Source organism: Scyliorhinus canicula, chromosome 4, assembly GCF_902713615.1.
Source record: "Scyliorhinus canicula chromosome 4, sScyCan1.1, whole genome shotgun sequence".
Classification (NCBI taxonomy): domain Eukaryota; kingdom Metazoa; phylum Chordata; class Chondrichthyes; order Carcharhiniformes; family Scyliorhinidae; genus Scyliorhinus; species Scyliorhinus canicula.
Genome location: NC_052149.1, coordinates 100,614,925 through 100,759,103, shown reverse-complemented (window position 1 = coordinate 100,759,103; position 144,179 = coordinate 100,614,925). Strand labels below are relative to the sequence as shown.

At 49.5% G+C, this 144,179-nt stretch overlaps 1 protein-coding gene and 1 long non-coding RNA gene across 3 annotated transcripts; one reads left to right on the top strand and one right to left on the bottom strand.

The window, feature by feature from the left end:
* Positions 1–46,668: 46,668 nt before the first annotated feature.
* LOC119964845 (regulator of G-protein signaling 8-like) lies at positions 46,669–128,754 on the bottom strand. Of its 2 annotated transcripts, none has more exons than XM_038794900.1 (6): positions 128,421–128,754; positions 102,194–102,282; positions 78,872–78,982; positions 67,682–67,743; positions 48,485–48,651; positions 46,669–47,408 (listed from the first exon to the last, which is right to left on the bottom strand). In XM_038794900.1, the coding sequence occupies exons 1-6, from the start codon at positions 128,535–128,537 to the stop codon at positions 47,208–47,210; spliced, it is 747 nt and encodes a 248-aa protein (XP_038650828.1). In that variant the 5' UTR covers positions 128,538–128,754; the 3' UTR covers positions 46,669–47,207. The 2 variants fall into 2 exon arrangements, with proteins under 2 accessions (XP_038650828.1, XP_038650829.1); XM_038794901.1 differs by having other exon boundaries at positions 102,194–102,304; positions 128,421–128,530.
* On the top strand, positions 115,019–129,510 carry LOC119964846. The gene is made up of 2 exons (XR_005460380.1): positions 115,019–115,243; positions 127,200–129,510. It is a non-coding gene; the product is annotated as an uncharacterized LOC119964846 (long non-coding RNA).
* Positions 129,511–144,179: the final 14,669 nt, after the last annotated feature.

Genomic DNA, 144,179 nt, shown 5'->3' with positions numbered 1-144,179 from the left:
GGCAGCATCTGTCGGGAGAGAAAAGAGCTAACGTTTCGAGTCTGATGACTCTGTCAAAAATCCTTGCTCAACTGGGTCTAAAAGTCTGGAGGCATAAGCCACTGGTCATAGCTGCTCGTGCCGTTCCTGAAGGAGCACGGCTGAGAGGGTCAGATCTGTGCTTGCTACCTCAATTGCATAGAGGGAAAGTGGGTCTGGAACTTGGAGTGCAGAGGCTGCGCTAAGGGCTCTCTTTAAATCATCCACAGCATCTGTATGCTGCGGAAGCCATTCCCAAGGGGCTCCTTTCTTAAGGAGGTCTGAAAGGGGGGCTGCCTTTGTTGCAAAACCGTCAATATGGTTCTGACAGTACCCAACCAGTCCTAAAAACGATCGGAGGGCTGAAACATTTTGGGGAAGGGGCAATTTGATGATCGAGTCAATTCTTTTGTACTCGATCTCGCATTTGCCATGCGTAATGATCGTACCCAAATACATCACTTTACTCTCCAATATTTGGGCCTTTCTGGGGTTCACTTTACATCCAATTGTTTGTAGAAGTTGTAGGAGTTCAGACAGAAGCGTGATGTGCTCTGCCTTGGTGTCTGTCTGCAGTAATAGGTCGTCCACATACTGCATCAGACATTCAGGTCGGGAAAATTTTGATAATCCATTTGCCAGCTGTCGGTGGAAAATGGAGGGGGAATTGTGGATTCCTTGCGGAAGGCATGTCCACGTGTACTGTTGATCTTTAAAAGTGAATGCGAATTTGTACTGGCACGCCTTCGCCAATGGGATGGACCAGAAGCCGTTGCTAATGTCCAAAACCGTAAAGTACTTGGAGTTGAGTCCCTGCTTGAGCATGGTCTCGGGACTTGTTGCTACCGTGGGGGCTACTGCGGGGGTGACTTTATTGAGTTCCCGATAATCAATGGTCAGACGTCATGATCCGTCGGGCTTCCTCACTGGCCAAATTGGGGCATTATTGTTGAAGCTACTGATCGGAGTACGCCCTGCTCTAATAAGCTCTCTATTACTTTCGCGATTTCTCCCTCTGCTTCCTGGGGAAATCTGTATTGTCGTTGTGGTCTAGGATCAGGTCCTGTAATTTGAACCGATCCAGTCATTCTGCCGCAGTCGTGTCTGTGACTGGCAAATGCTGATCTATTGCTCTTTAAAACTGCCCTAACCTGTTTGTCTGTGGAGAGCATGGTCGGATCAAAGCAATACTCTCCTACTGCGCTAATCCTATTTTCATACTCGCCTACTGTGAGCGTTGTGGGGGCTCTTTCAAACCTTGCCATTCGCCAGACACACTGATTGACTGGGTCGAACAACAGGCTGTGTGCATTCATAAAATCAATGCCGTGTATGTGTTCTGCTGTGTGGGGCAAATCTACTAGAACAACGGGGTGTCTGGTGGTGATGGTCCCTAGCTGAATGGGTACAGGGGCTGTAATGTGTCCCTGCTTTGAGTGGCCTGTAAAGCCGCTGAGTGTGATTGTGGCTGTAGTGGGCCACGTGTCCTTTTGGTACATAGTGGAGGAATTTATGGTCGTGCGGGACCCTCCTGTGTCCCAGAGTAATTCTATGGGCTGTCCCCGTATCTTTGCTGTGACTACCGGTCATCCGGACCTGTCCCAAAGGGTGTCACAGACCCAAGTGGGGGAGCCCGAACACCATCAGTCCGTTCCGTCCACATTGGTCTGTCCTGACTGAGTCCCTATACTGTGAATGGGCTTTGCTCTATTTCTGTTCAGAGTGCCTTTCTGTTGGCCTCTCTGAGATTTCTGCAGGGCGTTGCATTCTCTTGCAAAATGTCCTAACTGTCCACAGTTAAAACATTCTTGCGGCTTCTGTGGGGGGTTGTTCTTTCCTTCATTTACCCATGCGGGGTTTTGGTGTGCTCTTACTGCCTGAATGTCTACATCAGCTTGAGCCTCCTCGGGCTTCTTAAATGTTGTTTTGCCATGACCAGATTGCTCCCAAGCACGGGACAATCTCTTAAGTACCCACTTTTCATTATGCGCCGCTTCCGTGGGGTCATAATTAGAGCAGGCTTTCTGTCCTGCCTCTATGGCGTGGGAGATAAGGGTGCGGGTCCATTTGGCCATGTTATCTGGGCCCAAACGAGCGCGTTCTAAGTCTCCGAAAACTGCAGTAAAGTGAATCCACAGCCGTCCTGCAAACGCTGTGGGGTGCTCAGTCTTTTTCTGCCTACATCGGTTCAGGCCTTCTACAGGGTCTCCTCTATGATACCCGATTGCATCCAGTATCACTGTATGCATTTGCTCTAGGGTTCCTCCTCCAATGTTCTGTGGGTCGGGAAGGGCTGCTACCACATACGTGTATAAACACAAAACCGTGAGCTTAACATGCTCTCTTTCGTCCAGGCCGTACATGGTCGCCTGCTGTTTTACCTTCGCAAAGAAATGGTGGGAGTCTGAAGTAGGGAGGAATGGTGTGACTTTCTCGCACGCGTCCCGTAATTGGTCACGGTTAAGGGGGTGGTATAAGTGATCTCGGGTGCGCCATCAACGGTTGCTTTCCTTTGGGTGGTGACTGGGTTCATTGGTGCTGGTGCTATCTGATCTGTGGGGGGGTTGGGGCGCTTTCCTTTTCTGTGGCTTGTCCTGCGCACATGTTTCCTGAACATATCGCTGGGCTGTCTCCTGCAATTCCTGCCAATCGGGGCCTTCTTCCTCATCTAGTTGCTTCCCAAAAGTATCTTGGAAGCCATTCTGCACTGAAAGCAGAGATTGCAGTTCCGCAATCTGCTTTCTACACTTTGCATGGTCTACCGAGCTTTGTCTTTGCTCAGTGGTGGCAGCATGGAGTGCTCGTAAAGCTGCCTTCAGGTCGCTGCATTGCCTTTGCAAAGCCTCTACCTGCTTCTTGGTTTCCTCTCTTATCAGGACTGCGCGCTGCATATCCTGATAGGCCTTTTCACATTGTGTTTGGGAGCTGCTTAAGTGCGCCAGACAAGACTAGTGTGCCCTCTTGGTATCATTCACCTCTACATCTTTTGCTGCAAGCCTCCTTCTTAACTCTATATTCTCTCTTTCTATGTCACTGACATCCACTTTACTCATTCTATTTCTCTCTTCTAAATCTGCGCGGAGCGTCCTGACGACCTCCTCTGTGCCTCGCAATTGTGCCAAGCAGGACACTATTGCCATTGGCTTATGTGCTTTACTCAAACTCTTTTTGTGAATCTCACAAAGGTTCTCCCACCACGTATGTCCTGTACTCCTGGGACCTGTTTCCTCATTCAAACAGAATTCGCTCCAAAGGGGCCATCCTTTCCCTTTGAGGTATTTTCTGATCTCCAGTTCCCAAATGGGACACTGTCCTACTCTGCTGCTGGTCGCTGCGATCACGAATTCCTGGGGTGCATGAGGCGTTCCATTGCCAGCATGGCCATCTCTCCTATCTCAATGCTCTCTCTTAAATTTAGAACAAGAGATGCTAAGGCGGTGTTATAAAATACGGGTACGGCTTTCGCTAATTTCCGAAGTATAAACTCCCGACAGTTTTTCGCAACAAATCTCTTGGTTTTACCTTATAACCCTGTTAGTTACGCATGCAAAAACACACTTCCGAATTGTGAGGATTGATGTGAACTACTTGAACACTTGTGGTTTTTCCTTTTTCCCAATTGGATTTCTGATTCGAATTGCTGGGTTCTCTCGGAGTGGTGGTGCCACTTCTAGTCGAGTCCCATCTAGGTCGCCACTAAATGTTGCTCATTCTGGTGAGTATGCTTTACACTCAATTGGCTCTGTTTTATTCCTTAGCTCTAGAGTCGCCAGGTATCCTTATGATACCGCCACGAGGTTCAGGTTCAAGTTCAGATCAATGACTCAATACACCAGTTAGTAAGATTCAATCAAACACATTTATTAATACACAGTAAATCGATACTCATGAACTAATACTAACGGACTGAACTATTCCTACCACTATGAGCCAATACTTATCTTCGATAAGGGAACCCACTGGGTCAGGGAACAATGGCCTCTTGTTCTGTCCTGAGACTGCAGGCTTCCCAGTTGGTACAGGCTAAGGGGTCAGGAGTGTCTTTTCTCGTAGCGAGCGTTGGTTGACACTTACGTGTCGGTGTAGCTGTTGGCCAGGCCTCTCCTTCTCACGATCAAGTTCTTAGAGAGCTGCTGCAAAGGTGTTCTGCTGGGAGGGCCGGCTAAGAGAGGGAGCTAAACTTGGGACCTGACTTTTATAGGTCTCGGGATTCGCGCCCTTTTGGGCGGACCCCGATCCTACTGTCCATCGATTGGGTCTCATCCCAATCGATTGGTATGAATCCCCCAATACTGAGGCTGTCCCTCGATCGCGGGGCGGTTCTTCCTAACTGGTTTGTTTCCTTTTGTTTCAGACCCCGTTGGCGCCGGGAAGTCTGACCTGCCATAGAATGTCCCAATTGTAGCTAATCGTTGTATCCATTGTTCCTGGGGATCGCTTCATTAATATAAAAACTGGTGCTGTCTGCTTTCTTTGCAGCCAGAATACACATGAACTTCTGCAAACTGTTTATAATTTATAATGTCCCAGTTTATAATGTCTCTTTATAATTGTCCAGTTTTCCCTGTAACCTTTGCGTTCTTCCATTTTGTGTGGGGAAGTGACCAACCCAGGTGGTTACAATTCAGAGTACAGAAGGGAGTTAGAGAACCTAGTGGCGTGGTGCACCGACAACAATCTCTCCCTCAACATCAGCAAAACTAAAGAGCTGGTCATTGGCTTCAGGAAGCAAAGTATCATCCACACCTCTGTCTGCAACAATGGTACCGAGGTGAAGATGGTTAACAGCTTCATATTCCAAGATGTGCATATCACCAACAACCTGTCCTGGTCCACCCATGTCGACGCTACGACCAAGAAGGCACAACATTGCCTGTACTTCTTCAGGTAACTAAGGAAATTCGGCATATCCATACTGACTCTGACCAATTTTTACAGATGCACCATAGAAAGCATTCTATCTGGTTGCATCACAGCCTGTATGGCAATTGCTCGGTCCAAGACTGTAAGAAACTACAGAGAGTCGTGAAAACAGCCCAGTCCATCACACCACCCTGCATCCCACCCATTGACTCTGTCTATACCTCCCGCAGCCTTGGTAAAGCAGGCAGCATAATCAAAGACCCCTCCCACTTGGGCTATTCTCTCTTCCAACCGCTTCTATTGGGCAGGAGATACAAATGTCTGAGAACACGCATTAACGGGTTCCAAAAAACATCTTCCCCGCTGTTACCAAGATTCCTGAATGACCCTCTTATGGACTGATCTGATCTCTTCACACATCTTCTCTACTTAGTAGAACTGCACTCTGTATGCTTCACCCGATGCCTGCGTCTATGTATTTATATTGTGTATCTATCATATGTCCTATGTATTTCATGTAAGGAACGATCTGTCTTGTCTGTGCACAGAACAATACTTTTCACTGTGTCTTGGTACATGTGACAATAAATTATATCCAAAGCCAATCCATCCACAGATCAGGGTGTCCCAATCTTAAAGTGAGAGTGCAAGCCCCTACCATGTATCACTGGCATTGGCGCAGCAGGGACCTCCCAAAAGGAGTCCCCTCAGAGCCCACCCTTTCTAGTCACCCCCCCCCCCAATTGTCAGCACCATTGTCCCCACCCTCCACTCCTCCCATCCCCTCCCCTGCAGGTGAACAACACCCCTCTCTGGGGTCGACAAATGACCTTGACAGGGTGCCAGGAGACAAAGACTGGAAACAGCCTCAGCCTATTTAAATACTCAGCAAGGACGCCTGTTGCTGCGGGCTGGAACAATCACGCTCTGATCTGCACCTGCAGCAAACCCTGTTTGGGTGCTCTCCTGTTATTCTCCTGGAATAGCACAACATGCACAGGGCTCAATGTGGGTGGAGAATCGCCCCCATTAAATCTGGATGGAATTCTCCCATTCTGCCCACAGTGGGATTGGTGGCGGGCAGCTTGGTGAATCTGGCAGGAGCCAACATGTCAGAAACCCACCAATGTAAAATACCGTTGCAATTGTCGTAATGACTAGTTAATGACGGGTCGCTCTTCCCACTGGCAGGTGGCGCAAACTCCATTTGCATTCATTTCCATCTCATGGGGTTCCGCAGGTCTCGGTGCTAGGGTTCTTGCTGTTGCGGTGCACATTAATGATCTGGACTTGAATGTAGGGGGAGATGATCAAGAAGTTTGTGGATGACACGGAAATGAGTACGGTAGTAAATAGTGAGGAGGATAGCTGAAGATTGCAGGAGGATAGCAATGGATATGTCAGATAGGCAAAGTGTGAGATAATGCACTTGGGGAAGGCTAACACTCTGAATGATAGGATCCGAGATAATACTGAAGATCAGAGGGACCTTGCAGTGCCTATCCACAGATCCCTGAGGTGGCAGGACGGGTAGATAAGGTAGTTAAGAAGGCAAATGGGATAATTGCCTTTATTGATTGAGACATAGAATATATGAGCCGGGAGGGCATGCTGGAACTGTATAAAATGTTGGTTAGGCCACAACTGGGGTGCTACGTGCAGTTCTGGTCACCACACTATAGGAAGAATGAGATTGCACTGGAGAGGGCGCAGAGGAGATTTACCAGGATGCAGCCTGAGCTGGAGGGTCTGAGCTATGAGGAAGGATTTGGTAGACTGTACTGTTTTCCTTGGAGAAGCGAAGGTTGAGAGGGAAGCTGATAGAGGTGTGTAAGATTATGAGGGGCATAGATAGGGTGGATAGCAAGGCTCTTTTCCTATTAGTAGAGGGGTCAATAACCAAGGGCATAGATTTAAGGTCAGAGGTAGAAGGCTAAGAGGGAAGTTGAGAAACATTTTCACCCACAGGGTAGTGGGAGTTTGGAACTCACTGCCCGAAAGGGTGATGTGTCAAAAAATCTCGTAACATCGGAAAACTGTTAGATATTCACTTGTGCTGCCAAGCTCTGAAAAATGGGATTAGTGCAGTCGGATCTTTGATGACCAGTGTCGAAACGATGGGCTGAATGGCCTCCTGTGCTGTAAACATCTATGAACCTATGAGTCATGAATGCTCATTAAAACAGCTGTCCACCAGCAACCCTTCAGCCTTTCAATCTTGCATCACCCCAGCGGAATTTGCACAAAGTAGTCCTCAGTTTGCCAGAGACTTCGAGGTAAGTGCAACGACTTTCTGCCATAGCACTGTGCTGACCCTGATGTGCTGAACACCAGGTTCCTGCTGCAGCAGACTGGTTCCTGCTCTCCATCTCCGAGCTGGTTTTCATGGACAGCACCGTGCTGCTGGACCCATGTCACCAAGCCAGATCAGTACAGCGCCTGGGATTGGCGAGTACAGGGGTCTCTTTCCCTTTGGTGCCACATCCCAATGTATCTCTGGACAGCACTGGGCTAGGGGACGCATGCAGCTACCGCAACAAATGTCTCACGTTCGATAGGACGTGGAATGTGAGGTGAGGCCAGGTGGATAGGTGGCTGATGAAGACAAGAAGGTAATGAGGAAGGAGGGCTGTGCAGTGAGGGTGAGGAAGGGCTCATGATGGGAGGCAGAGGGGCAAGGAGGTGGATGAAGAAGACAAACAATTTAGGACAGAGGGAAAACCAAGGGGAGGGAAGCTGGATACCAAGTGAAGGCTGTCCCACTAGCTGGATGAGAGTGGGGAGGTGTTAGAGTATAGTCAACCATGTCAAAGAGTGCAGGCAGGTCAATAAAGATGAGAAGGGAAAGGTTACCTTTATCACAGTCACTTCGGATGCCATTTGTCACTTTGATAAGAGCTGTTTGGGTACTGTGCCAGTTAGGGGTGGCAACCTGATTGGCGGGATTCCAAACTGGAGTTCCGGGAAAGCTGGGATGATGTGAGAGGTGACAACATGTTCAAGGACTATGGAGAGGAAAGGGAGGCTGAAGTTGGGAAAGTAGTTTGCAAAGAGTTCAAGGGTTTTTGAGGATATATACAGCAATATATAACAATTTAAAATCAAAAGGTTGACAAGAAATATGTGCAGACCCAAGATCTTTAATAAATTATACACCCAGTCTACAGCACAGAGATAGGTGATTCAGCCCTGCTAGTGTATACTGACTATGTTTCACATAAGCCTCCTCCCACTCACCCTTATCTAATCCTAGTAGCTGAACCTTCTGTAGGTTCCTCGCAAATGCGTGTCTGTTATTTGTCTCAACCAGTCTTTGTAGTAACATTTTTTCAAACTTGAACCACTCTCCTGGAGTTCCCCCTGAATTCCCTTTTGGACTTATTGATGTACCGTCAAGTATCACGAGACGAGAATGGTGAAACAATCGAGGCTTTATTGCACAAGATGTTGTGCCTCCTGCAGCTGGAACCAGAATGGGGGCAGCGCAGGAGAGTGTACACATATATACGCAGCCTGCTGGGCAGAGCCAGCAGGCAGGGATTTACCGTCGTACCTGTAATATACGGGCAGTGCCGTAATACATACAATGTATCACTAGTGGTGTTTACCACATTCACCCCCGTTAAAGAAAAAGACCGGCAGGGGTGACGAAAACATTACAAATTAAATCTGTCGGGGGCTTTGACCCTCCGCCGCGATTGCCTCAGTCCTGGTGGTGATGTGGGCACCGATGTGGTCACCTGTGACTCCGGGCGCGTGTTGTCCTCTCCTTCGTCCCAGTGGATCCAGTGGGAGGACGGATCCCGCTGGGGTGGGGGGTGCGGTGACGTTCGCTGGGTGGCGCAGGGGTGAATGAGGCAAGCGGGGGGTGGGGTAGCTGTGTCAGGTCGGGGGTAGTGGGTGGGGACCCAGCGGGTGCAAGGTCCCGGAAGGAGACTGTCTTGGCGCCCGTCAGGGTGTACCACGTAGGCATACTGTGGGTTTGCATGTAGGAGGTGGACTTTCTCGACCAAGAGGTCCGATTTATGGCTCCGCACATGCTTCCAGAGGAGGACAGGTCCAGGAACTGTTAGCCATGTTGGGAGCGAGTCCCCGAAGGTGGACTTCCTGGGGAAGGCAAACACACATTCGTGAGGGGTCTCATTAGTGGTGGTGCAGAGGAGCGACCGGATGGAGTGGAGTGCGTCGGGGAGGACCTCCTGCCAGCGGGAGACCGGGAAACTTTTAGACTGCAGGGCCAGCAGGACGGCCTTCCACACCGTCCCGTTCTCCCTCTCCACCTGCTCGTTTCCCCGGGGATTGTAGCTGGTCGTCCTGCTCGAGGCGATGCCCTTGCTGAGCAGGAACTGACGCAGCTCATCGCTCATGAAAGAAGATCCCCGATCGCTGTGGATGTAGGTGGGGAAACCGAACAGAGTGAAGATGCTGTGCAGGGCTTTGATTACTGTGGCAGAAGTCACGTCGGGGCACGGGATGGTGAAAGGGAACCGGGAGTACTCGTCAATTACATTGAGGAAGTACACGTTGCGGTCGGTGGAGGGGAGGGGCCCTTTGAAGTCCACGCTGAGGCGTTCAAAGGGGTAAGAGGCCTTCACCAGGTGTGCTCTATCTGGCCGGTAGAAGTGCGGCTTGCGTTCTGCGCAGACCTGGCAGTCTCTGGTGATGGTCCTGACCTCCTCAATGGAGTAGGGCAGATTGCGGGCCTTGACAAAATGGAAGAACCGGGTGACCCCCGAGTGGCAGAGGTCCTAGTGGAGAGCCCGGAGTCGGTCCACTTGTGCGCTGGCACATGTATCGCGGATAGGGCATCAGGGGGCTCGTTGAGCTTCCCTGGGGAGTACAAGATCTCATAATTATAGGTGGAGAACTCGATCTTCCACCTCAAGATCTTGTCATTTTTGATCTTGCCCCGCTGTGTATTATTAAACATGAAGGCAACCGACCGTTGGTCAGTGAGGAGAGTTAATCTCCTGCCGGCCAGGTAATGCCTCCAATATCACACAGCTTCTACAATGGTTTGGGTCTCCAATGTCGCACAGAAGTGCCATATTTCGGAGGCATGGAGGGCGCGGGAAAAGAAGGCCACGGGTCTGCCCGCCTAGTTGAGGGTGGCGGCCAGAGCGACGTCCGATGCATCGCTCTCGACCTGAAAGTGGAGGGACTCATCGACCGCGTGCATCGTGGCCTTGGCGATGTCCGCCTTGATGTGGTTGGAGGCCTGGCGGGCCTCAGCTGTCAGGGAAAAAACTGTGGACTTGATGAGTGGGCGGGCCTTGTCCGCATAATTAGGGACCCACTGGGCGTAATACGAGAAAAACCCCAGGCATCGTTTCAGGGCCTTGGGGCAGTGGGGGAGAGGGAGTTCCAGGAGCTGGCGCATGTGGTCGGGGTCGGGCCCTAGGACTCCATTTTCCACTACTTAGCCAAGGATGGCTAAGCGGTTGGTGCGGAACACGCATTTCTCCTTATTGTATGCGAGGTTAATGAGTTTGGCGGCATGGAGGAATTTTTGGAGGTTTGCGTCGTGGTCCTGCTGATCGTGGCTGCAGATGGTGATGTTATCTAGATAGGGGAAGGTGGCCCGCAACCCGTACTGGTCAACCATTCGGTCTATCTCTCGCTGGAAGACCGAGACCCCATTGGTGACGCCGAAGGGAACTCTGAGGAAGTAATAGAGGCAGCCGTCTGCTTCGGCGCAGTGTATTGACAGTCCACCGGGCGGATGGGGAGCTGGTGGTAGGTGGACTTCAGGTCCACTGTGGAGAAGACTCAATACTGCGCAATCTGATTGACCATGTCAGATATGCGTGGGAGTGGGTATGCGTCGAGCTGTGTGTACCGGTTGATGGTCTGACTGTAGTCAATGACCATCCTGTGCTTCTCCCCAGTCTTCACCACCACTACTTGAGCTCTCCAGGGGCTGTTGCTGGCCTCAATGATCCCCTCCAGCAGAAGCCGTTGGACTTCCGACCTGATGAAGGTCCTGTCCAGTGCGCTGTACCGTCTGCTCCTAGTGGCGACAGGTTTGCAGTCCGGAGTGAGGTTCACAAACAGTGAAGGTGGATCGACCTTAAGGATTGTGAGGCCGCAGATGGTGTGGGGGAGCAGGGATCCGCCGAATTTCAAAGTAAGGCTCTGGAGATGGCATTGAAAATCCAGGCCGAGCAACAGGGCAGCGCAGAGGTTGGGGAGAACGTAGAGCTTGAAGTTGCTGAACTCTACGCCCTGGAAGGTGAAGGTCGCGATACAGTACCCCCGGATTTCAACGGAATGGGATTCGGAGGCCAGGGAGATTTTGTGGGTGACTCGGTGTACTGGGATGGAGAAGCCTTATCATAGTGGGGTGGATGAAACTCTCTGTGCTCCCAGAGTCAAAGAGGCAGGTCACCTCGTGCCCGTTGATCTTCACTGTCACCGTAGCGGTCGTGAGTTTGCGGGGCCGAGACTGATCCAGGGTGATGGAGGCAAGCTGCGGAAGATATTGGGAGGTCCCGGGCTGATCAGCGGTGGCGGAGGTGGCAGTAGGCGGAGAACGGCCAGACGAGCAGGGTCCTGAGGCGCAGTCAAAAATGGCGCCGAAGGTGGCGGCGCCCACGGGAAGCACATGGTGGGCGGCATCAAAGATGGCGGCGCCCACAGGCCGCACATGGCTTGGGGTGGGGAAGATGGCGGCGCCCACGGGCCGCACGTGGCTTGCGGAGTAGAAGATGGCGCACCCCTGGGTCGCATGTGGGGGGTGTAGAAGTGGCGGGTCTGGAAACAGCGGCGACCGACCGGGTCTGGCAAACAGAAACAAAGTGTCCTTTCCTCCCACACCCGTTGCAGGTCGCGCTCAGCACGCAGCGCTGCCTTGGATGTTTGCTTTGTCCACAAAAATAACACTAGGGCCCCCCAGAGTTGGCTGGCTGCCGCGCGGCGCAGGCTTGCGGTGAGCTGGAGTTGGCAGCTGGTGGGGCCCACGATGGTGCAGCGCGGTCGGGGGTGTAGGACTCCAGGTTACGCAAGATCGAGCGTACCCCCTTCCAGTAGCCACTGGTGGACGTACGCAGACTTCATGCCCGTGGCATAAGCTCTAATTGGACTGCCGAAACTGCCTGGCAGTCACAGTTCCTACCGAGGATCTGTAGGGCCCGCAAAAAATCGTCCAGAGTCTCTCCCGGGAGTTGCCGTCTCGTGGCCAGGAGGTGCCTGGCAAACACTTAATTCACCTGTTTAACGTAATGTCCCTTTAGGAGCATCATCGCTTCTGAGTAGGTGGGCGCATCCCGGATGAGGGGGAACATTTCAGGGCTCACCTGAGAGTAGAGGACTTGGAGCTTCTGCGAGTCCGAGGGTTCTTCAGTGGCTGCTGTGAGTTGGCCTTCGAAACAGGCTGGCCAGTGGTCAAAGGTAGATGTGGCGTTGGCTGCGTGAGGGCTCAGCTGCTGGTGATCAGGCTTGATTAGGAGATCCATCTTTTAAAATCTTGTGCAATAAATTGATGTTCCGTCATTTACCACGAGACGCGAATGGTGAAACAATCGAGGCTTTATTGCACACGGTGTTGTGCCTGCCGCAGCTGGAACCAGAATGGGAGCAGCGCAGGAGAGCGTACACTTTTATACGCAGCCTGCTGGGCAGAGCCAGCAGGCAGGGATTTACCGTCGTACCTGTAATATACGGGCAGTGCCGTAATACATATAATATATCACTAGTGTTGTTTACCACATTTATTAGTAACTATTTTGTGTCTATCATATCAAACCCTTTCGTAGTCATAAGATCTTTTTTCAGGTTAATTTCTCAGTTCAAGAGAAATGAGCCCCAGATTGTTCAATCTGTCCTGATAGTTTCAACTTCTGAGTTCTTGTGAATCGGCTTTTGCACTTTCTCCACGGAGACCAGGGGTGGGATTCTCGCGAACCGGCGGGGCGGGCCACTCCGGCATGAACCACTCTGGTGTCGGGCCTCTCCGAAGGTGGGGAACCCTCCGCACCTTCAGGGGCTAGGTCGGCCCTGGAGTGTTTGGCGGCAAGCCCTTCCGGCGTGGAAGGGCTTGGCGCCACGCCTACTGGTGCCGAAGGGCCTCCGCCGGCCGGCTCGAGGTGGCGCATGCGCGGGTGCGCCAGCGTGTGCTGGTGTCATCCCAGCGCATGCGCAGGGAGGTTCTTCTCCGCACCGGCCATGGCGGAGATTGACAGCAGCCGTTGCGGAGGGAAAGAGTGTCCGCACGGCACAGGCCCGCCTGCGGATCGGTGAGCCCCGATCGTGGGCCAGGCCACCGTGGGGGCACCCCCCGGGGCCAGATCTCCCCGCGCCCCGCCCAAGGACTCGGCAGGCCGCCCGTGGAGCCAGGTCCCACCGGTAAGGACCTGTTGTGATTTACGCCGACGGGACCGGCCAAAAACGGGTGGCCACTTGGCCCATCGCGGGCCGGAGAATTGCTGTGGGGGCTGCTGCCAGTGGCCGCCGACCGGCGCGGCGCGATTCCCGCCCCCGGCAAATGTCCGTCGCCGGAGAATTCGGCAGCCGGCGGGGGCGGGAATCGGGCCGCTCCCGGCGGAGAATCCTGCCACAGATGCCCTTGCCTCTGTACCAACAGAAGGGAAAGGAAGGGGGTGGTGGAGAGAGAGGGGAAAGGAGGGTAGTGGGGAGGGAGGGCTTTGGGCTGTTGGTGGAGCAGGGCCCAATAGGACACTGCCTGAACTATCTACGGAGGCAGAAAAACAAAAGAACCTTCAATTAAGATGTGCCTGATTCCGGGAGTTCCCCAGAGGGGGTGTGACACAGTGTCAAGCACGTGTGAGCCCTGAGCAGTTGCCTTATCCGTCTTACCGAAATGCAATTCCTCACACTTACCGATGCTGAACTGAATTGGCAATTAACAATTGATGGTAACTGCACCCGATCCAACTGCTCATTTATCATTGCCCTCCACACTTGCTGACCTACACTCCGAATCTAGCAATGCCTCAATTTAAAAGAATTCCCACTTTTGTTTTCAAATCTTTCTGTGACTTTACCCCTCCCCCTTCTACCATCCCACCACTGGCTACTATGCATTTAGCTGCCTGCCTCCTGAACTCAAGAATTGCCTACCTAATCCTCTCTGCCTCTTTCACCTCCTTTAAGGCACTCTTAACCTACCTCTGTAACCACGATTTTGCACACTTGTCCTGAAATCTCTTTATGTCCTTTGGTGTCTGATAAGGGCCAGGATTCTCCCCTACCCGGCGGCGCGGGGGGGTCCCGGCGTGTTGGAGTGGCATGAACCACTCCCACGTCGGGCAGGCCCAAAAGTGCGGAAGTCTCCGCACCTTTAGGGGCCAAGCCCTCACATTGAGGGGCTAGGCCTGCGCCGGAGTGATTCCCACTCCGCTGGCTGGCGTGAACGGCCTTTGGCGCCACACCAGCCGGGGCCAAAAGGACTTCACCGGCTGGCATAAGTCCGCGCATGCGCCGGAGCGGCAGCGGCCCCGATCGCAGGCCAGGCCACCATGGGGGCACCCCCCGGAGTCAGATCGCCCCGCGCCCCCCCCAGGACCCCAGCGGCCGCCCGCGCCGCCAATCCTGCCGGTCAGGTAAGTGTTTTGACTCTTGCCGGCGGAAGAGGCTTGTCAGTGGCGAGACTTCGGCCCATTCTCGGGTGGCAGAGAATTCGGGACACGGCGGGGGCGGGATTGACGCCGCTCCGGGCGCCAGGTCGGAGAATCCCGCCCAAGGTTCTTGGGATGCAACTTGAGCTGTTTTCTAAGAAAAGGGCACTATATAAATGCAAGCTGATATTATTGTTTATCGATGAACATCCAGCAAAATGGCAAGCCATCTGCTAAATGCCTGCATTCAGAAGATCAGGACAGTGCTTGATTAAGTGCCAAATTAGCATTATCATTATTTGTAATGGTTAGGTTGATCATTAGCTATTATTGGTAAAAGCATAGAGAGAAAACAAAATATCCAGGTCAATATGTGACTGTAAACACATCCTTGTCAATATATCGTGAGCAAAGAGATTTCCTTCTGCATAATTAGCCAGCACTTTAGCTGTCTGAAGGTTTTTTTATTCTTCTTTCTCACTTTTCTCCCTCTCTCACCACACACACTTTTCAAAGTGGAAAACTACAGGAAAACAACCTGCCCATTCTGAAATAGACAACATGCAATTTTCAGTAGACCTGGGACAGGATGGGGCGAGAGATAAATCATCATTTACACACTTGATCCTTTTAAATCCAGCCCTTAAATCAGGGATTTGCTGGACAGTAAAAGCTATGTAAACAATTGAAATGGCTGTTTTATTGTCTCATTAACCTTAAACTTTAAGCTTCAGTGAAAGCTCCTGGGAAACGCATCATTGACAGAGATGAAACAGTGACATTTATCTGGTCTATAAATACAGAGCAATGAGGCTGTTTTTGTAAAATATGTACATAATGTTAATGTACAAATGATTGGGAAGGAAAGCAGATCAAAAGGTGCACGTGTTATTTATATACTGGGGACACGGTAACTGTGAGGCTTACAAAGTGCTTGCAGGGTATGGAAATTTCCATTTCGGCCCGATTATGTGCTGTGGCATTGGGTTATCGTAATTTATTGCTGGTGTTGTGGTTCCGAGCAGTGAAGTTGCTGATTTTCAGTTTGAAGAGTGCACTGTTAGGAAAGTGATATCTGGTTACCTTCTTCTTGATACCAGCTTTGGAAATTTCCATCCTTCATAATAATGGATTGAATACTGGCCAGGGCAGAGAATAAAAAAGCACACCACGCCTTTGTCCTTCTCGTCCCGAAGCTTTGTTTCTTAATCATGGAGATATTTTCTCTTGTCTGAATCAGAGTAAGCTCCATTTCAAACATTGAACATCATTGCTTTTCGAAGGGTTCAGGCTGACCACTCTTGTCTCCAAACTGGGGCTTGTGGGTACAAACTCCATTTTAGGCTAATATTTCCCTGAAGTATTGGGAAAGAGTTCTATTGTCCATCTGAGGTCCCCACCATTCAGCTAATATGTGACGCTGAGGCTGTATCTATCTGTTCAGGCGTAGGTGAGAGATCCGATGGTGTTACCTGAGAAAAGTACAAGAGAAGAGTTTAAAGGGCTGGTTTAGCACAGGGCTAAAGAGCTGGCTTTTAAAGCAGACCAAAGCAGGCCAGCAGCACGGGTTCAATTCCCGTACCAGCTTCCCCGAACAGTCACCGGAATGTGGCGACTAGGGGCTTTCCACATTAACTTCATTTGAAACCTACTTGTGACAATAAGTGGTTTTCATTTCATTTCACATGTCCAGGCCAATGCTCATTCCTCAGCCACAAATGTAAATGCTTTGTTCCCAGTTTTTAGCATTTAGCCATGCACACCTCTTGAATTGGAATTTGAGCTGATTGTTTATGATGCTTCATTATGAGGACTTTTGGCAGTTCCTGAGAACAGATAGAAATCAGCAACAGGCACCGTGTGTGTTCCAGAATGATATTTAACACTAACATATGAAAATGACAAGGAAAAGTCCAGCTGGACCATCAAGCATACTGCAGCCTCAAGAGCAGCGAGGGGCTGATAGGGGAAATCCCGGGACCAATTCAGGGAAACACAAACAAGAAAGATTTGTAGTAGACCATAGAGACCAAGAGACGCATCACCCATTACTTCATTTACCTTTTATACTCTGTGATAACCGCCAGATCTTGGAATTTGTCCGACTTGCTTTCAAAGGTTTACAGCGAATGTGCTTATCGCACGAGCTGGCAACTTGTTTAAAGCATCCTGACTGCGAACATCATTTTATTCTAGTATTCATGTCCCTTTGACATTCATATCCTATCCCATCCAATCCGATCCTATCCTATCCTATCTTATCCTGTCCGGTCCCGTCCTATCCTATCCTATCCTGTCCTGTCCCATCCCATCCGGTCCAAAATATCCTATCCTGCCCTGTCCTATCCCATCCTATCTTATCCACATGAACCACACCTTGGCCACGTAAATTCAGCTGCTTGAGTCATAGTCCGGGTTTTACCCCGCCACTACTGCCAGCAAGAACAGAGAATTTGACGCACTGCCAAAACGGCATTAACCGCAGCAGGATCAGAGCATTTCAGCCGCGGGCAACGTCAGAGAATTCCGGTCATAGAGTCATAGAGGTCGACAGCTCAGAAAACGTCCTTTGCCCCATTGTGTCTGCGCTGGTCAAAAACTTCTAATCCCATTTTCCAGAACTTGGTCCACAGCCTTGTATGCCCTGGCATTTTAAGTGAACATCTAAATAATTCCTAAATGTTATGAGGGACTCTGCCTCCACCACCCTTTCAGACACTGAATTCCGGGCTCCCACCATCCTCTGGGAAAAAAAGAGTTTATCCTTACATCCCCTCTAAACCTCCTGCCCCTTACCTCAAATCTATGCCCCCTGGTCATTGATCTCTCCACCAAGGGGAAAAGTTTGTTCCTGTCTATTCTATCAATGCCCCTCATCATTTTATACATCTCAATCATGTCCCCCCTCAGTCTCCTCTGCTCCAAGGACAACAACCCCAGTCTATCCAATCTCTCTTCATAACTAAAAGCCTGCAGCCCAGGCAACATCCTGGTAAATCTCCTCATCACCCTTTTCAGTGCTATAACTTCCCTCCTATAAAGTGGATACCAGAACTGCACACAATACTCTACCTGTGGCCTAACCAACGTTTTATTCAGTTCCAGCATAAATTCCCTGAATGCTTTGCACTGTGTTGAAGGAGCAGGCACATGAGAGACGAGCCTGCTCGCACATCGGAGAGCTCTCAGTAGAGCTCAATTCTTCGGGGAGCATTACTCCGAACTCCACTTCAACCAGTAACGACGCTGCACCAAGGAAGTGGTCATTGAACTGAACCACCTCTGCAAACCAATCTTGCAAACTCAAAGCATTGCCAGGGCAGCATTGCCAGTGGCCATCATTCTCTGGACCAGCGGATCCTTCCATTGTGGAGCTGGTGACATTGCCACCATTTCTCAGTATGTTGGGCAATGAAGCATGCAGGAGGTCTCTGAGATCCTGTACATCAGGAGAAGGGACTGCAATGTCTTCTTTTTCAGCAAAAAGGGAGTAGGAGGAGTGAGCACATGGCCGTACTAGGGTACCCACATCTCAATGGGGGCATGTACTGCAACTGCATAGGGTTCTACTTCCGGAACATGCAAGTGGTGTGGCCACACACTGTCCACCATGTTGATAAATTCCCGCTGTACTGGCAGCAGCCATAATGTTTTCATCTTGCGCCAGTCAGTTATTTCTGCCCTCTTCAAGCGACCACAAGGAAGCAGAGGCTGGTATCTCATTGACCATCGTACTTGTTGCTGATTCTGCAGCCAAGTCACTCATGGAAAGGGCTTGTACAAAGTCAGCCACCCTACAAAAAGAATGTCATGGAGCACACATTCAGCATCCTGAAACAATAGTTACACTAGCTGGGCCACGCAGGGGAGGGGGTGGCATCCATTCCACACAGAAGCTTGAAATTCAGGCTGCATTCTCCATAACCCGGAAATCATGAGGGTGCAGCCCTCGTCACTGTCATTATATGCAGACACGCAACCAATGGATCATCAGAAGAGGATATAACCAATGGGTAATCAGGACACCCAGAGGTGGCATTACCACAAGGGGGCACTACGCGACCACTATAAAAAGGACAAGGCAGACAGGCTCTGCCTCTTCCATCGGCAGAAACCTAGAAAGCAAGACAGGGTTGATTAACAGCAACATCACACCCTCGCACATGATCTAGAGCAAACTTGTATAGTTAGCAGAGTAGACTGAGTTACTAGAGTCAGATTAGCAGAGTGTCAAACTCATTTAGGAGCATTGTTAATCGCTCAATAAATACGTTGAACTTATTTCAGAGTCTGGAGCATCCTTCAGCAAAGCCTACATCGAGTAGCAGCTAGTAACATAACACAACATGGTACAGGAGTGACTGCTCAAACTCCCTAGTTGAACTCAGTAAGGTCAGAGACAACCAGCTACTGAATCCAGGCACGATGGACAAGATTCAGGCTCCTCATCAACTCAGGACCACCGGTAATCTTAGTGCTAATTGGCATTCGTTCAAACAAAAATTCCAACTATACGTGGACGCATCCGACCTAAATGTCATGACTGATGCTCGGACGATAGCTCTTCGACTGACCGCTGCGGGTGACCATGCGAGAGAGATCTTCAACTCGTTTCAATACACAGAAGGGCAGGACAAACCAAAATACCAAGCCATCCTGGAAAAATTCAACAGCCACTGCGAGGTGGACACAAACAAAATATTTGAGCTCAACATCTTTAAGCAGAGGATGCAAGGTAAAGATGAATCCTTCAATAGTTATCTAACTAACCTTAGACTGCTGGTGCAATCCTGCAACTTCGGTGACATAACTGACTCCATGATCAGCCTCCCCGAACAGGCGCCGGAATGTGGCGACTAGGGGCTTTTCACAGTAACTTCATTGAAGCCTACTCATGACAATAAGCGATTTTCATTTTTCATTTTCAAATTGTTTTTGGAGTCCACTCTGATCCTCTGCGAGAGCAATTACTAAAAATCAAGCACATGACCTTAAAAGTCGCTGTTGAAATGTGCACTGTGAATGAGCATTCAAAAAATTACTACTCACAATACAAAAGTGCTGAGAGTGAAAAACAAGCCTTCCATGAGGTGGAGAGTGTTCAGGCCATCTCCCGGATGCAGCGCCTCCACATCTCCGATGGCAGCCATTTTGCGTGCTCCTCTCGGGGCCCGGCGAATGCGCAATACGACCTGGAATACGATGCGGCCAAGAACCGCACTGCGCAGGTGCAAAGGGCTGAGAACCGCACCACGTATGCGCAACGACGCACTGAGCGGGACGTCATGACGTGTGCAAACTGTGGCACCGCCCACTTTAGAAAAAAATGCCCTGCAAGATACAAACGCTGTTTACACTGTGGGAAACTTAATCACTATGCTGCCCTGTGCAGGTCTGCACCATAAGTCAGGAGTCAGCGACCAGGCAGGATCGCATCAGAAGTATGCAACACCGAACGCATGACTCTGATCAAGGTAGTGCTCCAGATCCAGATGATGACTACCTGGATAACACATACCGAATAGGCATCATCACGAAGTGCGAATACGCCACACCGGGCACATCGCAAGTCCCGTCAATCCTTGCCGTGGATTCCGAGGACGAATGGAACGTAGTGATGGATATCAACCAATGCCCCATCCACTTCAAACTGGACACAGGTGCCTCCGCCAACCTGATCTCGCAGTTGGACTTCACGAGAATCAAGAAGGCCCCCAAAATCCTTCCAGCTACCTGAAATCTCCAGGACTACAATGGCAACGCAATTAAGGCACTGGGCTCCTACCATCTGTCCAACTGACACATAGAGACAAGCCTACGCTTCGCGATTGTTCAGGGTGTCCCTGCTAGGTGCGCACGTCTGCAAGCAACTGAACCTCATCCAAAGGGTCTACACCATGACGCCATCTCATCCGGATCTTCAAGCCAGCATCGACGACATCCTGGCCCAGTACCCAGATGTATTTAGTGGGATGGGCACGCTACCGTACGAGTACAAGATGCTACTGCGGCCTGATGCCAAGCCAGTGGTCCACGCACCACGAAGAGTCCCTGCTCTACTGAGGGAGCGACTGAAAGCAGAGCTCACAAGCCTACAAAAGAAAGGCATCATTTCTAAGGTCACTGTACCAACCGACTGGGTCAGCTCGATGGTGTGCGTAAAAAAACCTTCGGGGACCTATGCATCTGCATTGACCCCAAGGATCTAATCAAAAACATTATGCAGGAACATTACCCAATCCCAAAAAGGGAAGAAATCACGAGCGAGATGGCACACCTGCTTCTTCACAAAACTGGACGCGTCCCAAGGATTTTGGCAAATTCAACTTGAAGAATCCAGCAGAAGGCTCTGCACCTTCAACACGTCTTTTGGCAGATTCTGCCACAACCGAATGCCATTTGGCATCATCTCGGCATCAGAGATATTCCATCATATCATAGAACAGATGATGGAAGGAATAGAAGGAGTTTGTGTCTACGTTGACAATATCATAATCTGGTCTTCAACTCCGGAGGGACATGTGTAGCGTCTAAAATGGGTATTCCGACGCATACATGAACATGGCCTCAAGCTAAACAAAGCCAAGTGCTGCTTTGGGACATCCACGCTGAAGTTCCTGGGTGATCAGACATCGAAATACGGTGTACGCCCAGACACGGACAAAATAAAAGCCATCGAGGCAATGAAAGTCCCCGAGGACAAGAAAGCAGTACTGCGCTTACTTGGAGTGGTAAACTTTCCATGCAAATTCATCCCGAATTTTGCCACACAAACAACGGCCCTCCAAAAACTGATCAAGAAATCAACCGCCTTCGAGTGGAAGACGGAACACCAGACAGAGTGGCTGGAGCTGAAGGCCAAGCTCACTCCTGCACCCGTCCTTGCATTCTTTGACCCAGACCGGGAAACTAAGATATCGACCGATGCGAGTCAGTGTGGAATTGGGGCGGTGCTGCTACAAAAAAAACGACACATCATCCTGGGTACCAGTAGCATAAGTGTCACGGGCAATGACACTGACTGAGACCAGATACGCACAGATTGAACAGGAGTGTTTAGGTCTTCTCACCGGCATCCTCAAATTCCATGACTACGTCTACGGCCTGCCAACATTTACTGTTGAGACGGGTCATAGGCCTCTGGTCCACATCATCCAAAAGGACCTGAACGACATGACGCCTCGATTGCAGAGGATTCTGCTCAAACTCCGGAGGTATGATTTCAATTTGGTGTACACGCCTGGCAAGGAGCTCATCATCGCCGATGCATTGTCCCGCTCCGTCAACTCACCCAGTGAACCACTGGAGATCATCCAGCACATTGAATCGCAGGTGCAAATGTGCGCAAGCACCCTCCCTGTGCTTACATAAAGCTCGTTCTCATCCGAGAAGAGACGGCCAAAGACCCCCTGTTGCAGCGAGTCATCCACAACCTCAACAATGGGTGGCAGAAAGGGCAATGCCCTCAATTCTACAACGTCAAGGATGACCTAACGCTGATCGACGGCATCCTGCTCAAGCTGGACAGGATAGTCATCCCACTACATCTCCAGAGCATGGTGCTGTGGCAGATTCATGAGGGACACCTGGGCATAGAAAAGTGCAGACGTAGGGCCCGGCAAGCTGTCTACTGGTCCGGCATCAACCAGGACATCACGGACATGGTCCTGGACTGCGAAACATGTCAGAGGTTCCAACCAGCACTGAGCAAGGACACGCTCCAACAACACGACCTGGAAACCTCTCCATGGTCCAAGGTCAGTATTGACCTATTGCACGTGAATAGTCGCGACTACATCCTACTCATTGATTACTTTTTGAACTATCCGGAGGTGCTGAAGCTGTCCGACCTCACCGCAAGGACCTGCAAAGCGTGCAAAGAGATATTCTCATGGCATGGCATCCCGAATGGCCCCTGTTTCCACAGTCGAGAATGGCCCACGTTTGCTAAGAGCTACAACTTCAGACACATCACCTCCAGTCCGCACTACCTGCAGCCCAACGGCAAAGTTGAAACGGGGGTGCACATTGTCAAGCAAGTCATCCTCAAGGCCGCGGACTCCGCCTCCGACATATACCTTGCACTACTAGCGTCCCTTGTCAACTGAAATGTCACCAGTTCAACTGCTGATGAACAGGGACCTGCGAACGACAATTCCAGCCCTACACCTGCCCAACCCAGATCACCGACCGGTACTACAAAAGATGCAACAGCTTCGCAACAGTCAGAAATCAAACTATGACGCACATGCCACTGATCTGGACATGCTATCCCCAGCAGACACTGTCAGGATCAAGACTTCTGATGGTGGGTGGTCTGCCCTGGCTGTCATCGTTCAGCAGGCCGTACCCAGGTCCTATGTGCTAAAAATGTCTGACGGCACCTTTGTTCGCAGAAATCGAAGGGCACTGCGAAAAATCATACGCCCACAACCAATTACCCCTCCACTTCCACCTGTTGAAGTGCCACCTCCAGACACCACAAACCGCAAGTCCACCAGTCGTGCCTCCCCACACCTATCAAGACACCGGCATCCCCTCCATCAGCTCTCCGGCAATCATCGAGGATCAGACGGAAACCCCAGAGACTGGACTTATGAACATTTGTTTTTTTTATGTCCACTGTATCCAGTCATTCTTAACACTGACAGCCATAGCTCCCGTTGTCACATTAGACAGGCATATACACATGTATATTTTTTAAAAAGGGGCGATGATATGATATGCAGACACACAACCAATGGGTCATCAGAACAGGACACAACCAATGGGTAATCAGGACACCCAGAGGTGGCATTACCACAAGGGGGCACTACACGACTACTGCAAAAAGGACAAGCTAGACAGGCTCTGCCTCTTCCACCGGCAGAAACCTAGAGAGCAAGACAGGGTTGATTAACAGCAACATCACACCCTAGCACGTGGTCCAGAGCAAACTTGTATACAGTAGTTAGCAGAGTAGACTGTGTTACTAGAGTCAGATTAGCAGAGTGTCGACTCATTTAGGAGCATTGCTAATCGCTCAATAAATACGTTGAACTTATCTCAATGTCTGGAGCATCCTTCAGCAAAGCCTACATCAAGTAGCAGCTTATAAGTAACATAACACAACAGTCACGAGTCCCTTCAGTGACCACCTCAGAAAATGGAGGAGGAGAAAGAACTGAGAGTAGGTGCAAGAGAGGAGGTATCTGGGACATCATTACTCCATTAAGGGTGACTGTCTTGTGAGACTCCAACTCCCCTGAACAAATCCCCGATCACCTCCACTCCACATTCCCTCACCTTTCAATCGACCTGCTATGTTCCATCACAGAATCCACTTGGCCCAAATTCTGAAATGAATCACCACAACTAACCCACGGAGCACAATAATGCATTCAATACTCAACTACTTCACCTTGTGCATTCGCTAATAGCTGTCTTACAGGTGCCTTTGCCTGCTCCTCCACATTGTTCCCCCAGTACCGGCAGCATGGCTGATTGAAAACTACTGGATTTCAGTGGGAGAGGCTGCGGGTGGTCTTGTAGGGCGACCTCAAGCAGCTCTGGGCCTTGAGGGCCTGGCTGTGTCTCAACCGCATTGGCATGGGCCGGCTGGCTGCGAGGTAACAGCAAGGGCACTGGTGGAGTGGCAGTAGGAGCACAAAAGCTCTCATCCTTAGAGAGAGAGCTCCATGGAGACCCTGCCACACCCATGGGGCAAATGCTTCAGCAAAGCTAATAATCTGTTTGAGGACAGATTGCTGGATTTCTGTGAGAGCCTGCAAACCCCTTTGAGCACTGACATCCTCAGCCCATGATACAAACCCTCTGACTTACCGAGCTTGAGTCACATGACCTTGGTCTGGCTATCCACTCTGGTACTCTGACATTGGGCTTATTTGAGCTGCAATGGAAATCAAGCCATCAGCAATAAGACACTGCATCATATATACAGAAAGTACTGGAAATACTCAGCAGGTCTGGTAGTGTCTGTGGAGAGAGAAACCAAGCTAACCTTTTGAGTCCAATATGACTCCAAAAGGGAAGAAGACAGTGACACCCATATCCCATGAAAGAATAAAGCACTCATAAAATATCTCAGCTTGATATTCAGTTGGGAAAGTCTCATGCTCGTATAAACTCATGCCAACAGCAGTGACATAGTCAAAAAGGGATCTCAAAGCGGTTCAATAAAATGTCTGGGAATGAGAACACAAGAGACTTTTTAAAAATCTTGAAAGCATGCTTTGAAGTTTTAATTTTCTGTCACCTCTTTCTGTGCTATCCCTCAGGCTTAATTTCAAATAGGTGATGATACTTATTGAAGCATATTCCTCTTCTCTCTGGGCTTTTCAGCTGCGGTATTCTCCATATTTGTTGAATAATATATAGAAAGAGAGTCAAACTGAAGCTTTTAGTCGTACGCATTAAAAAGAAAATCAAACTTCCGTTCATCTATGTTTGTCACATGGCTGCTGACCTTCAAAGTGTTGAATCCCTTTAATTTCTGTCAGTTCAAAATGTAACAAGTTTCTGGCTGCTTGCAGGTTTTCAATATTGTTACCAATAGATTGATTTTCTTTGCTGCCAAATGATCTTCTCTTCTGAAGTAGTTGATTCTGTATTCATCTATTGGGGCAGAATGTTGTGGTCCATTGCAGGTGGGTTTTCAGGCAGGGTGTGACCTGTAAACTTTTATATCTTTCCCGATGCCTACCCACCCACTCCCAACTTGACCAATATTTAAAGGGCAGGGTTTTTGGATTTTCCAGCTGTTCCTGTGGGACCTGCTGATGGCAATGCCCCCTCCCACCCATGGTGGGTTCCTCGTTGGAGGGATTGGCGAGCCACTCAAACCGTCGTAGACATCAGTGGGACTGGTAGATCTTACTGACAGCCAATGAGAGCTGCCTCTGCTGCCGAAGGAGGTGGGGGTGGTTGGGAAAATCCCCTTTAATGGATGGTGGGCAGGGCCTCGGGTGGTAATTGTGCCTAATTAATGGCAAGTTAAGAACCAGTTCACACCCGGCTATAATTTTCCAGCAGGTGGGATGAGGTCAGGATCAGTTGGGAAGCCCATTAGGTAAGCCTACTCGGGGAGGTGGGTGCCTCCTTCACAGGCTCTCTCTTATGATTGGAGGGCAGTCCACTCCTCCTGACCTTCATGGGTGCCCCCTCCCCCACTTACCTGTGTACTCCCGTCCCTACCCACTACCCCCAGATCCTCAGATCCTGTCCTGCTGAGAACTGCCCCAACAGACCCGTCATTCAGTTCCTGGCTCTTCTTCAGAGCCGGGTGCAGACCCAGCAGTGGTCACCGCTCCCGGTGGTGTTGCCGGGACATGAAAGCAGCTGGCCAAGCAGAATGGCCAGCCAGGCGTCAGTCGAAGGGCATCATCTCCAGATAGGGATGGGTGCTGTTAAATAACTTTGATGTAGCCCACTGGAATAGGACCAAATTTTGTGCTGACTTTCCCAGCAGTGGGGCGGTTTCGTAACTTGAGGAAGCTAGTGGTAGTGGAGCAAGGATTTATTGAACTATGTACAAGACTCTGCCCACGGCAGTAACTCTCTCCCAGTCTAGTCCTTGTTGGGACAACAAACAACTGCATGGGTCGACTTTTATGTGTAGTCTTTAATGAGTTCCAGCTGGGTGACCTCTGCCCCCTACCTGGGAAACTCATGCTCCGTGAGCCCCATGGGAGATCAACAATGGTTTCTTCTTGGTCCTTCCCCCCACTAAAGGTCTGAAAATTCCACTTCAGCCGTCAATGACTTCTGTGCCTTATCGCCCTAAAAAGGCCAAGCTGGGGCTTGTGTTCAGTCAAAATAGAGAACTGCCTTCCATAACCATATTGGTGGAATTTCTTGACTCCAAATATTACCGCCAAGCCCTCCTGCTCAATTTGAGCATACCGTCGCTCAGCATCCACCAGGGTCCTCGAAGTGAAAGAGATGGGGTGTTTCATGCTGTCGTCATCCCAAATGAGGCTCGCACCACCCGAATGCCATAGGGAGAGGCATCACATGTCAGGATCAGAGGTTGAGCTGGATCACAGCGAGTGAGGAGCTATGTGGACGATAGACGCTCTTTTACTCCAGCTAATGCTTTGTCGTGTGAGGCATCCCAGACCCACTTCTGGTTCTTCTTCAACAGTATGTGCAGTGCAGCCAATAAAGTAGCCAGGTTGACAATGAACTTTCCATAATAATTTACCAGGCTTAGGAACGACTGGAGTTCAGTGGTTTTGTTCGGTGTTGGGGTCCCTATTATTGTCCAATCCTTATCTTCCATTGGGTGTAGACCATCCCTGTCCCCCCTGTGAACACCATAAGACCACAAGACATAGGAGCAGAATTAGGCCACTTGACCCATTGAGTCTGCTCCGCCACTCAATCATGGCTGATATTTTTCTCATCCCCATTCTCCTGCCTTCTCCCCATAACCTCTGATCCCCTTATTAATCATTAACCTATCTATCTCTGTCTTAAAGACACTCAGTGAATTGGCCTCCACAGCCTTCTGCGGCAAAGAGTTCCACAGATTCACCACCTTCTGGCTGAAGAAATTCCTCCTCATCTCTGTTTTACAGGATTGTCCCTTTAGTCTGAGATGGTGTCCTCTGGTTCTAGTTTTTCCTACAAGCGGAAACATCCTCTCCACGCCCACTCTCTCCAGGCCTCGCAGTATCTTCTAAGTTTCAATAAGATCCCCCCTCATCCTTCTAAACTCCGAGTACAGACCCAGAGTCCTCAAGCGTTCCTCATACGACAGGTTCTTCATTCCAGGGATCATCAGGGAACAAACACTTGCTCCTCTTTAGCTGGGCGTCCACTTGGGAAGACTGCCTGTGCACTCCTTGCAGGTTGTCCATATCCTCCTTTCCCGTGGTGCCCGTGATGAGCACATCGTCTAGATAGGCAGCTACCTATGGCAGACCCTGCAGGTTATTTTGCATCACATGGTGGAAAATCACTGGGGCGGATGAGACTCCGTAAGGGGGCGGGTGTATTCAAACAATCCCCTTTGGGTGTTTATGGTCACACATTTTCTGGACACTGGATCTAGCTCCACCTGTAGATAGTTGTGGCTCATGTCAAGTTTCATAAAAGAACACCATCCAGCTTGTTTTGCGTACAAATCTTCCAACTAGGCACTGGGTACCGGTCCAGGTGTGAAACTCTGTTTGCCATGAACTTGTAATAGCTGAAGAATTGGACAGATTTGTCAGACTTCATTACCGGCACCATGGGTGCGGCCCATTCCACAAATTGTACAGGACATGTAATCCCCAGATGCTTCAGACGCTGAAGTTCCACGTCGAACTTGACAAGCAATATGGAGGTGATAGGCCTCGCCACTCTAAAGTACTGTGGCTGAGCATCAGGATCCACATAGATACGGGCCTTGATTCCTTTTATACTGCCCAGAGACTCCTGGAACACTTGGGGGTATTTGACCATTCGTTGTACAGATTCCTGGTGTCCATCTGCAAAGCCTGTTGCCAGGTGAAATGGAGGACTTGCAACCAGTTACGTCCCAGCAAATTGGTCCCCGGTCCCCGTATCACAACCAAGGGTGGACGGACCAATTGGTGCCTGTGTGTTACTGGAGCTCCCGTGGTCCCTACGATGTTCAATGGCTCGCCGGTAAAGGTTGCCAAACTCACCTTGGTGTCGTGTAACGTCTGTTGCATGATCCCTGCGCGAAGGCGTCAAAACATCTGATGGTCCACATTGGCGACGGCAGCTCCAGTGTCCATTTCCATCACTACAGGGTGACCATTTACTTATAAAGTGACCCAGATCTTTGTTACTTTCAGGGCCATGATGCAGTTCAGCTGCATCAAACAGTCCTTGTCTTCCGGGGGGGCACCGCGTCCAAGGCCCTAGCTTGTGATGATCTCGGCCGCTGTCTTGGACGGCATTCTCTTCGCCAAGCTTTGTGGCCCTGGCCATCTTGTGTCCTCCGGCCACTCAGTTGGCAATGTGGCCGACTCTCCCCTTCGTCCTCGGGGGAGGTAGTCCGTAGGTCTGCAGTGGCTCCCAAGTGCTTGGCTGGCAGTGAAATTGCCTCTGGGGTTGCTCATTGGGAGGTGATCTGGCCTTACCGATATTGCCATGTGATGTAGCGGGAGTTCGAAATGAATGGCGAGCCAAGCTATGGACGCAATAGTCCATGGATTCTCTGTGTGCTCACAGGACAGTGATAGCTCGATGGCCCATTTTAAGTCTGTGGTAGTATGGCTAGAGAGATCATATTACCGGAGGACCAGGCTGCCATTGGTACAGCAGCCTTGCTGCCCATTGGCCCAGGCAAGTCATGTGCCTCTGTGCCAATTGGTTGTTGTTGGACATGTGACTCCCCGTCGATTGGCTGAGAGGTTGGTAGCTCCGCCTACAGGGTGGGGTATAAGAGCTCGTGTTGGCTGGCAGTCGGCCTTTCCCTGTACGACCACTGCCTGGCTCACATCTAGCGTATTAAAGCCTGTTGTTTGGAACTTCACTGCAACTCGAGTCCAATTGATGGTGCATCAATTTAATACGCTAGACTTTGAAAATGGAACTACGGATTAAGCCAGAATGCCTCCAGATCAGCCCGCATGCTGCAAACGCGTCAGCAACTTTTAAACATTGCCTGGCGTGCTTCAACAGCTACCTCTCTACTACAGAAAATCAACCAACAAAGGAGCAGAAACTCCATATCCTCCACTTGTGCGTGGGCACCGCCGTTTACTCAATAATAGAGGACGAACTGGATTATGATGTCGCCATGGATCTCCTAAAAGGACACTTCATCAGGCCAGTAAACCATGTCTATGAGCGGCACCTCCTGGCAACAAGGCAACAATTCCCCGGTGAGTCCCTCGATGAATTCTATCGGGCCCTCGTTGTCCTGGGGAGAAACTGCGCCTGCCCGCAGGTCACTGCTGCGGAGCACACCGAACTCTTGATTAGGGATGCCTTTGTGACGGGCATGCAGTCACCCCAAATACGGCAGAGACTGTTAGTGAAGGACGCTCTCAGCTTCTCACTGAGGCACGGACCCTTGCATCCTCTTTGGAGGTCGCTGACCGCAACGCGTGCGCATATGCTCCCGGCCGTGCGGCAGCCCCTTGGGCAGCGTGGCACAGCCCCCTCACCCCCGCCGACTCGGACCCCCACAACTGCGCTGCAGGATGCCCAGACAAGCCCACGGGCCCCCGCTGCTATTTCTGCAGGCAGGCCAAGCACCCCTGCCCGCGATGCCCGGCCCGCACCGCAGTCTGCAAGAACTGCGGCAAAAAGGGCCATTTCGCGGCCGTCTGCCTCTCCAAGTCGGTCGCTGCCATTCCAGACAGCGACCGCGGGGCCACCCCCGCACTCCTCTAGAGCCCCGTGCGGCCCGCGGACCTCGCTGCCTCCATCCCCCACCGCCACGCCATTTTGGGCCCCCGACGCCACTTGCGGACCCTGGGCGCCGCCATTTTGGCCCCCCGACTCCACGTGTGACCCCAGGGCGCCGCCATCTTGTTCATCCCCCACCACGTGCGGTCGACAGGCACCGCCATCTTGCATCGGCACGGAGGACCCCGCAAGCGATTACTCCGTCCTGGATGACGTATCCACGTTCCTGCCACGACACGCCTCAGTGACACTGGACCAGACACGGCCCCGCAAGCTTTCCACGGTGACCACACAGATCCACCTCAACGGTCGCGAAACGAGCTGCCTACTTGACTCTGGGAGCACAGAGAGTTTCGTCCACCCCGACACGGTGAGACGCTGCGCACTCCCTGTTCACCCCATAAAGCACAAAATCGCTCTGGCATCTGGTTCGCACTCCGTCCAAATCACCGGGTGCTGCGTGGCGGACCTCACGGTCCAGGGGAGGGTTTTTAAAAACTATAAATTCCTTGTCCTCCCCTGCCTCTGCGAACCGGCACTTCTTGGACTGGATTTTCAGTGCAACCTGCAGAGCCTAACTTTTAAATTCAGCGGCCCTATTCCCCCCCTTACTGTTTGCAGCCTCGCGTCCCTCAAGGTCGACCCCCCTTCGTTATTTGCGAACCTCACCCCGGATTGCAAACCCGTCGCCACCAGGAGCAGACGGTACAGTGCCCAGGACCTTTATCAGGTCCGTGGTCCAAAGGCTCCTGAAGGAAGGGGTCATAGCTGCTAGCAACAGTCCCTGGCGAGCACAAGTGCTGGTGGTTAAGACTGGGGAGAAAAACCGTATGGTCATCGATTACAGTCAGACTATCAACAGGTTTACGCAGCTGGACGCGTATCCGCCCCCCCGTATCTCGACAATGTCACCATCTGCGGCCATGACCAGCAGGACCACGACACCAACCTCCGCAAATTCCTCCGAACCGCAAAACTCCTTAACCTCACGCATAATAAGGATAAGTGCGTGTTTAGCACCGACCGTCTAGCCATCCTCGGCTACGTAGTGCGTAACGGAGTGATAGGCCCCGACCCCGAATGCATGCGCCCCCATATGGAACTCCCCCTTCCCAACTCCCTCAAAGCCCTCAAACGCTGTCTGGGCTTCTTTTCTTATAATGCCCAGTGGGCCCCTAACTACGCCGACAAAGCCCGCCCTCTCATCCAATCCAACACGCCCCCCCTGTCGATGGAGGCCCGCCAGGCCTTTAGCCGCATCAAAACTGACATTGCGAAGGCCACGATGCGCGCTGTCGACGAGTCCCTCCCATTCCAGGTCGAGAGCGACGCGTCTGATGTAGCTCTGGCGGCCACCCCCAACCAAGCGGGCAGACCCGTGGCCTTTTTCTCCCGGACCCTCCACGCTTCCGAAATCCGCCATTCCTCGGTGGAAAAGGAGGCACAGGTGATAGTAGAAGCTGTGCGACATTGGAGGCACTATCTGGCCGGCAGGAGGTTCACCCTCCTCACAGACCAACGGTCAGTGGCCTTTAGGTTTGATAATGCACATAGGGGCAAGATCAAGAACGACAAGATCTTGCGGTGGCGGATCGAGTTGTCCACGTACAACTACGATATCTTGTATTGTCCTGGGAAGATCAACGAGCCTCCTGATGCCCTGTCCCACGGTACCTGCGCCAGCGCGCAGATTGACCGCCTCCGCACCCTCCACGCGGACCTCTGTCATCCAGGGGTAGCCCGCTTCTTTCATTTCATTAAGACCCGCAACCTGCCCAACTCCATTGAGGAGGTCAGGACCGTGACCAGGGATTGCCACATATGCGCAGAGTGCAAACCGCACTTTTAGTGCCCCGAGCAGACGCATCTGGTAAAGGCTTCCCGCCCCTTTGAATGTTTCAGCATGGACTTCAAGTGTCCCCTCCCCTCCAACAACCGCAACATATAATTTTAAAATGTGATTGACGAGTACTCCCGCTTCCCTTTTGCCATTCCCTGCCCCGACATGACCACTTCAACTGTCATCAAAGCCCTCCATTCCATTTTCTCCCTGTTCGGTTACCCCGCGTACACCCACAGCGACCGGGGGTCCTCCTTTATGAGTGACGAACTGCGTCAATTCCTGCTCAGCAGGGGCATCGCCTCTAGCAGGACGACCAGTTATAACCCCCGGGGTAACGATCAGGTCGAGAGGGAGAACGGTACGGTCTGGAAGACCGTCCTACTGGCCCTGCGATCCAGGTGTCTCCCAGTCTCCCACTGGCAAGAGGTTCTCCCAGACGCCCTCCATTCTATTCGGTCTCTCCTTTGTACTGCCACGAATCAAACACCTCATAAACGTCTTCTTGTTTCTCCAGGAAGTCTTCCTCTGGGACCCCACTCCCGACCTGGCTGGCCACCCCGGGCCCATCCTGCTCCGGAAACACGTGCGGGTGCACAAGTGCGACCCGTTAGTTCACAGAGTCCAGTTACTCCATGCGAACCCGCAGTACGCGTACGTGGAGTATCCCGACGGACGACAGGACACGGTCTCCCTTCGGGACCTGGCACCCGCCGGAGTGCGGCCACACCCCCCAATACCAACACCCTCCCCCCAGTTCCGACCACCCCCGGCACCCCCAGCGCCCCCGCAACCCAGTGCACAGCAACCCCTTCCCCCGGCCCGGCTACCACCAACCCCGACCAGGGTTACGGACACAGGACCACGACCACAGCTCCCGGAGTCACGGACGACCACCGCTCCTACGTCACCGGCGCCGCTGCGCAGGTCCGGCAGGACACCGAAAGCACCCATCCGGCTGGTCGAGTCAATGTGATGGACCTTATGGACTTTCATGTTCTGCACATGTTCCTTGCCGATGTTTTTTATTATTATTACTATGGTTATTGTTGTTTTTTCTCTCTCTTGTACACTGTATATAGCATGGTTTTCCTGCACGTTCGTCACGGGCCAGTGGGCAGCCATAGTTACCTCGGTACTGCCCGAGAAAGTCTCTAGTCATACTACCAGTTTTTTGGGCCATGCCCCCCCCCCCCCTCACCGTCTCTCCCGCCACTCCTTTCCCGCCCCCCCCTCCGCTTCTTTCTCCGCAAGGGGTGAATGTGGTAGTATGGCTAGAGAGATCATATTACCGGAGAACCAGGCAGCCATTGGTACAGCAGCCTCGCTGCCCATTGGCCCAGGCAAGTCATGTGCCTCTCTGTCAATTGGTTGTGGCTGGTCATGTGACTCCCTGCCGATTGGCTGAGAGGTTGGTAGCTCCGCCTACAGGGCGGGGTATAAGAGCTCGTGTTGGCTGGCAGTCGGCCTTTCTCTCTATGACCACTGCCTGGCTCACATCTAGCGTATTAAAGCCTGTTGTTTAGAACTTCGCTACGACTCGAGTCCAATTGATGGTGCATCAAAGTCTAAGGTAGGATCCGCCAACAGCTTACTCTGAGTGGCTGTGTTGTTTACCCCACAAACCAACCTATCCCGCAACATTTCTGAGAAGGACAGCCCGAACTCGCAGTGCTCAGCCGGATGCCTAAGGCGGGTCAAGAAGTCAGTGATCGATTCACCTGGAGACCGCACCGCCATATTAAATCTATACTGCTGCATGGTCACAGACGGTGTAGGGTCATAATGTTCAGTTACCAACTCAACCAGCTCTTCAAACGATTCGGAGTCTGGTGGGTGAGACTTTTTATAATTCCAAGGGTCGGGCCCCGCAGTCAGGAGGATGACTCTCTGACAGCCTTCCCCAAAAATACCTTTAGCCTGGACGAAGTACCTCATGCGTTCAACGTACTGGCTCCAGTCTTCCATGCCTGCGTCAAAGGCTTCCAGTTTACCAACAGTGGGATCCACACGTTCTGGGACAGTAATCATCGGGAGTGGCTAGGCAGTTCCCCTAGCGGATCCAGAGTTTCTTCCTCATCATCGAGAGGGAGCCATCACACTAGCAGAAATACTGAGCAAGGGAAGACAGACAACAAGGGGGACCGCGGCGCGTCTCCCCGCCGGGAAAGAGTGCCTGTTCGGGGTGGGGGCACAGGGACAGGGAAGGAGAAAACACTTGGAGAGACGAGGGAACCACCTTGTGGGGGGGGGGGGGGGGGGGGGGGAGGGAGGGGGGGGGGGGGAATGAGGGGTGGGGGTAAAAACATCACAAAAGGAACAGAGCACAGAGCAAGAAAAATTAGTTGGGCTCCGTACGGGCTTCGGCGAGTGAGGAGCAGGTTGAGGAAACAAGAAGGCGTCGCAAGCAGCCACTTTGGAGGGTCCCTGATCAAAGGAAAACCACGGACGATGACTGTGGCTGTTTTGGACGGCCCCCTAACAAAGGGAGACCCCAGAATGCAGGACCGTGTTCACCAGGTAAGCATGGTTGATCCCACAGGAGTGGGGGGACAAAAAACCCCCCTACTAGGATAGTCACCTGGAATGTCAGGGGACTTGACAGCCCAGTGAAAAGATCCAGAGTCTTCGCCCACCTAAGAAGCCTGCAAGCCGACATAGTCTTCTTGCTGGAAACACACCTGAGGGAGAAGGACTGACTGGAGGTAAGAAAGGGCTGGGTGGGACAGACATACCATTCATGCTAGGGGACTAGGGCTAGAGGAGTGGCCATATTGATTAGTAAGAGGATGAGTTTCATGGTGCCAATGACGGTTACAGACCAAGAGGGGCGGTATGCCATGGTCAGCGTTGTCCTCGACGGGGCACCGGTAGTTCTGGTAAATGTGTACCCACCCAACTGGGACGACACAAGGTTCATAAAAAAGACCATGGCAGAAATCCCCGACATTGACATGACTGATAATGGCAGGGGGGGAGACTTCAACTGTGCATAGGACCCACTGACGGACCGATCGAACCCCAGATTGGGGAGAAGGATGGGCATGAACAGGGAACTGGGAATATTCATGGAGCAGGTAGCGGCGATGGACCCATGGCGGTTCCTACACCTCGGTGAGAAGGAATTCTCGTTCCTTTTGCAGGTCCACAAAGCATACTTGAGGACAGACTTTTTTGCAGTGGAGAAAGCAGTGCTTCCAGGAATAGTAAGAGCGGAATACTCTGTGATAGTTATGTCCGACCACGCTCCACATTACATGGATGTGAGGTTGGAGCTGGGCTGTGCCCAATGCCCCACTTGGTGGTTGGACATGGACCTACTGACCGATAAGGTCTTCCAACAGAAAATATCACAAGGCATAAGCGAGTATGTTACAAATTTGGGGAAAGGGGAAGGTCTCACCCTCCACGTTCTGGGAGGCACTGAAGGCAGTGATTAGGGAAGAGACTATAGCCTACAAGGCACGAAGAGATAGGAAAGGAAGGGTGGCCAGGCAACAACTGATTGACGCCATTCTGGAGATCGAAAGAAAGTACTCCGACACCCCGACCATGGAGCTTTTGGCGGAGAGGAAAAAGCTGCAGATGGACGTTAACCTGCTATCCACCAGGAAAGCAGTGCACCAACTCTGCCAGACAAGTGGGACCTTCTACGAACACGGGGAAGAGGCTGGCCGCCTCCTGGCTCACCAGCTGAGAAAGCAGGCAGCCACTATGGAGATAACTTTGGGGAACCTCTCATGCAGGTAACAAATCCCCTGGGGACGGTAAAAAAAAGCAGAATAAAAACAGGAACAATAAGGGGCAAAATAAGGATAATAACTTTAAATGTAATATTTGGGCATAGATGGAGAGCTCTGAACACCCATAAGGTGTACAGGCGACATGGTGCAATCTCAAATGACCCAATGTAAACATGCCATGTGTGGATCAAATCCCTGGGCATAAGGAATCTCTTCACTGACCATTTGGTCAGCAGGTTGTATCACCTGTAAACCCACTTGCATTTTCTTTTCTTGTGTTTAGTGCTCCATCCAGTGGTCTTCCTGCAACCTGCCACCAGAGTCACCCAGAGAGGATAGACGTGTGCTTGTGCCTGCCACTGGAAGGGTGGGTGACAATGCCAGCTTGAGGTTATACACCTGGCAGGACTGGCTCCACTTTATGGGGGAAGCAGAGGAAGTTCATGTTTTCTGTTGCTTGTAGCTCATGAAACATGAGCAGGACTGGCCATATGGCACGAGATTGCAGCGTTGCACTCTAGAATATGGGCAGCGGAATTCTCCATTCCTGAGACTAAACGTTGACACCGGGGCAGGATCGGTGGACTTCTACGACAGCAAAACTGGCGCCATACCTGGATCGATTCAAAGACTGTTAAGGGGCTAGAACAGTGTGGGATTCGCCGGGTTTTCAATTGACACTCAGGAGGCTGACAAGCTCCAGCCGCATATACACACTTCACTCCCCACACACACCATCCCAGCCAACAAGATGGCAGCGAGCAGGGCTGCACCCAAATCCATGGACGCTGAGCTCAAAACCCTCCTGGATGCTGTGGAGGAGAGATGGGTGACCCTGTATCTTGGGCCAGGAAGGAGGTTGGCAGCTGCTGGTGTTCACCGGACCCGGATGCAGGTGGCAGAGGCAGTCAGCGCCGTGGGCAACACAGTCTAGACCGGCCAGCAGTGCAGGAAAAAAACTGCACAACCTTCTCTGGGCGGCCAGGGTGAGTAGGCAGCAATGTGCCCCTGGCACCAACTCCCGTCCCGCACATCCATACACCCCCCCCCCCCCAACCAGGAGGGTGGCCGAACCTCCACTCTGCACCACATGCCGGCACCCATACCGGCTGCTATGGCCAGGTGCCCTGGCTACTGAAGCCATCAGCTACCCACATCCTGGGCTGCATGTGTTTGACTGCCTAATACTGTGTGTTTTCTGTTTTTCCAACCTCCCCCGAGCAGGAGAAGGCTGCCCATAACCGCTGGGAGCGGGAGAATGCCCGAGGAGGACCGTTGAACCTGCAGCCCCTCACCGCAGCAGAGCAGAAGGCACTAGATGTTGTCGGGGGCCCGAAGAATGGGTAGTCAGCGGGGTGGAGATTGACATCGGGTGAGGAAGTGAGACCCCACTGAGTTGCGGTTTCCTATGGCACGTGTGTCACTCCCTCCCCCCACCAACCCCTCACCACCCTCACACCCCGCACCACCCCACACCACCTTCACACCCACACCACCCCACACCCCCGCTCCACCACCACCATCACCTCTACTCTCCCCTACCCAACACTCTCACACCTCCCACTGGCCCGCGGTCTAATCATACGTCTTGTCATGTGTCTTGCAAGAGCTGCTGGTGATGGGGCATGCCTTTCTGGTCTCCCTCGACCCCAGCCACAGCCACAGTCAGAACCCCAGGTGCTGACCAGCGACTAGGACGATAACGACATGGACGGAAACCATCGACCCGAATTCCAGGACGCCCCAGAGCTCGAATCCAGGGATGACACGGATTCATCATCACAGCTGTCTCCAACACTCTCTACCATCCCAGACACTCAGCCCAGTTGGGCATGTCAGTGAAGAGTCTCCTGGGGACTATCTGGAGCACACCTCACACGTGCTCCAGTACATCAGGTGGAGATAGGAACTCTAGAGGGGGCAGAAGGTCGTGGGGGGGGGGGCGATGCCAGAGACTAACTGCCATCCAGATGGGTTTTGGGTTTCTGGAATGGACAGTCCCATTGATTGAGGAGATGCAGTCACAGAGCCAGGGACTACGTGAGGAGTTGTCGGCGAGCATCCAGCACCTGCAGGTGCAGTTGGACGAGTCCAACCGTGTGCAGCAGGAGGAGGTGGTGCCGACCATGCATGCCACAGGTAGGTAGATATCACAAAGGGGGTTGCAGGTGGGATGGAGTGCTGGGGTTGGGGGATGGGATGTGGGCATGGGATGCAGTGTCCGTGCCCCTAGCCAGTCCCCCACTTCCTATCACCCCCTTAGTTGGTGAACCTGGAGGCAATCAGAACGTCCCGTGCGCATTGGCCCTGGCGCACATGTGCCTGCCCAGGTCCCATGTCCAGCCCATTCGCGCCCTCCTCACATCCTCCTCCTCTTGCATGTCACCCCTCTGCTGCGTGATATTGTGGAGGTCGCAGCAGGCCGCCACGATGCAGGTGACTCTCTCAGTAATATACTGGAGGACACCTCCAGAGCATCCAGGCACCTGAAGCGCATCTTCAGGATGCTGAAGCACCGCTCGATAACACTCCAGGTCACGGAGAGATGTCATCGTAGTGGGTCTCCACGTCGGTCTGTGGCTGCCGGATAAGTGTCATCAGCCATGACCACAGCGGATAACCCCTGATGCCAAGGAGCTAACCCTCCAGCCGGGGGTGGGGCGGGGATTGCCTTGAAGAGGAATCGTCAAGTGTTCCAGGATGAAGGTGTCATGTACACTGCCCGGGCATCTGGTACAGATGGTCACACACCAGCTGCACGTTCATCGAGTGGAACCCCTTTTGGTTTGTGAAGTCCGTTCTGTCATCTCCAGGTGCTTGTTCGATGACATGCATGCCATTGATCACCCCCCGGATCCAGAGATTCACGGCGTTGGCGGCGAACCCTGCTACCTGGGCATCCTGGTGGGGTCGGTCCACATTGGAATGGATTTATTGTGCCAACTGGGCATATAGGGCCTCCCTGATGGCACAGATGCACCTGTGCATCGAGCTCTGTGAGAGCACAGACAGGTCTCCACTCGACACCTGGAAGGACCCTGGCGCGAAAAGGTTCAGGGTGACCGTCACCTTGATGGTCACCAGGAGCGGGTGTCCTCCCCCATATACCCGTGCTGCTAGGTGCGCCATGATATGGCAGATATTTAGCACTGTCTCTGTGTTCAGCTGGAGTCTTTGATGGCATGCCCGGTCCTACAGGTCATAATGACAGGCGCTACCAGTGCCTGTGAGGCCTCATATGATGCCTCCTTTCCACTTCCTGCACCGCCTCCTCCTCGTCGGCCTTTTGGGTGGCCGACTCTCCATCCTGGCCAGCTGCATCCTCTGGGGCAGGCTCCGCTACTACTGCTTCCTCCTCCTCGAGCAGCTCCAGCTCGTATTAGGAGGAAGGCCACCAATGACAATCTATTGTCTGCAGCAGGTGAGTGTCCGACACGTTTGCATGGTTCGTACCTCTATGCCCAACCAGGACCAACGGCTACATGGTGGCCCCAGTTAGCTGGATGGACTCTTCCACCTCATGTCCACTCCCCTCCCCCACCCCTGCACCTCTGGCCTCACAGGTGCCAGGCACCATGGGAGCCTCTGGCCCTGGCGCTCGTTCCTGCTGCAAGTTGTACCATTGGCTAGCACTGCCCATTCCAGTGGTACGCTCCACTTTCTCCTCCTGGTACCCCTGTAGGGGCTACTGTGGCCGTGGCCCTTGGGCAGGCTGCGTAATGCTCCGCCAGTGGGTGGTGGCTGGTTGGGGCACCCATGGCAGAACCATGGGCCAAGGTGGATGGTCAGCGGGGTGTGTAGCAAGATGGCTGCTTTGCAGGCCGTGGCAAAGGCGGTCTATGCCTACACACTGCCTCAGTCTTGTGGGACGGGTCACCTCCGCCCCACGCCAATTTTCCAATGACTTTTGCGGCAAAACCAATTCTCCGCCCAATTGCCTTTCTCGATTTTAGCGTCGGCCAACAGAGAATCCCACCTGGGGGATATCGTTTCATTCCTAACTTAAGTAATCCCTCAGTGAAAGGTGAGACCAAATGGTTAAGTAAATAAGGAGATCAACAATAACAAAAAACAAAGGCCATGAACCATAAATGAACATTCTGAATTCAGTCACCCTGCCCTTTTTATTGACTCAATGCCAATAATCCCATGAGTCCTCTCATATGAAATCAGGGTTGACAGGTTTAATACTTCTAGCCTTGTCTCTACAAAGGTTCTGCCTTTCATTTTTGTGCAGTCTCCTAGCAGATATGAAAAGAGGTGAGAGAGCAGATTATGTGAGAGGGAGGATTGTGAGTTCAGTTGCAATCAGGTAGCAGAATAGTTGCCCCACTGAGTTTCTGAGTTGCCAGGAATCTTGTGATGTCACAGGACTTGTAGTCTGATGCTTGACCCATGTAATGAGCAATGTGAGCGATGTCACCAAGGCCTGGTCATGCATTGATCCTGTTCCAAGGTTTATGATCAATAGTCATGCTTGGGCCAAACAGCTGATTTGAAATGTGGTTGCGTGTATGCACACTTACCCTGACCAAATTTCTTCCACACCTTTGTGAAGTTTTAGGGCAGAGGTGAGGCAGAATTGATGCACTTTGTTGCCTTCATCCACGTTGTTCTGCTTATGCTTTTATATTGTCGAACCCATTCTTCCCAATAGTGGCACACTTCACTGCAGAATCATCACCAAACAGCAATACTCTGCATCCTCCATTCAATTACATTTCAAACTTCAATGGTAGACAATGCTTAGAGTTGCTAATACCTGACATATACCATCTTGGTGAGCTCCCAAAGTGTCATGCACAATGTGTTGAAAGCTATGCAAAGCTATATAAATTAGTTAATCTTATCTTACCAGTTAAAATCAACTCCTTCATGTGCATAAGCCTGAATAGTGCAATCATTTGCGGTGTTATGGGTCTATAGAACATAGAACATAGAACATAGAACACTACAGCGCAGTACGGGCCCTTCGGCCCTCGATGTTGCGCCGACCTGTGAAACCATCTGAAGCCTATCTGACCTACACTATTCCATTTTCATCCATATGTCTATCCAGTGACCACTTAAATGCCCTTAAAGTTGGCGAGTCTACTACTATTGCAGGCAGGGCGTTCCACACCTCTACTACTCTCTGAGTAAAGAAACTGCCTCTGACATCTGTCCTATATCTATCACCCCTCAATTTAAAGCTATGTCCCCTCGTGTTGGTCATCACCATCCGAGGAAAAAGACTCTCACTGTCCACCCTATCTAACCCTCTGACTATCTTATATGTCTCTATTAAGTCACCTCTCAGCCTTCTCCTCTCTAACGAAAACAACCTCAATTCCCTGAGCCTTTCCTCGTAAGACCTTCCCTCCAAACCAGGCAACATCCTAGTAAATCTCCTCTGAACCCTTTCCAAAGCTTCCACATCCTTCCTATAATGTGGTGACCAGAACTGCACGCAGTACTCCAGGTGTGGCCGCACCAGAGTTATGTACAGCTGCAGCATGACCTTGTGGTTCCAGAAACTCAATCCCCCTGCTTATAAAGGCTAGCACACCATATGCCTTCTTAACAGCCCTATTAACCTGGGTGGCAACTTTCAGGGATTTATGTACCTGGATGCCGAGATCTCTGTTCATCTACACTACCAAGAATCTTGCCATTAGCCCAGTACTCTGCATTCCTGTTACTCCTTCCAAAGTGAACCACCTCACACTTTTCCGCATTAAACTCCATCTGCCACCTCTCAGCCCAGCTCTGCAGCTTATCTATGTCCCTCTGTATCCTATAACATCCTTCAGCACTATCCACAACTCCACCGACCTTCGTGTCATCTGCAAATTTACTAACCCATCCTTCTACACCCTCTTCCAGGCCTTTTATAAAAATGACAAACAGCAGTGGCCCCAAAACAGATCCTTGCGGTACACCACTAGTAACTGAACTCCAGGATGAACATTTGCCATCAACCACCACCCTCTGTCTTCTTTCAGCTAGCCAATTACTGATCCAAACCGCTAAATCACCTTCAATTCCATACTTCCTTATTTTCTGCAATAGCCTACCGTGGGGAACCTTATCAAACGCCTTACTGAAATCCATATACACCACATCAACAGCTTTACCCTGATCCACCTGTTTGGTCACCTTCTCAAAAAACTCAATAAGGTTTGTGAGACATGACCTACCCTTCACAAAACCGTGTTGAGTATCGCTAATCAACTTGTTCTTTTCAAGATGATTATAAACCCTATCTCTTATAACCTTTTCCAACATTTTACCCACAACCGAAGTAAGGCTCACAGGTCTATAATTACCAGGGTTGTCTCTACTCCCCTTCTTGAACAAGGGGAAAACATTTGCTATCCTCCAGTCTTCCGGCACTATTCCTGTCGACAAAGACGACATAAAGATCAAGGACAAAGGCTCTGCAATCTCCTCCCTGGCTTCCCAGAGAATCCTAGGATAAATCCCATCTGGCCCAGGGGACTTATCTATTTTGACATTTTCTAAAATTGCTAACACCTCCTCCTTTTGAACCTCAATTTCATCTAGCCTGGTCGACTGAACCTGAGTGTTCTCCTCGACAACATTGTCTTTCTCCAGTGTAAACACTGACGAAAAATATCCATTTAATGCTTCCCCTATCTCCTCTGATTCCACACACAACTTTCCACTACTATCCTTGATTGGCCCTAATCTTACTCTAGTCATTCTTTTGTTCCTGATATACCTATAGAAAGCCTTAGGGTTTTCCTTGATCCTATCCGCCAACGACTTTTCGTGTCCTCTCCTCGCTCTTCTTAACTCTCCCTTTAGGTCCTTCCTGGCTAACTTGTAACTCTCAAGTGCCCTAACTGAGCCTTCATGTCTCATCCTAACATAAGCCTTCTTCTTCCTCTTGACAAGTGCTTCAACTTCCTTAGTAAAGCACAGTTCCCTTGCTCGACAACTTCCTCCCTGCCTGACAGGTACATACTTATCAAGGACACGCAGTAGCTGTCGCTTGAAAAAGCTCCACATTTCGATTGTACCCATCCCCTGCAGTTTCCTTCCCCATCCTATACATCCTAAATCTTGACGAATAACATCATAATTGCCTTTCCCCCAGCTATAATTCTTGCCTTGCGGTATATACCTATCCCTGCCCATTGCTAAAGTAAACATAACCGAGTTGTGATCACTATCACCAAAGTGCTCACCTACATCTAAATCTAACACCTGGCCGGGTTCATTACCCAGTACCAAATCAAATGTGGCCTCGCCCCTTGTTGGCCTGTCTACATACTGTGTCAGAAAACCCTCCTGCACACACTGCACAAAAACTGACCCATCTATAGTACTCGAACTATAGTATTTCCAGTCAATATTTGGAAAGTTAAAGTCCCCCATAACAACTACCCTGTTACTCTCGCTCCTGTCAAGAATCATCTTTGCAATCCTTTCCTCTACATCTCTGGAACTATTCGGAGGTCTATAGACAACTCCCAACAGGGTGACCTCTCCTCTACTGTTCCTAACCTCGGCCCATACTGCCTCAGTAGACGAGTCCTCAAGCGTCCTTTCTACAGCCGTAATACTTTCCTTGATTAACAATGCCACACCCCCCCCTCTTTTACCATCTTCGCTGTTCTTACATAAACATCTAAATCCTGGAACCTGCAACAACCATTCCTGTCCCTGCTCTACCCATGTCTCCGAAATCGCCACAACATCGAGATCCCAGGTACCAACCCATGCTGCAAGCTCACCTTTTGTGCATTCTAATAACTGATAATGTTTACTGGTATCAAGAGCCCTGTTATGCTGATCCCATTCTCTCTCATAGAATTTACAATTCAGAAGGAGGCCATTTGGCCTGTCGGGTCCACACCGGCCCTCGGAAAGAGCACCCCATCTAAGCCCACACCTCCACCCTATCTCCGTAATCCAGTAACCCCACCAACCTTTATTGGACACTAAGGGCAATTTAGCATGGCCAATCCACCTAACCTGCACATCTTTGGAATGTGGGAGGAAACCGGAGCATGCGGAGGAAACCCACACAGGCACAGGGAGAACATGCAGACTCTGCACAGACAGTGACCCATGGGGAATCGAACCTGGGACCCTGGAGCTGTGAAGCAACCATACTAACACTGTGCTACCGTGCCACCCATTAAAAGCAGCAACATCAATGGCATGGCCCATTCTGTCTAATGGTCATTGGCATAGTCCCATACTATATGATAGTCATTAGTATTTGTCCTATAGTATTTAGTGTTCATTGATATTGGATTCATATTATGCTGATTCAGGAAGATTTCAGAAATCAGCATAAATAAGTGTGGCCTCCAGCTGACAGGCCACCATTTTGGAGGCAATGCCCCTTTATGTTCTGCAGCTGCAGCTGTGGCCTTCTGACCACAAGGCCAACATCTTGGGAGCTGCCCCGCACATGGGGCGCGGTTCTCCGCTCCCCACGCCAGGGAGGAGAATCGCGGGAGGGCCGGGCGAATCATGACACGCCGCCCTGGCACCCCCCCCCCGCGATTCTCCCACCCCCCCAAAATGCAACACGCCGCTCGGAGAATCGGCATTCGCCGTTTCTCATGGCGACCGGCGATTCTCCGGCCCGGATGGGCCGAGCGGCCTGACGAACCCGACCGGTGCACGCCGGCGCCAACCACACCTGGTTGCTGCCGGCGTGAACATCGCACGACCGGTACGTGTGGGGCCTGTGGGAGGCGGAGGGAGGATCGAGCACCACGGGCGTGCTCATCAGATGTCTGGCCCGCGATCGGTGCCCACCGATCGCCGGGCCGGCGTCTGTAAACGACGCACTCTATTCCCTCTGCCGCCCCGCATGATCAAGCCGCCATGTCTTGTGGGGCAGCGGAGGGGAAGACGGCAACCGCGCATGCGCGGGTTGGAGCCGGTCAACTTGCGCATGTGTGGCTGACGTCACTTAGGCGCCGCCGGCCGCGTCATTCCCGGCGCGCCGCTTTGACGCAAGCGTCAAGGCCAGACGCTCGGGATTCACGTGCCGCCACTCCTAGCCCCCCGGGGGCGGGGAGGAAATAGGCGACGTCGGCTGTTTCTCTCCATTTCGGAGAATCGCGCCCATGATTTTCTTAAATTTCCTTCCCTCCCACCTCCGAAGACACCTTCCCATGGCTGAGAGTCTGTCCTACATTGGGTAGAGGACCATAAGAATCTAATGGGAACAGATATTCAAATCATTGGAAGCAGCAACAAAGGTTAATCAAGGCCACAATTTAAAACAAAATTAAATAAATTATTTTGAGAGGGATAGAATTGAAATGCAAAAAACCTGTGTCCAACTTGTTTCGACCACACTTGGAGCATTGCGGTCTCTATACTTTAAAATAATTTGGAGGCATTAGTGATGGTGCGAAACAGACTTATAACCAGAAGTGAGAGGATAAGCCAATCAGATTGAGCTCTTTTGTCTCAAAAAGTGGGAACTGATGGATGACGGAGGCCTTAAAAGTTACAAAAGTGTTTGATAAGAGCAGAAAGAGAGGAGGTATTTCCACTTCCATGGGAAACCAAAACTAGGGGCTGTAAATACAAAATAGTCACAATCCAATAGACAACTCAGGAGAATTCTTTTTACTCAAACAGGGCTTTGAATATTGTACTCACTAACACAGGGAGTAGGTGAGGTGAATAACGTAGATACTTTAGGAGGAATTTGGATAGACACACTGCAGAGAGAAAAGGATGGAAGCCGTTAACCACCTAGGCTAAGCTCTGATATTCCCACTCTAAACATCTCTCCGTCTCCCTCTACTCATTTAAGATGCTCTTCAAAATCTACCTTTTTGATCAAGCGGGTGAGAGGCTCCCTATTGTATTTATGGTGTCCCACTGGCCAGGTCTGATTCATTGCACCTCCCTCCAGACATAAAACTAACTAGGTTGACTATTTCTGTAGTGTAGTGGTTATCACGTTTGCTTCACAGGCGAAGGGTCCCAGGTTTGAATCCGGGTACGAACAATATAAAACTAACAAACAACTCTGCTAAACTGCAGGACTAGTCCTGGTGAATAAATTGGCATCACAAGACTGTGATCTGATTGCACAACACTTCAAACTCAAACCCTCTCAGTGAAGGAGGCAACCCTTGCTTTTTTTCACCCTTTTGCCCCCGTGGGAAGGGAGTGATGGGCAACCAGAAAAAAAACTGCACTACGAGGATATCAGACTTGCTTGTCGAGAAGACGTCGCTCCTGACACTGGACTTGCACTCTTGCCTTCTGATGACATCAAACAGCTGGAGAGCAAGACTTCTCCCCAAGGGAAATGAGAGTATGTTTTCTAGCAGTCTGTGTGATTGAAAGAGAGAACGTGATGTCCTGCAAATACAAGGCAAGGGAGAGGGCAGATGCAGGCTATCACTGTAAACACCGTTGAGCCTGGTGTTGTAAACAAAGGATGAAAACATTTTCTGTGTAAATACTGTCCAGTTTCTGTGGCATCCATTAAAATAGATAGCCTGGTGGGAATGGACAAAACTCAGAACAGCACTAAGCAATAGAGGCATGCAGAGGGCTAGGTCCATCCTTGGGCTATGCTTGGATAACTGAATTTAGCTGGGATAGCAGAATGGGATGCTGCAAATGGTGTGGCATCCCGAGGCGAGGGAAGAAGGAAAATCTTGCCCAGTGATTGCCCCAGGGAAGTGTAGGCATGCGAACTTTAGACTAAAAAAAGATCGGCCATGTCAATGGGACGTGAATAGATATTGATTAGGTTTGCAGGTGTGAAGAAAGCTTGTGTCCAGTATTAGGGCAGGTTATAAAATATCTGAGTCACCAGATCTGTACCAGTCGACACTTTCTGAAGAAGAAGAAGGGGGAAATTTGAACGTGTAACTAGACGTCATTTCCAGTAAAATTTAGTACAAAGTAAAACATGTAGAAGCTTCTAATTTTCTATATTTCTATATAGATTACTGAATTAGAGAACAAGGCGGACATTCAGATAATGAATTTATTATATCCCATGACTTTGCATGTCAAATGTATTAAAATGCAATTCAATGTGCTGTTGTCATTCGACGTGCTGCAATTGGAATGAACAATTTTTCCTGTTCAAAGCTTTACACTGAAATGATAAAGGTCACACAGGTCCCAGAAACATAGTTATCCTATTGAAGACAATAATTCTTCTTCACGAGACAGTATATTCAATTTCGCATTTAATAAATACATTCAGACAGAGGGGGTTGGGGGGGGGGGGGGGGGGGGGGGGGGGGGGGGGGGGTGGCTGGGGATGATAAATATACAAATGGAAATGCACTTCATAAAATTGTGTGTCTTCCTTACATACACAGTGTTTAATCTACAAATGAGCATTGTATCACAAACACTTGATTTATAACAACTGTTTTCACTTTGAACACTTAAATACATGTGCACTAAAACGTTGTATATTTGATCTTCTAGCGCCTTACCAGCTCAAAGATATAAGGGTAGGGAAAGCTGTTTTGACATGCCTTGGTTGTTAAAAAACAGAAGTGTTATCCTAAATAATATGAAATAACTTTACGGCAAAGAAAGGTTGGGGCACGGGAGACTGGCACTGGGACAAGTCCATTGGGTAAAGACTTGCTGTCAAACAAAACTGCATTCCATATAATGGCTGGAAACCAAGAACGAGGGAGCACCATGAGGAAAGTTTTCCATCTATCCCATCTTCATTGCAACAATAATGTACACCAGCAGAGTAAAATTCATGACTGGAATGGTGCAGACAATGCAATATGAGAGAACTCTGCGTGTACAGTATAGCCTTTCTTAGCTGAACCTCCTTTGCATCTGGCTGTTGCTCTGTGTCTGGTTTAGCACATCCAAGTAAATCTTTGATCTCAGGAACCTGGGGTAAGAGTCCCTTTCCATCAGGCTGTGGATTCGCTTTTGCGCATCATTGAAGCAGCTGTGGGTTGGCTCCAGCAAGTTCTTCCTAGTCAGTTCCCGTGTTTGAAAATCGAGGTTTACCTGAGAACGGGAACCAACTCAAGATTAGACTGGCTGCTTTGTACGTGTACTGACACTGGGCAAAAACACATTCTAGGGAACTATGCTTTGGTCCCAAGATAGACTTTGTCCTCACTGAGCATTTGAAACGGGGCTGCAGTGAGAAAATAATAATTTCCGTCATTGTTTTTAAAACATGTTGGAATTACCTGAGATGGTGAAAGGCAATATACAAATACAAGACTTTCCATCCCCGTCTTGTCACCATGAGATTGCATCCAAGTGGTCACTTGCATGCCATTCTCCAATGCATTATTGGAAAGATGTGATTGAATGAGAGAGAATCCAGAGGAGATTTGCAAGGATGCTGTGTGGACTGAAGAAGTTTAGTTAGGAGGCAAATTTGCATAGACCAAGCTGTTATCTTTGGAGGAGGCTGAGGGAAGATTTAATTAAGGTATAAAATTATGAGTGATCTATAGAGTGGATAAGAAGGGCCTATTCCCTAGTTTGAGTGGCAAATGACCACCGGGCATCGATTTAGGGTATGAGGTATGAGATGTAGAGGGGATTTGAGGGGAAACCTTTTCATCCAGAAGATGGTGGGGGGTCTGGATTTTATTGCCTGAGAGGGCGGTAGAGACAGAAACCCTCATAACATTTCTAAAGTACTTGGATCAGCACTTGAGGTGTTGTGACTTGAGGGCCAAGAGTGGGATTAGGCTGGATAGCTACTTGACAGCCAGTGTGGACATGATTAATGCCCTCTTTTTGTGCTGTAAATGTTTATGATTCTATGGTGCATTTTCATTAAAGTCATGTCACTATCATGGCGCACTGGCAAGCAAACTACCTTTTTTGTAAATATAAGCTCATTCTGGGTGGCGAGCACATGGTGTTCTAACAACTGCCTCGAGATGATGTAGTTTTGCATTGTGCCTGGTTTGTGGGACTGCATCTGGGCACTTGCTTGGTACCCTGAAATTTGACACGTTCCTTAGAGTCGCAAAGAGTGCCCTGTCTGCAATTCAAAGTAGGAATTTTAAATCATATATGGTTGTCGTTTTGAGGCTTTATTTAAAGAATCAAATACTTGCTTCTTTTGGAGCTTGAACATCTATATATTCCGAGTAGATCTTCTTTGCCTTTGAAGCCAGTTTTGCAGGTGACTTGGTTTTCTTGTAGTCCTCACAGGTCAGCCAGAATTCAATGTTCTCCTCGCTGTATTCCGAGCGGAGGAACGCTCTGAAGGCAGCCAGGCCATCTGCCAAGGGGAAAAGATGCCAAATGGTTACCACAGCTTAAATATTTTCTTTTTCAGTTTGTTGTTTCTGTTGCGAGGATCAATATTATCTAAACATTTCATGTTAAAAGTGTTCCTATGACAAACTGTAAATGTAAAATTCTGTGTGCAGAAACATTTTAAAGGGGCAATTTTGTAAGGAATTTCTGTCTTGTATACATGGGAAGGTGGGAATACAAATGGCTGCATGAGAACATTGTTATTTTGGCAAAGAGGTACATTTTGGTGACCTGTTTTCACAGGTATGACTAGAAATGCCAAAACCATTTTCCAAATCTCAATTAAATCAAACTAAGTGGTAGGAATTTTCGTCTGATCAGATTTGTGATTCAGCTTGCTGCTTTTTATTGAAATAATGTTTTAAAAATTGCTCTTTTTAAAATTCATTTACGGGATGTGGCCATCGCTGATTAGGCCAGCATTTATTGCCCATCCCTAGTTGCCCTTCAGAAGGTGATGGTGAGTTGCCTTCTTGAAACATTGCAGTATCTGAGGCGTAGGTGCATCCAAAGTGCTGTTTGGGAGGGAGTTCCAGGATGTTTCCCCAGCGACAGTGAAGAAACGGCAATATATTTCCAAGTCAGGGTGGCGAGTGACTTGGTGAGTGACTTTGAAGCTTCAGGTGGTATGATTCCCAGATTTCTGCTACTAGATGGTAGTGGTCGTGGGTTTGGAAGGTGCTGTCTAAGGAATCTTGGTGAGTTACTGCAGTTACTGCCACTGCTCGTTGGAGGTAGAGGGTTTGACTGTTTGTGGAAGGGGGAGCAATCAAGCGGGCTGCTTTATCCTGGATGGTGTTGAGCTTCTGGAGTGTTGTTGGAACTGCACTCATCCAGGCAAGTGGAGAGCATTCCATTACACTCCTGACTTGTGCCTTGTCGATGGTGGACAGGCTTTGGGAGGCCAAGATGTGAGTTACTTACCATAGGAGACCTAGCCTTTGACCTGCCCTGGTAGTCACATTGTTAATATGGCTAGTCCAGTTCAGTTTCTGATCAATGGTAAACCCCAGGATGTTGATTGTGGGGGATTTAGCTATGGTAATGCCATTGAATGTCAAGGGGCAGTGGTTAGATCCTCTCTTGTAGGAGATGGTCATTGCCTGACACTTGTGTGGCACGAATGTAACTTGCCAGTTGTCAGCTCAAGCCTGGATATTGTCCAGGTCTTCCTGCATTTGGACATGGACTGCTTCATTAACTGAGGAGTCGCAAATAGTGCTGAACATTGTGTATTCATCCGCAAACATCCCCACTTCCGATCTTATGATGGAAGGGAGATCATTGATGAAGCAGCTGAAGATGGTTGAGCCTAGGACACTACCCGAGGAACTCCTGCAGTGATGTCCTGGAGCTGAGATAATTGGCCTCCAACCACCACTATTATCTTCCCTTGTGACAGGTATGACTCCAACCAACAGAGAGTTTTCTCCCTGATTCCCATTGACTCCAGTTTAGCTAGTTAGAGCTAGCAATCTCGGTCAAATGTTTATGTTGGGTCATGTACAAATGAAAATTATGCCAATCCTGCATATAAATTCATCTTAAATATAGCAACCTTTTGTTAGTTTGGCCAAAAAAGAAACATTTTCTTTACCTCTTGCAATTTAGTAAATGCTTAGTTGCCCCTTCCATCCATTGGAAGCTCCTCCTATATTTTAGGCTTTAGAATCATAGAATCCCTACAGTGCAGAAGGAAGCCATTCGGCCTATTGAGTCTGCACCAACCCTCCAAAAGACCGCCCTACCAAGGCTCAATTCCCCACCCTATTCTCATAACCCCACCTAGGGGCAATTTAGCATAGCCAATCCACCTAACCTGCACATCTTTGGACTGTGTGAGGAAACTGGAGTACCCGGAGGAAACCCATGCAGACACGGAACGAATGTGCAAACTCCACGGTCACCCGAGGTTGGAATTGAATCCGGGTCTCTGGCGTTGTGAAGCAGCAGTGCTAACCATTGTGCCGCCGCACCGCAAATTTTAAATTTGGGCTATGGTATATTGCAAGTAAATCAAATCCAAATCTTTAATAAATGAGAATATTTATAGAAACAGTTGTATTGATTAGATTTGAATACTCCATTAATTCTTCTTTGAAATTGTTTCTGATGAACTGTGTAAAAGATAATGAACTAGAAATTCGGGAATCAGCATTTGCTGCACCTGCCTTGCCAGGCCCAATGTGGTCACACCTGATACTGGGATTTGGGTCTCATTAACACACATTAAGTGACTGAGAGGTTTGGGAGAGGGGGGGGGGGGGGGTCGGTTGAGGGTCGGAGATTGGGCATGGGGCTATTAAGTCTGCAAGGTAGTAGTGGTGGAGGGAAGTTGAGGGTATCAGGGATGATGGTGGAGGGGGGGGGGGGGGGGGGGGGGGAAGAGGAAGAGAACAGAGATCAGCAACAGCTCCCGTTCTTTGAACGAGTGAGTGATGGGGAGGGAAGCAAACCTCCCTTTTTGATCAAATTGACCCTAACTTTTGCGTATTCAAATAATCAAGCGTCCATTTCATAATGAATGTGCAATTCTTGCCTGCCACACTGCAGGTACAGAAGCCGATTAGCACCAGCAAAACATGCATTTACACCGGAATGTCTCGGCCAATAGCTTTGCGTGGCTACTTCCTACTTGGAATGCTCACTAAACTCAAAAGGCTCTTGAACCTGTAGAAGGTTTCAGCTTTGACGTTCGATACTCCTTGTGAGGGTGACTTTTTAAAAAACACCTTTATGCATTCAAATAATGATCGCACAGCAACTATTTAAGAGGCATGAGAAGATGCATTCATGAGAAACGTAACAAGAGCACATGACAGGAGTATTTTTCCCATGGCCTAATCCTGGCAAAACAACCTCGCTTTGACCCTGTCTCTGAGCCACACTTTGGGGACTCGAGGGCAATGGGGCAGGCTCCAGTGACTCAGACATCTCTGTCTTTCACAATCTCCCTTCAATTCTGCTTCTGTTTACATTATCCAGCTGGCTTTAAGATAGTTGGAATGAACAGAGGGATTTTTGAGGACTTGGCTGCACGTTCTACCAGAATACTTTCTGACCTAAAGGCCTTGCACAGTAAGCTATGCTTCTGACACACTTGAATTTTTAATGTATCATTATTTTTTTTATCTGGGAACGTTGCACGACTCAATAAGCGGAGGAAACTTGTGTTGTGTTATTCTGCTTCGGATAACACAGGCTGCTATTTGATGCAGTCTTAACTAAAGGATGCTTCAGACTCTGAAATGAGTTCAACGTGTTTATTGAACTATTAACACAGTTCTCAAATGAGTTCGACTCTCTGCTAATCTAACTGTAGTAACTCTGTCTAACTGTACCAGCTTGCTCTAAGCCACGTGCTGGGGTATGATGCTGCTGATCAAACCTGTCTAACTCTCTAGATGTCTGTCTGTGGAAAGAGGCAGGGTGTGAGTGCCTCATCCCTTTTATAGTGTTTATGTCATGCCCCCTTGTGGTGATGCCACCTCTGAGTATCCTGACTGCGCATTGGTTGTGTCCTAATCTGAGTGTTCATTGGTTGCATGTTTGTATATCATGACAACTTGCATCTATTTTTCACAACTATGTGGCTTCCGGAGTTGCCTTTGGGTGAAAATCAGTCCATTATCTAGAACTGTACTGGAAATCTCTTTTCCAAGGCAGTCAACAACACATCCAAGCTGTAACACTGGCTCATGGGACACCTCTTGCCCATACAGATGTTCCACATGTTTCTTCAAAATCCTGTCCGGTACACGCACTTAAAGGATAATGGTCCTTTGCCGCAAAGATTCCTTGGACCCAGCTTGGCCACTCTCTAAATTTCTCACATAAACTGGGTCACCTATTTCAAAAGACCTTGCTTCTTTAGTTGAATCATTGTTACTCTTTTGGTTGCACTGTTTTGCTTCTATCCCACCCACTAAATTTGGGAATACGAGTGTTAGCCTGGTCCTTAATCGGCGATCAAGCACACGCTCTGGCAGTGGAAAACAAGGAAGGCCATCAGCTTTGGTTATCTGTGTACCTGGTCAGTGTTCAAATGTATATTCATAAGCTGACAAGATCAATGTCCAGCACTGTGTCCTGGCTGTTGTAATCGGCAGAATGGCCTTGTCCTCCTTAAAAAGACCCAACGAGACACCTGGTGGCAGCCATGAGCTGAGTGGTCACATGAAAGGTGGATCTCTTCTATGAATTTCGGCTACAGCCTTTCAACCCCAACAACCGGCACCAAAGGTACCTATAATCCCCCAGACTAACCCCTCATCGACCACACTGCCAAGCAGGATGGGAAAGAATCAGCCACCCAGCCGAAAAGTCAGTAAAGACGAGGGGAGGGAATCCTCTGCCTCGGAGCAGGGAACCGCATGTGGAGTCACAGAACCGGTGAGGGTCGGCCCCGCAGAGTTCCCAGCACAGACCCAGGTGCTGATGGATAAATTGACGGGCTTCATCACCTCCGAGCCCCAGAGACGTAAGGAGGAGATGAGACATGACCTTCTGGCAACCGTCAAGGTGGCAATGGAAGCTGCGATGGCCCCCATGAGGGAGGCGATGGATAATATGGAGCGGAGGCCCGAGGCCCAGGACCTCGAAAAAGCCGCCACAGACCAAGGGGACCAGATCGCGGAACTTGAGGCCGAGATAGTGAGCCTGGTCAAGACCTAGAAAGGGTTGAAAGATAAAGATGATGAACAGGAGAACTGATCAAAGCGACAAAACGTGAGAATCGTGGGCCTTCTGGAGGGCACGGAGGGGATAAACCTCACAGAATACGTAGCAGAGATGGTCGAGAAGCTGGTTGGTGAGGAGGGTTTCACAACCCCTCAGAGGTAGACCGCGCCCAAAAGTATCTTCGGCTGTGGCCAAGGGCTGGGGAACCACTGCGGGTGATAATCGTGAAGCTCCACAGGTACCAGGGCAGAGAGCGGATCCTGAGGTGGGTGAAGGACGCGAGAGGGTGCAAGTGGGAAGGACATTCCATCCACCTGTACCAGGACATTAGTGCCGACCTGGCCAAGTGGCGGGCAGAACTCAACGGTGTCAAATCCGCACTGTACAAAAGTAGGGTGCGGTTTGGCTTGTACTACCCCGTCAAGCTATGGGTCACGTACCAGGGCAAAGAACACTATTTTCATGCCCCGGAGAAGGCCAACAAATTTGTCCAGAAAAATGGACTGGACAACCAACTATAGAGGGCAATGACAATAATGTGGGCTGTATGAATTCGAGAAGGGCAGTGGTGACCACTGGCAGAGGCGCGGAGAGAGGGGGGAAGGGGGGAGAGGAATTTGGGAGTTAAATAGGGGAAAACAACTGTTAGGGGAGCTGCTACACTAGTGAGTAGGCTGGTGTATGGGAGTACAGTGAAGGAGGAGGCCTCGCGTGCCTCCCGGGAGGGTCTGAGCACCTGCAGAGGGGAAAGGAAAAACAGAGCTTCAGGGGAAACAAAGGGCAAAATGGGGGGTGGGTCAGCGGAGGCAGAGAAGGGGGTAAAGTCAAGATAAATGGGAGACTTGGAAGGGAAAGCACAAGACAGGGGGGGTGCAGGGGGGGAACAGAGGGCATAGGGGAAGGGGAGGGGAGACAGGGAGGGTAGAGCGCTGGTTGCAGCAGACAACATGTAGAGATGGTAAAAATGAGGAAGTAGTTGACAGCCATCTTGAATGGCCCGTGAGCAAGGGCAGGCCCGGACGAACAGGGTCAGGTGTGCAGGTGAATGTGGTTGACCCCACGGGAGGGGAGGGCTTGGACACATTCAAGAGAGACAGACTGACTGCAGGCAAGGAAGGGCTGGGTGGGACAAAGCTTTTATTCATATTCGTCACCAGGTCGTGGGGGTGGCCATTCTAATCAACAGGACAGTTTCATTCACAATGGCGGACTCAGAGTGGTGATACATTATGTATCAGCGGAACCCGAGAAGGGGTTCTGATAGTCTTAGTAAATATATAAGCCCAAACCTTAGACGATGCAGAATTCGTCAAGAAAACAATGGCCGACGTCCCACCCGAGACACCCACCGACTTATGTGCCAGGGGGAGCTTTAACGACGTACAGGAAGGAACAATGGAAAGTTCCAATCCCGGGGCAGGAACCCTGTCAGGTGTGGCATGAGAATTGAATGCCGTTATGGAGCTGAAGGGGTTAGACTGGTGGAGGTTCTCCCAGGTGCAAAGGCCTCCTGATGCACAGATTTCTTTGTCGTAAGGAAAAGGGTGCTTCCAGGGGTAACAAAGACGGAATACTCCGCGATTGTAATCACCGACCATGCGCCACGTTACATAGACGCGAGGTTGGAGAAGGGCCGGGCCAATGCCTTCACATTGCCAATAAGGAGTTCTATATAAAGATATCCCAAGCCATCAACAATTATGTAGCCTGCAACCAGATCATGGAGGTCTCACCCGCCACTTTCTGGGAAGCACTGAAGGTGGTGATCAGAGGCGAAATCATAGTTTATAGGGCCCTTAGCGACAGGAAACAAAGGACAGTCAAGCAGCAGGTGATTGACTCCATACTGGAGGTGGATCGGCGATACTTCCACACACACACCATCCCAGCCAACAAGATGGTAGCGAGGAGAGCAGCCCCAAGATTCACCATCGCCAAGCTGGAGACCCTCCTGGACGCAGTGGAGGAGAGGCTGTTGACCTGTTCCCGGCCCGGGAAGAAGGCTGTCATCTGCCACCATCCGCCATGCCTGGGTGCAGGTAGCCGAGGCAGTGAGCGCCACCAGTAAAACTGTCCGGACCAGCCAGCAGTGCGGGAAAAACTGCACTACCTCCTTGGGCAGCCAGGGTGAGTAGGCAGCACTGTGCCCCTGGCACCAACCCCCGTCTCACACTATTAACCCGACCCTTTGCCTCCACCTGGAGGACGGCTGAACCCCCATCCTGCACCACAAGCTGGCACCCATACCGGCCACCATGATGAGGTGCCCTGGTCACTGAGACCACCAGCTCCCCACTCCCTGGGCTGCATGCGCGCCGTACTGTCCAACACTGCCATCTTCAGTTCTGCCCCCTGCCGCCGGGAGTGGGAGAAAACTGGAGGGGGACTGTCGGATCTCCAGCCCTTAGCCATAGCAGAGCAGAGGGTCCTGGACATGGCGGCCCAGAGGAAAGGGAGGTCGCTGGGTTGGAGGGCAGCTGCGGGAAAAGAAGGGAGATCCTGCTGAGTTGCAGTTCCCCATGCCATGTGTGTCAACCCCCACCACCCCATCACCACCCCCACACCACCCTCACCTTCGCTCTCCCCTCATTTTCGCCCTCACCCCCAACACCCCCAGGCCCGTGGTCCAATCATGTGTCTTGTGGGATCTGCTGGTGATGGGCAGGTCCATCTGGTGTCCCCCGCCCCCAGCCGGTGCCACAGGCGGTGCCCCCCCAGTGAGCCGAGCAATGACGAGGAGAGCAGTTCGGACACCAGCCCTCCGTCTGAGACTCAGTACACCCCAGAGCTCGAGTCCAATGTTAACACAGATTTCCTATCGCAGCTGTCTCCAACATCCTCCGCCATCTCAGAGACACTCTCCTCGGGTTGGGCACTTTAGTGAAGAGGCTCCTGAGACACTATCTGGTGCTCACCATACACGTGTTCCAGTACAGCAGGTGGAAGTAGGAACACCCGAGGGGACGGATGGTCGGAGGGCGGACCAACCCCAGGAACTAGCTGCTGTCCAGACGGGTCTCAGGCTTCTGGAACAGACTGTCACATCTATAGTGGAAATGCAATTGCAGAGCCAGGGACTACAGGAGGGGCTGTCGGCGACCATCCAGCACCAGCAGGTGCAGTGGAGGGCTTTGGCTATGGATCAGCATGTCCAAGGCCTGGGGCATTCTGTGCAGGCACTGGCCAAGGCCCAGGAAAGGGTTGCCGCCTCACAGACAATTGGAGATTGGAACGGCGCTTCTGATTGTGGCTACAGGTGCCTGGAAGGACCCCGTGGCATAAACGGTTTGGGCGACCGTCACCTTGATGGCCACCGGGAGCGGGTGTCCTCCCCATATCCCCATGGTGCCAGGTGTGCCATTATCTGGCAGATATGTTGTACTGTACTCCTGCTCAGCCTGGGTGATGTACCATCAATTGGATTCAAGACACGATTAGGATCCGAACTGTGGCTTTAGTCAGCTAGTTGTTAGCCCGGTGGTCGAGTACAGAGAAAGGCCGACCGCCGGGAAACCTGGGTACTTATACCCCGCCTCGGAGGCGGGATCTACTTGCCTCTCGACCAATTGGTGAGCAGTCACATGACTAGTCCCAGCCAATCGGACGAGAGGCACATGCCCAGCCAGAGCCAATGGGGAACCAATGCTCTGCACCAATGGCAGTGCTCACATTCATACCACCACATTCACCCCTTGTGGAGAACGAAGGGGGGGGTGTAAGTGGAAGGGGGGGGGTCCGAGGAATGGTGGTATGAGCAGCGAAAATCAATAAAGGTGTGCTGCCCACTGGCTCATTAAGCAAAAACAATAAAAACAATAAAAAACAATACTACTACTACGAACTTAAGGTGCAACAAAATAATAACAAAGTCCAACAAAATGTCCCATGGTCTCATCAGATGGACACGATCAGCCTGTCAGGTGCCCGTGGTGTTCTGGAGGACCGTTGCAGTGGAGCCGGTGACGTCGGGCCGATGGTCGTCCTTGCCTCCGGGAGCGTCGGTCGTAGATGTGTCTCCGTACCCTGGGCCGGTGGTGGAGACGCTGTAATCGGGGGAGAGGGGGCATGTGCGCTGGGTCGTGGGGGCGCGGGGGGCGCTGGGGAGATTTGGGGTTGGGGGGGGGGGGTGTTGATGTAGGGGGAGAAGGCCGCACGCCGGCGGGTGCCAGGTCCCGAAGCGAGACCGTATCCTGCCGACCGTCGGGATACTCCACGTACGTATATTGCGGGTTGGCGTGGAGTAACTGGACTCGCTCAACCAACAGGCCGGACTTGTGCACCCGCACATGCTTCCGGAGCAAGATGGGCCCGGGAGTGGCCAGCCAAGTCGGGAGAGAGTTGAGGACGACTTCCTGGGGAAAACAAGACGACGTTCATGAGGTGTTTGATTAGTGGTAGTACAGAGGAGAGACCGGATCGAATGCAGGGCGTCGGGGATGACCTCTTGCCAACGGGGAGTAGGGAGATCTCTGGACCGTAGGGCCAGCAGGATGGTCTTCCAAATGTTGCCATTCTCCCACTCGACCTGACCGTTACCCCGGGGGTTATAACTGGTCGTCCTGCTAGAGGCTATGCCCCTGTTGAGCAGGAATTGACGCAGTTCGTCATTCATAAAGGAGGACCCCCGATCGCTGTGTATGTACGCGGGGTAACCGAACAGGGAGAAGGTGGATAGGAGGGCCTTTTTGACGGTTGTTGTGGTCATGTCGGGACAGGGAATGGCGAAAGGGAAGCGGGAGTATTTGTCAATAACACTCAAGAAATATGTGTTACGGTTGTTGGAGGGGAGGGGACCCTTGAAGTCTATACTGAGACTTTCAAAGGGGCGGGATGCCTTGATCAGATGCGCTCGTTCGGGGCGGTAGAAGTGCGGTTTGCACTCGGCGCAGACGTGGCAGTCCCTGGTGACGGTTCTGACCTCCTCAATGGAGTAGGGCAGGTTGCGGGTCTTAATAAAATGGTAAAAACGGGTGACCCCTGGATGGCAGAGGTCCGTGTGGAGGGAGCGTAGGTGGTCAATCTGTGCGCTGGCACAGGTACCGCGGGATAGGGTATCGTAGTTGTACATGGACAACTCGATCCGCCACCGCAAGATCTTGTCGTTCTTGATCTTGCCCCTCTGTACATTATCGAACATGAAAGCTACTGACCGTTGGTCTGTGAGGAGGGTAAACCTCCTGCCGGCCAGATACTGCCTCAAATATCGCACAGCTTCGACTATGGCCTGTGCCTCCTTTTCCACCGAGGAATGGTGGATTTCGGAAGCGTGGAGGGTTCGTGAAAAGAAGGCCAAGGGTCTGCCCGCTTGGCTCAGGGTGGCCGCCAGAGCTACGTCAGATGCGTCGCTCGCGACCTGGAATGGGAGGGACTCGTCGATAGCATGCATCGTGGCCTTTGCGATATCCGCTTTGATGCGGCTAAAGGCCTGGCGGGCCTCCATCGACAGGGGAAAGGAGGTGGACTGGATGAGGGGGCGGGCTTTGTCGGCGTAGTTGGGGACCCACTGGGCATAATATGAGAAGAAGCCCAGGCAGCGTTTGAGGGATTTGAGGGAGTTGGGGAGGGGGAGTTCCATCAGGGGGCGCATGCGTTCGGGATCGGGGCCTATCATTCCGTTACGCACTACGTAGCCAAGGATGGCTAGACGGTCGGTGCTAAACACGCATTTATCCTTATTGTAAGTTAAATTAAGGAGTTTTGCGGTTCGGAGGAATTTTTGGAGGTTGATGTTGTGGTTCTGCTGGTCGTGGCCGCAGATGGTGACGTTATCGAGATACGGGAAGGTGGCCCGTAAACCGTGCTTGTCGACTATTCGTACATCTCCCATTGGAAGACCGAGACTCCATTTGTGACACCGAATGGAACCCTGAGGAAGTGGTAGAGGCGCCCATCTGCCTCAAACGCGGTGTACTTTCGGTCACTCGCGCGGATGGGGAGCTGGTGGTAGGCGGCGGACTTAAGGTCCACCGTTGAGAAGACTTTGTCCTTCGCGAGCCTGTGAACCAGGTCGGAGATACGGGGGAGAGGATACACGTCCAGCTGCGTAAACCTGTTGATGTCTGACTGTAATCGATGACCATTCGGTTTTTCTCCCCAGTCCGAACTACCAGCACTTGGGCTCGCCAGGGACTGTTGCTGGCCTCGATAACTCCTTCCTTAAGGTCCGATGAAGGTCCGGTCCTGGGCACTGTATCGTCTGCTCCTCATGGCGACAGGTTTACAATCTGGGGTGAGATTAGCAAACAAGGAAGGGGGGTCCACTTTGAGGGACGCGAGGCTGCAAACAGTAAGAGGGGGAATAGGGCCGCCGAATTGAAAGGTCAAACTCTGCAGGTTGCACTGGAAATCCAGGCCCAAGAGTGCCGGAGTGCATAAACGGGGGAGGATGAGGAGTTTGAAGTTTTTGAAGACCCTCCCCTGGACCGTGAGGTCCGCTATGCAGCACCCGGTGATTTGGACGGAGTGCGAACCCGAGGCCAATTCAATCTTATGCTTAACTGGATGGACGGGGAGCGCGCAGCGTCTTACCGTGTCGGGGTGGACGAAACTTTCCGTGCTCCCGGAGTCCAGCAGGCACCTCGTTTTGTGTCCGTTGAGCTGGATCGTTGTCGTAGTCTTGGCGAGCGAGCGTGGTCGCGACTGGCCGAGTTTGATAGAAGCCAGTCGTGGTGAGAGTTCCAGATCATCATCAGTGGCAGAGTAATTGCTTGCAGGGCCTTCCGTGTTGGCCCAAGATGGCGGCGCCCAGGACTCGCACATGGAGTCGGGGTCCCAAGATGCTGGCGCCCATGGCCCGCACATGGCGTCCGGGGTCCAAGATGGTGGCGCCCGTGAGAACCTCGGGGCGGCTGGGGGCAGTGTCAGCGGCGTCTGCGGGCCGGTTGGGGCGGCTGGGAGCGAGGGTCGGGAGGACCGTGGGGCCGTTGCGGGGGCCGGGAGGCGGGCCGGAGAGGTTGGTGTGCGGCGTGGGGCCCTGGGGGGGCCCGGAGGGGGCAATCCGCGGTCACTGCGTGGAACAGCAGCGACCGACTTGGTCTGGCAGACCTCCGCGTAGTGGCCCTTCTTCCCGCAGCTCTTGCACAGAACGGAGTGGGCAGCGCGGCGGGGGTGCTTGGAGAGGCGGCAAAAATAGCGTTAGCTTGTCAGAGCGACCCGCAGCGCAGTCTTGGGGGGGGAGGGGGGGGGGGGGGTCGGGGTCCACGGAGGACGGGGGTGGCGCGTGCCATGAAGTCCAGGGGGGTTGCTGCGCGGCAGGGGGGCGTATGCGCGGGCGTTCAGGTCAGCAACCTCCAGGGAGGTTGCAAGAGTCCGTGCCTCAGCCAGCCTGAGGGTGTTCTTCTCCAGCAATCATTGGCGGATAGAAGGGGACTGCATGCCAGCAACGTAAGCGTCTCTGATTAAAAGTTCCATGTGCTCAGTCACCGAAACTTGGAGACACGCGCACGTTCTCCCTAGAGCTGCGAGGGCCTGGTAAAACTCGTCGAGTGACTCACCAGGGAACTGTTGTCTAGTCGTCAGGAGATGCCGTATGTATACTTCGTTGACCGGCCGGAGAATGTGTCCTTTGAGAATCTCCATGGCCGCATCATAATCGCTTTCGTCCTCAATCATAGAGTAGATCGCTGTGCCCACGCATGAGTGGAGGATGTGGTTTCTGCTCCTTGGTGGGCTTGCCGGCTGCAGTCATCAGGTAACTATTAAAACATGCCTGCCAGTGTTTAAAGATTGCAGACGCATTTGCAGCATGCGGGCTGGTACGGAGGCAGTCAGGCTTGATGCGTAGCTCCATTCCAAAATTCTAGCTGATTAAATTGATGTACCATCAATTGCATTTAAGACACGATTAGGATCCGAACTGTGGCTTTAATCAGCTAGTTGTTAGCCCGGTGGTCGACTACAGAGAAAGGCGACCGCCGGGAAACCTGGGTACTTATACCCCGCCTCGGAGGGGGGGTCTACTTGCCTCTCGACCAATTGGTGAGCAGTCACATGACTAGTCCCAGCCAATCGGATGAGAGGCACATGACCAGCCAGAGCCAATGGGGAACCAATGCTCTGCACCAATGGCAGTGCTCACATTCATACCACCACATTCACCCCTTGTGGAGAACGAAGGGGGGGGTGTAAGTGGAAGGGGGGGGGGTCCGAGGAATGGTGGTATGAGCAGCGAAAATCAATAAAGGTGTGCTGCCCACTGGCTCATTAAGCAAAAACAATAAAAACAATAAAAAACAATACTACTACTACGAACTTAAGGTGCAACAAAATAATAACAAAGTCCAACAAAATGTCCCATGGTCTCATCAATGGCAGTGCTCACATTCATACCACCACACTGGGTCGGTCCGGCAGGTCCTCGAATCATAGGCTCCGCTGGTACACTCGAGGCCTCATGCGGCGCCTCCTTGACACCTTCTCCTCGGCCTGTTGGGTGGCCGGCTCTCTATCCTGGGCGGCTGCCTCCTGTTCCTTGGGGCAGGCTCCGCTGCTGCACCCTCCGCTGCTGCAGCTTCCTCGAGCAGCACCACCTTGTACAGCCACAGGACATCCCCCAGGGCTGCAGCAATTAACAGGAAGGCCACCCTTATGGCCAAAGATGTGCAGTTTAGGTGGATTGGCCATGCTAAATTGCCCTTAGGTTAGTTGGGGTTACTGGTTTATGGGGATAGGGTGGAGGTGTGGGCTGAAGGGTGCTCTTTCCAGGAGCTGGTGCAGACTCGATGGGCCAAATGGCCTCCTTCTGCACTGTAAATTCTATGATTCTATGATGCATTGCTGGTTGAATTCCAAGATCCATTGTCTGCAGGGGGTGAAAGGCTGACAATATCTTGGGTGAGGTGTTCTTCCTGGGAGCCGATGCGGCCAGGTGATCTCCTTCTGCTCTGTGGGGATTCTTGGATTCTGTGTTAGCATGGTGCGTACCCGTTCCCAACCAGGTGCACCGGATTACATGGTCATCTCGGTTGACACTGCGGGCTCTGCCTCCTCATATCACCTCTCCCCACACCTCCACACCCCTGGCCTCGCCGTTGCCTGGTACCTGACGCCCACCCTGCTGCCAAGGGGTACCGTCAGATGGTGCTGCCCTTGCCAGCGGTACGCTCCATGGCCCCCACCCAGCACCCGTGTATGAGTGGGCTGGGTGATTCCCCGCCAGTGGGTGGCGGCCATGTGGGGGGAGGGGTGTATGGCGAAGGGTGGCATGTGGAGGGAGGGGTGTGGGCACTCAGATGGCCGGTGTCACTCTGCAGAACCAGGGGCCAAGATGGGTTGTCAGTTGGATGCGCATGAAGGTGGCTGCCTTGCAGGGCGGCAATGGTGGTCCATGACTGGACACTAGCCCAGATCCATGGGGGGGTCACCCCGGGGACACGGCCTGTTCCCCTGTCATTCTCCCCCTAGCCCCCCCCCCCCCCCCCCAACCCCTCGGCCCTGGTAGGGGCTCCCCACCCCAGTCAGTGCCTGGCCCAGCAGCCCACAGCCGTGTCTCTCTGTGTCCTACCCTCTCTCTCTTCCTCATCAGCCACCACGCCGGTTTCACGATTCTGAAAAGCACAAATGAACCGCGGCGTCGGGAACTCGGCCCATTGGAGCTGGAGCATGGCGGAGGCCTCAAAGAATATTGGATCAGGCCCGTTAATGACATCACGTTTACTGTACGTGCGTTCCGGAATGCATTGAGGCCGCTGTCAAGGTGACAGAGAATTGCGAAATGGCATTAAATTGGCGCCCGCCGTGATTTCAGCGTCGGACACTATTCTCCGCCGAATTGCATATCCCGATTATGGCGTCAGCCAACGGAGAATCCCGTCCATTGTCTCTGCAGATGCAGAGTGTCTTATCTGGATTAACAACAGGTACTATGGGGGCTGCCCATTCAGGAAACTGGACTGTTGGATGATACCTAGTTCTTCAAGCCATCCTATCTTGGACTCATCTTCCTCCAGAACTGCATAATGCACAGGTCTAACCCTGAAACATTTTGGGGTGGCTTCTGGGCCTAGTGAATTTTTGCCTTTAACCCGTTGATTTTTCCCAGTTCATCGTGAAAAAAGTTCTGATACTTCCAGGTTACATCAAGCTTCTGAAAACTTCTAACCATAGAACATAGAACATAGAACAGGCCCTTCGGCCCTCGATGTTGTGCCGAGCAATGATCACACCACTCAAGCTAACTTATCCACCCTATACCAGTAACCCCCCCCCCCCATTAACCTTATTTTTAGGACACTAAGGGCAATTTAGCATGGCCAATCCACCTAACCCGCACATCTTTGGACTGTGGGAGGAAACCAGAGCACCCGGAGGAAACTCACGCACACATGGGGAGGACGTGCAGACTCCACACAGACAGTGACCCAGCCAGAAACCGAACCTGGGACCCTGGAGCTGTGAAGCATTTATGCTAACCACCATGCTACCGTGCTGCCTAGTTGAGTTTAATTTCTTGAAGCCAATCATTGTCTATTGGACTTGGTCCCTGGCCAGATACTGCGATTATTGGAAGTTCGGCAGATTGCTGACCATAGCTCACAGGCGTTTTGGTCTTCCCTACTATCTGTTTTAAAAATATATTTTACTCTAAACATTTCAAATTCTCACATACAAAGGCATAACTATATAATACAAACAGTTTGTCATTTTTAATTTAATGAAAGTAACAGTAACGACCCTAAATCCCCTATCCCCCCTTAGCCCAGCTATCCTCACTCTCCCCCCCCCCCCCCCCCCCCCCCCCCCCCACCTCCTAACCGCTGGCCACGAACAGGTCCTTAAAGAAAGTGAGGAACGGCATCCACCTGGAATAGAACCTCTTTTCCAGCCCCCTCAAGATATATCTAATCTTTTCCAATTGCAGGAACTCTGCCAGGTTTCCCAACCATGCCGAGGCCTTCGCTGGAACCGCTGACCTCCATTCAAGCAGGATTCGCCTCCGGGCCGCCAAGGAGGCAAAGACCAAGACGTCGGCCCTCCTCCCTTCAACGAGCTCTAGGGAGTCTGACACACCAAAATATCGCCATCAGCAGACATGGCACCAGTTTGATCCCAACGATCTCCGACATGGTTTCAAAAAACGAGACCCAGAACCCAACTCGTTTGAGGCAGGACAACAACATGTGTGAATGGTTCCATCCCTACTATCTTAATGGCCTGCCCTGTATAGGCAGCCAATCTAGTTGCCATGTTCTGCAGCCTCAGAGGCTGAGCCTCATCTCGAAGATATTTGTAGGTGAGCTCCCCTAATACGGTAGCAGCTGCTCCCGTGTCTACTTCCATCCTTACTGGTCTGCCATTGACCAGTAACACTACTATAACGCTATTATAAACACCAATATCAGCTATGAGTGAGGTTGGTGAGCTGGGGTTGTTCTCCTTAGAGTAGAGAAGGCTGACGGGGGATCTGATTGAGGTGTACAAAATGATGCTAGACATAGGATAGACAGGAAGAACCTTTCCCCCTTAGTAGAAGGGTCAATAACCAGAGGTCATAGATTTAAGGTAAGGGGCAGGAGGTTTAGAGGGGATTTGAGGAAAGACATTTTCACCCAGAGGGTGGTGAGATTCTGGAGCTCACTGTCTGAAAGGGTGGTGGAAGCAGGAGCCTTCACAACATTTAAGAAACATTTAGATGAGTATTTGAAACAATGTAACATACAAGGCTACGGACCAAGTACTGGAAAATGGGATTAGAATAGATTGGTGCTTGATGGCCGGCACGGACAAAATGGGCAGAAGGGCCTCTTCTGTGCTGTAAAACTCTATGACTGTAACAAACAGATTGCACTGCACTCACTGACACACTGCCCTCTCCCTTTCTGGAGAAGGTGACACACAAGCGGAAGTGGGAGCTCTTAACTGGCCAGGCTTAGGCTCCATAAACCCATGGAGATGACAGTCTCTACCATCATTGGAGCATGCATTGTTGGGTCTGTGGCCAGAAGAGGGGCTGAAATTGTTGAGGATGGTAGTATTCTCATCTTCTCCAATCTCACTCCCCCCTCATTCCACAATCTCCTCTGATTTACAAACCGTAGATACAGTGAGAAGAGGTCAACCAGCAACTAACCTGGAAGCAGTTGATCATAAATAGTGCTCACTATTAGGGAGTGACAGTGGGAGGAGAAGGGATTCCTTCTATTGCTGAATGTGTGCGTATTAGTTCGAGTGTTGAGCTCCATAGCACTGGTATCAAACTCACTTTGCACACTGATTGGCATTATGATCTGCCTGCTCTGCATACTTACTATGGTCATGAACCCAATGCTTTAGCACACCTATCAGAATGATTCCCCACCATGACATGCACGAGGAGCTGCAAAGTCAACTGTAGAACTCAAAAAATTGTCCACAAGCAGAAAGGGTCTGGTTGTTAATGCCTTCTTGTTTGTGGGGGCTTGCTGTGTACAATTTGTCAACTGCATCTCTTACCTTCCAGTTGTGACTGTGGGAGGAATTTTCCAGCTGTTCCTCCCAGTCGGATTTTCCAATCCTGACGACGGCGATCCCCCACCTCCCACCGCGAGTTCCCCGGTGGCAGAGGGTGTGAACAACGGGAAATCCTGTCCACAGCGACAGGACCAGAAGATCCCACTACTGGCCGATGCCACGCCATGTCCACCGCCACAAAACGCGCCGTGGTGTATGTGTGTGTGTGTTTGGGGGGGGGGGGGGGGAGGGAGAGGAGGAATGTCCCACTCTAGTTGAACTGGGTAACAATGACTTGCCTTATCTGCATCCGTGGTGTCAAACCTATCTCAATTTAACCATTTTGTGGCCTGAAGGCGTATATTTTGCGTCACTTCCTTGGTGGTGTTTTGTTGCATACATTCCAAATGGGACTTTATTCCATGTGATGCTTCTCTGTTTTACTGCTGGGTAAGGACGTGATGGGAAGAGCAGGTGTGGGATTGGTGATCAGTTTGGAGATTCCTGGTGGAGAGATGGTCATTGGGGAAATAACAGGGGAGAGATAGAATGGACAGTGTGGGGAAAGAGTGCATGGTCATCTTGGGGATTACTTGGGCAGTGTGGAGGGTGGAAATGAGATTGAAGGAGAATGGGAATAAGATGGGGATGGGAATGAGATGAGGGTGGGAATGAGTTGTGATTGGAATGAGATGGAGGGTGGGAATAAGACAAGGGTGGGAATGAGACAAAGGTGGGAATAAGATGGAAGTGGGAATGATATGGTGGTGGGTGGGAATGTGATGGGGGTTTGAATGAGATGGGGGGGAATGAAATGGGGGATGAAAATGTGATGGGGTAGGAATGAGATGGAGGTGATGAGAACGCCATGGGGATGGGAATGAGATGGGGTTGGGAATGACATGGAGGTGGGAATGACAGGGGGTGGGAATGAGATGGAGGTGGGAATGACAGGGGGTGAGAATGACATGGAGGTGGGAATGACAAGGGGGTGGGAATGAGATGGGGTAGGAATGAGATGGAGGTTAGAACGCTATGGGGATGGGAATGAGATGGGGGTGGGAATGACTGGAGGTGGGAATGACAGGGGGTGGGAATGAGATGGGGGTGGGAATGAGATGGAGTTGGGAATGTGATGAGGGTGGGAATGTGATGAGGGTGGGAATGAGATGGGGTGGGGGATGAGATGGGGTGGGAATGTGGTGGAGGTGGGAATGTGATGGTGATGGGAATGAGATGGAGGTGGGAATGTGATGGTGATGGGAATGAAATTGAGGTGGAAATGTGATGGGGTGGGTGGTGGTTTTAGCCTGGAAACCATTTGTGTTTGGAGGTATGATATGAAATTGCTTGGTGAGGTAAGGGAAGGGGGGCAGTGTGCATGGATGAACATCAGTGATTGCAGGGAATGGCTCCTAATCTTAGCTTGGCTGGGTTCCCGAGCTTTGGGAAACGTGCAGCCTGCAGCCATGATGGCTAAAATCTAAACCTTGTTCACATATTTAAATTCCTGACCTATCTCTTGAGAACAGGTTACTCTCCCAACACTGGCCCCCACCCAGGTTAAACAGGAAGCTGATACAAATTTGGGCGGTTGTAGTTGGGTTTAGACTTAGCCCTCCCTCTCCACTGGGAATTAACATTCACTCAGAACAGTTAAGTGGGACACATTGAATGAAAGAACAAAGAAGTAAAATTAAAAACACTTTTAATATAATTTCTAGCAAAAGTGCACAGTTAAGCTACGAAGTGTGTTTTGGTGCAAAATCTTTTCGTTTGAGTTAATTTGATTTCTTTCGCACTGCAGGTCTAGAATGATGCTTTGAACATCACCATTGCCTTTGTACTTGTTCCAGTTGATAGATTAAAATATTTATTGTACTTACACTTATTAGCCAGAAGTACACTGAATGATTCGGTCCATTGCACGACTTCCTCTGTGGACAGCCTTTGAAAATCCAGAGAATAAACATTATTATCATTGCAGAAAGTCACTCGGGAGGAAGTCTCGCCTCAGAAAGTTGCTGGCCAATCTGATTGGCCGGCAGCTCTGTAGTCCTAGCAGCCCCGCTGGCAGCAGCGACTCGGACCTGGAGCACAAAGTTGTCCCAGGTTGAAAATCCTGATGTCCAATGCCAGGTAAATAAGGGTGGTCTGATAGCGGGATGGGAGAGGTGAGGCCTGGAGAGATGGGGAGAGTGGGGTGAAGGTCTTATGTGGAGGCAAGGTGAGGAGGGAGCACTTGTGGAGAGGCAGACTTTGGATTGGGGGAGGGGGTTGCTCACTGTGGAAGGGAGACCACTCAACTCTCCTTCCAGTCCAAGATCTGAACAGGCTGACTTTCTGGTCTCTTAACCCCCTCCCCCCCACCATCCCCCACCCCCCTCACCCCCGAACTCCTCCAGGTGGGTGGAACAACCTTTCAGTGTTCATCTGTTGGCCACATAGGGGCCTCAGTTGGGTTTAGGGCAGGTTGGTTAGCCTTGGCCTTGCCTGTCCCCCTATAAAATTGAGTAAATGTTGGGGCAGACATGAAAGCATTGGGCGGAACATCCAAGAAATTGTACGAGCCCTCCTCCGCCTGAAAACCCACTTCATCTTACTTTATCAACATGTCCTTTCTTATCTAACTTCACCTTAAGTGCACTGAATGATGTGGCCTTTCTGAACATAGGCTGTCTGTTTGGAATATAGTTAGGCAAATCACAATTACTATTTAAATCATTTGTTTCCTGTTGTTAATAGGATTTACCGACAATAGTTTCCACTTATTAATGCACTCTAAGGGGGACAGCAAGGTGGCGCAGTGGTTAGCACTGCTGCCTCACAGCGCCGAGGACCCAGGTACAATCCTGCTTCAGGGGCGGAATTCTCCAACTCCTTGGGGGTTCGGAGAATCGCCCAGGGCCGGCATCAATCCCGCCCCCGCCGTGTCCCGAATTCTCCGCCCCCCCCCGAGATTCGGCGGGGGCGGGAATCGCGCCGCGCCGGTCGGCGGGCTCCCCGTGGCGATTCTCCAGCCCGCGATGGGCTGAAGTTCCGCCGCTGACAGGCCTTTCCCACCGGCGTGGTTTAAACCACCTCTGGTACTGGCGGGATTGGCGGCACGGGCGGGCTCTGGGGTCCTGGCAGGGGCGCGGGGCGATCTGACCCCGGGGGGGTGCCCCCACAGTGGCCTGGCCCGCGATTGGGGCCCACCGATCGGCGGGCGGGCCTGTGCCGTGGGGGCACTCTTTTTCTTCCGACCCCGCCATGGCCTTCACCATGGCGGGGGCTGAAGAGACCCCCCCCTGCGCATGCGCCGGTATGACGTCAGCATCCGCTGATGCTCCGGCGCATGCTCGGACTTCCGCCGGCCGGCGAAGGCCTTTCGGCGCCGGCTGGTGGGGCGCCAAAGGCCGTTCGCGCCAGCCGGCGGAGCGGGAACCACTCCGGCGCAGGCCTAGCCCCTAAAGGTGCAGAGAATTCCGCACCTTTGGGGCGGCCCGACGCCGGAGTGGTTCACGCCACTCCGTCCCTCCGGGACCCCCCGTCCTGCCAGGTAGGGGAGAATCCCGGCCCAGGTCACTGTCCGTGTGGAGTTTGTACATTCTCACCCCCAGAACCCCCAAAGATTTACAGGGTAGGCGAATTGGTCATGCTAAATTCCCCCTTAATTGAATAAAAAGAATTGGGTACTCTAAAATAATGCATTCTAAGAATCCAGGTCTGTGAATGTATTTTGTGATTTTTTTTTGGCTCGAGTTCTGTCTTTCCAAAGAACATTTCCTGTTCACATGCTTCATGCTGGTCTGTCTCTGCATTTTGTACATGTCACATTTCACACCCCATCAGTTGTTCTGAGACAGTTGGCAGTCCCAGTGGTAGCAAGTTATTCACTGTTTCTTCCTTTGAAGATGCAACTAAAGCAGTGGGCAGCGAAAGCCTATGGATGTTAGTGACATAGATACTAACTTGCGAACATCAGAATTCAATTCCCAGAAAACATTTGATGAAGCTACCAGAGGTCACTTGGCTATATTGAAGCTCGTGGAATCGGTGGCAAATTATTGACCAGGTTTGGAAATTGGCTGAGCAACAGGTGACAGAGGGGGCCGGATTCTTGTCAACAAGATGGGTATCAGGAGTCAGCAATTTTCACAGACCTGCAATCTTGTCTCCATCCTGGAGGAGCTCGCCTGTCCTATTTTTAAGTTGAGGACGTGGACATGGGCTAGAGACAGGCCCAGCATCTCCGGAAGCAGGTCGGAGATGGCAACAAAGGCAGGCGGATCATGAGGCCAGCAGATTACAAGGCCTGCCTCTGTTTGCTGCGACAAAGGCCCAGGCTTGGGTGAACTCCAGGGATGGCTAATGGACTCAGGCTGGCAGGAGCTTATTTACAGAGCTACAAAGAAGCTATCTAGCTCTTTGTTTTTTTGGCAGCTTTATTACACTGAAATAATGTGATCTTTCTTTGAAGTGGATTTTCAATGCCTGTCTTTATTTGGACAGCAGTAAGAGGTGTGAAGTGGATTATTGGTTTCCTCAGTGGCACTTTCTCTGTCTGTGTTTGATTGGCAGTATTGTCAGAAGGTAATGGGGCAATGATTTTCAAAGGGAATGTTGAATGCCTGATTTTTTTTTGCTTCCCGATCATACGTTTGATTTTAAGGAGCTACTCCCGCAGGGAGTCGGAATGGACTCCGAAAACGATCTGATCCCGGATCATGGAATCAGCCATCGAGTCATAGTACATGACTGCACTAAGATGCGGAGATGGGTCAAAAAGGAGTGAAAAGGTTTGTCCCTACCCTGAAGCCTCTGTTGGAAGATGTACCGCTCAAAGCTCTCATTCACCTCGACTTCACAGTGGATGTCGAATTTGTGCAGAATGGTCTGGAACTTTGCTTTATCTTCTCCTTGGGCAAACGTGAGCGAGTTAAAGATGTGGATGGCGTGATCCCCCGCTGTCGACAGGAGCAGCGCAATTTTCCGGGCATTTGATGCTTCCTCAAGGTCGGATGCCGCGAGGTGTAGGAGGAACGTTGTCTGAAGACCCTCCAGTTGGCGCCGAGGTTGCCGGAGATCCGGAGTTGCGGAGGGACCTGGATCTTTTCCATACTGCTGGCTGTTTGCTACTTGCTTTCCGGTCGTTTCAGATTTACTCGAGGTAGGTCCGTTAGAGTTAATAGTTTCCTGGTACCATGATGTGTTATATATGTTGGACTAATACGGATTGCAACTCGATGCAGTATCACTTGAAAACAGGCTTCCAACGCTGTAGATGGTTCAATACTGCTTTATTGAACTTGTCGAGTAATGTACATAGTTTGCTGTGGGTCGACATTCTATTAATCTAAGCTTGCTAATCTTGTTCTGGCTTGTCCAGACTTGCTCTGTGCCATGTGTAGTAGGTGCTGACTATCTTGCACCCTGACTGTTGCTACAGCTATCATCAGTACGAAGAGCCCGAACCTCCCTGCCTCGTGTGTTTTATACTGGTAATGTACCCTGTAGTGTTCTGCCTGGTGATTGGTTGTTCTGTATTCTGTGTGATGATTGGTTCCTGTGTATGTCCATCACTGCCTGTCTGTATCTCATTATGAACATGAGTGCATATTATGACAGATTCCAGACTAGGGGGGGCGGGATTCTGTGATCCTGAGGCTAAGTGTTGACGCCGTCAGAAACGCCGTTGCGTTTTTCGATGGCGTCAACATGGCCTCAGGATCAGCAATTCTGGCCCCTACAGGGGGCCAGCATGGCACTGGAGCGATTCACGCCGCTCCAGCTGCTGATCCCGGCTTGAAATAGGTGCCACGGGATTCGCGCATGCGCGGTGGCACTGGCACCAATGCACACATGCGCAGTGGCACTGGCGCCAATGCACACATGCGCAGTGGCTTCCTTCAATGCGCCGGCCCCGATGCAACATGGCGCAGGACTACAGGGGCCGGCGCGGAAGAAAGGAGGCCGCCAGCCAGAGAGGCCGGCCCGCCGATCGGTGGAGCCCGATTGCGGGCCAGGCCACTTCGTAGGTTCTCCCCCTGGGGTTGGACCCCCCCTCCCCCTCCACAGTCTGTCCCCTGACCCTTCCACGCCGAGTTCCCGCCGGCCGAGAGCAGGTGTGGACGGCAATGGCGGGACTAGGCGTTTTTACGACGGCCGCTCGGCCCAACCCGGGCCGTGAATCGGCGGGCCGGCCACATAGAGCAGCCCCCGACCGGTGCCGTGCCAACCACACTGGTGGCAATGGTGTGCCGGCGTCGGGGCGGCATGGTGCGATTCGCGCCGGTCGCGGGGATTCTCCGGTCCGGCCCCGGGCTGATAAAATCCCACCCGGGATCTCCCAAGGTTCGCAACTCCACTGAGAGTCTGGGAATCACGTCTCTTGCAAATACTGACCCGACTCCATCAATGTCGCAGGTGTTTGAAATGCCCACCCCCGCAATAGAGCCGGAAAGTGGGGGAGTACTCAGTGAGGCTCGCCTCTCATATCCTTATCCTGCACTGCCAAAAATGACTGAAAAGGGAAAGGGGCGGAATCCCCAAATTAGGTCCTGTCAACCATTTTAAAAATCCCTCAGCCTCCATCCCACCACAGGCAGACAGATGAAAATCCCTGCCTGAATATAGGGATGGTGATCAGGAGCTCTAATTGGCAGGATGGATCATAACATTCAACAAAGATCTATGTTGGAGCCTGAACTATTCACTATATTTATTAATATCTTAAATGATGGGCTAAAGAGCCAGACATGCAAATTTACCAATGACACAAAAATGAGTGGCATTATAAGTAGTGCAGATGAAAGCCAAAAATTATATTAATAGATTAAGTGAACAGGCAAAACCATGGCAAATGGCTTTCACTCTGAGCAAGCATGAGATAATGCACTTTGGAGAAAAAAGGATATATCTGAGTGCTTTCTAAATGGTGAAAAACAGTGGAGGCATAAAAGGGACAAGGGATCTTTCTACATAAATCATTAAAATGTTATGAACAAGTACAGAAAATAATCGAAAGGATAATGGAATGCTGGCCTTATCTGAAGGATTGAAATGCAAGGGTGTAGAAGTCATGTTACAGCTATACAATGCCCTTGTTAGACTGCACCTGGAGTACTGTGAAAAGCTTTGGCACCACACCTTAGGAAATATATAATCGCCTTGGAGGGTGGCATGGGGGTGCAGTGGTTAGCACTGCTGCTTCACGGCGCTGAGGACCCGGGTTCGATCCCAGTCCCTGATCACTGTCCGTGTGGAGTCTTCACATTGTCTCCATGTCTGCGTGGGTCTCACCCCCATAACTCAAAGATGTAGGTGGATTAGCCAAGCTAAATTGCCCCTTAATTGGAAAAAAAAGAATTGCGTATTCTAAATTTATATGAAAATAACAGCCTTGGAGAGAAAGTGCAGTGTCGATACATTGGAATGATACCTGGACTCCAAGATTTAAACTATAAGAGATTACATAAACTAGGGATATATTAGCTTGAATTTAGAATGTTATGAGTTGATTTGACTGACATTTTCAAGATATATAAGGGGAATTGATAGGACAGATAGAGAAAAACTACTTCCCCAGTTGGGGAGTCCAGGACTAGAGAATATATTTTAAAATTTATAGCCAGGCCTTACAGGAAATGATTCTACATGCGAAAGGGCAGTAGAAGTTTGGAATTCTCTCCCGAAAATGGCAGTTGATGCTTGGTCAATTATTAATTTTAAAATCAGACTGATGGGTTTTTATTATGGGTAAAGGTGTTAAGGGAAATGAGGAAAGGTTGGTATATAGAGTTAGGTCACAGATCAGCCATGATCTCATTGAATGGCATGAACAGGTCTTGAGGGCCTAAGTGGCCTGTTCCTGGTCCTTCCTCTTCCACTAACTTCCTCATGAGGGTATGGCAAAGGCAGAGTTGTTGTGTTATGTACTCTGGGATAACACAGGCTGCAACTGGATGCAGCTTTAACCAAAAGATACTCCAGTGCTTGAAGTTAGTTCAATCTGATTTATTGAACCAGTAGCACAGTTAGCACAGTTCTCTATGAGTTTGACTCGCTGCTAACCTAAGTGTGGTTACTCTGTCTGACTGAACCAGACTAGCTCTTAGCCACGTGCTGGAGGTGTGATACTGTAAATACACTCTGACTCACTCTGTAGATGTTCATCAGTGGAAAGAGGCGGAATGTGAGTGCCTTGTGCCTTTTATAGTGAGATACCACCCCTGAGTGTCCTGTCTGCTCATTGGTCATGTCCTGTTCTCTGTGTTCATTAGCTAGCTGCCTGACTGTGCCTGTCTATATATCATTATCTGTATGTCAGCATATCATGATATCTCCCCTTTTTTTGTTTTATGTTTTGTTGGCATATGAGAATGTACTTACATGTGGTGGCATATATTAACATATTTACAAGCGGTGGCATATGTGAACATATTTACATGTGAAGACAGCTGTCTAATGTGAGAAAACAGAACATAGCAAACAAAACAAATATTCATAAGTCCAGTCTCTAGGGCTTGCGCCTGATCCTTGTCGACCGCTGGAGAGGTGATGGTGGGGACGACAACGCCTTGACAGGCGGGATGGAAACCTGACTGGTGGCCTTGTAGTTCGAGGTATCAGGAGGTGGCAAAACAACGGACAGAAACGGAGAAGAAAGTGGTGTGGACAGGCAACTTTCTGCAGTGCCCGTCTGTTTCGTCGTACAACAGAACCGTCAGCCATACGTACAACATACGAGTGGGGTGCAGCCTATCGAACAACAGCTGTAGCAGACTAGCCACCATCAGGTATCTTGATCCTGAAAGTGTCTGCCGGGGATAACATGGGCAAATTGATGGCATTAGCCTCATAGCCCTGCTTTTGCTGGTTTCGGAGCTGCTGCACATTCTGCAGCACCGGGAGGTGATCCAGGTTGGGCAAGTGTATGGCTGGAAGTGTTGTCTGCAGGTCCCTGTTCATCAGGAGTTGAGCCGGCGACATGCCAGTGGACAGTGGGTCGCCCTGTACGCAAGCAGCGCAAAGTAGATGTCAGAAGCAGAATCCGTGGCCTTGCAGATGAGCTGCTTCACAATGTGCACGTTCCCATTGGACTGCGGATAGTGTGGGCTGGAAGTGACATGTTTGAAATGGTATGACTCGGCAAACATAGACCACTCGTGGCTGTTGAAGCACAGGGCATTGTCACTCATGACAGTGAGTGGGATACCATGCCTGGAGAACGTCTCCTTACAGGCCCTGATGACGGTCCGAGATGTGAGGTCTGAGAGCTTCACGACTTCAGGGTAATTGGAGAAATAGTCAATAATCAACACGTAGTCACGGCCATTCGCACGAAAGAGGTCGATGCTGGAGCGTCTCCTTGCTCTGCGCTGGCTGGAAGTGTTGACAGGTCGCACAGTTGAGGACCATGTTCGAGATGTCCTCTCGCACCCCCTCCAGCTTCCCGCTGACCACTATGTACCTACCCCCCTTGTCTGACATGATTCTCCCTGCCTCGAATGCTACTCGTTTGCTGATCAAGATCGCTACCACCCTGGTCTTTGAGTCCAGTCCTGAGTGGAACTCTTGGCTAACCCACCCCTTCCTCAATTTCGTCTGGTCTGTAACCTTTAGGTGTGTCTCTTGCAGCATTGCCACGTCCGCCTTCAGTTCCCTCAAATGCGCGAACACGCAAGCCCTCTTGACCTGCCCAGCCCATTCAGTCCTCTCACGTTCCATTGAATCAGCCTGGACGGGGGGCTTCCAACCCCCCCCCCCCCCCCCCCCATGCCCCCCCCTCCCTTTCTGTTGACTAGCCATCACCATTTTTAGGCCAGCCTCGAGCCGCTTCCTCGAGTCCCCACTCAGGCTGTCGCCGTTCCCAACCTCCCATTTGTCCCCTCGTAACAGTTCCTCCCCTGTCAGCAAAGCAGCTCCCCCCTCCTTACCTCCGCTCGCAACTAGAAACCCAATCCCCCAAGCCAAGCTCCAGCTTAACACCTGCTCACCCCCCACTGCGCTTCAGAGAGTCAGCTGACACTTGCTGACTCGATAGCTCCCGCCCCTGGCACCAAGCAGTCTGTCTCCCTACTGTACTTTCCTCTCCCCCCCATATATGAATAAACATTTTAAAAGCATCACATTCCCCAGTAAACAAACAACAGAAAAACAGTGAAGAAACAGTCACTTTAGAAAGATAGTCACCCATAAAGCAGAATTAAATTCAAACCCCATCCCCCCCCTAACAAGGGACGTAATTCTCTGACCCCCCTGGGGAATCGGAGAATCGCCCTGGGCCGGCGTCAATCCTACCCCCGCCGTGTCCCGAATTCCCTGCCCCCCCGAGATTCGGGGGTGGGAATCGCGACGCGCCAGTCAGCCCGTGGGGGCACTCTTTTTCTTCTGCCCCCGCCATGGCCTTCACCAAGAGACCCCTCCCCTGCGCATGTGCCGGTATGACGTCAGCAGCTGCTGACGCTCCGGCGCATGCGCAGACTTTCGCTGGCCGGCGAAGGCCTTTCGTTCCCGGCTGGCGAGGCGCCAAAGGCTGTTTTCGCTGGCCGACGGAGCGGAAACCACTCTGGCGCGGGCCTAGCCCCTAAAGGTGCGGAGAATTCCGCACCTTTGGGGAGGCCCGACGCCGGAGTGGTTCACGCCACTCCGCCCTGCAGGAACCCCCCGCCCTGCCAGGTAGGGAAGAATCCCGGCCAAGGTCCCTGCAAGACAGATCAACCTTTAACCATTCCCACAGTCCATTATTTATACAATCCAGCACCACAATTTGCTGCCACAGTACTTCTCCAAGGCTTAAGTGTCTTTTAATTCACCTCCAGCTTCATTTCTTTGATAAAGATCCATACTCCGTCTGCCGTTTCAAAGTAGAAATACAGCTTCCCGACCTTCACCCCCTTAAAGAGGGCCGTTTTTTGCCCGATTAAACCCAGCTCGCCTCTTTGTCAAATCCGCTCCCAGGTCCTGATAGATGCGCAACTCATAGTTCACCCACTTGCTGCTTTGTTCTTTCTTGGCCCACCGCAAAACGTGTTCCTTGTCCATGAAAAGGTGAAAACGTTCCACTATGGCCCCCGGGGGCTTGTTCACTCCGGGCTTCCTCGTGAGGGCTCTGTGCGCTCTGTCCAATTCCAGGGGCCGAGGGAACGCTCCAGTCCCCATCAACTTCACCAACATGTCCGTCACATAGGCCCTCATATTCGATCCCTCACTGCCTTCAGGGAGGCCAACAATTCTGAGATTCTGCCTCCTGGACCTATTCTCCAGATCCTCCAGCTTCTCCTGCATTCTTTTCTGGCGGTCGTTCATCATCCCCACCTTGCTTTCCAGCACGGTTATATACTCATCGTGCTCGGACAACTTTTGTTCGACCTCCTGGATCACTCTCCCGTGAGTTTCCTGATTCTGAACCACTTGATCAATCGAAGCCTTAATTGGGTCCAGCGAGTCCTTCTTCAGCTTGGCGAAGCAATCCTCGAAAAACTTCACCAGCTGCTCCGTTGACCACTGTGCCGTCTCCCCGTGGCCCTTGCTGACGTCCATGCAGTCCCGTGTTACCAGCTCTGCTCACGTCTCCTTATTGGACATTGTCTTCTCACACGGCCACTTCTGCTCCAATTCTCCATATACCAGAGGGGGATTTCTCCTTACTATCTCACTCTTCACTGATGTATCCCATAAAATCCCCCCCAAAAAACCCGGGGGAAAACATCCAAAAGTCCATTACAGGCAGGAGCTATCAAATGTGCAGCCTACTCTCCATGGCCACCACCGGAACGTCATTGAACACTTTTAATACCAAATAAAATTATAAGATTTTGGGGCAGCAGGGTGGCACTATTGCCTCACAGCACCAGGGACAAGGGTTCAATTCCAGTCTTGGGTGACTGTATGTAGTTTGCACTTTCCCCCCCGTGTCTGCATGGGTTTCCTCTGTGTGCTCCAGTTTCCTCCCATGGTCCAAAGATGAGCAGGTTAGGTGGATTGACCCTTCTAAATTTCCCCTAGTGTCCAAAGATGTGCAGGTAAGGGGGGGGGGGGTGTTACAGGAATCGGGTCGGGCCATGGGCCTGGTTGGGGTGCCCTTTCAGATGGCTGGTGCAGACATGATGGGCCGAACAGCCTCCTTCTGCACTGTCGGGATTCTATGGATACTATTCTATGTGTCATGTGAGAGTACCTTTAAGAAATGAATGTTTATAAAATAGCTGTAGTGGGTGTACCTTTAAGAAATGGGTGTTTATCGGATGGCTGCAGTGATGTCAGAGAGTGAGTGGAGATGGGCTGTCTGTCTGCTTTTACTTTTGCTTTGAGGATGCAGTGTTTTAGTTTTGTTTTAGATTTGGAGAAGCTGCAGTCACAGCAAGATGTGTATGAATCTGCAAGCTAAAGAATGTTTATTTGGTGATTTCAAAGTGGTAACTGCTCTCAGTAGAGAAGTTAAACCTGTTATCATTCTGTAAAAAGTGTTTTTGTCCTATGGATGTTAAAAGGAAAGATTAAGGGCTATTTATAGAGTACTGTATTCTTGGCGGGGGGTGTATTTGAATTGGTGGTTGCTAAAATGTTCACTGTATGTTTATAAAATGTTAACTGGTTTCAGAGAATAAACATTGCTTTTGTTTAAAAACACTCTCAGTTCTCTGTTGCATCACACCTGTAGAATGGGTCCTTGTGTTCCCCATAACCATAATCTATTTAAAGTTGTGGGTCAGGTGAACACCATGATACACTTTGTGGTTCTCTAAACCCTGGCCCATAACAGATGGATTGAACTGAAGAGACCAGCTTCACCTAAATCAGAAGTGATCAATGAATTCCCATAAATTACTGGGTTTTACCTTCTTGTTCTGCTTACAAACAAGTGGTGCAGTGATATAAGCAGGTTGGATGGCATCCTGCTATCACTAGTCTGTGATGTAGCATTGAAATGATGCTTCATCCTCTCTCCTGTTTGGCAAAATAACATTTTCATGAATGCAGAGCACCTTAAAACACCTAGAGCTGTCAATTTATGCTCTGCCATTTCCCCCACAATGCCCCCCCCCCCCCCCCCCCCCCCCCCAACTCCCCGATAGAAACAAATCACTTACTTCATGCATCTAATTGGCTTCTCATGCTTATTGGGGAGAAAAGTGCTGAAGTCGCTGTAGGAGTCAGATTTCTGTGATAGGCAGCCCAGTCGAGTTTTCATCGTTCTAGCCCTGTGAAAGACATAACAACAATCCGTCCTTAAAAGGTATTCCCAGTGCCGGACAATTTGATATCTTCAGTGAAAATATGCGTACTGCAAGGTTCACCATCAGGATTACTTCAGAACATCAATGATCCTGAATAATAAGTCATGAATAAGCTGGGGTGGATTTTGACTTTTCCCATTGCGTGGAACAGGTGAGAGCCAGTTGGCAGCTTTTACATCTTGTCTGCCTTGTTTTAATTTCTGCTGACTTCAATGTAAATAAAAATGAGGAGAGATGTAAAACAGGCTGTCATTTTCTGCAAATCTGCAAAGTCAAGATCTACCCGTGCTCAAGTTAGCCAGAAATAGCATTTAAATCAGCAACTGAGCACACAACACCTAAAATCAAGTGCTTATAACGTAGCCGATAAAGTCATAGGATGCGATTCTCTGGGAAAAGTTCGAAGTTCATTTGTGGCGGCTTTTTCAGGGAGTTTAGTTCCGCTATTCAATGACGCTTAGTCATTTTTTGGGCCTGGGAAGTTTCTCACCAGTTTAGCCCACACTTAGCACTGGGGAGCTGAACTCTGAGATCGGGCCCACATTTTGAAAGGGTGCCCCGATTTCTAAGTGAGCTTGTGGGTCTCCCACACCCCCACACCCATGGGCATTGTCACCCCCCCACCCATGGGCAATGTCACCCCCACACACATGGGCACTACCCACACCCCCCCACACACATGGGCACTACCCACACCACCCCAAGTGCGGACACCCACTATGGAGTCCCTGGGGGTCCCCCTCTTTAGCCCTCCCCAAGTCCCCTTACAGCACCCCCTCCTTTCCAGGACCCCCACCCTTCACCCCCCCCCCCCCACGTCCTGGAGGCCCCTACGTACATGCCCTGTACACCCCCACCCTTGAAAACCCCTTTCCACCCTCCTTTCATGGGCATGGTTCCCCTCTCCTTCTGGCCCTTTGCTGTGCCACCCTGGCAGCTGGCACCCTTGCACTGGCATCCTGGCACCCAGGCAGTGCTCCTGCCAGCTTGGCAGTGCCATCCAGGGACCATGACGGTGCCAACATGTCAGCTGGTGTCTGCATTCTAGGGGGAGGGCCAGCGGGCCACCCTGCACTGACCCTGAGCACTCAGGGGTCTCAGATGGCTCAGGAGACCTCCTGGGTACCATTCCACCTGGTCCACATTTGTGTGGACCAGTGCTGAATGGTGCCCGGCTGCGGCTTTGCTGGGGAGGATGGAGAATCGAGGGAGGTCGGTGGATGCTGGGTAAGTTCGCCGAAGCCTGTTTAAAATTGGCTTCAGCACGCACCATTTAGTCCCACCCCTTGTGGGCGGGATTCATACTCCGATGCCTCGCAAGACTTGGGAGAATCATGTGAGGCGTGAAGACTGTGAAGAAGCCTGCGAGAGGGCTCTTCCAGAATTCACTGGCCGCACCGTGTTCAAGGGAAAATGCAACGTGGCCGATAGATCGCACCCACAGTTAAAAATACGTGGGGAGGAGGTGACGTAGTGGTATTGTCACTGGGCTAATGATTCAGAGACCCAGAGTAATGCTCCGGGGAATTGGGTTTGAATCCCACCATTTGAATTCCATAAAGAAAATCTGGAGTTAAGATGCCCACAAAAAGATTGTCATAAAAACCCATCTGATTTAGGGAAGGAAACCTATTGGTCTGGCCTACATGTGACTCCAGATCCACAGTAATGCGGTTGACTCTGAAACAGCCCAGCAATTCACTCAGTTCAAGGGCAATTGGGAATGGTCAATAAACGCTGGCATAGCCAGCGATGTCCACATCCCTTGAATGAACTTTAAAAGAACTATCACTCGTGTGATACTTGGTCTGCACATAGGTACGACCCTTAGATTGTACTGCATGGTAGTCAATAAAGTTACCAATTGGGCTCATAGTCTGAATCAACATTATAATAGTTAACAGATTTTCTGCCCCTCCTGGTTGAAGCTCATTGATGCAGGGCCTTTTTTGTTCAATACTGCTGTCTGAAAACACCTTTAAGCGGTTTGAATTTGCTCATGTCACTTAATCGAATGATTAAAATGCATTAGTTCATTCAAACCCACTTCACAGCAGTGTGCCTGAATTAGGTAAATACCACAGGAATGATCTACACACAATGTGAGAAAACTGTGTTGGGAAAAGAAACAAAGATGCCGGTTGATGTTTGACAACATCGGTTTCAACAGCAAATTTTGAGGGGGTTGGGGGGTGGTTGTCGTTGAATAGAAGTAAGTTCACTTTTAGTAAAGAAATTTTCATGTACTGCTTTGAAGATATGCATATTCTGTGTGAAGATTTATATAGGCAGCTGCATACATCGAAAAATGGTTCAACAATGGATATTCATTGCGCCATTTTAAGACACCCATTAAATCAAAGTTGCTGATATGAAATATCTTTAATTTGAACTTCATATTATTTACAGAAAGGAACTGGATGATTGATTAGATGAAGAGTGAAAATAGTTGGAGTTATTCATTGAAATACATTTTAAGATGGAACAAATATTTTCCTTCTTGTCTATCTGAGTTAATGTCATTGTTTGTTTGTTGTTTTTTTCCCTAGTGTTGCACAAAGGGAATATATACAGGTCGTTAGATGTGAAAGAGTCACCATTCCACATCAAACATGGCTGACCAGGGGTCTTTCCCATTCTTTCTGCCTACCATTGATGTGTTGGAAGGATTTTCCATGTTGATACTCAACCTGTTTGACAGTGTTATGAACGCACATTCCTTAGCCATCAAGTCCTGGGATGGGCCTCAAACTCGGAGCTTCAGGCTTAGAGACAGGGATGCTACCCACTGGGCCAGATGACTTGCATTGAGTTAAAGTAATATTGACGATAAATTTGCCAAATGGACAAGGAGGATGATTGGAAAAAGACCGACATTGCATGCAGGAATCATGGTTAACCTGTGAATGTTCCTTCTGAGGCAGGTAGCAAACATTGTGCTGCCCGCTAATTTAAATGATTGTAGTATGCGTCTGAGCACCAAATATTTTGTCAAGTGGATGCACTCCTCAGAAGGGACCCAAGATCATGCAACTCAAATTCTGCTACTTAAAGCCAGACTCCTTCTCTTAAGTGGGGCCCAATCCTGCTGGTGCTGGCACTTGAGTGACTGGGAAAGATTTATTGAACAGGAGGAAACTTGACTGCTGCTGCAACATGGCAGAGAGTGGTCTCCAAGGTTCTCAGACTGAAGGCCTTGGTTCGGGAGGTAGAAAGGATGAGAAAAGTCCTTTGTGTGTGTAGGCAGCCATTTTGATAGATCGGGTTACAGAGCCAGTCTGATGGGTATGCAAACTGAAATGCTTGGTGCATTTTCAGCTCCTCATATAAAGCTTGTAAGTAATGTTAAGGAGCATAGAGGAGTTTGACACCAACTTGGCACAGTGCTTGCAGAGAGCTTTGAGCCCATCCTGATCAGCATCATGTTGATAGCCAACTCTTTGCGAACACTAGTGGACCCAACCATGGTGGCTGGCGTCTGAGCTTCCATTGCAGTATAGGTAGAATCACTGAGTGCTGCAGAAGAAGCTCAGACTGAAGTCACACCAAGGCAGCAAGCTGCCAGCTGGCTCAGGCTGCTGTCAACATGGCTGCTGATGTTCAAAGGGGCTTGCAGGCTGTCACTACAATCTATCCTCCAGTGGATTGCTAGGTCTGTTGAGAACTTACCAGAGGGAGTGACAGTGGTGCATTAACTCTGCTGTCCTCTCAGAGGGTGACAACCTTGCAACTCCACCAGGACTCTCGCTGTTGCCTATCAGTCAGCTAGGCAGGATTGCTTCTGTTGAGGTTGTGAAAGCCCTTCTAAGACCACAGTTGGTACAGAACTCAGCTTAAGAGCCCCAATGGTCTGCTTGATGACATTTCATGCAACAGCATGCCTCTTAGATGTTGGATTGAAGAGTCATGAGCTAGGTGGTCAGCAGACAACCCTTTCCGCCCAGCAGCCACTCTCTTATTTGATCTGGAGACTCAGATACTGATGGTGCAGCCGACTGGCTGCTGCCTGCTTACTGGGCACTCAATTATATGATGCACTGAGTATGATTCCATATCAACTGCGCATCAAATAAACATAATTTGTTGCGGTTGTGGTACATCACTGAATGTACATTGTTTGGGAAACAAAGGTATTTTGGGGAATTTATATTTGTATGGGTAAACATTAGAAATAAGTTATTGTTTTAGGTAAGTTTTATTTAATGTTTCTGTGCCTGGACAGGATATACAGTTAGATTCAGACTGGACAAAAGTCTTTGAATGTGTGGGGATTGGTTTCAATTCTAACTGGGATTCTATTCTGATAGAGAGAGAACTACGATGTGAAAAATCAATACGCTAGAAGAGGTATGAAGGCAGTGCTTAGCAACTAAAGACTCTTGTAAAGTAAAACAAAAAGCTTTCCTTTGTTCTGAGATTTTTTTTAGCTGAAAACCAGAGCAGTTGCAGATAGACAGCCAAAGAGGAAACATCTCTCAGCTCTGCTCAAGGCGAGAGAAGCTGTACAATGGAGTAATGTGCAAGAAAGCAAGCTCCAGAGGAACTAAAGGGCGGTTGGTTCTAGAAACCTGGAAATAGAACAGGATACTGTACATTGGTAACCCAGACAAAGCTGAGAAGGAATTGGTTGGTGAGAACATAGAATTCTTAAGTAATCTTAAAGTTTGGAATGTCTTATTACAGTTTGTGAGCCATATGTAAAAATAATTGGGAAGATAGTATTGACTGGATAACAGAGTTTGTGTAACAGTTGAAGTCAGTTGAGACAAAGGAATCCTGAAAGGTGGTGTAAAATCCAGGAACCGATTCACTGGTAAAAGTGGAGTGGAAGCTATATTCACAAGAGTCTTTTGGAAAACGTGGACTGGAGTTTCGAATGTAAACGGCTAATGGAAAGCAAATTATGCAAGAAGGTTTTAAAGCATGTTTTGGTGATTAGAGTTTGTAAATTCTGACTTGACAATCATGTGGGGGATTCTGAAGAGGCACCCACAGACATTCACTTGGGGTTTCAGAAAGGAATATTTACTTGACCATAGTCATCTTGCGTGCATCAAAAGGTCTTTTGTATCTCAATGAGACCACTGTCTCTTCAAATTCAATTTGCCATCTGTGTTAATCTTAAACTCTGTGTGTATTTGTTAAGCTAAATTGGGGATGGGGGTGGTAAAGGAGTATTGTAATCCATTTTTTCATGTTTAATAAATGTATTTTCCTTGTTGTTAAAATTTATTAGCGGTCCTGTTATTCTGTTCTTCCAGGTTTTATTTAAAAAAGTAAGAATAATGTTTTTTGAGTCAGTGTTCTATTCTGGCATCTTCCAGTCCAGTGATAACTTCAGCTGGGATTGTAACAAAATGGAAAACCTGCAAAGCTGCATGTGTGCAGCCAATGGCATCCAGCACCAGGGGAAGACCCACTATCCTATCGAAGTCAAGTGCACACTCAATCAGAGATCATAGAATTTACAGTGCAGAAGGAAGCCATTCAGCCCATCAAGTCTGCGCCGGCCCTTACAAAGAGCACCCTACTGATGCCCACATATCTACCCTAACCCCGTAACCTAGTAACCCCCACTTAACATTTTTTGGACACTAAGGGCAATTTAGCATGGCCAGTCCACCTAACGTGCACATCTTTGGACTGTGGGAGGAAACCGGAGCACCTGGAGGAAACCCACGCAGACACAGGGAGAACGTGCAAACTCCGCACAGACAGTGACCCAGCCGGGAATCGAACCTGGGACCCTGGAGCTGTGAAGCAACTGTGTTAAGCAATATGCTACCGTGCTGCCCTATTATGCTACCGTGCTGCTCTCTCCTGATATCTACAGAGGGTCTTGCTCTTCCCTTGTTTAGCAGTAGTCAGCAAACTGTGCGATGTTAGAGATGTGACCTGTCACAAGCTGAAAGGATCCCGACTCGTTGAAATTTAGGGTCTCATCACACCACAGCCACTGCAAGCGGTATCCCTGAACTGTCCCGAGCATGCTGGTCTGTGTGCGCAAGATAACACATTTCAATGAACACCTCCTTAATAGAATAGAGATACTGCACATACTGTTCTTTGGTGAGATTGTGGTTGGAGAAATGCTCACTGAAATCCTGGATGGATATGGCCTCAGTTTGAGAGCCCTGCTCTACCTGTCCCTCTCTTTTCAAGCGGCTTGTCCTCCTCTGTGTTGCCTTTGCTCAATCTACTTGTCATGCAGCAGGCTATGAGAGATGGAACCTACAGCAGCCGTGATGGAGCAGAATCCTTGAAATCATAACCAAGACTTACACTTTCATTGTGTGCCGCACCATTCCCTGTCAACTTCACCAACGTTGAACAGTAGTAGCAAGTTCTCAATGGTTTTACAAGTTTAGAAAGAGCCAATAGAAATTAATCTTCAACTGAAGTGAAAACAATTGATGGTCCCTCTTTAATAATGCTGGTGGAGTATTCTTTATGCAGTTGAACACATGTTCAGCTTTGCGAAGTTAAAAGTTGGGCAACTCTGGTGTCAAATCAGTGTTACACGTGGGTGTTGTGTTATGCTTCTTCATATAGCATAAGCTGTTTCCTTGATGTATGCACTGACAAAGGAAAGTTCAGGCTTGGAGATAGGTTTAACACATTTATTGAACAGTTAACAATTCTCCTACTTGAGTCCAACTCTCCTGCTAATCTTGCTAGTAATTCAGTCTAACTAACCAGTCTGCTCGAAGCCATGCGGTGTGTGTGATGCTTATGATCTGCCCCTGTGCTTCTCTGTATGTTGCCTGTGGAAAGAGAAAGAGCATGTGTGCCCTATCCTTTTATATGGGTTGCACCCTTGTGCTAGTGTCATCTCTGGGTGTCTTGACTACCCATTGGTCGTGTCCTATTCTATGTGTTCATTGGCTATATGTCTGCATGTCATGATGTCTCTGGTGCTCCCTCTAGTGCTTACTTAGTCGTAGTGTATTTGCATTAAACCATTGTGTATTTACAGTGATGCATATCACACAGTGGGGACCGGTTTAGATCAATTTGCTAGATAGCTGGTTTGTTGCAGAGCGAGACCAGCAGTGTGGGTTCAATCCCTGTACCGGCTGACGTTATTCATGAAGGCCCACCTTGCCCCTCGCCTGAGGTGTGGTGATCCTCAGGTTAAATCACCACCAGTCAGTTCTCCCCCTGAAAGGGCAAAGCAGCCTATGGCCATCTGGGAGTATGGTACCTTTTCCTTAATGCTGACTGGTATCGTAATCTCCCTGTACTGCAAACTTCTAGCCCATCTTCCTAACGACCACGCTAATAACTTCAGCGTAATGGAATCCTTCACGGGCTGTCATTTGGCGATCAAAATGACACCCATTGCGCCAAAAATACGGGAGTTATAAAGCTACATTTTGTGGCCACATTGTTTTAAGTAGGTGTTGTATACTTCAGATTCAGTTAAATATGGGCAAGTGAAGGAAAGAAGCTTTCAAAAGTCTGGCTAGATGACGGAGGTGGATGAGAAATGTAATACTGGAAGACTAATAAACTGAATGTGGGATGTAATATAAAAGAGATAGTCACTTAATTATATATTGAAGTGTCAATGTGGAGCAGCGATGTGGGTGGAAGCTGCATTTTCATATTGGTTGTGCCTTGCTCAGTAACAGGGAAGAGTGAAAATGGCAAATATGCAAACGATTCATATCTCTGTTTTGGCTGCTCTAAAATTAATAATGACCGGCCTCTCGGTGAACTCTGTGTATTTTCGCAGCCCTGCCCTTAGCCCCGCCTTGAGGAATCAAAGTGGCTGAGAATTCACATGGAAAATAACGGAAATTGTTGAAGCTTGTGACAAGCATGGTTATGTAATGTAAAAACAAATCTTTGGAGAGACTCTGAAGACATTTGAACAATGTAACACTATTTATGCCACAGATTGAACTCGGTTTACATCCCCTTTTTTAGATTAGTTGGCCCAGGTTCCCCTTCATTAATGTACTTCATGTGGTGTGTATCCTGTCATGCCTTATGTAACGTATCATTTCCTCCAGCAATTTAACACAAAAGTCGCTGTTATATTTCATGCTTGCACTTTCAATGTTGGATAACAAAAGGTGGGAACATTTTCTTGTTTTCTTACTGATGCAGGATTTTCCCCCTTTCCGCCTTTCCTCACTTTCCTCCCATTTGCCATATGCATTTCCCAGTTGGGAAGCTCTGATGCTTCTGGTAATGTTGCTTTTTTTGCCGCAGCCTTTGACAGGAGAATGATAACTGTCTCAGCACCTCATACCAGATGGTCATTGCTTTGGGAGCCCGAAGGTGTGAACACATCTCCAACTGCTCATTGCCGCAGTTCAAGTGAGGCAACATATTCTCTGCATTTCCCCAGCTTACCGTGTGAAACAAGGGATTTGCCCAGCTGTGGGAAGGGTAAGGGAAGAAATGGCCAGGCAAGCCGGAGCAAGAAAGAACACAAAGTAAAACCTGAGAAAGGGAGAGAGAGAAAGAGAGAGAGAAAGAGGGCTGAGAGCAGCAGAGAAAGATAAGAAAATGCAAAAGCAATAAGAGTGAGAAGCTGAGGGCACGGTGCACCCAGATATCAAGTGGAATGCCGTTACAGTCAAAGACTTAGGGGCATTGAGCAAGCCTTGAGGGCAGTTGGGGAGCATGATTTTCTCATTTATCAGAGACCAAGGAGCCAATTAAAAAAAAAGTACCCAATTATTTCTTTCCAATTAAGGGGCAATATAGTGTGGCCAATCCACTTTCCTGCACATCTTTGGGTTTGTGGGGGGTGAGACCCACGCAGACATGAGGAGAATGTGCAAACTCCACATGGACAGTGATCTGGGGCCAGGATCGAGCCTGGGACCTTGGCGCCGTGAGGCAGCAGTGCTAACCACTGCTCCACCATGCCGCCCCTCAAGGAGCCAGTTTTAACCTAACCCACCAGGCTGGAGCTTGATGAGATGGCGGGGGGGGGGGGGGGGGGGGGGGGGGGGGGGGGTGAACTTGGTATTGAATAGGCTTCAAAACCATCATCCATCGGACCCTGACGGTTTTGTACCCTACAGATTAGGTTAAAATTACACCATGATGAAGCCTGGGTCACTGAGCAGAGAAAGAGAGAACACAAGGGAAGACAGGGGCGGCTGGATTCTCCGATTGCGAGGCTATGTCCTCACACCGGCGTGGGAAAAGTGGCGTTTACCCCCGAGAATTTGGTGCAAAACGGCCACTGATCCTCCGTTTGGCTGGGGGCTAGGGGAGCGTAGAGCAGCTGGTAGAGCAGTAGCCTGCAGTGTCCGTACCTTGCAACATGGCGCCGGCCGCTCGCGAGCCCCGGACCACCCCATCATGCCCCCAGCTCCTGACAAAGTCCTCCCTGCCCGCGGATCGGCCCTCCCCCGACAGTGCCAGCACTGGACTGAGTCTGCAGCTGCCACACCGAGTTCCTGACAGATGATAGTGCACGCAACCGACACCGTTGGGAACTAGGCTGGTTGGGGGCGGAGCATCGGGGGGTGGGCCTCAGGCAATGTCCTGAAGCCATTAAAATACCCCGCTTTGGAAGGGGCAATGCATTGCGAAAGTGGCGCCGGCCCTTGTTTCGTCGAGAACTGCTATTCTCCGGCTGATCGGCGAATGTGATTTCGGCGTCGGCGACCGGAGCATCCCGCCCCTGGAGTCAGGACCTAGACATTTGACCGCTAGCACAAGGCAGAAAGGTTTGGGGATGGAAGCCATGCCCGAAAGTGGCGGTCTTCGGGGTTCCGGATCAGCCAGGCCTATTCCTGGGGAGGAGGGCGGACGCCCTTGCCTTTGCCTCCCTGATCGCCCAACGTAGAATCCTGTTTGGCTGGCGGTCAGCAGCACCGCCCAGAGCTGCAGACTGGCTGTCCGACCTCTCAGAATCTCTCCAAATGGAAAAAATCAAATTCGCCATCCGAGGGTCAGACGACGGCTTCCACAGAACGTGGGAGCCATTCACCCAATTGTTCCGGGACCTGCTTGTGGCCAATGAACAAGCGGAAGAATAGCCAGGTAGCCAAGAATTAGGGGAAAGTCGCCAAAGCATGAGAGGGAGAGATAGACAGGGAGGGGGGCAGCTAAACCGAAGAGGAAAGAACGGCGAACCACGGGAGGGGGGGGGGGGGGGGGGGGGGGGGGGGGGGGGGGAAGAGACAGGGAATAAGAGAGGAGAATCAGGGAGGTTTGGGGGAGGCAGGGAAATGAGAGCCGGAGGGAAGGCACGGGATACAATAACGAACATGGCATCTCCAGGAGTAGGGAACGAGGAAAATAAAGACAGAAGACTGGAGGAACGACAGAAGCGGAGGTGAGCGCGAGACGGCAGCGAGTTCCGTCTGGGAGAAGCTAGCGACAACACCAACACCAAACCCATTTGAGTATTACCCACTGTAATTGTTTTTCCGGCACCCAAATGTATATTTACCTCCCCAGTCTCCACCAGCCCCCTCCCTCCCCCCCACCAACAGTCGTCCACTTATGTACTGTAAATAATTTTGCCAGGTGTACAGAGTTGCTGCTGTTGAGCTGGTGCACAATACCCTACCAGTTATTCTATTTTATTTTTTATTGTTTTTTTTAATTATTTACTATTTTCTTTTCTTTGGTATGTTTGGGTGTGCCCTTCTCTTCTATACATGTGTACATATATATATATGTGTGTCTTATCCTGTGTACATAATGGTAAATATACTGTGTTCAAAAACCCAATAAAAAACATTTATTAAAAAAACGTTCGGAGATGGAGGCTGTGCTAGAATTTGGTTGCAGATGTTATCATTACATAATATAATTGAAAATAGAGATAGCTTGTGGCATTACAGGGCAGACATTAAAAGGAAGTTGGTCAAGGCCTGGTAACAGTATCACGGTGTAGTTACTGAACTGTGCATAACTTAGTGAAGTAAATCATAGTGGTTAATGCAAAAATACAAGGGAAATCAAAATGGTCAACCTATTACTGTGTCATACGGCAAATTGATTCAGCCCTGCTTTCAGGCTGCCTGGTAATAACGTAATTAGACAGCAGCAGGAGTATCATTACCACTTGGTTCAGGATCAGTGTGTCAGAGTCCTCATGGGGATGTTTGCTGCAGGCCAGACAAGCAGTTGACCTGTGCCCTGTGCTGGTAAATGACAACCTTGTAGTTTCAGTTCAGAAACCGCAAGCATTTCAGCTATAAACCCTCATGGGAATTTATGCGCCTCTTAGACCTTAGCTTTTGCCAGCCTAGCCCTAAAATCTTCAGATTGGAACAAACTGGTTATAACAAAGAAACAGCAAATCTACCAATGTGGATTTCTGGATAACTTAATTTGAAAACTCTTGTGGCGAGTCTAATATCCGTAACAGGACCCACGGGGTGGGAATGATTATCTTCCCTGCAATCCTCCCGGAGTACGAGCTCGCCCGCTCGGGGTGGGGTACTCTAATTAACCAATTTATAAAAGATCGGCCAGTAAGGTACCAACCAGAAAGAGACCCGGTAGGGATCTACCTGGAACTGTATACACTGCGTTCGAAATAAATCTAGTTCTTTACTCGGCATGGACTCCTCATGTCCTTATTAAATGGGCGATGAAGAGAAAACTAGTCTGCTGTCAACGCTGTGACCTACTCGGCTGAGCCAACTCCCCAATTTTGTGGACCCAGGTTGGGGCAGATTACAGCACCATGTCTCTGTTTGGCCGGTTAGATGCATTTGACACTGGTGTTGAAGACTGGAACCAATATGCAGAAAGGATGTGTTACTTCTTCCGGGTCAACAACATCATGGAGAACGAGTGCCTTATGGTCATACTATTGCTGACCTACGAAGCGCACACGTTCGGGATGATCCGGAGTCTCACGTACCCTGTGGTGCCAGATACCCATTCACTCAACCAACTCATGCCACTTGTGGTGCAACACTTTACCCCAACCCCATCAGTGATAAATCAAAGATATAAGACAGGATTCTCCCGAATCGGCGCGATGGCCCGACGCCGGCATCAAGAACAGCACGAACCATCGTCGGGCCGACCGGAAGTAGTGGAATTCTACACTACTAGTACTACAGGCTGGCGCCGGAGGGGTAGGGGCCACGCCAGCCTGCGCCGAAGCGACTGCGGAGTTAGCGCATACGCAGACGGGCCGGCGTATTCTGCCGAATGCGCAGGGGGGTGTCATCTCTGCGCCGGTCATGGCGGAGCCCTACAGGGGCCGCCGCGGAAAGAAGAAGTGCCCCCACGGCAAAGGCCTGCCTGCAGATCGGTGGGTCCCCAGGGTCGGATCCCCTCCGCGCCCCCCCGAGGACCGCACCAGCCAACTTACCTGCCAGGTCCCGCTGTGTGGGCCCATGTCCAATCCACGCCGGCGGAGTTCACAGAATCCCGCCCATAGTTTTAATATGGCGGAGAGGTCCCCCAGGGCGTCCGCCGCCGAGTTCATACCATGGCTGAGGAAGATAGCCAAGTTTTGTTACTGTGGAACTGCTTTATCAGACATGTTTCGCGATCATTTGGTCTGCGGTATAAATAATACGGAAACACAAAAAAATCTTTGGAGTGAAACCCACCTGACTTTTCAGCAGACACTGCAGATCTCCTTGTCCTGTGAAAGGATGGAATGCGGCGTCCAAGAGGTACAAGGGATGGAGATAAATGCTTTGGGGCGTTACCCCTCACAATGTATCCCCACGGCCCAGATCGACCGCCAAAACAACACCGACTGGGCAAAGAGTCAATCGTCAAGACACGGGACGTTCCCAGACTTGGCTGAAGGCAATTCTGGCCCATGTACAACGTGTGGACGCGGGAGGAAGCCCCGTGCTGCAGGCGCCCTGGTCGAGGTCTTGCATCTGGATGGTCCAGAAGAGGCCGTGATGAGGCTGAGATGCAGCTAAACTGTTTGGCAGTGCACTGTGTGGCCCCTATTCGTGTCCTGATACAGGTGAATGGTCATATGCTCCAAATAAATTAGACTCTATGAGTACACCCAGCTCCCGTTCAGAGGATCCTCGGCATGCGCAGTCCTTCAGCGTGTCATGGCGAGGGTCCTGCATGGATTGCCATGCGTTGCGGTTTATTTAGATGATGTGCTAGTCACAGGGACCATGGACCAAGAACATTTGCAGAACTTTGCGACGGTATTGATGGTCCTTTTGGAGTATGGGGTCTGCCTGCGCTGCGCGAAGTGCACGTTTCATGCAAAATAAGTATTATAGTTAGGATATTGAGTGGACTGAGACAGCCTGCACCCGGTTGTCGAGAAAATGAGAGCATTCAAAATGGCCCCCACCTCGCAAGATGCAACAGAGCTTCCCACTTTTCTTGGAATGGCCAATTACTCTGGCTCATTCATCCCTAATTTGGCAACTGCCCAGGCCCTCCTTCACTTGGGTCTCTGTTCCCGTACCAGCCTCCCCGAACAAGCGCCGGAATGTGGCGACTAGGGGCTTTTCACAGTAACTTAATTTAAAGCCTACTTGTGACAAGAAGCGATTTTCATTTCATTTTTCATTTCATTTCATTTCATTTCATTTTCACTTGCCTCTCAAGAAGCACCAACCTTGGAAATGGATCAAGTCCCAGGATAAGGCGCTTCAGAAGGTGAAACGGAAGTTGTCTTCTTCGGGGTGTTAATGTATTTCAACCCATTATTTGTCACATGATGCATTGTCATATGTGATTGGGGCAGTCCTGTCTCATTGGATGAACGATGGCTGTGAACGTCCGATTGCCCTTGCCTCCCGGACGCTATCTGCGTATGAGAGAAAATCCGCCCTGATCGAGAAAGAAGGACTTGTGGTTGTATTTGATATTAAGTGGTTTAATCAGTATGTCAATGTCCGCCATTTCTTTATCGTCATGAATCACAAGCCGTTGCTGGGCCTCTTCCGTGAAGGCAAGGTGATCCCACTGATAGCTTCCACAAGGATTCTACGCTGGGCCTACTAGGGGCTGGTTTAGCTCACCAGGCTAAATCGCTGGCTTTTAAAGCAGACCAAGGCAGACCAGCAGCACGGTTCGATTCCCGTACCAGCCTCCCCGGACAGGCGCGGGAAAGTGGCGACTAGGGGCTTTTCACAGTAACTTCATTGAAGCCTACTCGTGACAATAAGCGATTTTCATTTCATTTCATTTTCATAATGAATACTCTTTCAAACACCAAGGGCGGGATTCTCCGACCCCCCGCTGGGTCGGCTGCCGAATTCTCTGGCGCTGGTTTTTTGCCGGGCGCGGGCATCGCGCCGCGCCGGTCGGGGGTGGTTGGCAGTGGCTCCTCCTGCGATTCTCCGGTCCCCAATGGGCCGAGCGGCCGCCCGCTTTCGGCCAGTCCCGCCGGCGTGAATTACACAAGGTTTGTACAGGCGGGATCTGGCTCTGAGGGCGGCCTGCGGAGTCCTCGGGGGGGTGCACGGGGGGGGGGGGGGATCAGGCCCCAGGGGTGGCCCCCATGGTGGCCTGGCCTGCAATCCGGGCCCACCGATCTGTGGGTGGGCCTGTGCCGTGGGGGCACTCTTTCCCTCCGCGCCGGCCTCTGTAAGGCTCCGCCATGGCTGGTGCGGAGAAGAAACCCCCTGCGCATGTGTAGGAATCATGTTAGCGGTTTTGGGAACACGCTGGCGCTCCTGCACATGCGCCAACCCGCACCGTCCGGCGGAGGCCCTTCGGCACCGGTTGGCGCGGCACCAATCACTCCAGCGGTGGCCTAGCCCCCGAAGGTGCGGAGGATTCAACACCTTCCGGGCGGCCCGACGCTGGGGTGGTTCACGCCACTCTTTGGCAGCAGTATGGCCCGCCCGCCAAATACCGGGAAATCCCGCCCCACACAGGGACCCAGATTGTAAATGCTGATGCATTGCTCCATCTTCCACTGTAGACCTAACCTGCAGACCCAGCTGCGCCAAATGAAGTGGTTACTGACCTGAATTGCATGGACTCCTTGCCCGTCGCTACATCGTGTAATCGTAATTGGGTGCAAACCTACCCCATACTTGCCAATATGCGGCATCTGGTTCTCTACAGTGGCCAGCATCGACAGCTACCAGGGGAGTTGAAGGCTTTCGCCTCAAAGTTCTCAGAGCTGACGGTGGAAGATGCTACCCTCCTGTGGGGATGAAGGTTATTGTTCTGACGAAGAGTCAGGCAATTATGTTGAACGACCTTCACAACGGGCACCCCGGAGTGTCTAAAATGAAGATGCAGGTGATAAGCCGGGTTTGGACACGGATATCATGATGTTGGCCCAACTGTGCTCCATCTGTCAAGAGCACCGGAAGCTCCCCGGGACGGCATCCCTACACCCTTGAGAATGTCGGGGGCGCCCTTGGGCTCATGTACAAGCCGGTCCATTCCTGCGTTTGATGTTTCTCATGTGCACTCAAAGTGGCTGGAGGTCCACAATATGGCAACGATCACCTCCTGGGTGACTGTTAAGTGATTGCTTAATTCTTTTTCCACCAATGGGATCCCTGAGGTGTTCGTAACAAACAACGGGGCCTCTTTCACGAAGGAGGAAATTGCCGCTTTTGTGAAATGCAATGAGATTTGACATTTCCGCACTCCTTGTACCATCCGGCATCGAATGACTTAGCAGAAAGAGCCATGCAGATGGTTAAATGGGGGCTAAAGAAATAGACTTCTGGCTTAATGGACACCTTAATGGACACCTGGCATGTTTTTGATTCTCATATAGGACCACTCCGCACGCGCTGACTCAGATGGCCTCCGCTGAGATGTTAATGAGTCGCAGGCTTTGCACACGATTGAGTTTGATTATCCCAGACATTGGCCCAAAGGTGCCCCATAATGAAGAATCACAAGGACATTGCCCAGTTCGATGTTGATCTCTTCGACACCACACCTGATGACGCAGTGTCCGTTCGTAACTTCAATGTCGGTGCTCTCTGGTTCTCCAGGATTGTCGTCCGTAAAACAGGACCAGTCTCTTATCAAGTTCAGGTTTGTGGGCAACTAATGAGTCAGCATTTGGATCACATGCACTCAAGGAAGTTGCTCCCTTGTGAGGTTCATCAGAAGAAACATGTCTTGGATCCTCCAGCTCCATTCCTGAACCAGCCTGATGTGACACACCTCCAGTCTCTGTTGACATGCCCAACATTGTATCCTCCACCTCTGGAATGGAGACGTAGACATCTGTGTTCTCGGATGCCGATCCAACACTTTAGCTGCCTCCTCCCGATCTTCCAACGTTGGGGAAATGCATGGGAGGAAAGCCCTTTAAGAATATGTAATTTTATTAAAATGGATTTAGTGGGAACCTTGTTATTTCACCGGCAAGGGACAGGGAAAATCAGAGAACGCGATCTGGCCGCCGACATTCTCAGTTCCGCCAGTGTTGCTGCTTTCGCCCATGGTGAATGCCAGCGTAAAATCCCACCCTATATTTCTCTGCTCCCACATACTAAGCCAGTGTGGTCTGCTCACCCCTCAGAGATTTCTGCACCCCGTATTGCTGAAGGTTAAGCAGGAACGTGACCACATGTTACACACGGGCATTATTTCCCTAATTTCAAAACCAACCTGCTGGTGTTCTGGTCTGGTCGCCACCAGCTCCATGTGGGTCTTATGCGCCTAAATAAAGCATGGCAAGAAGTCTACCTGGTGGAATTGGTAGACGATAGTTTGACTACACTCGCCAATGGTGTCCTTTTGACGAGCTTGATGCAAACAGCAGGATTTGGCAAATGCACCACCACGCGGAATCTAGGCATCTGATGCTATCACATCCTTTAGGCAATTTTGTTTTATCTGCCTCTCTATTGGCATTCTGTCTGCCCCTGAGATATTCCAACGTACCAAGTCAACAATATTCAAGAGTAGACAAGGTGTTATCTGCCATGTGGACAACATCCTCATACATGGTTCTACAAGAGCTGAACATGACCAAAGAGTAAGAGAGATCCTCAAGGTCCTTCGGGAAGCAGGCCTCACACTGAACAATGAGCATGAGTTCACCAGAATCAACATGGAATTCCTGGGTCATGTCATCCAATGACATGGCATTCTGGTTAATCCTCAGGAAAAAAAAGCCATTCCTGAGTTTCCTCAACCGGCGTATATAGTTGATATTCAACATTTCCCAGGGATGATAAACCAGATGGGAAAGCCTATCCCTAACTTGGCTACACTCACTGAACCCTTGAGCGATCTCCTTCAGAAAGGCCAACAATGGTTCTGGGACATGAGACAAATCAAGACGTTGCAATTCATTAACGATTGCCTCATCTCATCAGATGTCTTAGTGCACTACGACACCACATTGCCTATGATCTCCACTGCGGCTGCTTCCTGTATGGGTCTTGGCAGTGTTTGCGTCCAGCTGTAAAAGAACAGTGATGGAAAACTTACCTATTTTGCTTTGAAATCAAACAGAATTGTGCCACGTTGAGAAAAGGACAGTGGCAGTTACATGGGCTGGCAAGAGTTTTTCTAATTAGCTGATGGGGCTACCCTTCCAGGTGGAAGCAGACCGCAAGCACGTCAAACCATTCCACAAAGATCTGTAGAGGAAAGGTAATATTGAGGAAGCAGGAGGGCTGCAGAAGGACTTGGACTTGGAGTGGGCAAAGAAGTGGCAGATGGAATACAATGTGGAAAAGTGTGAGGTTATGCACTCTGGAAGGAAGAATGGAGGCATAGACTATTTTCTAAATGGGAAAATGAAAATGGGGAAATCAGAAGCACAAAGGGATTTGGGAGTCCTTGTTCAAGATTCACTTAAGGTTAACGTGCAGGTTGAGTTGGCAGTTAGGAAGGCAAACGCTATGTTAGCATTAATGTCGAGAGGGCTGGAATACAAGAGCAGAGATGTACTTCCGAGGCTGTATAAGGCTCTGGTCAGACCTCATTTAGTGTATTGTGAGCAGTTTTGAGCCCTGTATCTAAGGAAGGATGTGCTGGTCTGGAAAGGGTCCAGAGGAGGTTCACAAGAATGATCCCTGGAGTGAAGAGTTTGTCGTATGAGGAATGGTTGAGGACTCTGGGTCTATACCTGTTGGAGTTTAAAAGGATGAGGGGGGATCTTATTGAAACTTACTGGATACCAATGTAGAATCAAGCGACTGACCGGGGTTCTGGACAGAGTATCAGCCATGGTTTGTTGCTTGTCCAGGACATGAATAGCTATAGGTCGGTTACAGAGCTGAAACCGCCAAATAGGGATCAACACCTTAAGAAATCGATGGATACTGCGAGGCCTGGATGGCGTGGAATTTGAGAGAATGTTTCCACTTGTAAGAAAAACTAGAACTAGAGGGCACAATCTCAGACTAAAGGGACGATCCTTTAAAACAGAGATGAGGAGGAATTTCTTCAGCCAGAGGGTGGTGAATCTGTGAAACTCTTTGCCGCAGGAGATTATGGAGGCCAAATCATTGCGTGTCTTTAAGACAGAGATAGATAGATTCCGGATCAATAAGGGGATCAGGCGTTATGCGGAAAAGGCAGGAGAATGGAGATGAGAAAAATATCAGCCATGATTGAATGGCAGAGCAGACCTGATGGGCCGAATGGCTTAATTCTGCTCCTCTGTCTTATGGTCTTATGGTCTAATTCTCCATCGATTTCTTAAGATGCTGATCCCTTTTGGCGGTTTCAGCTCTGGTTAGTGCCTGTAACCGACCTACAGCTATTCATGTTCTGGGCAAGCAACAAACCATGGCTGATGCTCTGTCCAGAACCCCGGTCAGTCACTTGATTCTACATTAGTGTCCGATGCAGGAGCGTTTTCCTGCACTGTCATGAGCTTATTCCCATATCTGCCACAAAGCTCCGGGATGCTCTATGTACCCCAAAAGAGGACACTGAATGTGTTCAAGTGTGAGAGTTATGTCTCCAAGGATCGCCTAAATATAGCCCTACTGATCATCTTATCCACAAATAAGATGTGGCAGCACGGTAGCATGGTGGTTAGCATAAATGCTTCACAGCTCCAGGGTCCCAGGTTCGATTCCCGGCTGGGTCACTGTCTGTGTGGAGTCTGCACGTCCTCCCCGTGTGTGCGTGGGTTTCCTCCGGGTGCTCCGGTTTCCTCCCACAGTCCAAAGATGTGCGGGTTAGGTGGATTGGCCATACTAAATTACTCGTAGTGTCCTAATAGTAAGGTTAAGGGGGGGAGTTGTTGGGTTACGGGTATAGGGTGGATACATGGGTTTGAGTAGGGTGATCATTGCTCGGCACAACATCGAGGGCCGAAGGGCCTGTTCTGTGCTGTACTGTTCTATGTTCTATGTTCTAAATACTGTAAGCACTGAGCCTATTTGACTATTGTGGATGACCTCCGTCCAGTTAACGGCCATCATTTGGTCATTCCAGGTGCCAATGCATCAAGATGTTATTCACAGTCTCCACAGAGGTCACCTTGGCATTGCTGAATACAGCGTGAGAGTCCTACAGTCAATGTGGTGGCCAGGTATCACACAAGTGGTCCAGGATTTTGTCCTCACGTGCCACAATCACACTCTGGTACAACGGAACCCCTGGTACCATCTGTCTTTCCTCACCGCTCATGCCAGAATTTAGGGCTCGACCTCTTTGACCTTTGACTTCCGGGGCAAGGTGTACCTTGTAGCTATTGATCACTATTCTCAGTGTTTGGGGATAATCAGTCTGTTATGGCATACAGACCATGTTTTACCAGCAGGCTGCTGGATGAAATTGTTTCTGCTGATGGGCCGATGACCATTTTCAGCAGTTCACCACTGATAATGGGATATTGCATGTCCCCAGCTCCCTCCTTCACCTGCATGCCAACAGGGAAGCTGAGCAAACAGTTTGGACCTCGTAAGGGTCTGATGTCTAAGAATTCTGATTGTTATGTTGCTCTCATACAATATTGGGCTGCTCTCCTTGCCAATGGATTCTCCCCGGCTGAACTCCACATGGACCACTGTCTAAAATGCAGCTTCTGCTGTTTCCTGCAAGCCTTCAACATCATATCATCCTGCTGAGCGTAACACAGTGAGAGTGAAGGGGATTAATCGCTGGGGAAGAAACAACAAATGCACTCATTGCACTCACTCCCACCAGACCACAGGGTTTAGACTACCACAAGAAGTGGGCAGAAGACCCTCAAAATCATTCCAGATTCTCCCTCGTCTCCCGACTCATTGGAGCAGTCACCAGGATATGTTCAGGGAAGAGTGGTGACGGCTCTGGAAGGTCTCACTATAAGCAGAACTCAAAGACAGGATTGCTACTTCTGGGGAAGTTAAAATACTGCAGAACTGGACTAAAACAAATCAATCCAGTAAAGAACCCCTAGCAGCTAAAAAAAAAGACTGAAAATTGGCTATTATTCTCTGTTTGTTTTCACTTGTGAAATCTGCACCCGTTTTCCCACCTAAATCAGTGCTTTGTGGGCAGAGCTGAGAGCTAAATGTGGGAAAAGTAAGAAAGAGCTCAACGGCACCACCGTTGCAATCAAACTCTAAGCAGCCAAGGCAATGACTACTAAAGGTATCGTAACCAAGAGTCAAATTAACTGGAAAAGTGCAGGAGGAACCCCAATAGATGTAAAAGGTTCAAGACAGAATGAAAAATCTTGCAAAAGGTGACAACAAAATTCCCAACACTCAATTGGAGGGCAGCAAACCTCCTATCTGAAATTACTTTGTTCCAGCATTTCATTAAGCTATATTTTTTGGACCTCAATATTCCAAAGCAGATTTTAAAAGAAGCCATAAAAATGATAATTGCTCCAGACAACGAAGGCCTCCACAGAGTGAACACACCAGGTATGTCTGACAACCATCTTAAAAATCCAGATAAATTATGGCCAACACTCGAAGATCAATAACAAGTGAAACTCACATTCCAAATAGACCATCTGGAATTCATGTCTTACAGGTCACAACACACTGAGGCCATTGATCAATTTATAAGCAGATGTAAAGCCAAGTGGCATGACTATGATTTCACGGCAGCTGAGTTAGTTGAGAGAATAATCAAAATTGTGCTAGCATTTAACCCAGTAGACAAAAAGATAGTGAACAGCCGCCATCAACCCCAGCCCCCACCGCACGCTCACCTCCAAGCCCGCTATCTTGGGACTAGAACAATTTAGCTCTGAATGTCCACAAAAGCTTCACTAAGTACATTATAAAATGGGATAAAACAGATTTAATATTCAAAGAAGTGACTGTTATCCATGGTGAAAAACATTGTTGTTTTGCTGTCATGGAACCGGATTTTTAGAAGCAAAGTTTATCAGCTTTAATTAAAATGATTTGCAATATTGCAGTATTTTTCCAACGTGGGCGAATTAATCATTTTTATTACTTTCTGTGGTGGCCATGATGCAGAGAACCCCTCCCCTGCAGTGCATCTGTACCGTGTTTACGATTTGTACGGTCGTGATTCAGGCAATTGACAAGGCTCCTATTCCACCCAGGCAAGGGATCTATTTAACATTCAAAAGTTGCAGCCCAGTGGTACCATCTATTTCACCACGTAATATCAAGCTGCAGATGAAAAAACAGCCACAATTATTCAGGTCTTTCTTCGCATTTGTATTTCCTCATGTCAGATAATATTCTAATGAATCTGTGTCGCACCCTCTCTTTCCTATACCATGGATTCTAAACATCAACGCAACACTCCTAATGTGACCTTACATGGTTTTATATAGATTCAACATTACATTTGAGATTTTATAATCTATGCTTCTTGTTATAAAATCCAGTATACCATTTTTCAGCCTCATCCACTGAGGTTCTGCTCTTAACTGTTTGTGAACCTAAACCATCACATCCCTCTGATCTTCCATGTCACTCAGTCTTCCCACACTGTCATTGTTTTTGCCAAAATGTACTATCTCAAACTGACTGGCATGGAATTCTGTCTGCTGTATTTTTTGCCTCGTTATTTTACCTTGTCACTATCCCATGAATTTTTTGTTGGTCCTCAGAATGTGCCTCCTACATTAGCACCATCTGAAAACATAGTGTGGCGCTAACAATTGCACTCAAAGACGAGAGACATGTACAATCGAGGCTTTATTGCTGTGTGATGCTATTCCTCCGGCTGCAACTGTAGACTAGGGTCTGAGTGACTCACACGCATATTTATACACAAGCTCCCTGTGGGCGGAGCTAGCCGGCAGGGGCTTACCGGAGGAACCTGTATTACAGGTACAGCCATACATCCCCCTACTGCAAGTATGCATATCTACAGTGGTTATCACCACACATAGGAAGCACATACAACCGGTAGCCAGATGACTGATTCAGAGTGAACAGAAACAGTCACAGGACATAACCTAGTGTGCCATCGCTACTTTCAATCACTCTGAAAAAGTACCCTCAACTCCTGCATTCTATCTTTTCCTCTCTGGTTAGTTTGAAATCCAATTTGCTGTTTTCTTCCAATTCTATATCCCTTAGTCATTGCAAATAATCTCTGAAGATTCTCGCAAGATACTTGTTTCCCAGTCATGGCTTGGCTGAATGGAGTCTTAATCAGGTGCAGTTTCAACAGTATCACCCATCATCTCACAGCATTTTTAACTGACTGTTCTTCACGTATCAATCTTGATGTTGAGTGCCAGCAGGTATCTGACCTGGAGGCATCTTGATTGAGCTCAATTCTGTTCTCCCCCACATGAAGACATTACAACATGAATCATGAGATTACAATCGGGAAGAGTATGGGTTTGGAGTTTGATCCCCACTGTTGCCCCGAGTCCCAAAGTGCTCAATTGCTGAAGTACCCTGACTGTTACCCTAGCTGTTAACAGCCCAAAATGGGGCTCAAACCCTCCTTTGCTATATGATTCAATTAAGTAATGATTTTGCCAGATGCAGGTAAAATTAAAGTTATTTGTTTGTGCACATTTTTTTAGTTTCCTCTGTAAAGCACCAAGTGATCAATGCTCTCTGGCCTTATAGTCATCAGACCTTCCACCTAGTGATAGCTTTGAAAAAGGCAGATTTAGGAATATGCCTCATACTGAATCCCTAAAACCAGGTTAATGCTCGCACAGTGGCAATGAAGCCAAATTTGGAATTCCATTTCACAAGTCAAATCTATGCCAGCTCCTATAGCAAGGCTCTCCTTTTCCTGGCTCGGGGAGAATCAAAATGGGGGCAGCAGACCCAATCCAGGCAGCACCTGCAGCTGGAGTGTCATATTGTGAAAGGACAGCCGGAAGCAAAAATGAAACAGACTCACTGTGCAGTGCCGCTCCTTTTCTCGACGGGTTTCTCTTTGTGAATCCTGCAGTCGGATAAGCTGTCCTCGTGAAGCTGCGACAAGCTGAGCTGTGGAGACAGGAGAAGCAGGCTGTGCAATTACTCTCAAGCCAGCTCGCTCATCAACATACAATTTCTTGCGGAATTCTTTTGAAGTGCTTTCTGCTCAACAAGAATGTCGACTCATAAAAGAAAGGCACTCTTGTTATCTTGAACACAATAATATTTATCCCCCCCCCCCCCCCCCCCCCCACCATTAGCCATTTCAATGACTTTGTTATTTTTGCTTTCAGCTGGTGAAAACTATGAACAGCTTATCTTACTCAGGAACATCATCTTTTATTTATTGTGTGTCTCTATTGTTGCTGAAAATGACTGGCTGTTGTCAGCCATGTTGGCAATAGCTTGGATGGGAATAATTTGTTTTGATCCGTGTTCTTGGGACGAATAGAATTAAACTTGAATGATGTATATTTTGCTTTTTTCTCCTCAGACTCCAAGGAGTTATCTGCATCTCACACGCCAGCCAAAATAGATAGTTTAGTTTCCTTTGGTGTTCAGCACAAGAACATTCTGTGTCCTGTTTCAGAAATAACATAAAGCTTTATTATTTTGAGGCCATTATGCCCTTTGCTGGGATTCATATCATATACAGGATAGCGCCACTTCACTGTGGAATTTCATCAACAAAAGAAACGGGGGCAGTGGGGAGTAAATTCTTAATTAAGCAAAAGTCAACCTTCACATCATTGTTCCCCAAAGGCTAAAGCAGCGAGATAAAAACACCGGCTAAATATAGCCCAGACTCAAAGATCCATTTGAAAGAGAGAGTCATAAATAACACATACAGGATTTTTGAAGGAAAATGGCTTACAGCTCACTCTCAGGGGCACCACTCGCAAGTATTCTGTGATGAGCTGCAAATGTTATTGGGCCCGTGAGGACTTTTAAAATAACAAGACTGTCCTGGGTTTATTGCCATCAGATAATATAAGAGATATGCAATACTGAAGAAAGCATTAATGTTAAAAGAACTGCTATGTTCACACTGGTGTCACACATCAGATAGTCACGTAAGAATGTTCTCTATTTGACGCAACTTATTTCATGTAAGTTTTGGTGGACATTTTGCTGGTTGGCACAATTAGGAATGGAAGTTGATCGTGTACTGCCAAATAGTGGAATTATAATTCAAGCCGATGGGTATTCAGGCCTCTTACGTATAGCGGACTTCCATTGCTCCACCATCTGCCTAGGCTTAGAAACTCTGCAATTTCCTCCCTAAATCTCTCTCTCTTTCCTCTTTTAAGATGCATCATAAAAAACATCCCTTTGACCAAGCTTTTGGACATCTGCCCTAATATCTTCTTAAGTGGCTCTGTGACAAATGGTATTTGAAAAGGCTCCTGTGAAATGCTTTGGGATGTTAAAGATGTTACATAAATAAAAGTTGTTGTTGTAAGTGTATCGGCATTGTTTCATTCAAACTGAGGTAGATTGAAGCCTTTGATGCCCATGAACCTTGGATATTCACAAATATCTCCAATTCTCATCATTGGGCCAAAAATATTAATCATGTTCCACACAGCAACACTTTTTAGCTGAACAAACTACCCTTCCCTTTGTTCCAAATTACAGAACGGTGTGAGATGTGCTCCCAGTCTCTCTCCAATCTGTCTCTCCAGGATCAGAGAGACATCCGTACCAACAAAGATAGCAATACAATTATCCTGGGAGACCTGTGCAGAGGATTCATTGGTGATTTGGAATCAATTCTAATAGAAGTCATGCTCTTGTATTAAGACTCTCCTGAACAGACCACAGCCTGATATGTCAATTTTCATTTTGTTCTCTGCTTCTTCAGCCCTAGTTTTTTTGATGTCTTGTGGATTTGTTGTCTATGTTAATAACACCTGGACAAATTAGCTGTTCCACTTTACTGCCCGTGGGGGACATCGACTTATACGCACAGTACAAAGGTGGTCTTGATATCTTAGTGTATAAAAGTTAACCTCCTTCAGTCAGCCTATACCCTTCACAGGAATATAGGGAATAGGAATAGGCCAGTCAACCTCTTGAGACCATTCAACTAGATCTTGGTATTCTTGTATGTTAATTCTATTTTCCCACCTTGGCTCCTTATGTAATCCAGCTATCTCAGTCTTGGGCGCTCCAATTGTCCTAGCATACAAAGACTTTGGGGAAATTGTTCCAAATATCTACCAACCTCTGTGTGCAGAAGTGGCTCCACATTTCACTGCTGTATGTGCTTGTTCAGTTAAACATCCGCTCTGCTCCATTCCCCAACTTCAGGGCTTCCCGGTCTCTCTTGACGTGTACTATTCTGTTAATTATAGGTTTTCTTAATCTTAATTGGATGTTCCTTTATCGTGTCAGCTTCTCCTTTCAATGTATTGTGGGAGGCTAGTGATGTCTTGGAAGGTTCTATTCAATAATCCCCCAAAATTAGTATGTGGATCGTCATGCGGGATTGATCCATGCCTGTTGTTCCAATCCAGGCAGCATGTCAACTTTGTGCTGCCTGCTCATTATCATCACTGTTGTGGGAGCATGCCTCAGCAAGTCGCTCACAGCAGTTAAAGTGAGAGGTCCACAGCAGATAAAGTGAGCCCACACCTCTTACTGGAAAGCGGATTTGTGGCTGAAACAGGTTCCTGAAGTGAAGTCACAGTTGATCCTGCCCTGGGAAAGGCATAAAGATTGGCACAACATGGGAAAGACCAGGTTCCGATATTTTCCAATGATGTGTTATAGGCCTTATTCAAGGAGGTGCAGCAAAAGAGAAATTTGTCATCTCCACAGGGGACCAGGTGGTCCTCCAGACACATATTCAGGAGGAGGCAGTAGGTGCCCACAGCTGTTGCATTCCAAGAACCTGGTTGCCATTCTGTAAACATTCAGTAACATCATATGAGGGTAAAGGTCAGTGGATACATCTTCAAATGCTATTTCCCACCAAATATACCTTTTGCCTCAGCTCAATTCACCACAACCCCATCAGTTGTCTATCAACAATCTCTAATAATCAGGCTCAATCCAAAAATTGATACTTAAAATTTTTTTAAAATTCATTTACGGTATGTGGGCATTGCTGGTTAGACCAGCATTTATTGCCCATTCCTAGTTGCCCTTCAGAAGGTTGTGATGAGTTGCCTTCTTGAATTGCTGCAGTCCTTGAGTTGTAGGTACAGCCACTGTGCTGTTAGGGAGGGAGTTCAAAGATGTTGCCCCAGCGGAAGTGAAGGAATAGCAATATATTTCCAAGTAAGGGTGTTGAGTGACTTGGAGGGGAACTTCCAGGTGGTAAGTTACCAGGTATCTGCTGTTCTTGTCCTTCTAGATGGTGTGGTCATGGGTTTGGAACATGTTGTTTAAGGAATCTTGGTGAGTTACTGCAGTGCATCTTGTAGATGGTACACACGGCTGCCACTGTTCGTCAGTGAAAATGAAAATGAAAATTGCTTTCCGGCGCCTGTTCGGGGAGGCTGGTACGGGAATTGAACCGTGCTGCTGGCCTGCCTTCGTCTGCTTTAAAAACCAGCAATTTAGCCCAGTGTGCTAATGTTTGTGGAAGAAAGAGCAATCAAGCGGGCTGCTTTGTCCTGGATGGTGTTGAGCTACTTGAGTGTTGTTGCAGCTGCACTCATCCAGACAAGTGGAGAGTATTCCATTAAACCCCTGACTCGTGCCTTGTAGATGGTGGACAGGCTTTGCGGGGTCAGGAGGTGAGTTACTTGCCGTAGGATCCCTAGCCTTTTACCTGCCCTGGTAGCCACAGTATACATATGGCTAGCCCAGTTCAGTTTCTGATCAATGGTAACCCCCAGGATGTTGATTGTGGGGGATTCAGTGATGGTAATGCCATTGAATGTCAAGGGTCGGTGGTTAGATCCTCTCTTGTCAGGGATGGTCATTGTCTGGCACTTGTGTGGCCCAAATATAACTTGCCACTTGTCAGCCCAAGCTTGGATATTGTTCAAGTCTTGCTGCGATTGGATATTTTCTTGGAGTCGCGAATGGTATTGAACATTGTGCAGTCATCTGAAAACATCCCCACTTCTGACCTTAAGATGGAAGGGAGGTAATTGATGAAGCAGCTGAAGATGGTTGGGCCTAGGACACTACCCTGCGGAACTCCTGCAGTAATGTCCTGGAGATGATTGACCTCCAACCACCACAACCATTTTCACTTCACCCTCACACGCTTGGCACTGCTGTAACACTCACACCGCAAAGCTTGCACACACTGCCAGCTGGTCAACAATTGCAGACAGATCACCCAAATGGATCGCACAACACCTAACTGATACACGTTTTTCGCTCTTGAGGACAGATTGGTGCACAATCTGAGTCAGCAGGACCTAACTGGCAAAGAGAGGGGGCAAACATGGCTGCATATCCAACCCTCATGAAGGAGACTGTGCTCACCATTATTGGGGCTGTCATTGTTGAAGTCGCAGCCCACAATGGAGCTGAAACCATCGAAGATGAAAGTATACTCAAACCTAATCCTCTTGTTCAGGTTTCACCCTGCTCTCACCCAACACTCTCTTTTTGATTCAGAAGCTGCAGGCTGTTTAAGCATCCACCTCTTCAATTGTATCCTTCCCCTCAGCACAACTCCGCATATGCCTTACTCCTTTCAGATAGCAACCAGAGAGTGATGGAAAAGGATTTCCAAAAGATGGAAAAGGAAGAAGATAGGAATCTTGAAGAAATACACTTATTCTCAAACTCACTGCCATGAGCTCAGTACAACTGCTGCACATGCTTTGTACTGTTGAGTCTGTACCTGAATGATACATGCAGATTGACACTATAATCTGCCTATACTGTATACTTCTGGCTGTGTGTGTGCTAATGACCTCACAAATATGGCGTATTGTGTGACTTGCAACAGAACTATGCACTGCAGATGTCCATTTTGGATTTCTAAAGCCACTAGTGCCTCAAAAATGGATGCCATGCATCCAGATTCTGCAGCCTGCATTTCTTCATAAGTTGTTCATTAGTTCTCAAGTCACTGTTTAATTTCAAAAAATTTACAAAGTTACTTCATCTTGAGGTATTTGTCATTCTAAAATATTCATTCATATCCATTAAAAAGGTGGTGCATTGGTTAGCTTTGCTGCCTCACGGCGCCGAGGTCCCAGGTTCGATCCCGGCTCTGGGTCACTGTCCATGTGGAGTTTGCACATTCTCTCCATGTCTGCGTGGATTTCACCCCCACAACCCAAAGATGTGCAGGGTAGGTGGATTTCCTATCTTATTGAAAAAAATGAATTGGGTACTCTAAATTTTAAAAAACTGTCCATTAAAAACACATCTGCTGATCTATTTCAAATGTCTTTTGAGCATAGAGTTTAAGAAAGCTAGACAACTCCTGTTTATTATTTTGTGTGGATTTGACTATTTTACTCCTCAGATTCATTCTCTCTTTTTTATGCTCCTCAGAATTGACAGGGTTGGTCATTTTGGTTTTTTTTAACAATTAATTGATTTGCCTTTGTGACAAGTGTTTCATAAATGCTCCCCATACATAGTGATACAGAGTTGAAACTTGCATCAAAGTGCAACATTTTATTGCAAAAGTGCTATTGAATTGCTTGCATATGAAGGGGAGCCCGTGCAAACCTCTAAGACGCTGCACCTTTCAACCTCTTTTTATCCGCACTTAAATGGGGAATGTAATTAGTGATTTGCTCCATTTCACTTCAGCAATATTCAAGGGCAGCTTGGGATGCATGCTGGGGCCTTATCTCCTGTCACAACTGAAATGCTGGTTTATGGTTGTGAGATAGAAGACACTTCGATGTGACGTGGTCACATTATGTTCTAGTGGCTTTGGAATGCTGATGATATCCTGAATGGTGTTAGTGGAACAATGGAACAATCTACAGGCTACCTCTAACTGGCAATTTTCAAGAACAAATCAACTTAACTCTTCCTCCTTTCTTCCCCCATGGCTTAGTTTGTGAAGTCATTGCCTGTTGTGGTACTGAGTCATAAATTTAAAAGGTGGTCAGTGCTGAGTTTGGGAGTCTCAATATGCCTCAACAACTGGCTTTAACCATCTAGTGGTGAGATATAGAAATATCAAGTACTGTTCCTACCCTGATTGTCATTCCCCTTCAGGAAATCCCTACGTTACAATGACTACCCTTCACTAAAATCTTGATAATGACTAAAACTTTACAAAACAAATATGAAATTCTTATTATTTACTAAAAGATTGAAACCATGAAATTCCACGGTTTAAAACAGAGAGAGTTTTATCATACAAGAGTTAAACAAAGCAAACCATAAATACTATCATAGCTAACAACCTATAATCTAAAACCTAGACTCAACATTAAATGAAACTTGAATTCACAAGCAAATTGTGGTTAATTTTAAACTGTAAACTACACATTAAATGACATATATAACTGAGCCAGAATTTACAAATTGGCTCAGCAGTCCAGATATTTTATTGAACTCAGATTTCACCATTTGCCATGGCAGGATTCGAACACAAAGCATGACTCTGCGTCCATGGATTATTAGTCCAGTGACAATACCACTATGCCACAGCCTCCCGTGGGCTCAGCAGTCCAATCAGCATATAGATCACCAATCACTTTAACAAAGCCCTTCAGGACCTCATCTTCCTCATGAAGAATTACAACTCTTCTTCATTTAGGATTTAGCCTGATCCCCAGCTGACAGTGGCACACAACTAACCTAGGTTCCATGAGCATGGTCTTTACTAAAAATGGCACACATCTGCAGGACTTCGTCAGCTCCATTAGATGCTGCAGATCCATCAAATGTATCTTTTAGATGGTGTAGATCCATCAAATGTATCTTCAAGGACCACAAATAACTCAAGCCACCATAGCTTTTCTTATTCTCAGCTACTGGATCTCGCCTCTATCATCTTTAACCTGCCACTGGACTCATCATCTACTGAGACCTGATGGTTCAGTCTCCTTTTGTATTGTTTCAACTAGAGGTTTTAGTTTCCAATTCTCAGTTTCAGTCATAGTTCCCTGAGTGACTAGGAGGGTCAGTTTCCTTTTTCAGTTCCATTTTCAATTAGGGTCTGTCTCAAAAGTTGCAAGCTTTGAAACCACAGGTTCCTCACTGTGTCCGGCCCATTCTGAGCAATTAATTTCGCTCTTACTTTTTCTCCTCCCTCCCTGAACCTTGATAGGGTTCCCTTATCCTCACCTTCAAACCCCCATCCGTGACCAGGTCTGTGTTCAATCGGTCACCTTCACCATTGTTGCTGTCTCTGGTGTGATGTCACCACCAAGCAAATCTTCCCTTCCCTTCCCCTTTCAATAGGAGCCATTCCCTCTGTGATATCCTTATCTACTCCTCTATCACCTCAACACTTGAGTCTTCCCACATCTTTCCATGCATGCACCGGAGATGCAACGTCTGCCCTTTAAACACCTCTCCTCTCACTGTCCAAATCCCCAAATACTCCCTCCAACTGACACAGTGATTTAATTATACTTCTTTCAATTTAGAAGACTGTATGCACAAATTAAAATGTGGTCTCCTCTACACTGGACAGCCGCTTTGTGGAACATCTCTGTTCAATCCTTCAGTTTCTGATCACCTCTCATTTTAATTCTCCAGCTTGTTTCCACTCTGACCTCTCTCCCTCGACCTCCTACAGTGTCCCAGTGAAGCTCAACTTAAGCTCGAGGAACAACACTTCAACTGGGCACTTGACAGCCTTCTGGACTCAACATTGTTGTCAAAAATTTTAGACGATAACCTCTGTCCCCATTTTGTGTCCTATATTTCTTTGCTCTTTCTCCTCACTTTTTACTCTTTCTTTCTTTTGAACAGCAGCAGTTCATCATTGTACCATTCGCACCTCCGCTGGACGGGTCTTCTTTACTTTTCCCAATCTCACTGCCTTTAGCTTTGCGCTATCTTCCCAGCTGTTATCTAATCTCTCCTGCTCTCCACTCTATCACAGATCTTCCTTTTGGTTCCTTCACCTACTCTTGCCCCCTCACTTGTTTAAAACCCATTACCCATTTTAACATTTCCAATTCTGATATTATAATCTTTATTGTCACAAGTAGGCTTACATTAACACTGCAATGAAGTTACTGTGAAAATCCCCAAGTCGCCACACTCCGGTGCCTGTTCGGCTACACAGAGGGAGAATTCAGAATGTCCAAATGGCCTAACAGCGCACCTTTCGGGACTTGTGGGAGGAAACCGGAGCACCCGGAGGAAACCCATGCAGATACAAGGAGAACGTGCAGACTCCGCACAGACAGTGATCCAAGCTGGGAATTGAACCTGGGACCCTGGTGCTGTGAAGCAAAAGTGTTAACAATGAAAGGTCAACAAGCAAAAGCATTAAACTTTCCCTCTCCATGGAGGCTGCTGAATATTTCCAGCATTTTCTGCTTATATTCCACTTGAGCTGAGTTCCTTAAAGCAAGTATAATCTTTCTGGTGCTCTTGCTGAACAGATGTGGAAGAGTGTGCTGGTCTGTGCATGTGTGGCACTGACTTCCACTGCTGTCCTGTCTTCCGAAGCTCAATTCACTGAGCAGGAGAGCACTTACTGAAAATGGCTGCCATTGTCCATGGAGCAACAATGTAACAGACAATTCTGGGAAGACACAGGCTGGGCTGCCCATAGGGGAAGTCGATGTTATCTCAAGTCAGACACTCAAAGTGAAATGAAACAGCAATTTTACTTGGTCAGACCAGGCATCCTTTGATCTGCATGAAATTGGCTTGTTGCTGTTTGAAGCAGTTATGTATTTAGAGACTCTGATGATTAAATACTTGGAATGGTCTCTTTGACGTGGCAGTGAAAAATACCAATTATTTCAATGAGTGTATGTGATTTTTAATGTTTCCAATCACAAATCTGTACCCCACAAGCTGTTCAGAACAGTTATTCATTGCTGGGAGAGGGGAAGGTGTGGTGCCAAACTGGTGTCCTAACACAACAGTGTTCCTCTGACAAAGAGGTAAAAGGAATTACTCTCCATGTAGAGCTTCAGACAGAGTGGCTGTTGTGAACAAGTAAAATAACTAATCCCAACAAAACAAATGATCTTATTGTGCGTTGCATAACCCAGCAGCAAGACAAAAAAGCCTTATGCAGAAAGTTGATCAAAGGCTTTTAAGGTCACTGAACCTTTTTTAGTTGCTCCCTTTGTTTCGACTTATTCTTCAGTGCAATTAATGGCCAAATAATGAGTACCTTGTTTCTTATTGTTCCTACACAAATGGAAGGAAATAGAATCAGTCCCTGCCTTGGCTCTGTGTTGAACAGGAGGTTAAGCTGGCTGTCCTCCTGTGGAAACGCCAGTTTCTACCCATTGCAGGGATGCAGAGCAGTGCTTCTCACAAAGTGTAATCCCAGGATCACTGAAGGTTCTCCAGGTGGTCTGCAGGATGGCCCGAAAAGCAAGTCACTAACGTGCAAAATTACAGACGAGAGAATGGATTAGACCGCGCATCCCCAGTTCTTGTATGATGTTACATAACCAGACCAGCTCCCAAGAGCAGCACGAGTGGATATAAGTATGAGCAACAGCAATGTAATTTTATCAGCAAGATTTATGTTACCTTGGATTTTGCTTGATTAATACAGATGGAAGATTAGTATCTCAGAGGAAGAAGATTTTGATGGTTTTATAACTCATATTAGAACGTTTCATAAAAACACATGGACAGATTTTAATCAATAAGGGAATCAAGGGTTATGGAGATAAAGCAGGAAAGTGGAATTGAGGATTATCAAACAAATCAGTCTTGATTTTATTGAATGGGGAGCAGGATAGCCCAATACACATCTGCTCCGACATCCTATGGTCTTGGCATATTAATGTTTGAAATATGAAAGTGTCTATACTTTTATTTCTGACATGAATTATTAGTTTAGTATGACACTTCATAAATTCACATAAATGCATCAAATTTAGGGTGGGGTTTACAGGCCCTTGCCCACCACTGGGATTATCTGGTTTTGCCAAAAGTCTCTTTTTTTTAAATTTAGAGTACCCAATTCATTTTTTCCAATTAAGGGGCAATTTAGCGTGGCCAATCCGCCAACCCTGCACATCTTTTTGGGTTGTGGGGTGAAACACACGCAAACACGGGGAGAATGTGCAAACTCCACGTGGACAGTGACCCAGAGCGAGGATCGAACCTGGGACCTCGGCGCCGTGAGGCAGCAATGCTAATCACTATGCCACCGTGCTGCCTTGCCAAAAGTCTCTTGACTGGCCTGCCACATCCCCCGCAGTGGGTACCACTCTGGTGGGGCCAACAATCTCAACTTCAGTAGTGAAAAAGCAGCAAAATATCTACATTTTTCATAATTTCCATTAATCTAATGATTTCCTTTTACAGCGACAAACAAAAATGGGTGATGTAGGTGTGAGGCTGCTTTTGCCCCACGTAAAAGCTCTGCAGGCATTAGGGCGGGATTCTCCGATAATGAGGCTAAGTGTTGATGCCGTCGTAGACGCCGGAGCGTTTTACGACGGCGTCAGCTGGCCGCTAGGAGCAGCGATCCCTCAACCCACAGGGGACTAGCACAGCACTGGAGCTCCAGCTGCCGATACAGGCCGCAGCACAGGCGGCGCAGGTCCGTGCATGAGCGCCACAGCTGGTGCAGGTCCGCGCATGCCGCCACGGGTCCGCGCATGTGCATGGGTTGCCATCTCCACGCCAGCCCCCATGCAACATGGCAGAGCCCTACAGGGGCCCGGCGCGGAGTAACATACGTCCCCCGCCCCCGGAATTAGCCCGCCCGCCGATCGGTAGCCCCCGATCGCGGGCCTGGTTACCGTGGAGCCCCCCGGAGTCGGATCCCCCCTCTCCACCACCAGGTCGCCCCCTTCAGTCAGAACGCCAAGGTCCCGCCGGGTAGGTCCACACGGCGGCAGGACTCAGCGGGCACTCGGCCCATCGAGCGCGAAGAACCGCCGGGGGGGAGGGAGGTGTGTTCAGCAGCCCCCGACTGGCGCCGTGGCGAACACGCTGGTGCCACTGACACCCATTCTCCAGTTCCCGGAGAATCAGCGGCCTGGGCCCGGCATTGGAGCGGCATTGCGGGATTCGGCCCCCCCTTCCCCCCCGGCGATTCTCCGACCTGGCACGGGATCAGTGAGTCCCGCCCCAGGTTTTGAGAAAAACTGATGCAGGCTATTCAAATGACAGATCCAGTAAGACGCCTCTTGATTTAATATTCACTTATAAATATGATGGATGATGTAACCATGTTTTATATTTTGTGGAATTACAAGGTTCCCACAGTGATGTGAGGATCTGTTCTAATGTTGATCTTCTTCCTGTGTTCTTTCTGCACATGGCAGGGGACATGAGTCCGATACACGTCTGCATAATACCGTTGAAATTTCTACTGCGTTGAAAGAACCCTTACAGGGAACATAGAACATAGAGAAATACAGCACAGACAGGCCCTTCGGCCCACGATGTTGTGCCGAACTTTTGTCCTAGTTTAATCATAGATTATCATAGAATTTTGGACACTAAGGGCAATTTATCATGGCCAATCCACCCAAACTGCACATCCCTGGACCGCGGAAGGAAACCGGAGCACCCGGAGGAAACCCACGCACATATGGGGAGGATGTGCAGACTCCACACAGACAGCGACCCAAGCCGGAACCGAACCCGGAACCCTGGAGCTGTGAAGCAATTGTGCTATCCACAATGCCACCGTGCTGCCCTTAAGAACAAATTAATCTACACTCCATTATTCTACCCTAATCCATGTACTTATCTAATAGCCGCTTGAAGGTCCCTAACGTTTCCGACTCAACTACTTCGACAGGCAGTGCATTCCATGCCCCCACTACTCTCTGGGTAAAGAACCTACCTCTGACATCCCCCCTATATCTTCCACCATTTACCTTAAATTTATGTCCCCTTGTAATGGTTTGTTCTAGCCGGGGAAAAAGTCTCTGACTGTCTACTCTATCTATTCCTCTGATTATCTTATAAACCTCTATCAATTCACCCCTCATCCTTCTCAGTTCTAATGAGAAAAGGCCTAGCACCCATAACCTTTCCTCGTAAGACCTACTCTCCATTCCAGGCAACATCCTGGTAAATCTCCTTTGCACCTTTTCCAAAGCTTCCACATCCTTCCTAAAATGAGGTGACCAGAACTGCACACAGTACTCCAAATGTGGCCTTACCAAGGTTTTGTACAGCTAAGGTACATGAAGCCTGAAGGAAGCGTGATTTGTCACTTCATTCTAACCGCTTCAAACCACAGAGCTAACTTTAGATTAGTTTAAAACAAGACATTGGCTTGGAAATATTTTTGTAGTTGACAATAGTCTACTGAAAGTGCCATGGTAGACCTAGTAATGTTCCCAGAGTGTAAATTTATTGACAATTGAATAGGCAGCTCTGTTTAAATCTGAATGTGCAGCTGAATCCATGTGCAGCTGAATCCAAACACTACTAATTAAATAAATCTTCCCGTGAGGGTTGGATTGCACCTTGCAGATGTGCCGCACTAACAAGCCCATTGGGATTTTAAAATTTGCATCTCTCACGGTGCTAATGCTGAATAGGTGTTATTAATGAGACAGAAAGAACTCCTGATTTAAAGATAAACGCACAGTGCAACACAGTTCTTAACAAGATTGTTTTGAGAGGTTTTCTGCATCTGTGTATTCCTGAGCATCAAAACCATCTCAGTAATGCGCAGTCAGCTTTATAGATTAGCCCAGTGTTTATGTTGAAGTGTATAAATAGCTGTGCCCTGGCTGCAGTTTCCATATGAAAATAAGTGGTTAACTGTAATGATCTCAGCAATTAAGCCTGACCTTCTATTGCTAGAAGTATGGAATACACAGACAATCTGTTTAGTCACTTTCCGGCCCTGATTTTTTAATGATGCCCCTGGTGCTGCTTAGGCAGACTTCTTTTGAAAATGTCTTATTGAGGTCCACGTTCATCCTTCCACTTTCACCGTGATAATCAGTTGGACAAGGTAGGTCAAACGCCTTGACGCATGGGATGGTACAGCACCGCACAGCTTGACGCATTTGCCCACGAATAATGTCCTCTGTTTCTGAGTGGTAACAAATTGCCTTCCCTAAAAATAAATCTTCCACATTCTCCAAGGCTGAATTAAGCGGCAATTTGCAGACTGGATCGCTCAATGACTGATGAGTGAGAGTATAATGATGCCAGCCTTCTGAAACCATTACTCACCTTATCAATTTTCCAACTCCTCTTACATTTCCATCAAAAAAAGTAGCCTAAACAGCTTCAGAAGCTACAATATAATATATCTTTTATTCAGATTGTGGGCATGTTTGTGGGAGTCGAGATTTTCCTTTGATTTAATACTGAGGATTTTCTTTCTACATCTTCAGTCCTGCTTCCTTAGTTTGTCGCTGTCACTTTTGTTGGTGCAATGCAGCAGACAATTTAACTGCAAGATCAGCAAAGGCAAGCTATTCTATGGAGTTGGGAGTAATTGGATAGCAGTTTCAGGGAGCAAGCATAGCAGCAACGGGCCGAATAGCTTCCTCTTGTACTGTATCATTCTCTAGATATTATCATGTTTTTCATCTCTAGCAAGTTGAGAACATTTGGGGGAAGGATGGTGGAAGAGAAAGATAATTTTAGGTGTTTTTTTTCTCTGTCAGCTGTGGCTCAATTGGTAGCACCCCTGCCTTTTAATTGGAAGGCGTGGTGAGCCATGTATGGCTATTGTATATATTCACTGTAGATCTATTGCTGTTATTATCGTTGACACTATTATTGCATATACTCACTGTTGCTGTTGTTCCATTGCTAGTTATTGCTGTTGTTGTATTGATGCTGCTGTTGGCTCCGCCTGTGGCTCCGCCCCTCTGAGGAGGTATATAACCGACCGATCTGGGACTGCCTCTCAGTGCGGGAGGAGCTACTGGTTGGCATATGTCTATTTGATTAAAACCACTGTTCTTCGATAACAACCGACTCGACTGAATTGATGGTTATCAGAAGGTTTTGGGTTCAAGTACAAAAATTAAGGCTGATATTCCAATGCAGTACTGAGGGAGTGCGGCATTGTCAGCTATGCTGTCTTTTTGATGAGAGATCAGGCCAAGGCCTCAGTGCCTGTTCGTGTGAATGCATAAAAGATCCTTTGGCATTACTTTGAAGGAGAGCAGGGAAGTTACTCTTGGGTATCCTGGCCAATGTTTACTCTCCAATCAACCTCACAAACAGATTATCTGGTCATTACAACATTTCCTGTAGTGGGAGCTAGCTGTGTGCAAAATGGCTGCCACGTATCTTACATGACAAAAGTGACTGCACTGCAAAAGTATTTCATTGGTTGTCAATTGTTTTAAAGTGCCTTGTGGTCAAGAAAACCACCACACAAATGAAAGTCTTCTTTCTCCCTCAGTTCCCTTACTCCTTTACAGTCTGCGAGCAGTTGGAGAATCCGATAGCCACACTACATGGCATTGAAGGGTCTAAGATCTCAGCGTTTAATTAACACCGAGGCTCTACAATACTTAACAATGCACAAGCGAAAACATGTAGTTCCACTAGCACTGCATTAAAAATTTGTGTGTGTTTGGTAATGCACGTACAACCTAGAAATTATGCAAATTTATGTATTCTGCCTCCGCAATCAATGTTCCTTTGGTCACTTGTTCTGGTGTTTTAAGGCAATGCTATAATTCAGTCAGCCCTTTTTGTACATTTTAACTTCAAATGATATTTGGGGCAGCACGGTAGCATTGTGGATAGCACAAACGCTCCAAGGTCCCAGGTTCGATTCTGGCTTGGGTCACTGTCTGTGCGGAGTCTGCACATCCTCCCCGTGTGTGCGTGGGTTTCCTCCGGGTGCTCCGGTTTCCTCCCACAGTCCAAAGATGTGCAGGTTAGGTGGATTGGCCATGATAAATTGCCCTTAGTGTTCAAAATTGCCCTTAGTGTTGGGTGGGGTTACTGGGTTATGGGGGTGGGGTGGAGGTGCTGACCTTGGGTAGGGTGCTCTTTCCAAGAGCCAGTGCAGACTCGATGGGCCGAATGGCCTCCTGCTGAACTGTAAATTCTATGATAATTCTATGATATTAAATTCTAACTGTAACTATGAAATTGGAACTTTAATTCAGGTATTATTTGTACCTCAGGTTGATGTTCAATGATTCTCCCGGGAAAGTGTCCCTTTGTGTGAAAGCAGAATTAATCTTAACTCTGATACCTTTTTAAATGTTTCCATTTAAGGTGCAATTTAGCGTGGCCAGTCCACCTACACTGCACATCTTTGGGTTGTGGGGTGAAACCCACGCAGACATGGAGAGAATGTGTAAATTCCATACAGACAGTAACCTGGGTCGAGATCGAACCTGGGTCCTCAGTGCTGTGAGGCAGCAGTGCTACCCACTGCGCCACAATGCCGCCCTCTGATCGATGGTCATAGTTGAAGATACTTTAGATGCAATTCTGGAAGGTAGGTGATATGGACGCGGGTTTACGCTGGAGTTGTAATTGATTTCAGTGAGCCCAGGGAAAATGGCTATCAGTCAGCATTCCTGCTCCTAACTTTTATCCAGTACCCCTACAGCTGGAGGTCAGGACTGGGTTTAGCTGTATTCCCTGCTGTCAAATAGATAATCTGACATTAACTGCTTATCTTCTACACAAAGAGTAGAGAGACGGAAAGGAAGATGTTCATTGCTACAGCACCTTTCACAACACTAGGATACCCCTAAGTGCTTGGCAGCCAATGAGGTATTTTTGAAGTGTTGCCATGCCAGAACACAGCAGCCAATTTAACATCCATCAAAGCACAGAAGAGTGAGATGGCCATGGCAACATACCAGAGTAGAAGTTTGTGCATCCAGAAAGAGGGAGGTACATTGGAATACTGTGCACAGATCTGGATGCTACGTTACAGAAAGGATATAGGGCCACCAAGAGAAGATGCAGTGAAGGATAATACCAGACTTAGAGGATACACTTAGGAAAGGCAGAACAGCATGAACCTCTTTCTCTAGAAATCAGAAGGCTCAGAGTGGCCTGATAGAGGTCTTTAAAATAACAAAAGGTTTTGATATCTTCTATTTAGAATTTTGGACAAGGTCAAAGCTAGAGGTCACAAATATAAGCTGGTCAATAATAAATTCAATAGGAACTTCAGGAGAAACTTCGGGCGGGATTCTCCGTCCCAGCGCTGGGTCGGAGAATCGCCGGCAGGCCACGCGAATCGCGCCACGCTGCCCTGATGCCGACACGCGATTCTCTACAGAGCGGAGAATTGGCACCATTAGCGCCGGCGTGGTTGGCGCGGCGCCGGTTGAGGGCCGCTCTACTTGGCCGGCCCACCGATTCTCCATCCCCGCCGGCGCCGTTACAACCTGCTCTGGGCCGGCGGGACCTCGGCGTGTAAGGGTTGGGTGGCAGCTTTTGGGGGAGGGGAGGGAGGGGTCTGACACTGGGGGGTCCTCTTATGTGGCCTGGCCCGCGATCGGGGCCCACTGATCGGCGGGCTGGCCTCGGTCGCTGGGGGCCTCCTTTCCTACGCGCCGGCTCTTGTAGTCCTGCGCCATGTTGCGTCGGGGCCGGCCGTTGAAGGAGGCCACTGCGCATGCACGTGTTGGCGCCGGCGCAACTGCGCATGCGCGGATCCCGCGGCGGACAGTTCGCGCCGGTATCTGCAGCTGGAGCGGCACGAACCGTTCCAGCGCCATGCTGGCCTCCTGGAGGGGCTAGAATTTGTCGTGGCAGCAACCCGATCACGCCGTCGTAAAACGCGACGGCTTTAACGATGGCGTGGACACTCTGCCGCAGGATCGTAAAATGAGAATCCTGCCCTTCTTTTCCTAAAGAGTGTTGAGAAAGTGGAATTTGTTATCACAAGGAGAGTTGAGGCCAATAGCATCGACACATTTCAGGGGAAGCTAGATAACCCAGGAGGGAGAAGAGAATAGAAGGATGTGTTGTTAAGGTTAGGTCAGATAGGGTGGAAGGAAGCATGTGTGGTGTGCAAATCCTATTAGAAACCAGCTGAAAGGCCTCTTTCTGTACTTATCGTAAGTAGTAACTGGATGCAGAGGAAATTGGAGAGAAAGGTGAGATAGAACCTATTCTAGACATTACTCCATGGGCAACATTTTACGATGCCCATGACCCCCCATCCCCCCGCCTCCCCTCCCCCCCCGGCCAACCAACGAGTAGGTTATTACAGTCCCGCTGATGTAAATAGCCCACCGCATTTGCTGGTGGGAGACAAGCTGTGCAGAGGACGTACAATCCTGGCCCATATGTTTCATGGTGAGACACTAACACCTTGATTTTAAGTCAATTGTGATTTGCTTTTTTCCATTGACCATTAACAATATGGAGCAAAATACTGCGGATGGTGGAAATCTGAAATAAAAACACTGAAATCTTTATAATTTAATCTCTCTCACCTTCTACTGTAACTCAGACCATCCCTCTTGTTCTTCCATCCCCTCCCCTGTTCAGCAGCATAAAACCCATCACATTCCTCCCTCAGGAATGGAGTGATGTTCTGGAAAGGAGGCATACTGTACTCAAAACTTTCACACTATTTCTCTCTCCACAGTTGTTGCCAGGCCTGCTGAGAATTCCCAGCATTTTCTGGTTTTCTTTCTGATTTCCAGCATCTGCAGTATTTTGCTGTTATTAAGAATGGAGTTTGTTCTTAGTTTCTCGCTCTTACTTACTGCTTCCTGAAGAATTTATTATGCGACTTAGAATAAAGTTTGTCAGTCATTCCCAGTCTTAGATTTTGCTCGGCAATGCATTATTAAAAGTATTTTTAAAAATTTTGTACATGAGACATAGGAAATTGGTTAGCACGGCTTGCCCACAGCGTAATGGACCCGGGACCCGGGTTCGATTCTGGCCTTGGGTGTCTGTGAATTTTGCACATTCTCCCCATCTCTTTATGGGTTTCCTTCGGATGCTCCGGTTTCCTCCCACAGTCCAAAGATGTAGGCTGAGGTTCTCCGTGCCCGCGGCGGGTCGGAGAGTCGCCGTGGGGATGTGAGAATCCTGTCACGCCGCTCCGACGCCGGGCCGCTGATTTTCCGGCAACTGGAGAATCGGCGGCAATCGCACCCACGCGGACGCCGTGGAACCGGTCGGGGGCTGTTGAAAGTGATTCTCTGCGCTCGACAGGCCAAGTGCCCGCCGAGTTCCGCCAAGTCCTGCCGGCGTGGTTTACATATGGTCCCACCCGGCAGGACCTCGGCGTTCTTGCTGCGGGGCTGTCCTGGTGTGGGGTTCCGGGGGGGGGGGGGGGGGGGAGATCCGGCTCCGGCGGGGGGGCCTCCACAGTGGCCAGGCCCCTGATTGGTGGCTACTGATCGGCGGGAGCACTCATTCCCGGGGTGGGGGAAGAGCTATGTTCCTCCGCGCTGGGCCCCTGTGGGGCTCCGCCATGTTGCCCGGGGCTGGCGCGGAGACAGCAACCATGCGAATGCGCCGGCACGGAGACGGACATGGTGCGCAGGGCACAGCACCCCGGTGCCATTCTAGCCCTTGAAGAAGAGGAGAATTCCTGGGCCTGGAGACCCATTGATACCGGTGTCGCTCGCGCCGTTTTTGACGCCAGCATCAACACTTGGCCGTGATATGGGTGAATCCCGGCCGTAGAGTTTAGGTGGATTGGCCAACATAGGAGGAAAGATGTTTTTGTTTGCTAGGGTCTCAGGACAACTTGGAGAAATAGTGTTAGTCCATCAATCCTAACAGGTTCCATAGTCTAATATACGCGTCTCAAATCCTGGCTTGGCAAAATGTACTTAACTCGATATCTGAGGGAATTAATTTCTGATCACTTTATGTGAAAGAGCATTTCACAGATACGGGAAGTGTAACTTTGTGACCGATATTATTTTTAAAATAGTTAATCTTTAGGGCAGCACGGTGTCGCAGTGAGTAACACTGCAGCCTCACAGCGCCAAGGTCCCAGGTTCAATCCCAGCTCTGGTTCACTGTCAGTGTGGAGTTTGCACATTCTCCCCATTTTTGTGTGGGTTTCGCCCCCGGAACCCAAAGATGTGCAGGGCAGGTGGATTGGCCACGTTAAATTGCCCCTTAATTGGAAAAATGAATTGGGTACTCTAAATTTATAAAAAAAAGTTAAACTTTGAGCTTGAATGTCAAAATGCTGCAGCTTCTTTGTTCTTGTGTTTCTATTTCTCTAGTTGTGTTAATCTGCAAAACTAACAAAGTGAATATGTATCAGATTTTAACAAATATTTTTACTATACATAAGGTGGATTTGGATGGTAAGGAAGCAAAAAGAGAGGATTTTTCTGCAAGCAGATAATGCCATCTCCTCACTGGGCACGGTTAGATTTCATACAATGCAAGGTGCTAACCGTGACACTGGATCAAGTTTAAAATTTAATTAAACTGGGTGAACTTGCACAAATGCAACCAGGAGCTGAATATTTCCAATTGAGGAGACTTGACAGTATTGCTAGAATGGGGCCAAGCTTTATCGAGAGAGATTACCACTGATGTCCTCAGTGCTGATAAGGTTTTACCATCAAATTCTGTCCACGTATCTTTGTGATTCAATTGCAGCTTATCTTAAGTAGGGGACTTCTGATTCTGTACAGGGATTGCTATTAGTGAAGCAAATGTTATCATTTAACAACATTCACCACTCTTTGATGAGGCATGGGACCAGATCCATTTACTGAGGTGTTGCAGCATAATATAAAGTTGAGTATTCATTTATTTATTCTGAGCCAATGATTGCATCTTCTGATAAAGAAGCTGAGTGCCAACCCGGAGCCACCCGACAGAATGGCAGCGGCGGCCACCAGCTCCCTCGAGACCCAACCCCCTGACAATGGAGCATCTCACAGTCAGCACCCGGAACAGGGTGGTACAGTAGGGCATGTCCTGCCCCACACTCCAGCTCCAGGGCCCACAAAGGACATCCGCCAGGGGGATAGAAGACCACGGGATGGGGTAGGCAGCAGGCTGCCTCCACCTTTGATGTGCATCCTGGGCAAACAGCTCGGTGCAGGGGTAGAGCATGGAAGGCTAAGCAGGTCGAGGATCACTGAGGGCAAGGGGGGAGCAGGGTTGGGGGTAAGGGGGGAGGGTGCAATGGGGGGAAGGGGTGGAGGGAAGGATTGGGGGAAGGTGGGGCGGCTCCATTGGGGGATTGGGAAGTTGGGGACACATACGTATAGCATTCAAAAACATTACACTTGAGAAATATGACGCCTCTGGCACTTTCATGTGCAATGTGTGCCGAGCACCAACTCCCGGCCCCAGTTCCTCGGGCATGGTGATTCTGGATGTATCTTCACCCTCATCCTCCACCCCCAGCACACCACATGCAGGGGATGGGTGTGAATGAGCACTCAACGGACAGGCAGGATTCAGACTTTGGCACAGATTGAGGAACACCGGCACTCAGCTCTCAGCGGGTTACCATCACCCCTTTGCCCTCGACAGTAACCCGCTGACAGTACCTACACAGTCCCATCACCTGGAGTGATGTTACACAGATGCTGGGAGGGTGGAACAGGGTGGGGGGGGGGGGGGGGAGGGAGGGGTAAAGAATGGGGGGAAAAGGAAGGGCGAAGGGAGAGGGAGGGAGGAGGTGGAGGTGGAGGGGGTAAGCAGAGGGTTGGGAGGAGGAGGGGGGAATGACGGACGAGGCTATGTCATATGTGAAGCGGGCAGGGATGAGGGCTTCCCTGTCCCTCTGGGCTTGCTGGACCCTCGCCGCTGCTGCTTGTCCTCCATGTCAGAATTTATATAGTTTTCTGCCTGGGCAAACAGGGCATCCATGACCTTATGGATGCACTTGTGGGCTGCAGCTTGTGAGATGCCACACAAGTCCCCGCACGAGCCCTGGTGTGATCCTGAGGCATAGCAGTTCAGGGCTGTGGTGACCTTGACGACCACCTGGAGGGGGTATCCTCCTCCACGTAGTGCCACGTCCACTAGGACAGGTCCTCTTGTTGAGGCAGAGCCTGCTGTGACACACAATGACCGCCAGCAACACCTCTGCACCTTGGACCATCACCAGCCTCCCTCTCTGTGTCCCTCCCTGGCCTAATGGGCAGCGGGTCCTCAGGGTGTGGTGTGGGGCCCTGCACATGGGCGGTCACCTCGAGCCTCTGTCGACACTGCTGCCACCTCCTTCTCCAGCATCTGGTCGCCTAGCCTGCCAGCACCACGAGGGCAGTTCCCCCGGGGTCCAAGATATCATCCATCCTGTGTAATGTCTGTAAGGAATTGGGAGAGGGTATGAGGCTGAGAACCAGCGGTGTCCTCCACCCCGGGATCCTCCATTCCCCAATTGCTCTCCCCACCCACCACACCCCCTGCTATCCGACATGTCCTGCCCACCCACCCCCAGCCGCAGCTGGAACCCCAGCTCATGGACCCCACACCTTGTGCCCAGACACCTGCACGCAACGTTACCTGGACCAGGTGCTGATCCCCTCCCCAATGCACACTCCCCCCCTCTGGTTGCCGAAATGTCTCCGGTGTAGGGACCCAGCCCCTGGGTGTTCGAATGTTGGCTGTTGCGACTATGGTATTACAATGTTCAGGCACAGTTTCCAGGCAACATGGTCTGGTTGGGATGCTAGACAATAACTCCCACATGGCACACATGCCTACCCACGGGAATCCACTTAGGTTGTGTGAAGTGCTGACTTAACTACAATTGCCAAATCCCAATTAATAATAGCTGTCATCAGCTTGGTCAGAGGCCTCCATGGTCAGTGGGAGTTATGGGTGGTCAGTGAGGCAGGCGGGCAGGGGCTGGGGTTGCCCCGGAGCGGGAACACATGATCCAGGGGCTGGCATGGCGCACCCGTGGGTGCTGAGACACCTATCTCCCCCACCCCTGCCCGCCCCTCCCCCCAAGGCCATGGAAAAGCACCCCTCATCTTGGCACTCCCCACCACCGATGGCAGGACCTGACTGATACCAGCCCCCCCCCCCCCCCCCCCCCCCCCGGCTCCACTCCCCCCACCCCTTCGAGCTCCGGGGCAGCAACCCCAGTTCCCCCTCGCTCATTGCCCGGGTGCGAAGATGGCTACTCACTTCCACGGATCCCCAAAGCAGCCTTTGTGGTTATAGTAATTCTTGGGTCCTGGTTTTAGCCCCATATTGGATAGAATTGATTCGAAATCGCCTTGTGTAATATTAATAAACATGCTAACTTGTTTCTCTGAAAATTCTCTGCTTGCTATTTACATTTAGGGCACTAAGCTGGATTACTTTAGCCTTTAAGATATCAAACAAAAGATTTTCATATGAATGTATTCATGAATTTGTTCCTAGTATGTAATACTTGGTGCATTGGCACTCAGATGGGCAGGTGACAGTCATTAACAGTTGAAAGAACCAGTGAAGCACTTAGTCACATGATGTATTTATTATCCTTTATAACGTGGCATAATTATGAACTGTTTCAGCTTTGCTTCGGAGCAGGATTAGACCAGGCTACCTTTCTGAGCAGAGAGGAATCATTTTGCAGATAAGTTGATAGCAAAAGGAGTTGTGCCTCAACAAAATAACGAAGAAAGTAAAAGGCAGCCTTCCATCACATAAGACATTTTTTTGCGCTATGGCATCCATCTCTCTGCTAAACATCACTTGGTGTGACTCAGGAGCCTCACTCTGACATGGCAGTGTCTGTGATATTTGCTGCAGAGGAAGATAGTGAGAAGGAGCAAGATTTACTGGTCTCTCATTTCCTCTGGGCCCTCTCCTCGACAAGCTGAGCTTTCCATTTCTGCTCAGCTCTTCCAACCATGCCCCTCCAAAAGGTCAGCCTCCAGGGATCGGCTATCAGTGATTGACCCCCCCAGCTGTCAGTGTCAATGACTGTCATTTTCTCCATCTATAGCAAAGATATGGATGCCTAGCAGGCTATGGCCCAGTGGCCAGGTCACTGTACAGAAGGCCCATGGGTACTTAGTCATCATCCATCCGATTAATGTGGCTGAGCCACTGCAGATGTCATTAACGGCTAACGTTGACTGAACAGCAGAATGGCTTAATGCAGCTTCTTGAACTGGAGAGTTTATTTGTGTAGATGTCGTCACAAGGTTTATCCACTGGGTTTTTCCGAGCTGCTAACTGCTATATGAGATGCTCTAGGGAAGCATCTCCATTAAATCTCATATAAATACACCTTGTGTGATGCATTTCTTTACTGTGACAGACTCTCATGATTCCCTATACAAGTTCCTAATATTTCAGGTGAGGTGCTGAGGTGCTTCCTATGGGAGCAATAGTCAGAGAGTCTGCCACTCAATACCAATGTTACACAAGCTTCAAAGATCAAGTTAGTGCACAGCACTGGTGAAGGGTTGTAACCAAGGCCTTTCAAACCATCCTGATCAGTGAGTTGTGTGTGGCCTTTGATGGGAAAGGGGTGAGTTAAAGTGGAGATCAAGGAAATAAAAACTGAAGCTTCCAAAATAAATTCAGCTAAGCACATGTCTCAATTTAAGCTTCAGCCTAAAGCATAAAAGAGGTTTGAAAAAAACTGACAGAAAAGACTGGGGGATAAGCAGCTGAAGGAAAAGACCTCTGCTCGAAGTAACACAGCATGAAAAAATGGTCAAAGTAATCTGCGGGAAAGCCCATTCAAAGCCTCCCTCCTTGCTTTGAAATTTGCACATTGCACAGGCAGTGGATCAAGTGCAATAAATGCAATTAGAGTTGGGTTGAAAAGGTTCTGTAAATGCTACAGGATGGAATGCTGTGCAGATGTCTTAGCAATGATATGCGCCATCACTCAGAAAGTCAGCCATTTGTTTTCTTTTTGAGAAAGTTGGAGCTAAGAATGCTCAAAAGCCTCGGGCTATAAACAGTGGGATTTATTCCAGGGCAGCTAGTCTGCCAAAGTGCTGCCTCCAAATACAATCTATCTCTGCATAGTGGTAATTCTTTAGCTGTGAAGCAATTTCACTTTGTCAACTCTCTATATGTTGGTGGGGAGGGAATGTTAAAATAATACTTTGTAACCATGTTGGAATTTCGCTTTTTTTTCACATGCAGCCTAATTGATAAATGCCGCTGATGTAGTCCGCTATCAAATTGTCCATTATTTCTCTAAAGATCATTGATTTACTTTATTATAAATGTGTTAAGGAGATCTGGGGCGCGATTCACCGATCGCGGGACTAAGTGTCCGCGCCGTCGTGAATGCTGTCACTTTTAACAACGGCACGGAACGGGCGCGGGCAGTAGGGATTCTGGCCCCCACAGGGCCAGCACGACCCTGGAGCGGTTCACGTCGCTCCAGCCTTACATCCTGGGGGTGATTGGGGGTGGCGCCAACCCGCGCATGCGCAGTGGCGAAGCGCCAACCGACGCATGCGCGGTAGACTCACGAACGCTCCGCCCCGACGCAACATGGCGTGGGGCTTCTGGGGCCGGAAGCGCAACAAAGTAGGCCTGGGGGGGGGGAGAGGCTGGCCCGCCGATCGGTGAGGCCAGACCCCATCGGAGGCCTCCCCCGGTGAAGGAGCACTTCAGCCCCACAGGCTGCCCCCCCGACCCTTCGCGCAGAGTTCCCACCGGCAGCGACCAGGGGTGAACGGCGGCGACGGGACTCTGCCATTTCCGCGCGGCCACTCGGCCCATCCGGGCCTGCGAATCGGCGGCCCACGACCGGCACTGCGCCAAACACGCCGGCACAAATGGTGCCGATTCTCCACACCTCGGAGAATTGCGTGCTGGCGGGGGGGGCGGCGCAGCGTAGTTGTGGCGATACTCCAGCCCGGCGCAGGGCTGGGAGAATCGCGCCCCTGCTTTTTGTGGACCTCATTAGAACATATGTAAGCATCTGCCTGTCACGTCATAGAGTGTGGTCTGGCAGATATATTGTTAAATGACATGATAAGTGAAACATTTTGATGGGGAAGCATGTTCTGATGGGTGAGCACCTGTATTTTGGCCCTTTCTAGATGTTTCCACCTACCTTTGACTCGGCTGGCAGAATTCTCATTGTGAGGCAGCATATCATGGATTCAAGCCCTGGCACAGACAACTAAGCACATCATGCAAGCTGAAGAGAAGTTAAACTACAATAGATCCAATATTTGAAGAAGAGTGGGGAGTATTCCAAGCGGCAAGAGTTTTCACTCAGGCAACATTATTTTAATTTTTAAAATGGTTATCTAGTCATTTACTGCATTGCTGTTTCTGGGATCTTGCTGTGCACAAATTGGCTGCTATTTTTCCTAAATCACAACAGTGATTACAGATGTAAAGGACCTACAGTAAAGTGCTTTAGGACATCTTGAGCTTGTGAAAGGGACTGAATATAAATACAAGTTCTTTGCAATCTGGAAATCTATTGATATGTCCCTAGACGCTGCAAATGTGGCTCGATTCTTTGGTTCAGCTGTGGCTAGCTGTGTGTAGCCTATGCCCACCTGATGAAAAGGAATATAGGTGCAGACTAATGCCCAGCATTTGTTCACCCTTCAATATTTTAAGCACATATATTGCAGACCTTGATAACCGTGCCTCTGAATAGAAGTCTCGTTCAGTCATGATGTACAGAACACCGGACGACACGTTTGTTGTTTATTTATCCAGAGAATAGCATCCATAAGGAAACATTACATGATTCTGTCCAGCTGTTCAGTTCCGGTTAACAGACAAGTGTCTGCCTGCATATTTAGGCTCTGTAGCCTTACTTTTAATATGTATAGCCATCTCGATTTCTCGGAAGGCTGGTAACTATGTGATCTATTTCAGTGTGTTTTTGCCATGGGATGGAATGAAGTGAAGCACCCAAAAGGTTTTTTTAAAAACAAAATTTCCAGGTACAAAATCTTTATTTTGTCTTAAAGGAAGCTATTGACATAAGATTCAACATCTCCAAAGGACCCCCCCCTCAAAAAGTCAAATTAATTTGCTTTGAAAATATTTTTTGCATTCTGCACACACATCCAAGATCAAGGGAAATAAGCAAAGTCAGCATTCCAACATTCATCCATGTTAGATTGAAAAACAAATCAAAATCATTCTCAAGCAGTAAGGTGAAAGAGGAGAAGCGGGGACTTGGAAAGGTTTGCTTTTATAAAGTATTTTATATTAATAAAGGACTATCTCCTGCAGTAGCAGCAATTTAATTCACACTTATCGACTGCAAGGCAGTTAACAATGCAAAGCCTTACCTTTCTGGCACTTGCAAACAATGTAAATGAAGGTCTAAAATGGCTTTTCTTGCAGTCGGTGGTCGGCACTGGATCAGGAATGCTCTGAATTAAACTGTCGGGTATCTCTTGGTACATCAGATTGTGTGAAGCCAGATTGTTCGCTCTGTCTCTGCTCAGCGCTCACTGGGGGAACTGTCTGTATGCCAGCTTTGCATCCTAACAAGCTTTAGCTATTGTTGGCTCCTGCAGTCTCTGAGGGCACAGCCTGTACCAAGCTCCTTCTGTGTCCTTGCTCGAGACAGTAATGCATTCAGAGTCCTAGAAAACATACAAAATTCATCTGTCACGGGAGGGGGAAGGGAGAAGACGGAGGAAGGGAGGCTTTTTGCTTGTGCTAAGGTGGTTTAGCTTGCAGCTGAGAGATAAGAGAGGGGCAGAATTGAAAAGATCTACATGAACAACCATTTATTTTAGTATTTTGATCCCAAAGATAAAAGCCCAGTCTCCTGCTGAGAAATGCATTGAAAGGTTCTTTTGTGGGAGTATCAGCATTCTTAAAATTTTGGAAAGCTGTTTCAGCTTTCTGAAGAATTGTCGTGGATAGAATAAAAGAGTTTTTAAAAACAAATTGGACTGTGGCAGGAAGCTTCAAGTGCGTACAGTCAATATACACATTAAACTCTGTGCTAAATTCAAAGACAAAAAATGAAGAAAACCTTGATTCTTATTACCTCAAATGATGATGCATTTCATTTTAATTCATTTTATGACCAAAAAGTACCTCATTATAATTTATAATTATTATAAATTTAGCACAAAAGTTACCTCCATGCCTTTTTATATACCTGGCATTATACTTCTACGAATATAGTCAATTCACAGCACCACACTCTTATAAAAGTAAGTTCTCAATAGGGGCTCATTCTCTCAGGTTTGAATTTCTCTGTTCCCTCTTCTGGAACTCTAGGTGGGACTATTAGGGGTATTAAGAGTAATATTGATTTTGTACTATTGTGATAAACTGATGGCAGTGAGTGAGTGGCTCATTTTCCATCTATCTCCGCTTTTATTTCCACTGAATTTAAAAATAAAATAAAATCAGGAGGGATGTTTGTTTTTTTCGCTGCTTCACACTCACGTACAAAGACAAATTTAACAACCCATTGGGCAAAGAATACAAATCCAATCGCAACTCAGATCCTAGTTGAGTTCTCCAGCGGCCTGTAGAATGGGTCCCGCTTACACTGACACTATAATCAGATAAATGAGCATCAAGTTTGCATGCTTTCTACCTGCATGGCCGCAAATGAAGGCGGGTCTTGATCCCTGCATCCAGACTGGGGCAGTCCAATTTCTGGCTCGCAGACTAGGGAGAAACCGACCCATTGAGTTTACAGTGAAGTACAATCGGTAAACAATTCGCTCATTGTGTTTACAGTGAAACAGATGCCATGCATCCGCAAAGGGAGCCTTCAAAGCCGACTTCAAAATGAGAGAGAACTTCTTCCACTAACGACAAATTGAAAATTTCCTGTCGAACAGTTCTAATTGGGAGTGACTCGCCTTCCGCTCACAAAGAAAACTCCACACCCTCCACGCAGTCTAGATTTACTGGGCTATTCTAATCTCATTCACAGGCATCCAGAAACATACAAATTCAGCAAAATTATCAATTTTTCCCACCTGATGATGGTTCATCGATCTGAAACATTGACTTTGTTTCAGGTGCTGACTGACCTGTAGACTATTTCCAGCATTTCTTTGGTTCTTGTCACGTTCTCTGTTCCCTAACCCTCGACTCTCTGCCTCTCCCTGGCAGCGCTACAACACTAGTTGATCTGCTCTGGTGTTGAGGGTTGAATGTTGGCTCGGAGACCAGGGCAAGACTCTCTTCTCTTTTTTGCATTGTGCCCATGGGAGTTTATCATCCTTTTTACCAGACAGACAAGGCTTCCATTCAATGTGCAATCAATAATTTATTTTCTGAGGCACTGCTTTGAATTGTAAACCTGGGTGATGTGCTTAAATCCTGAAGTCTAGGGCGGGATTCTCTCATCCCATGGCATAGTGTCCACGCCGTCATAAACGCCGTCGCGATTTATGATGGTGTGAACAGGCCGCTCCCAGGACTAATTCTGGCCCCTACAGGGGGCCAGCATGGCACTGGAGCGGTTCATGCCACTTCAGCTGCCGATCCCAGTGCGAACTGGGTGCTGCGGGATCCGCGCATGCGCGTTGGCTTCCTTCAACAGCCAGCCCCCATGCAACATGGCGCAGGGCTACAGGGGCCGGCGCGTAGGAAATTAGTCCCCCAGCCAGAGCCAGAGAGGCCAGCCGGCCGATCGGTGGGCCCCGATCGTGGGCCAGGCCGCATCGAAGGCCCCCCCGGGTCGGAGCCCCCCCCCCCCTCCCCGCCACCCCACAGGCCGGCACCCAACCTTTCCACACTAAGTTCCCGCTGGCTGAGAGCAGGTGTGGAAGGCGCTGGCGGGTCTCAGCGTTTCCACGACGGCCGCTCGGCCCATCCCAGTCTGAGAATGGGTGGGCCGGCCGCACAGTGCGGCCTGCGATTGGCGCCGCGGCAACCACGTGGCGTGGCCCGGTCGCGGGATTCTTCGGCCTGGCCCAGGGCTGGGAGAATCCCGCCCCTAGCTTCAGTCAACAAATCTTTGACACAAATTAAAGGAAAAAGTGCTGCAACACAGGGATAATAATGTGAAGGATAATGGGCGAAATTCTCCGCCCCCCACGACGGGTGGGAGAATAGCGGGAGAGCCTTCCCGACATTTTTCCCGCCCTCCCGCTATTCTCCCAACCCCCCGCCGAAGTCCCGACCCGAATCGCTGCCGCCGTTTTTTTACGGCCGGCAGTGATTCACAGCTGTTAGATGGGCCGAACAGGCGCCGGAATGTGGCGACTAGGGGCTTTTCACAGTAACTTCATTGCAGTGTTAATGTAAGCCTACTTGTGACAATAAAGATTATTATTATAATTCGTACAGCTCCGCTAATTTTTTTACGAGGGGGATCAGAGGGGAGGACAAGCCAACGGTGATACAGTTTATGGGCCCCAAGCATATCATTTGATTAGGATCATGTCCCCGGAGGCACCTGGCTTGAAGACCCTTCACCAGATAGTAAAATTGGTCAAAGAACATTTCAACCCAAGGCCCTCGATAATCCTCCAACATTATAAGTTTAACTCTGCAGCGAGGGACCATGTCTGAGTCTATCTCAGCATCCATAGCCAGGTTTTGACAGCTTGCTGAGCACTGTGCGTTCGGGACCATGCTTAGTGATATGTTGCGTGCCCGGCTGGTTTGTGGGATCCATAACCTTAACATCTAGAAGTGATCGAGATAGCTCAGGTGACAGAAAAAGGTTTTGCTGAGCTTAAAAGTGTGGCTGAAGGTGAGGTGAACCAAATAGGGGACAGTATGGCCACGAGAACTGTGGCAGGATTAGTAGGCACAGCGGAGAACCAGGCACGGTTCTCGGGACCAGACCAGATGGCTTCAACCCAAGTCAGAGGTGGATTACTATCATTTTGGGGGAGGCCATCCACAGGACACCTGTCATGGTTGGGAGTTTGTGTGCTTTCGATGCAACTGAAGGGGACACATTCAAGCAATTGCTGTACAAGGCAAAGCACGCCAATGCAAAAAAAAAACAACAGCAGCAGTCCATAGAGCCAATGACTATAGTGGGGAAGAGCCCTGAAGAAGAGCTTGCAATGTACCATTTGAATGCTGTCCAATTGAATAAGACGGTTCTGATTGAAAATGTCTTAAGGCTCATTGGTAAACCCCGTAAAATGGAAGTTGACACCGGGGCTTTGGTGGGGGAGCAATCTTTCCAATATCTTCACGCAGGTATTCAGTCGTTAAGCTTAAAGAGTACTACGGTACAAGGATGAAGATCCTTGGAACCACCAATATACCAATGACCTACAAAGGGCAGGAGGCCAATCTGCCTTTGGTTGTCGTGGAAGGGCACAGCCCCAGCCTGTGGGAAGCGACTGGTAACAGAAGATTAAGCTTCTGGAATCCTTCAAAATATCTAATGGCATTCTCCAAGATGTCCGAAAGAAAAATGAAGAAGCCTTTCACAAAGAACTGGGCCGGATTAAAGGTGTCAAAGCCAAAAGCTATGTCAATCTGGATTTGACGCCCAATTTCTTCAGAGCTAGACCAGTGCCATGAGAGCAGACCATTGTGCTTAATTGTGATGCATCCCCTTATAGTATAGGGGTGGTTTTATCCCACAAATGGGGAGATGGTCCACAGCGCTCCACTGTCTTTGCCTCAAAGACCCTCTCGGAAGCAGAACGGAACTATGCCCAGATTGAGAAAAAGGACTTGGTGGTTAATACGTGCATTGGCGGCAGTTTGACATAGTCACCGACCACAAGCCATTACTTCTAAGGGAATATGAGCCCACACTGCCCATAGCCTTGGTGAGGGTGCAATGTTGGGTCTTGCTGTTCACGGCTAACAATTATGCTTACCAGCACCGGCCTGGTACGCAAATTGCCAATATGGGTGCATTACGTCGCTTGCCCCTATCCAAGAGCATCCTGCTGCCACCGGTACCCCAGGAGATCATACTGACCGTGAACTTCCTGGACACTTCGCCTGTGTCCTCTGGCCACATCCACAACTGGACCCAAAGAAACCCCATACTTCCTTTTTTTTAAATTTAGAGAACCCAATTCTCTTTTGTTTTAATTAAGGGGCCATTTAGAATGGCCAATCCACCTAGCCTGGACATCATTGGGTTGTGGGGTAAAGACCCAAGCAAACATGAAACCCCATACTTTCAAAGGTGTAAAGAATGATACAGACTGGGTGACGCTGCAAGAAGTGTGAGTGGCTGAGGCCCCATTTCACTCGTCAGGAGGATGACGTGATTCTGTGGTGATCACAAGTGGTAATTCTACCTCCAGCCAGGGGTCCCGTCCTACAAGGGCAACATAGCGCCTACCAAGGGCAGACAAAGATGAAGATGCTGACACGATGCTAGGTCAGGTGACCTGGCATAGATAAAGCCATTGAACAATTGGTGGAACAATGTCAGCAGTTCCTTACCTCCATCGCCCATGGACGTAGGTCAAGCTTGGCTACATAGGCCCTTTTATGGGGAAGATGTTTTTAGTCCTGGTGAATGTCCACTCTAAGTGGCTATCGGCTCAAGAAGTAGGAATCATTACCTCGTGGCCACGGTGAAAGCCTAGCGCTTAGTGTTTGCCATTCATGGGCTTCCCGAATTAAATCATTTTGGACAATGGCACCACTATTACTGGTGATGATTTCCAGGTTTTTGTACAAGCAAATAGAAAACGACACACAAAGGCAGCCCCATACCACCCAGCATCTAATGGTTTGGCTGGGAGGGCCATTCATACCTTCACGAATGCGATGAGAAAGCAATCTGATAAACCACTTTTCCAGCGGTTGGCTAATTTATTGTTGCTGTACCACTACACTCCATCACAGGAGTCATGCCCACTGAGCTGCACATGGGCCATCGGTTGAGAACAAAGTTGCATCATGTGTTGCCAAACTTGGCGGGGCGGGTGGAGGTATGTCAGGCCTCCCAGAAGAGCCAATGGTCAGAGCAGAGGGGCGACAGGGCGTTCCGGGTGGGAGACCCCAAGTCTACAATAATACCCTAAATGGCCGAGCAAGTCATTCTGTTCCAGGGCAATTAGGTTTGGAAACAAATGCTGACCAGTGACTCCTACATCCAATGAATTAATAAATAATTGAAATAAATGGCCTTTGGCCATCTCTAGGCCTGTGTGCAGGCTTTGTTACATTTCACTACAACATCTTCCTGCAACGCCTCGTCTCGATTGTCACTAAATTATCAGAATGCTTCCCTGACTGGAGGAGCAGAGATTTTGTCCAACTCTACATTGAGTAGACTATAATCATTGGGCGGGAATTTCTGGCCCTTCTGTTGACAAGATCTTCCAGTCTTACTGTAGGTGATCCCTGCGGTGTTCCCTGGTGGTGGGATGGACATACCACCCAATATGCTGTAGACATTAGCAGGACTGGAAGTTTCTGCTGGCGGCCAATGGCGACAATGGGAAACATGCCATCAGGGCTGAACCAGGCTGTAATTTGGTGTCATATTTCCCCCAAGATGACGTTCCTGGCACATAACTGTGATAACTCCAAGACTGCCTATTCCCAACTCCATAACATCACCTGATTTCATCCATGTCTCAACTCATCTGTTAAAACCCTCCTCTGTGCCTTTGTTATCTCTAGACTTGACTTTTCAAATATTGTTTTGACTGCCCTTCCATCTTCCACCCACCATAAACTTGAACTGACCCAAAACTCTTTTGCCCATATCCTAACTCACACCGAGTTCTGTTCAATGATCACTTCTCCGCTTACTGAACAACATTGGCTCCTAGTTAAGCAGCACCTCAATTTTAAAATTCTCCTCCTTGGTTTCAAATTCCTCCCTGTTTCTCCTTCCATGCAACCCTTCAAGGTATCAAGAAGGCCCAGGCTCAGTTATTAGCACTGCTGCATCACAGCTCCAGAGTCCCAAGTTTGATTCCCGGTTTGGGTCATTGTCTGTGTGGAGTCTGCACGTTCTCCCCCTGTCTGCTTCCTCAGGATGCTCCGGTTTCCTCCCACAAGTCCCAAAAGACATGCTTGTCAAGTGAATTGGACATTCTGAATTCTCCCCCAGTGTACCCGAACAGGCGCTGGAGTTTGGCAACTAGGGGATTTTCACAATAACTTCATTGTAGTGTTAATGTAAGCCTACTTGTAATTATTATTAATCTGGCCTTTTGCACATCCCCAATTTTAACTGTTTCACATAAAGCAGTAGTGCCTTCAGCTATCTCGGCCCAAAGTTATCTCATTCCTGCAGCTCTTCATCTCTTTACTCTTTTCCTCCAAGAGATTCCTTAAACCAATCCTTTCAACTAAGTTTCTGGCCATGCGCCCTAATAACTCCTCATGATGTCAAATGTTGTTTCCAAACCGCTACAGTGAAGTGCTTTGGGACATTTCACAACATTAAAAACTAAGGACACAATTCAATGGAAACATTTCGAAGTGTCATTTTGATCGTGTTTGGCAGGGTGTTTCTAGATGGCCGAGTTGGCGAGATCTTAGCCCATATTCAATGGCTGTCAAGCCGTCTGATTTGTCAGACTTGCACTGCAACTCCTCGTTGCTAACAAGGTGGAACTGCTTTTAAACGCTCCCTCACCACTCACTCCTAGTCAACACACAAGCATGGCAGCGCGCAGACCTGTTCCTCGCTTTGGCGATGCTGACTGGGCCAGGCTTCCCGATGCCGTGGATGAGAAGTAGGACATCCTGTTCCCCCGAGAGGATCGGAGGATGAGCAGCAGGGTCAGCAATGCTACCTGGTAGGCAGTGGCTGTCACTCTGGGCAGCGTGACCAGGAGGACAGCCATCCAATGTCGGAAGGAGACTAGTGACCTCCACAGAGCTGCAAAGGTAAGTTACCAACTAGTTTCTGGCATCAGCTCCGCCTGCCACTCCTCAAATCATTGGCTGATGCTCTGTACGCTTCTCACATCTGATCTTCATGCTTGTTCCTCTGCACCCTCTGGCACCCACCAGCACAACTCCTTCATTTCCAGGTTTGATGTCCATACATGCAACCTGCTATGGACCCTCCATACGTATCAAGCGTGTGGCTCACAGTGTCTCCTCTTTGTCACCGCAGGAGGAGATATCCCATAATAAGCAGGAAAGGGACAAGACGGTGGGGAGGGGGAGGTCCTCAGAGATCTGGGTCCTAATCCCCTTTGAGGAACCGGCCCTGGTAATTGCCAGGTTGTCCGAGGAGAGAGGAATCGCCGACAGCGAGGTTGGCCTGCGCCACAGAGGTGAAGATCCTCTGTCCCTTCACCCAGATGAGCTACCTGAAGTGAATAATTCCTGTCAGACAAAATGACCCTTCCTTCTCACTGACCACATGTCCATTCTCTCGCAGGATCACCATCTGATGAGTCCGGGCCATCCAGAGTCATTTCCCCTACCGCCGAAAAAGACCACTTCGGAGGAGAGCTCTGAGGAGACCACCCTGGCAAGGTGTCACAGTTGTCACCCCTTCCTTCTACCAGCACAGAGGCAAACACATCGATGGGCGACATCAGTGGACAGACCTCTGGGGCACAATCTGATCAGCACACACAACGTTATCCTAGAACTGATACAGATGATAGGACAGAGCCATGACATTTAGGAGGGGATGTCAGGTACATCCTGTGGGCAGCATGGTAGCACAGTGGATAGCACAGTTGCTTGTCATGTGAGAGTACCTTTAAGAAATGGATGTTTAATCAATGTACCTTTAAGAAATGGAGCAGCTCATATTACTGAAGTGATGTCAGAGGGTGGGGGTAGCTGAGTTGAGCTCACTTCTGCTTTTAGTTTCAGTTTGAGAGAGCAGCTGAAAAGTGCCTGGCTGGTTTACTGAGAGCTGCATGAAGAAAAAGAGCTTGGGTGTGTCTGTGTTTGCAGTGAGCTGGATCTGCGGTGATCTCTGCCAGGAAAGATTATCTGTGAATTATTTGGGTGATTTAAACTCATAATAGTAATGTCTTTAACCTGATGTGTTTATGTTTAAAGGTGTTAAGTCTTTTGGAGGTTTGAAGGAACATTTTGAGGGATTATTTAATGTTGTATTATATTTGGGCTGTTAAGGGATCCAATGTTTATTTAAAAAGGTTAAGTGCGTGGCACTGAGGCCAACACTGCTAGGGTGGCGACTACAATGGAAAACCTGGAACACGACATTTGCATCTTGAGTGGTGGTGACCAAGCCACAGCTCAGTCTGTGATGACCATGGCGCTGGACCTCAACACCATAATCGCTGAGAAATATGTCCCAGACACAGGTGGACATTGCCGAGGCACTGCAGAGCATGGTCCAATCTCTGAGGACCATCGCTGAGGGCGTCAACACTATGGTGCAGACAATGGGGAGCCTCCAAGACTGACAGCGCCAGATGACTCAGAGGCCTCTGGAGCTCAGTCTAGCTGCCCCTCAGTCCAGTGGAGTCCCCCAGGGCCCAGGAGGTACTGTCAGGGAGGACGAAGCACTGGAGGCCAACCCGGAGCCTGCCACCAAGATGACAATGACAATCACTTCTAAATTTCCCCCTCCTGACACTGACGCATCTCAAGGTCAGTGGGCAGAACAGGGTGGCATGGAGGTGCCTCTGGCACTGGTAATTTGGTTGAGGTCTCCGGCTCCAGGTCCTCCAGAGGATGTCCACCAGGGGCATGAAAGGCCACAGGGCCCAGAAAGCAGCTGGCTGCCTCCACCTCTGATGTGAATCCTGCGACACACCTAGACGTACCATTGGACCACGCAAGATCAAGAAAAATGTGGAGCACTCGGTGAGCTCTGGGGTGATGTTGTGGGAGGGGGAGAGGGGGGGCTCTCTATCTGTAGCTAGGGAGAATGGAAATGTCAAATGTTCACTATTAAAATATGTCACACCTGATAGATGTGAAGACTCTGTCACGTTGAACTTCACAGCAGGCCTACCTGCACCCCCACCCCTGTTGCCCCCTCCCCCTCCCAACTCATATCCCCAGGGCACAGTGGTCCAGGATTGACCCGATGCAGACCCCTTTCAGAGAATGGGTGTGAGTGTGCTGTCAGCAGAGAAACAGGAGTCAGACATTTTCAGAAACTGAGGAAAACCACAATTTACCTCACAACAATTGATCATCAATCACCTGCCTATGAGTCTTGTCCTATGAGAATCTGGTAAGGATGATGGCCTCTCTGGTCCTCGGGATATATCGGACCCTTGCCACTGCCTGTCCTCCATCCCCTGGCCCACCCTCTGGCTCCTGCCTGGCCTCCAACCCCTCTTGGTCCTTCTCCTCAGTTGAGGCAGCATGTCCCTTCTTCTCCTCCTCCAGCATGTCACCCCGCTGCTGTGTCAGTTTGTGGAAGGCTTAGCAGACCACGACAAACTGGGACTCCTCTGGGGTGAGGGTGGTGGAGTGGTGTACTGCAGTGCACCATCAGAATGGTCCGGGCACCGGAACCTAATTTTCAGCAGTCCAATGCACCACTCAATGACAGCATGGGGTGGCAGCATGGGCCTAATTGTCGTGCCTCCGCCTCGGTCTCAGGCCTCCGCATCGACGTACTCAGCCGGGACGTTAACAACTATCCCTTGTCCCCCAAGAGCCAACCCGTCATCCTGGGGTGGTCCTCGAAGAGGTCAGGGATCTCCGATTGCCCAAGGATGGAGCTGTCCTGCGTGCTCCCTGGGTTGCGGGTACACACGAGCATGATCCGGAGGCAGTCGTCGCACACACTGTGAACGTTAAGGGAGTGAAACCCCTTCCTGTTAATAAAGGACACTCCTTGATGCCTCGATGCACGCAGGGGGCCATCTATTTCCCCCTGGACCTGGGCATCCCAGCATTGGCGAAGAATCCTGCAGCTTGGGCATCTTGGTGGACCTGGTCCAGGGATAAAGAACATTCATAACCTCCTGGATGTACCTGTGGGCTATAATTTGAGAAATGCCACACTGGTCCGCACTTGAGCCCGAGAATGAACTGGTGGCATAAATGTTGAGGGCTGTGGTGACCTTTACGGCCACTGGGAGTGGGTGTCTTCCTCCTCCACGGGGTGCCAAGTCCACGAGGATGTGGTACAGGTGCCGCACCGTCCCACTCGTGTGACAGAGTCTTCTGCACCTTATGCTGTCTGTCATCTCATTGAAAGACCAACGATGCCTGTACACCTTGGGCTATCGCTGGCCTCCCCCTATGGGGCCCTCGTCAGCTTGATGGGCGGCCAGGTCTTCAGAGTGTGCGGTGGTCCCCTGGACATAGGAAGCCGCCTCCAGTCTATGTTGTCCAGCAACACGAGAGCAGCTGCTGCGGGACTGATGTCACCATCCATTTTGATATCTATAAGGAATTGGAGAAGTAAGGAGACCGACAATCAATTAGGGCTTCCATCCCGGGAACCTCAAATCCCACAAACCCCTTCCCACCCTCACCATGACAGTCCCGCCTTCTCAGAGTGGTATTCAGCAAGCCAGTTGTGCTGACAAACCTTGCTCTGCACACTCACCCCTGGTCACATCAGGAGCCACCCGTACCCAGACCTCTGCAGGGAACATTAGGGAGACCGTGCTCAGATGCCTTCCCCTGATCCATGCACTTAGCCTTTGGTCACAAGAGGATACCCAGTGCTGAAGCCCTGGGGCTGGAATCTTCAATTTTGGGGCTATGTCCACATGCCGGCATGGAAAACATGCGTAAAACGACCAACGATTCCCCGTTTTGCTGGGGGCCAGCAGGAAGGCAGCATAGTGCACCCGACTCTAGCTGCCAATATGGCCTGGGGAAATGCCAGATCCTTGGCCATGCATGTGCACAATGGCGGCCTGAAGCGGCTGCGTAGTGCAACATAGAGGCAGCCACTCGCGGACCCGGCTCGCGAAATAGTCCCACCCCCCACAGTGCCCCCAGCCCCTGAAGAAGTCCCCCCCCCTGCCCGCAGATCGTTCCTACCCTGACTGTGGTGGAGCTGGACTGAGTCCACAGCCACCATGCCGAGTTCCTGACGGGTGAGACCATGACAGACCCACGCCATCGCAAACTCGGCCGGCTGGGGGCGGAGCATCGGGGGCGGGTCTCAGGCACTGTCCTGAGGCCATCGATATGTGGCGGGGTGTGCTCTGTGAGCACGCCGCTTTGGAGGTGGCGGCGCATCACAAAAGCAGCGCCGCCGCCGATTTGGTCGTGAACTTTGATTCTACGGCCGATCGCCAAACGCGATTTTGACATCTGCGACCGAAGAATCCAGCGCCTCATCTTTAATGTTTGATTGTTGGTTGCTGTCTCTGTGCTGCTGACGCTCCTGGAGTTCAGGCACACTGTTCAGGCTTCAAAGTTACTTTGAAATGTAATGCACTAATCATCCTCTCAGAAGTAGCACAACTAAAAGGTGACCAAACAGGTGGATCAGGGTAAAGCTGTTGATGTGGTGTATATGGATTTCAGTAAGGTGTTTGATAAGGTTCCCCACGGTAGGCTATTGCAGAAAATAAGGAAGTATGGAATTGAAGGTGATTTAGCGGTTTGGATCAGTAATTGGCTAGCTGAAAGAAGACAGAGGGTGGTGGTTGATGGCAAATGTTCATCCTGGAGTTCAGTTACTAGTGGTGTACCGCAAGGATCTGTTTTGGGGCCACTGCTGTTTGTCATTTTTATAAATGACCTGGAAGAGGGTGTAGAAGGATGGGTTAGTAAATTTGCAGATGACACGAAGGTCGGTGGAGTTGTGGATAGTGCTGAAGGATGTTATAGGATACAGAGGGACATAGATAAGCTGCAGAGCTGGGCTGAGAGGTGGCAGATGGAGTTTAATGCGGAAAAGTGTGAGGTGGTTCACTTTGGAAGGAGTAACAGGAATGCAGAGTACTGGGCTAATGGCAAGATTCTTGGTAGTGTAGATGAACAGAGAGATCTCGGCATCCAGGTACATAAATCCTTGAAAGTTGCCACCCAGGTTAATAGGGCTGTTAAGAAGGCATATGGTGTGCTAGCCTTTATAAGCAGGGGGATTGAGTTTCGGAACCACAGGGTCATGCTGCAGCTGTACATAACTCTGGTGCGGCCACACCTGGAGTACTGCGTGCAGTTCTGGTCACCACATTATAGGAAGGATGTGGAAGCTTTGGAAAGGGTTCAGAGGAGATTTACTAGGATGTTGCCTGGTATGGAGGGAAGGTCTTACGAGGAAAGGCTCAGGGAATTGAGGTTGTTTTCGTTAGAGAGGAGAAGGCTGAGAGGTGACTTAATAGAGACATATAAGATAGTCAGAGGGTTAGATAGGATGGACAGTGAGAGTCTTTTTCCTCGGATGGTGATGACCAACACGAGGGGACATAGCTTTAAATTGAGGGGTGAGAGATATAGGACAGATGTCAGAGGCAGTTTCTTTACTCAGAGAGTAGTAGGGGTGTGGAACGCCCTGCCTGCAACAGTAGTAGACTCGCCAACTTTAAGGGCATTTAAGTGGTCACTGGATAGACATATGGATGAAAATGGAATAGTGTAGGTCAGATAGGCTTCAGATGGTTTCACAGGTCGGCGCAACATCGAGGGCCGAAGGGCCCGTACTGCGCTGTAGTGTTCTATGTTCTATGTTCTATGTTCTACCCTGGTGTAGGTACTTGAGATTTGAGAATATTTTGTTCATTAAACACTCAACTGTGACAAAGATTTGAAAATCAACTACATAACATTCCACATATCACAATGGCCATTAAACAACAAAGAAATGTCACTGTTCCATATTGGTACCAATACAAAGCTAGATCAGCTCATTTGCACAAAAAAAACTATACACCGTGTCACCCCTCGTAGGTTCCTCAAGAGAAATGAAGGAGAAGCCTGAGAATGTGTTATCATGTCCAGAACTTTGTCATAGAAATGTGGCGGGATTCTCCGGGCCTCCACGCCGAAATAGTGATCGGGGCGGAGAATGGGTGTCAAACCCGAGACTGGATCCGACGCCGCTCCTGCGATTCTCCGGTCTCCGGAGAATCGCCGCCAATCGCGCGGTCGACGTGGTGCCGGTCGGGGGCCATTGAAAGAGGTCCCTGTGGCAATTCTCCAAGAGTAACTAGCTGAGTTCCCGACAGCGTGGTTCTCTCATGGTCCCACCCGTTGGGAACTCGGTGTGGCGGCTGGGGGATCTTTTACTGGGGAGAGCCTCCAGGACGGCCAGGCTTCCCATCAGGGGCCACTAATCCGCGGGTGTGCGTGATCCCGGGGGGGAGGGGGCTATCTTCTTGGTGCTGGTCCGCGTTGTGGGTCCGCCATGTCGCACGGCGCGGACCCCCAATCGGAAGTGGAGGGCCCCGTATCGGCAGGTGGAACTGCGAGGACTACTCCGGGGCCCTGCCAGCCCCCCCCCCCCCCCCCCTCCCCCCCCCCAGGTAGGAGAATCACTCTGGACTTTCTTCAAGAAAGGCGTGAGTGATTCGCCTGCGTTTTTTCGCGGGCGTGGGGACACAGCCCCATTATTGGAGAATCCCGCCCATGATCTGTCCATCAATATGTGACTTGTTCCACGTATCAGTGCCATTCTCCACCAAGGAACCACAGCTGTGCAGACCCTCCCATACGGACCAATCTCACCGGAACCAGATCCTGGTAGCCACATATTCCACTCAAGGTGCTCAAGGTGCAGTTGAACATCCTAGACATCCAGCGTTTGGTGTGCTAGTTACATGCAGCACTCAGCACACCAGCAACAAAAGCATCAGCAATCTGCGAAAGTATTTCTTCCACAGGTCATCAGGTGGTCCATTTGGAACTTTGTCACACAGCGGGTCCCGCAATATAGTCTTGCTTCAAACTGGATTGCCTTCTGGACTCAGAGATCCCCCTGAGCCCAGTGTTCCAGGACCCAGGTATCTTAGAAAAAATTCTCCTTCTTTCCGGCTTCAGAAAAAGAAGGAAACAGCAACCTCCAGGCATCTGTAGCCACCAGCAGGAGCAAGCAGGAAACACAACCTGCAGCTGTGAGGTGCTCGCACAACAAACGGGGCTAATTCATAATTTGCAATAACCTTCAGCTGTGAAGCTAGAGGCTGCTCACAGTCAAAGTGGGTGAAATTGACTTTCAGCATTGAACACAGTAAGAAGTCTTACAACACCAGGTTAAAGTCCAACAGGTTTGTTTCAAACACGAGCTTTCGGAGCACGGCTCCTTCTTCAGGTGAATGGAAAGGCTTGTTCCAGAAATGTTTATATAGACACAGTCAGAGATGCCCCGGAATGCGAGCACCTGCAGGCAATCAAATCATCAAAGATGCAGAGAGAGAGGTAACTCCAGGTTAAAGAGGTGTGAATTGTCCCAAGCCAGTTCAGTCGGTAGGCCTCTGCAAGTCCAGGCTTGTTGGTGGGGGCCGAATGTAATGCGACATGAATCCCAGATCCCGGTTGAGTCCGCATTCATGCGTGCGGAACTTAGCTATAAGTTTTTGCTCAGCAATTTTGCGTTGTCGCGTCTCCTGAAGGCCTCCTTGTAGAATGCTGACCCGGAGATCAGAGGCTGAATGTCCTTGACTGCTGAAGTGTTCCCCAACTGGAAGGGAACAGTCCTGCCTGTTGATAGTCGCACGATGCCCGTTTATTCGTTGTCGCAGTGTCTGCATGGTCTCGCCAATGTACCACGCTTCGGGACATCCTTTCCTGCAGCGTATGAGGTAGACTACATTGGTCGAGTCGCACGAGTATGCGCCGCGTACCTGGTGGGTGGTGTTTCCACGTGTAATGGTGGTGTCCATGTCGATGATCTGGCATGTCTTGCAGAGATTACCCTGGCAGGGTTTTGTGGTGTTGTGGTTGCTGTTCTGAAGGCTGGGTAATTTGCTGCAAACAATGGTTTGTTTGAGGTTGCGCGGTTGTTTGAAGGCCAGTAGTGGGGGTGTGGGGATGACCTTGGCAAGATGTCCATCCTCGCTGATGATGTGTTGGAGGCACATCTCCACATCATTTCAGCATTGAAGGCACAGCAAGGTGAGTCCTGGGACAGAAAGGCTGTGGCTTGCGCTTGTTATGGGTCTCCACAATATTCAAAGATGGCTTGAAGGCCTCACAGACACAAAGTCCTTCAACCGACCACCCCCCCCCCTCCCAGCCCAGGGGCAACCCCTGATCTGGAACGCTCAGCACTGCAATGACAAGATTATATGTGTTATGTTGTAGTG

Bases quoted from the DNA above. Each gene is read 5' to 3' on its own strand.
- LOC119964845 (XM_038794900.1), bottom strand. From the start codon at position 128,537: ATGTACCAAGAGATACCCGACAGTTTAATTCAGAGCATTCCTGATCCA. The intron at 102,283-128,420 runs GTAAGGCTTTGC...CTGTCTCCACAG, and splicing joins TGTTTGCAAGTGCCAGAAAG to CTCAGCTTGTCGCAGCTTCA. The intron at 67,744-78,871 runs GTAAGTGATTTG...GGATTTTCAAAG, and splicing joins AAGCCAATTAGATGCATGAA to GCTGTCCACAGAGGAAGTCG.